We start from the raw sequence: 105,870 nt of genomic DNA, 5'->3' as shown, positions 1-105,870 counted from the left end.
GATATTGTTATCAGAGCATTCTCCCTGAATCCTGGAAGTATTCTTTAAGACCACATTGCCCACTCCAGTGTCCTAATGTCCCACAAATAGCCATCTTCTTTTCGTGCAAGATTCCGCAGTTATTGGTAGCAACTCTTTTTCAATTATCTTGCTCCACTTCCTTTTGTGCTCCTGAATCTTTTCAGGAACCAAGGGCTGCTTCTAATCTTTACCCATAGGAGCCTGCTTTTATAGTGTCAGGAGTTGTGACAGGGGTTTCCTGTTCTAATCTAGTGTTAGAGAAGAAATGTGATACTTTTTCTGGTCTCATTTACTAGATTTAAAGAATGAGCTGAGAGTAAAGAAAAGAGCAGGACCCTAGCTGGGGTAGGGGACTAGCGGCCAGACTCTTGCCCATGACATAAAGGGCTCTCCAAGATCACTCCTGCCTATATCCTCTCCCAAGATTCCTCCTGTAATAACCTTACAGCCATAAGGAAGTCAGGCAGTTCTCAGGGCGCATCTACTGAGTCGCCTTTCACCAAGCTGCTGATGCTATTTCATCTGCCTAGGATGCCCAAGTCATGTTTCTCGACTTGGAGAATACATCTTAAGTCTCACGTTTTTTGTTTTGCTTTCTTTTCATTTTCAGTACTGGGACTTGAACCCAGGGTGCTCTACCACAGGGCATCCCTGGTCCCTTTTACTGGTTCTTTTTAGTTATACATGACAGTAGAATCCATTTTGATATAACTATACGAGCATGGAATATATCTTATTCTAATTAGGACCCCATTCTTACAGATAAATGCAAGGGTGTATATACATATACACCCTCATATATATACATAGAAAAATTATGTCAGGCTCATTCCTCTTTCTTTTTTCAATCCCTGTTCCCTTCCCTTGAGTCCCCTTTGTCTAATCTACTGAATTTCTATTCCCCCCTTTATTGTGGTTTAGCTTCCACAAATCAGCTAAAACATTCAACCTTTGGCTTTATGGGCCTCGCTTATAGTTCATTTAGCATGATGGCTCCAGATCCATCCATTTGCTGGCAAATGTCAAAAAGTCATTCTTCTTAATGGTTAAGTAATACTCCATTGTGTATATATACCACATTTTCTTACCCATTCATCTGTTGAAGGGCACCTAGTTTGGTTCCATAGCTTAGCTATTGTGAATTGAGTTGCCATAAACCCCTGGCCCCTTTTTATATTTTATTTTGAAACAAGGTCTTGCTAAGTTGCCCAGGCTGGCCTCAAACTGTGATCTTCTTGCTTCAGACTCCTGAGTACCTGGGATCATAGCCAAGCACCACTGTGCCCAGCTAAGAAAACAATATTTAAAAAAAAATGAACACAATTTCTTTTTGTCAATTGTACCCCAATAAAGTGAAAGAAAAACAGAAATGAAAGAAGGGAGAAAAGGAGATGGAAGAGAGGAAGGGAGAGAAGATGTTTGCCCTTGTAAACTCATTCTAACTGGAGTAAAGATGGAAAAGGAAGTAAGTAAATTAAGTAGTGTGTCACTTTGTGAAAGGAGGAGGTGAGCCAAAGGAAGACAGAGTGCTGGAGCTAGGGATGAATGTGATGGATGTGTGGGCAGGCTGCAGTGTCTTTAGGCCAGGGCAGGCCTTAACTGAGAACAAGCAATTTGAACAAAATCTTAAATGAGTGAGGAATTCTTGAGAGAAGGAACAACTAAAGTTAAGGTCCCAAGATGGGAATGGGTCAGGAGAAGTCCAGGATCACGGAGGAGGCGTGTCTGGAACCGAGTGTAGAGGAGGCAGCACAGCAGAAGGTGCAGAGAAGGAGGTGGAGAGAGCACAGAGGGCCCTGTCCATCACCGCAGGGATGCAGGTTTATCCTCTGAGTTCAGTGGGGAGCCACTGTAAGACTTTGAAAGAAGAATGACATGACATATTTGAAGGGATCACTCTGACTGCTATGCTGGTAAGTGAATATTTTATGTTGCTAAGAGAGATGTGAGGGTTACAAAGTAAAAATTGATTGCTATAAAATGTAAGAGAGTCCTTGGACATTAGAAGAGCTGGAAGGAAAAACAGAAAATTTTCTCAAAAAAGACAAAATATGTAAAAAACACCAAAATATGGAAAATAGATTAAATCACCATCTTTCTAAAATTCCAAAAATAGGAAATAGAGACACATGAAGGAATGATATTATCAAAGAAATTAATTTCAAAAGATTCCCTAACAGTGAAGAACATGAGTTTCCAGACTGCAAGGGCCCGAAGGCACAATGTACAATGGGTGCCAGATAATAAGAGGTCAAAAAGACACATGTTTGTGAAATTTTAGAACACTGAATACACAATGCAAGCATCCAGCAAGCAAAATAACAACAAAGGAAGAGCCAAGTCAGAGTGGCTGACATCTTCACAGATGTCACACAGGAAACAGGAAGGCAATTGCAGCCACATTCTCACCTCAGCTAAAGGGCAGGGCAACATGCTTCATCATGGGAAGTTCTTCAAGATGAAATGAATGGAATACTAGGAGACATGGGAATCAAATGGGAATCGGTCTGGGCTTCTAACATAGAAAAATCATGTGAACAAACAATACTTGTTAACTCCATGGAAAACTCTGTGCCAGAAGAGGAAAGTCAGTCATCATATAAAGCCTGGCTCAGTGTGAACAGGGTGCATACATTCTTAGTAATGTCAGAATGGATACTGATCCAACCTAAATGACATGATGACATGGGCAAAACAGAGGGAATGGAAGCGTCAGTGATGGGGGATGATCAGGGAACATCTAAATCTTCCACCAGATAAAGTCAATTGATAAGGCCTTCATGATAAAAATCATGAAGTGGCAATATAAATATTTCATGTGGAGAGATCAAAGACAATACTAACAACTTTAGTTGGAGGAGATGAGAATAGAGGGTGGAGAGATTGCATATGATAACTGATTTTGAGGATAAGCCTCATGGAACTTTTAAAAAAATGTGTATTGATAATTTTGGGTAATGGAAAACTACCATAGCTCCTCATTCCTTAGCAGGTCACAACCTAGTCCTGTGTCAGTCAGTCAACCTCAATCCCCAACCTTCACATGCCCAGCTTCAGATCACAGTACCCATTACCTGCTTTAGGCTAGCCTAAATCCCCTTCCCCATCTACCCATGGTCTAGTTCATGTAAGACCGTTTCAGACTTTGATGAACCTCATTTCCTCTCCAATCCACTTACCAGAGCAACCATCTTTAAAATTGATCTTTTATTAATACTAATATTTGGGGCTGGAGATGTAACTCTGTAGTAGAGTGCTTATCTTGCATGAGCAAGGCCCTAGGTTTGATTCTTGGTACAGATAAAAAAAAATTATATTTTCCAGCTAGTTCAAATATGGATCTCATCTTCCTTAAGCATGCTGCAGACTCCTGGAGGATGGGCATAGTGGACGATTCCTTTTTGATGTCTACAAAGTGCCATTTGTCAATAACAGGTGCTCAAAAAATACTTCAGGGATAAACTTAAAGGAAGGATTCAAGGTGAATTAATACGCAATTTTAAATCAAAGTTTAGAGATAAAACCAAGGTTAGATTAAAGCTGTGACTGATAATAGTTAAGACATGTGAGGGACCTAATTGTGTCAAGGCAGAGCTACTTTCCAAGTTCTATGATCTATTTTTTTTTGGTTAATGTTTAAGTTGAATTGTTTTAATAGAGATATTTTGTTCTCATAGTACTCCAGTTCCAAGTTTCAGTGACCTGGGTCTTGGTATGTAAATGTAGGTCCACTCTGCTAACATCTGATATGACTTTATAGACTTTGTGCCTCCCTCCTTTGTTTTTCTAGATTGCAAAGTCCTAATCTCTGTACACAGACAAGTTATCTTCTTTTACAGCGAATCTGATAAGACTAGTGGAGAGAGATGACTTTCTTACCCCTTATTAAAGGTGGAAAGATGAAAATACCCAGGAGAGCAACCCAGTAGAAGATCCTCATGAGTCAATGTTTAGAATGAGCAGGAGTTTTTAAAAAGGATTTGACAAAATTCAACATTCTTTCATAGAAAAAAATCTCAAGTTGTAGAAGGAATGTATCTCAACACAATAAAGGTCACACATAATAAGCTAGAGTTAACATCATATTCAGTGGGGGAAAGTTGAAAGCCTTTCCTGAGATCCAGAACAAGACAAGGATGCCCCCTCATACTTCTGCAGGTCTAGAGTAATCAGACAAGAAAAAGAAATAAAAGATGGCAGAAACACTGGCATACACCTGTAATCCCAGAGAGTTGGGAGGCTGAAGCAGGAGGATCCCAAATTCAAGGCCAGTTTCAGCAACTTAGCAAGAGTCTGTCTTCAAATTAAAAAAAAAAAAAAAAAAAAGATCTAGGGATATAGTTCAGCAGTAAAGCACCCTGGGTTCAATCTCCAAGTATGAAGAAGAAGAGGAGGAAGATGAAGAGGAGGAGGAAGTGCAAGAGAAAGAGGAGTAAGATGATGATCGGATGTGGAGAAAAAGGAATTTTCACACTGCTGGTGGGATTGTAAATTAGTACAACCATTTTGGAAATCAGTATGGAGGTTCCCCTAAAGACTAGGAATGGACCTGTCATATGACCCAATTATACTACTCCTCAGTATTTATCCTAAAGAATTAAAGTCTTTATACTATAGTGATACATGCATGCCCATGTTTATGGCAGCACAATTCAAAATAGTCAAACTACATAACCAGTCTAGGTGTAAACCAGTGGATAAATGGATAAAGAAAATATGGTATATATACACAGTTAAGTTTTATTCTGCAATAAAGAAATATGAAATTATGTCATTTGTAGGAAAATGGATGCAACTAAGAGCATTACCTTAAGCAAAATAAGCCAAACTCAGAAAATTAACAGTTATATGTTTTCTGTCATATGTGGAAGCTAGAGCAGAAAAAAGAAAGAGCGGTGGGGTGGACCTCCTGAAAATCAAAGGGAGATCAGAAGGAGAGAGGAAAGGGAGGAGTGGAGTGGAAAAGGAAATACCTGGGAATGATACTGACCAGATTATATTGTGATACCATGTACAAATATGCATATGTAACAACAAATCCCACTATTATGATCATGCAAACTCATAGTACAAATTATAACTATAATGTGCCAATAAAAAAAGGAAGACACTAAACAAATTCACTAAAGTTGTAGGTTAAAAAAAATACAAAAATCAGACACATTTTTATACTCCTAGCAACAAATTATGCAAAAAAGAAATCAAGAAAAAAATCCCATTTATAATAGCTACACAAAAAATTTTGGAATGACATTTCCAAGAATGGGAGACTTGTTGGCTCTCAAGTTCCCTGTTAGTAAGCTCTGGTCTTAGAATCATCGATCACAGGACTGGGAATGTGGCTCAGTGGTACAACACTTACCTAGCATGCATGAAGTTTGATTCCCAGCACCTCTAAATAAATATCTTGAATATAAAAACACATGGCCTGACTTGCTTCAGGTTGCTCGTGGTTGCTTCTTTCAATGCTCACTATGATTCATAGGCATGGCTACCCTCAACTTGACCAGGCCACAAACTCTCCCAGTCTGTTCATGATTCAGCTGCTGCCATTGTTTTAGTTGTAGGGAGATGCTGGTGCCAGGATGATGGTCTCAGGGAAAACTCTGCAGGTACTATTAACCCTAGAGAAAGCCCTCTCAAGTGATTTGGCATCTTGGCCAAAAAACTTCACCCTTCATATTGGAGCATTTTCTCGCTAACTGGCTCTTCTCAAGTTACTGGGAATGAAAACTGAAGACATCAGACTCTGACAAAGGGCCACCACCTCCAAGATTAGGGTTAACTCCTGAGCTACCAGGCCTGTCTTCCACAGACACTGGAAGAAAAACCTGTTCTGCTTGATTGGATCATAAATTGCCCATTGTTCCCTTTTGTAGGTCTTTGGGGGCACCAAAGCTCCACTTCTACATCTTTAGGCCTTGTTTGGCTTCTCACTGCTCACAAAAGGATCCTCATGAAATATTCCTGCACTGTTCCTGTGCCCTTTCTACAAAGCTTCCTTAGGCCCCTGGGAGTTATAGTCTAGCCGAATAATGATGGACCTAGAAGGACTATACCCTCTGGGTGTTCTCCTACAACCACTAGCACAGCAGAAGGAAGGCCAGTCCCAGAATAAGAAAAATGTGTAGGTGGCACAGGGTACCCCAACCAGCACTTCTCAGATACTGGCGGCGAACCCGGAGAACTTGTTACAACGCAGGGTCTGATTTAGTGGGCAGGACCAAGATACTGCATTCTAACAAGCCTCCAAGTGACACCCATGCCACTGATCCAGAGTCCAGCCCCTCAGTAGCAAGAGGCAAGATGGTGTGGGAGTGCAGAGGGAGGAGTGCAGAAAATAGGGAGAGGAAGTTAATAACGTTCCAGGAGAGGAGATCTGAGGCTCCCCACACCACCTCATCTCCAAGGCCTTCTCTGCAGTGCCTTCCTGACACAATGGAGTGCTCTGGTCTCCTTGGCCTCTGCCCTGAAACAGAGGCACCCAGGCCCAACATGCTGGCAAAGGGCAGGGGCTGAGGTTTCCTCACAACCTCCGGTAGGCAGTTCTATCAGTGAAGGGAGCTGGGTTAGTTCCAGATCCTGGCTCTGGGGTAGCTCTGCCACAGAATGGCAGGTTCCTCAGGATGGCCCCAGGGACAGCAGATGGGCCCTCACCTTTTACCCTTCTCTGCCTTATCCAGTCCCTGCCCCCTGAAGCCAAGGGAGTGACTTCCACCTCCACTTATGTGCCAGTCTCTGAACAAACTGCTTCATTTACCCCACACATACTTTTTAAGAACTGTGTTCCAAAGGTAATTAGTTCAACACCTTGCAGCCAATTAAGATTAGAGATAGTGCCCTTCCCAACCATGCACTAAACTGTGATTGAACTACATACCTTTGGGACTAAATCTAGGAAAACAGAATCAGGATAAGAATTTAGATGACAGGTCAAGTCAACCAATGGACACTGACCTGGTATATGAATCTTAGAGTAAGCAGAACCCAATGTTAGGGCTGGGGATGTAGCTCAGTGATGGAACACTTGCCTAGTACGTGCAAGGTCCTAGTTCAATGCCCAGGACCATGCAAATAAGTCAACACTGTTATTGTCCCACTATCGGACTCCATACTAATGGGAAGCTCCACATGCCAGCTAATGTATACAAACTGTAAACTGGGCCTGCTGGCTTGAGCAGAGCTTCACTCACCTGGTAGCTCCAACTGTTTGTACAGCAGCTGGCCTGCAGAACAGCTGGCAGAGGGCCATTTAGTAAGGTCTAAAGTAGAAGCAGCCCACCCGCCTACTCCACAATAGAACAAAGTACAGCCTGCATAGTGGGGCACACCTGTAATCCCAGCAACAGGGCGGGTGGGTGAGTGCTTGAAGGATCAAGTTCAAGGTCAGCTTCAGCAACTGAGCAAGACAGTCTTCTAAATCACTGGAATTATATGTATGTGCCACTATGCCAGCCAGAATGGAGAGGATTTAAAAACTAGTCCAGGATATGACTAATGGGAGGTATAATAGTTATCACAAATATAGAGCACCTGGCTTAGCTAAACTCAAAAAGGGAAGGGCTACTTTTAGGCAAGATATCCATTTGAGTTGACCTTGGTCCCTATTCCTCCTATCTATCCCTCCACATTATCAGCCAAGCACCTAAAGCCATTCATTCAGGCTTTGTCTAAATTTGAGTCCCCAAAGAATCTTACTCAGGACTTTCCCAAGGATTAAAATGAATATATAATGAAAAGTACTTAGCACAATGTCTGGAAAAGGGTTCAAGAATGTTCACCATTATTATGGAGGCTTAGATCTTCTCTCTATGAAGCACCAGAATTACCAGAATTATCAATGCAAAGAAGTTACAGGTAGTTTGATTTTTGGCTTTATAAGATACTTGGGTAACAGGAATGTTCAAACAGAACAGCAAAGGTCATTTCTTCAGGGGGCCATTAGAGAGGGATTTCTATCCCAGATAGGAAGTCTTAGGACCCAATGACTACATACATAGAATGGAAAAATTACAATGTGGCCAGGGTGGGAGTGTAGCTCAGTGATGGAGTGCTTGCCTAGCACAAGTGGGGCTTTGGATTTGGTCCCCAACACTTGGGGTAGGGGAAACTAATCTTTCCAAAGAGATCATGGAAAGTAATACAAAATAGAATGGGAAAAAAAAAAAAAAAAAAAAAAAATTGGAGTCCAAATTAAAAAAAAAAAAATTAATGTTTACATGCTTAGAACATTTCTGTAAATCATACAAGGAACTTAATTAGACAACCTTTGAAGGTGAGCTGGGAGAGCAAATGTTTACTTTTGACTTTATACCCTTCTGCTCTGTCTTAATGTTCCCCCTTACCAGCAAGCAGCATTATCTTTATAAGAAAAAAGACCAAATAATTTGATTTGGCTAAAACTACTTGGTATGAGTTTTGTAAGCACTGCCCAACATAAAGTTTTGTATGTATCACCTCACACTTTCACTGACAAGGTCCAACAACTTGATTACCAGAGTCTCTACATTCCCTTCCCATTACTAAATGCACTCAAACTTGTAGGCTGCCTTCATGTCCTGAGTGCACTCACTCCACCAGTGATTTCATCCACCTCCAAGGTTCTGAAGATAATGTCCAAATACTGAATCCCACATTTCTATCTTTAGCTTAAACCCTCTCCTGTGAACTCAACACTGTACTATAACTGCTGCCTCCACAGCTCACCCTGGATGTCAAAGAGACACCTACATTTACATGTCCAAAAATAACTCATCTTTCCCCCTAAACTTGCCCTATTCACAGCCTTCCAAATTTCAGGTGATGGTACATCCAGGCTTCTAGTTGTTAAGTCTATAACCTCAGAGTAAGTGAATGACTGGAAAGTAGAGGCTGACTCAAGATGCCAGTTACCCAAAAACAAAGTTATTCCTAGGTACTTATATATATTATAAAATCATTAAAATGTTTTCTAAAGTGTGTCTAATGTTAACTCATGTTAAGTCCAGGATTTGGATTCTGACATTTTAATTTCTTTTGAATATAAGTCATTTTTTTTCAAGCAAAGAAACAAAATCAACCTAAGGATGTGGTCCTCCAGAGATCCAGGCCAAGTCTTGAGATCTTCAGTAGAATGACTCTATAGTACCAAGCACTAGTAATAGTTATATACTCTAAACAGCAACCACTTATCTTCATTTTTCATCAGGGAACAGCCAAAAGTCCAGTCAAACGCATGACATTTAGAACATCTTGATCTCCAAAGGATAGAATGACCCAAATTATACGCAGGTCAATCTACTGGGAAATAAGATCAGAGGTGGCCAAGGATTGGTTATCAGAGACTGTGCTTATACTTTGAAAACTTACTCTGTGGCTTAAAAAATTCCTGGTTCCTGTCACTAACAAAACAGTAAAAAAATATTTTGGATGGATCCACATTAATATGTGATTGTACATAGGTCTTCCAAAAGAATGTGAAGATAGGGGGTAAGATATTTTGATATTTTAAAAATAAATTACTAACTAAGAAATTAGACTACCACACTCTTCCATTTGCTACAATAACAAATTGACAATGAAGACTATTTAAAAGAAATGCTCACTCTGAGGGGGAAGGGAATGGTAACACTTTCCACTACAGAATAACCTTCTGCTTTTCCAGATAATTAGCAATGCTGTTCTTCCATGATACACATTCATGTGGAAAAACTTGTTGAGTTTTGCCAGGGCCAGATGAAAAACAGAGCATTTCCTAATTAGCTAATTAAGCTCAGTGAACATTTTTGGGATGGACCCATAAACTCTGGCTATTGTTTTGTCAAACATCTGCAAACTGCGTAATTCCTCAGCCCTTCGCCATAGTTTCTGTTCAATATCTTAAAGGTGGGTTCAGTCCCACTGTAACTTGTCTCAGGGCTGAAGTGAGTGTTAGTCATCAAAGTCTGGAATGTCATCATAGGAGTAACCCCGGTAGCCTTTAGATGCATAGTAGGCAATGCGTAGATGGTAAAATCCTGGCAGGAACACCAGAATGCCAATGATCAGAACAGGAACGGCCCGGTCTGCCCCCTGGTGGCAGAAGAAGGAAAACATCAGAACTATACAAGTTATAAATTTTAAATAAAAGTCATAGGCGCAATTCTTAGATCAGTATTGTATACTTTTCTGAACATTTTCTTTGGAGAATACACAAGGGAAAAGTCCATGTTTATTTTCTTCCTAATTATAAACTGAAGGAAAGGCAGGGCACACTTGTAATTCTAGCTGCTCAAAAGGCCAATCTCCCAACATTAAGACATCTTTCAATCAACTGAAGGAAAACTACAATGTATCAAAAATTATAATGAAGAAAAATAAGTCATTCTCATCCAGATATAGGGCTTATTTCTTTCTCCTTTTTAAAAGTTCTTAATTGTGGACACATTTTGTGTCCTATTGTCTCTTTATAATAAGTATTTGCCAATACTATTAAAAACTCTTCATATAACATTCCACTGAAATGGATGTATCACACTTTGACTTAACTGCTCTTTGTACAGCTATTGGACACGTTGTTCCTTTTTCACTTTCTATAATTGTATAGAATACCACAATAAACTTCTGTGTTTCTCTTGGTGTGTGTTACAATGGATGTAAATAATGGTCAGAATCAGCTCAGGACAACCATGTATATGGAGACAGCCTGAGAGAAACAGTAACTAAATATCACTTTAGGATTCTAAGGTATATTGAAACTCAACAGGAACTCCAACCAAACCCAACATAAGAAGGAACTGAACTGATGTATATAGCTCAGTGGCATCAGATCTATACAACATTAACTGCTTCTCCCCACTCACCAATGTCTGTACTGCTGCAAAGCTACAATGATATCATGGTACTCTAGCTACAGTCCCTTATCAAAAAGGAATCCTGGATGCTAGGTTCAGCTATGCATAATTTGTCATAGTTCCAAACTATGAGTGGGCAAACTGCTCAGTATCTCAGCAGCCAAAAATGCCTACCCACCACCGCCCACCTCATAAGAAATAAAGGAAAAATTTGTTGTTCAAAGGAAGAAAAACACATTTTGTTATCAGATGATATATGTGTGTGTGTGTATATATTTTTTTAAACATGTCCCTCAGGTTTCCATTTGAGAAGTTTTGTTAAACTCACTGGCACCCAAACCAGAGCAACACTGCCCTACCTGGTGGCTCAGTATTAGCATGGCAACTCATCACTGGGACTAAAAGAAAATCTTTTTCTTCTTTCTGCTGGAATCTGCAGCTGTGGCTCATGTCTTAAAGATCTCATGGTACATTCCCACATGCCCATTAGCTTACCCCTTTACTGATGTAGCCTGATAGCAGGAGGGAGCCTATGATAATGAGAAAGGCACCAATCAAAAACAGCACAGTGGCAAGTGCAATGGCCTTGTAAGGGATCTTAGGAGGGCTTTTCTTAAACTGCAAGAGAAAATAAAAACAAAAAAGACAAAAGAATATCATTATGAAAATACCAGGGCTACCAAGGCAAAAATACTTCAAAGCAAGGAGGATAATTAAGAACCAAACTGGATGCTTCAAGTATGTTAAAGTATGTCCTACCATCCAGTGCAGCCCTGGGAGAGAAAGGAAAAGGACAGGATCTAGCTCTAGCTATGTTGGAATAGTTACTCAAAGTTTCTGAAATGTCACCTTTTCTAGTTTTAACCTAATTCCACAGACCATTCACTGTACATTAAAATGCTTTTTTCAAAAAATAAAAACAGGCACTACTTCATGGTCAATTATTCATTAGACATATACTTATTAAGTGCCTTGCACAGGGATGACTGTGCTAACTTACAGGGATTTAAGAGCAAACAACATGCTGGGAGAAAGCAAAGAAGTTAAGGGATTTTTGGAATTCAAAGTCTGTACACCTTCTGAAGGTTTCAGTTTTTTGTTTTTTTGTTTTGTTGTTAAGGCATTAGTATTCAAACAGTTCAATTCAAGCTTAAGATTCAAACTTTCTAAGGTTTGGCTCACAGCTGAATCTGAGCTAACTGGCTGGAAACTTCCCAGATCTATTTTTATCTCTCCTTCAAGTATGGGTCCAGAGAGGACAAACAATAATTGATTTATTTATATTTAAAAGGATGGGTTCCTGCTACTTCATTCTTGGCTCTAGTTTTATCTAGAATATTCTACTTTAAGGGGAAGTGGGCAAAAGAATATGATATGCTACTCTTTTGCAGATAATGGTCAAGATAGAATATAAACAGTAAATATTGTTTTACTTACTATTTATCAAAAAAATACCTTTAATAAACTGGATCTCATGACATCAGGAAAGAATGAAGATTCCCACAATCTGCTGGCTTCAGCAGTTAGTTTCTCCCTTAAGAGATGAACTAACTTTGACTAAAGAGTAAATAAACAGTCCTTAACACAATTCCACTTAAAATCTGATTATTTTTGGACAAACGAAATAAAGTGTACAACCACAGGCAACTATAGGACTCAGGCATTACAATTAAAATGTTTTTTTTAGAAATGGACAATATTGGGGCTGGGGATATAGCTCAGTTGGTAGAGTGCTTGCCTTGCAAGCACAAGGCCCTGGGTTCAAATCCCAGCACCGCAAAAAAAAAAAAAAAAAAAAAAAAAGGACAATATTGGAATTGGTTGGAAAATGCCCTGCCAAGGTTTGCGTCAGCTAGCTAAGGTTAAAAGGGTCTCAGAAATGAGTTTACATCTGGCTGTTCACGCCAGTCCTCAGGGACAATTAGCAAAACCTCCACCATGAAGGTCTTCCTGCTAACTCATCAGAAATACAGCCACCAGTCTTGTCACTTCCCTTCTGCATTTACCTGAAGGTCGATGTAGCCATCATCTGTGCTGGAGAGCCTTGAATACTTTACTTTACTACTGGGGATTCCAGTAGTCAGATTAGTACGAGACGGCATCATAACACGCTGATACAGCTAGAGTCTAAAACAACAAGAAAAAACTGTTATTGTCTATAGGTGATAATAACACATTAGAGCCAATGACTTCAGATTCTATCTACTGGAGTTCTATCTACTGGGTTGCCATATCATATTGCAACTGATGATTGAGGCTTCACTGCTCTTAAAACCTGATGTTCCTTTGACACAGTGCAAAAAAACCTCATTATGTATCTACTTTGGTTTGTCCTTACAGAATGAAAGCCAGGAAATTCACCAAGAACCAAATTCCAATTTACCTTACCACCAATGTTCCCTAATTCTTCCAAAGTCATAAAAGAGTAGCTTAAATTCAGGTGCACCTGATGCCACAGACCACATTTTTCAAACATGCTTCTGTAGTACTGCCTGTCCCCTACCCCTGTATTCAAATGAGTTTCTTATTTACCAGGGAAAGAAGAGATGATGGGAAATGGAATACACTCACATTAGCATTTTGTTTATTTCCCCTTGTTGGATAACATCTTTTTAATGCAAATGATCTATAAAGCATTCTTGTAAATTCAGATAACCTCTTGGCTATTAGTACTACACCAGCGCCTTTAATTCACCCCCTCTGTTCCACTCCAAGCATGGATAAGTAGTGATTACATTTTCCAGGCTGTGTAGCTACTTAAAAATACTGAATTAAAAAAACAAACAAAAAAACCACTGAATTAAAAATCTGGCTTATTGTTCAAAATATCAAAGCAGACAGCAGTAATGAAATCATTTATACTGTCTGGAAATGGATAAGACTTCAAAGCAATGACATTTAAATTTTAAAAATTTGAAATCTGTATACTTTTATTTCATGAAGTCACAAATATGTGAACAAGTGAATTTAAGTAAAGAAGCACCTTTAAAAAGACAGAAAATTAAGTATTTCAACAAGGGAAACAGAACAACAACAAACTGGCCTTTCTCCAGTGTGATATTCAGTAAAACATGATTACAATTTATCATATGGTAGTTACTATTTACTCAAGTCTTGGTTAGGTGTCAAGCTTTTTTCCAAGTGCTTTATACATATTCGACTGAAAGTTAACAAATTATTACAGTCGACCTAAAGTAATAGCATTATGAAAGAACTGGTGCTAATCCTGTCACTTTTTATTAACACCAGTCCAGGAATCAAGTATTAAAAAAAATACCAGTAATGCTAACACCTGCTTTTCTAAAAGGGTCAGAGGGATGGAGATGTACCTCAGTGGTAGCATTCCTGCATATCATGTACTAGGCCATGGATTCAATCCCAAGTAAGGGGGGCGGGGAGGAGGGGCAGTTTAGAACAAGGTGCATTAAATACTGTTTTTAGTATGGCGATTATGATGCCAAGATTAAAGTTAACAATATAAAACTTAAAAGTTTAAACTACCAATATATGATTTTGAGGGCATCTAACCACACCTGATTTGTGTTATCCTTTCTTAAAACAATGACATGCTCCATTAATTATTCATACACTTGCATATAACAAAAAATCGCAGGGTGTGAGAGAGGGGAAATCGACTTAAGAAACCAGTTTTGTGATGAGACTAAATTCTCCGCTTGGCCAATTTCCTCTGGGCTCTTGTCTAGCAAATTGTGAATAAAAAAATCCACCACCTATCACAGAAGGGAAGAGTAAACGGAGTAGGATCTGTGTAAGCAAGAAGAAAGAGAACTCCCGACATGCGGGAGGGGCCCGGTAGCAGAAAAACTAATTTGGTGTGCCAGCTTAGGAGTTTATATATGGTTTCGGGCAGAGGGTGGAGCAAAATCTATATAAAATAAGTACTGAGAAAGGCATCCTGGTTACCATCCAGTTCAGTTCACTTCCAATCTCCTTTTGGTGACCATCTTCCTGATACTTCCATCTGGGTTCACCCCTACCTTCCGTTCTCCACCTCTGGGACAAAGGAGTTGGCTGGAGGTGTTCCCACAGGTGAGCCTCAAGGTCTTTTACATTTGAAATAGGCCTTGATGGTGCTGCTCATTAATATGTCTGGTTAGCCTCCAAGTGTGGTTGAATGGGGCCCATCCTGGTCATTTTACTAACTATTCTAGTTCATCCTCATTCACTTATTCTCGGTAAAGATAAGGAATTCTAAATGAAGGGAAAAAGGAAAAAAGTTAACAGTATTTTCAAAGTACCAATCTAAGTTTCCAACAGGCTTTTAAGCAGCTACACCGCAACCCCCAAATTCCCTCAGCACCTGAGAGTTAAAAAAGAACAAGCGCATCAGTAAAGCCCAGTGCCTCACATGACGCGCCTTTACATACACTTATTTTCCTGCCAGACGTAGCCACGCAGAAAAAAAAACCGACCCGAATTTACACCAAAATCAAACAAGAACAGCTTATGGAAAGAGGCCAACTGTGCAAAGCACGCGAAAGCTTCACACCGAGGCCTCCGGCTTGCTTCCGGCGGGAACGCTGGCTCGTAGCGAGGAAGGCGCGATGCTCCCGCTCCGCCCCACGCAGGTCTTACCCGAGCACCGCGCCAAGCCTGGGACTAACAGGGAACTCGCCCTCGGCTACCCGCCGCGTCCCAGGCCTCATAGCACAACCTAACCGCCGCCCCAGCAAGCACCAGCTCGCCGCCGGAAGTGGCGTCCGGACGGAGGCGCGCCGGAAGTGGCGTTATCTGGAGCGACTTCTCACGCGCTTCCTGGGCGCGTCCCAAGATAGCCCTTTGCTGGGGAAAGTATCTTCCTGCAAGCGTTGGGACTTGTCCGGGCTTCGCGCGATGGTGTCGGAAGGCGCCACCGTTAGTGTGGCAGGCAAATGTCCCTAGGGACCCGCCCACGTGGGTCATAGGGCCCCGGTAAGCCTGCGGTGTAATTCCTTTCCTGACCCCGAGCTAAAATAGAGCGTAGTAGAGTTCCCAGGAGCGGAAGAGAGTTGAGTCCTCCCAAATCTCAATTCAGTGCTTAGGCAGCCAGCCTTCCACCTGGACGCGGGATTTAGGTGAGCGCCCTTCCACTGCACTCTGTTTACTAGCCCCACATTCTTGTACTCTTTCCCTCCGCTGGCCAGTAGCCCTTCGCCCGGGTAAATGGCCTGCCTACAGGGAATCTTGCAGCATGTGAAGCTTTTTGAAGTCAGTCTTAATAAGGTACAATTTACACACGTAAAGTACAATTGGATGAATTCTGGCAAAACTTAGTTCTGGAACTGTGACCAGTCTAGACAGAATATTTCCATCACTCCGAAAAGTTCCATCAGACACCCTTGCAGCCAAATTCCTTCCCCATGTACTGGCAGATAGTAAATATCAACTACTTAATATAGTGAGCTCTTAACATACAGAAAATGAACTCGGTGCAAGTACCAAAGAAACCAATCACTTAAATCTACCGAACACAAAATACACTGGAAAAAGGGATAATAAAGTTCTCAATATGTGTCATACCAGTGACCTTACTTCTTCACAACTGCATGACCTTTTTCATTTTTTAGTTGGGTCCAACATACATGGAATTTAAACTGTCTTCATTCTTCAAAGGAGTGTCCTAAACAAGACTACTCAAGAGAAATTATTGCCTAACCCATTTCTTTGGATCCCATTGGAGATCTACCATAGCTTCCAAGACTTGTAAAAGACCATCTAGACTAAAAGGAAACACCATCTTTTAATACTAGCCTTATAAAGCTCACATGACTTTGGGTACATCAAGTTTCTGAAAAGTATTGACTTTTGCTAAAAATGAATGTTGAGAGCCTGTTCAGAGGTGCTAGCAGGAAGCACAGCTACTTGTATACCTTTGACTGAAGGATGCTCCTCTGTTAGGGAAGGCTATTCTCTTTGACCCTGTAGTACCTTCACAGGAGGGATGCACATGGAGCAGTTAAGGGAGGAAGGGGACACTGGCCCAGCCTGCCAGACCAGCAACATCAACCCTGGCAATCAATGGAGTGACAGATGTTGCAGGTAGATTGACCTTACATCCACTTTTGCTAAAATGGCAAGATGAATATAGGATTTGATCTATTCTACCCTCTTCATTAGTTGAACAAATTAGAATGCCAAAATAAGTTTAACAGTTGCCCAAAATATTTGATTATCTATGGTACTTCAGATATTTATTGCCATCTTTAAAAAAAATTGTTTAGTTGTAGATGGACATAATACCTTTATTTTTACGTGGTGCTGAGGATCAAACCCAGGGTCTCACATGTGCTAGGCAAGTGCTCTACCACTGAGCTACAACCCTAGCTCCCTAATGTCATTTTAATGTAATTATACCAGGTTGCTGTGGACTCAAAGCCAAAAAACCCACATTTACATGAAAGGGTAGCGTTTGCTAAGAATTTAGTAAGGTATTTGCACCCAGTCATAGTTCAAATGAAGACACGTTTCTGTGAAATTTGAAATTCAGATAACTTTATTTAAATCAAAAAACAATTCTTAAAACTGCATTTAAAGTCAAGACCCTTTTGTTATAAAAATCACCAGAAGTATTTCTAAGTAAGGCAAAAGTATTTCTAGGTTAACAAGACCAGATTTGACTTTGGATTTTATTTTTAAGCTGTAGAGAATGAAGGGGGGAAAAATAGGTTATTTACAGAAAACATTATCTACATATGTACTCAGTTACAAATTTGGTGACAGAAAAGACTTTCAGTACATGATGGCATCTCAGAAGCAGTTCTCAAAGAGCTTAGTTTTATTTCCTCAGATTTTAAAAATGCCTAAGATCCTTCTTCATCCTCAATCTTGGGAGCCAAATAATACTTTAAATGTCCCATGTCAGCAATTTTATACTCTACAACTGAAAGATAAAGAAAATAGTTAATTACTGAGTAGGCAGTATCAAATATTTTGCCTACAAAACAAAGTTCAAATTTATTATCTTACCGAGGGGTACATCTGCAGACATACTGAGTGTTACTGTGGGAGAGAGTGGAGTGGCTTTTGTAAAGAAGTTCAGGTACCTCAGTGCAAAAGTTAGCTGAACTGGCTCATTCATCTCTATGGTAACCTACAAGAGAAAACAAGATTTATCATATTGAAAAACATTAAGAAAGTTGTAGGGCTTAATACCTCTATTGGTCACTTTGGAGAGTACTATGAAGTGAATTTCCCCTGACTCCCCACAAAAAAATATTTAGCTTATCTTTCCTATATAAACCATCAACTAAAATGTGTGATAATGGGAAAGCTTCTCTTTATGAAAACTTCTAATAAATCAGCTAATAAAGGAATTGAAGAAGGAATGAAATAAACTCTTATATTTCAGCTTTGCAAACCCTAATGACTTAATGGATCTAGATGATAGCTAACATTCCAAAAGACATCCATATACCTTGTGTCTCCTACTCAAGATACACACTACCACCTAAAGTATTCTAGCTCTCCCAACCCCAAAACAAGAAAACATCTTGAATGTCATCAAGCCTCTACAGCTGTAGCTAGAGGTTTATGAAAAATATAGGGTAGATGTACACATTAACTGACACACAGAGATACAACTGACAAAATTCAGCCTCTGGAAAACTCTAAAACAAATAATCTAGTTTCAACTAAAGGATTGTAATGGAGAGGAAAGAGTAAACCAATAGGTGAAATGAAAGTTAAGGGTCATGTCAACCAACTTCAATGTATGAACTTTATTAAAATCCCGATTTAAACAAATGTTCTGAAATAACTAGGGGAAGGTGAATACTGAAAAATTCCTTACAATTATTTTCTTGAATGTGGTAATGTATATAGATTTTAAAAATGTTAGTGCAGGGCCTGGGAATATAGCTCAGTTCGTAGAGTGCTTGCCTGTCAAGCACAAGGCCCTGGTTTCGATCCCCAGCACTGCGCAAAAAAAAAAAAAAAAAAAAATTTTCATTTAATTTATTTGCTTATAAATAATAAGAATGTAAAGAAATAAACAATTTTAGGAAAACCTACATTTAGGAATTAGGTTTGTGTTTTTCTTTTTGTTGTGTTTTTTTGGTGGTACTGGGAATGGATCCCAGGGCTTGGCATCTGTCAGGAAATTGCTGTACCAATGGACTATGCCCTCAGCCCTTAAGTTCTTTTATCTTTTGGTTAAATGAGGGGTCTCTAGGAATTCTCTCAAATTAGAAAAAAAAGCCTAAGTATTTATATGTAATGTTTAGCATTTAATGCAATTCTTCCCAAGTTTTATGGAGTCTATGTTCTGGCCTTAATGAGAAAAGCACCCTCACTTAAGTTTGATTCTGACACCAGGTAACTTGATCTAAACTGTCTCAATCTTGCTTTATCTGCTTTTTGCTTTTCCACCTTCAAAACGGGCTTACAACCTTACCTAAAATACATAAAGCTAATAAGGACCACTGAGCAGCTCACTGAGTTGCTACCCCAACCTGATTTGAGAAAAACAGAGCAAGCATCTCTAGAAAGCTAAAGATCAGACACCTAATTTCACACTCCATTATTTTGTGGTTTGTGAAAGTGCTGATTTGCACTACCTCTTCACAGATGTTATTCTAAATTAAATGGCATTTGCCAATTTCAACTGTATATTTCAGCTTTCACAAACTACTTAGATTGCAGTTTTGCTTTTTTTCTTTAATTTTGGCAAATAACAGTGGTAAAGAGTACAATTGTCTTAAAAAGTTTCTCTTTAAACAGAAATTTAAATTTTATTTTATTACTTACAGCTTCCTCCTCTTTATCGACATTACTCGTTTGTGACAACTTAATGTTTCCATTTCCAAGTTCTCCACTTGCAGAAAATTTCACTCCATCTTTTGCACAGGATATTACAACAGCATCTCCAATATGACTGAGGTCTCGGCATATACGTGCAAATTCACCAGAAGGCATCTTTACTACACAACTGTATTCTTGTTCCTATGAGCAAAACAAAACAATCTCAAAGTTACAGCTGGGACCTGCTCAATGGTACAGCACCTGTCTAGCATATTTGGGTTCAATCCCCAGCCACTGCAAAAAAAAAAAAAAAAAAAAAAAATTAACTGCTGTAAATGTAAAGAACTGGCACCCTTACTTTAAGATGTGACATCTTAAGAACAACTCAGGATATAGGATTTTCTGATTACTTTGGAATATTACTCATTGTGTAATTCCCACCCCTGCCCCCAGTGCTGAGGATTGAACTCTGGTGTGTTCTACCACTGGGCCATATACCTAGCCTTTTTGTTGTTGTTTAAAAATTTTTGAGGCAGTCTTACTAGGTTGCCCAGGCTGGCCTAAAATTTGTAATCCTCCTGCCTCAGCAGCAGCTGCCCAATAGCTGGGATCATAGAAGATTGCCAGTGTGCCCACCTCATTGTGTAATTTCTTAACATATTTCACTATCCAGTTAACAAGAGCCTCCTCATGATCATCTTCCAGGCCTATCTCAAAAGGACACTACCAGTCAGGAAGCAGTGGCATATGCCTGTAATCCCAGCTAGGCTGAAGCAAGAGATATGTAAGTTAAAAAAAAAAAAAAAAAAAAAAAAAAATTTTTAAATGATGATGTAAACAGACCTAATTGCTTTCTAAAAGAAAATAGTATATTAGGCATTTTATCCCAACATCTCTTCTCTTTGATATTAACAAAGTTAACGCTAAAATCTGAACCAGCAGATATGCTTCTAGAAAAAGTTCTGTTAGGAAATAGGCTTTAAATTATTATAGTCACATATTTTACATTAATTATCGTGACTATATGATACTCTATAATCAGAAACTGATACTCACTGGAATTCCAAGTTGTTCAACATCTAAATCCATTAACTTCATTTCATAGTCTGAAACTTTCTCTTGATCTAACAAAAGAAAGCACATGTTACTGAAAAAAATCAATTCTTCATAACGAAGATGTACACTTTACAACCATTAAGACCTCAAGATCACAGCTTTGAGAATTACTGACAGTACTATAATTTTCTATAACATAATTCAGTAAAATGGTACAACTTACTTGGTGCTTCAAATACTAGTGCCAGGGTATCCGCATTATCTTCAGCTCTTAATGTAATAATGTCTTCATTGCCAGCACATTTTAGTATTTTGGACATGCTACAACACAAGACATGGTTTAAAATCAACACTACCGACTCAAGAATTAGATTTCTGGGCTAGACATATTGCTTAGTGGTAGAGCACTTGCCTGACATGCAGGTGCTTGCCTGACATGCAAGCACCTGATGGTGCTGAGTTTGACCCCTAGTCCCTTAAACATCCTAACACCAGCAATTTCATGTGAGTATGAAGTATTTTCTGAATTAGAAATCCCCTCAGTCCCCTCAGTGGGTAAATTATCACACCACAATGATCATTAAAAAAATGATCTAGGGCTAGGTGTGATGGCACAAGCCTGTAATTCCAGCGACTTAGGAGGCCAAGGCAGAAGGATCATAAATTCTAGGCCAGCCTCGGCAACTTAACGGAGATCCTGTCTCTCCCAAAAAAAAAAAAAAAAAAAAAAAAAGGGGGTGGGGGGCTGGAGATGTAGCTCAGCGGCAGCGCACCCGAGTTCAATCCCCAGTAAAAGGGAGGAGTGAGGATTAGGACTGGAGTTGTACCTCAGTGCTAAGTGCCTGCCTAGCACGCGGCAAGTCCCGGTGTTTGATTCTCAACACCCAAGGGGGAAAAAATATCTAATAACCCTATTAAAACATTGCTTGGTCAATATTTCTCATAAACCTAAAATGTAAACATACAAGTGCACTAGATAGGCACTACACTGGTTAAATTTTTCCAGAAGTTCGGGACATGAAAACTCACGGCGACTAATAAGGATAGAAACAATCTATTGTCCCTATATAGTGACAGTGACACATTTTCACTAGGGCAGGTGATAAGGCGATTAAAATCAATCAGGCCTAAGGTTTTCCACTCAAGGTTGCTGCCATTTAATGAGCAAAGCACTTTGAAACAGTCTCTTTCAGGCAACAGGGCAAAGACTGTCATTTTCCCGCCACCACCCGGGCTTTGTGACTTTGGCGCGGAAAGTGCCGGTTCGCGCGGCTGCCAGCGCGGGCTTTTCGGAACCGCGCGCTCCAGTGGGTCCCGCCTCCGGCACCACAGGCCAATGAGAAGGCGCGGACGGCGAACGCCAGCCAATGAGCGTCCGGCTTGGAGGTGCTCGCGCCAAAAGCGGGGGCTGCGAGAGTGCCAGGGCCCGATTCCCTGAGGCTCCAGGACTCACCTGGTGAGGTTCACGCCCATGGCCAGGTTACGGTCACAGCGGTATGTGTCGAAGCCCTCGGAGCGCAGGGTGAGCTGCACCAAGGAGACGTGGGAAGAGTCCATACTCTGCAGGTTGACGCCGCCAGAGCTGATGTCCCAGCAGGCCTCGTTGATGAGGTCCTTGAGCGCTTCCAGCACCTTCTTGAGGATGGACCCCTGGACCAAGCGCGCCTCGAACATGGTGGCGAAGTCTACGACGCGGCTACAAATGGGTGAAAAGGAGTGAGGCCTAGTCGGAGTGTAGGCTTCCCGAGGCCCAGACAGCGGGCGAACACCGTCAAGACAGAGACCAGAGAAGACAACGACTAGTGCGCCGCGCCAGCAACCGTTTAATGCCGCCGCGTCCGCAAGCGCGCGCTCTCCGCCCCTGCGCCCCGCGTTCGGACGTCACCACGCTGCCCCGCCCGCCACCTGGGCGGAGAGACCCTTGGACCAATTGTAATCCAAGATCCGCTCAAGTCCCACCCTCCTAAGCATCCATTGGAGAACGCGCCGGGGCGGAGCAGGAGTGCTGTACCTATTCCGAGCGCCTTTCTTGTTGCATTTTGCCTGGTTCCTGAACTTGGGCACGAGACCAGCCCGGATCGACCTCAGTACCCCCCTGTAAAAAAAATTACACTTTTATTTTGTTCCTAGAGAATTGATGCTGTTATCAAAATGCCAAGTAATAAAAAGGTGCACAGTTATCTTCGTTATCCTGAGCTCCTGGGTACCACATCTACCACTTTTCACCACCAACCTCATATCAGTTGTTTACTGTACACATCTTTTAAAGTTTTTTTCTATAATTTTTTTAAAAAATACGTTTATGCTGGAAACACTTCTGCAAAGTACCTAATATATTTAATTAAGCCTTGCACATCTTCTCTATATTAGTATCAAATACATAATATTCCATACATAAAAGATACGTAATATTCCATGTATGTAACCTAACCTAACATTAAACTTCCTGTTGTAATTACAAACGCCTTGAGCATTTAAGTGTTTTTCGTGAGATTAACACCTTTAAGTAATATTGCTGAATAGAATAATATAAACTTTTTTCGGCAGTGCTGAAAATGGAACCCAGTGTTTGCTAGGCAAACACTCTACCGCTGAGCTATATCCCCAGGCCTTTTTAAAATTTTATTTTGAGTCAGGGTTTTGCTAAATTGCCCAATCTGGCCTGCTATCCCCCTGCCTTACCCTCCTAAGTAGCTAGGATTATAGACAGGTGTGCATTACCACACCCAGCTAAACCTTTAAATTTTGATGAGAACTAAATTGACCTTTAAAAGATTGCAATTTAGGGCTTGGGATGTAGTTCAGTGGTGGAGTACTTGCCGAGTATGCACAAGGTCCCAGACTCAGTTCCCAATATTGAGGGGAAAAAAAAAAAAGATTTTAATATGTAGTCCGGCCAATACTGTCCCATTTCCCCTTATCTTCCTAACTTTAGGTATTAGTGGTCTTGTTTTTATTTTGGAATTTTTTTTTTTTTTCTTCTGTGTTCCTGGGGATTGAACCCAAGCTCTTGCTAATGATAGATGAGTGTTCTAACCACTGAGCTATGCCCCCAACCCAGGCTGGGCATCTTTCATATCTATCTATAATATAAATATATATGTCTATATATATGTACATATATATATGATAGATATGTATACATATTACTTTTTTTTTTTTTTTTTTTTTTTTTGCAGTGCTGGGATTGAACCCAGGGCCTCTTATATGCTAAGTAAACTTTCCACCACTAAGCAATATCTCCAGCTCCCTGTATTTCTTGACTATTGCATTTAAAAAAAATTATTACACTGTCTTTCCTATTGATTAAAAGGAGCATTTTACATACTATAATGTTAATCATTTGCCTGTGTGGTGTGTGTGTGTGTGTGTGTGTGTGTGTGTGTTTCATATACATATATATATCTCCGTCCCCTGGTTTTGTGTTTCTCTTTTACCTTATTTATGGCATTTTACTTTAGTTGTTTTTATTTATTTGTTTACTTATTTATTTTTGGCACTGGGGATTAAATCCAGGGGTGCTTAACCACTGAGCCATATCCCCAACCCTTTTTATTTTTTATTTTGAGACAGAGTCTTCCTAAGTTGCCTAGGGCCTAGCTCAATTGCTGAGGCTGGCCTTGAACTTGCATCCTCCTGCCTAGCTCCTGAGTTGCTGGAATTACAGGCATGTACCACTGTGCCCAACTCTTTAGTTGCTTTTACTATCTTACCTTAGTCTGTAGAATTCTTCAGTTTTTTATTTGTTTACCATATATCTAAGTGTGAATTTAGTTTTACTTATTCTGTTACAGGAACTAAAGATTCATTTATTTCATTCTCTTGAATATTCTTGATATTGTGACTTGATCTCCCTACTGTATTCTGTCCCTTTGGCATGTATCTATTTATATTACATATATCTATTTCACTGAATTCAAGGTAACTTCAGTTTGTAAGCTGTACCATTATTTTATGTAGCACAAGAAATAAAACACCAAACTATCATCTAATGCTTCATTATTTAAAATTTCTATTTTATAATTATTAAAAGAACATTTATACTTTTGGGGGTGGGATTGTGGCTCAGTAGTAGAGCACTTGCCTGGCATGTGTGAGGCACTGGGTTCGATTCTCAGCACCACATATAAATAAAGGTTCATCAATAAACAACTAAAAAAATTTTTTTTAAAAGGTAAAAAAAAAAATGTTTATACTTTAAAGAACATTATTGCCACATATCACTGTTGTGCATATGTTAAATACATGGGGGCTAAGGGTGTGCTCAGTGGTAGAGTGCTTACTAGTATGTGTGAGGTTCTGGGTTTGATCTCTACCATCATAAATGAATAGGTTAAGGCATTCCTACTATTTCTCTACATTCAGAGTTTCCCACTCAGTTGCTGATACTGTTATTTTCCTATATACTATCATGCTCTATGTTAAGGGTGTTGATGATGTAGCATTTCTAAAAAGTTCTACTCTTGAATTTCTTCCAAGACCCTGCCACCCACTTGTAAGTTTTGATGCTGGCACTTACTTGCTTTATGTGTGATCAATTTTCCTTTCACACATATCTCTACATCAAAACATAATACAAGGCTAGAGATAACTTGGTGATAGAATGAATGGTTAGCATGGGCAAGGCCCTGGGTTTAATCCCTAGTATCAAAAACAAAAATACAACCCCCTCCAACACCACAATACAGTTTCATCTATTTGTGGGAATTTTCCTTTTTTGGGTCCCTTAAAATAGCAGTTCCTCTAACCTAGGTGCCCTTCAACAGATGAATGGATAAGGAAAATGTGGTATATATACACAAGGGAATATTACTCAGCTATAACGAAAAATGAAATTATGGCATTTGCTAGTAAATGAATGGCTCTGGAGACTATGATGCTAAGTGAAATAAGCAGTCCCAAAAACCAAAGGCCGAATATTCTCTCTGATATGCGGATGCTAACACACAATAAAGATGGGGGAGGGAGGAATAGAAGTTCATTGAATTAGACAGAGGGGAATGAAGTGAATGAAGGGAGGATGGGAATAGAAAAGACAGTAGAATGAATTGACGAAACTTTCTTATGTTCATATCTGAATACATGACCAGTACAACTCCACATCAGGTACAACCACAAGAATGGGATTCTACTTAGAATTAATTTATATTCCATGTATGTATATATGTCAAAATACACTCTACAGTCATGTATATCTAAAAAGAACAAATAAAGATGAATAGCCTTAGTTATTAAAAACAGTATCAAAAACATTCGTCCTACGAAGAAAAAAAAAGCAGTTTCTTTGGAATGTGTTCATTCTTCCAGTGAGGAACATTTGTTTCACTCATAATGAATTTATATTCTTTTGCTATTCTGTTTTAGTGTTCCAGGTTTACACAGTATTTTGGTTTAATGCCATATTTCAATTAATCAGTCTATATAGTTTTTTTTTTTATGCTGAGAACTGAACCAGAGCCTCACACATGCTGAACACATGCTTTACCACTGAACTACACCTCCAGTTCCCTGAAGACATTTCAAATGACAAACTCCACTGGTATGGTACCTACGATGCATATGAATTGTTGAAATGAGGACTTAAAAATGGCTATGGCTATGATCTATGGTCAAAGAAGGCCTCTCTTAGGAAGTAGCATTTTACCAAAGAAGCTAGGAGAGCAGAAGAACAAGCATTCTAGGCAGAGAGACTAGCATAATTAAAAAGATGGGTATTAAGGGTAGGAGTATAATGGTAGAGCCCTTGCCTAGCATGAGATAGGCCATAGGTTCAATCTCCAGCATTGAAAAAATAAAGGAAGAAAAATGTAGGAAATATTTAGAAGGAATGCAGTCAGTGGTGTGCTGTAGAACACCAAGGTTGATGTATCTGGAGCATGCTGAACATGGGGGAGTAATGAAGGTGAGGTTGCAAAGACAGGGGAGCGATCACACAGGACTTCATAGATGCTCTGTAAGTGCAAGAGAAAGTTATTGAAAGCAGGTCTTTTACATGATCCAATTTGCATTTTAAGGGAATCACTTTAACATTTAGTAAAAGTACTATTCAATCAATGGGAGAATGAACTAAGTACACTTTTATCAAAAGATGGGTTAAATTTTAGAAAAGAATAATAGTGATTCACCAAATTCCTAGAAACACTGCATTGGTGAGTATATGTTAGGTTTCCAGTGGCAGAGAACACAACTCTGAGTAAAAGTATTAAGATTTTCAGCTGGGCCTGTGCTGCATGTCTATAATCCCAGTGACTAGGGAAACTGAGACAGGAGGATCACAAGTTTGAGGCCAGTCTCAGCAGTTTAGTGAGACTCTAACTTAGTGAGAACCTGTCTCAAAACAAAACAACCAACCAAAACCAACCAACCAACCAAACAAACAAAAAACAAAACAAAACAAAAAACTAGATTTTGTATGAGGCCATGGATTTGGACCAGTCACTTGTTTGGGGCCCAATAAACCAAACCAATAGTGTTTAAACATATTAACTAAGCTTTGGTTGGTTGCAGAAGATCAATTATCTAATAAAGCTGTAAACAATTGACTAGTTAAGCTATGACCAATTAAGTGTTTGTCAGATTAGGCCATAGTCAATTAAGTTGCTTTCTATGGCTCACCTGCATTTTTCTATAGATGTCTGATTACATTGTTGGTTTTCGTTCTAAGAACCTGTTCTGATTCTGAGAGCTGACTGCTTTACCAAGAATGATTCATTTTGCTTCCTTTTGTTCTTCTTTGTGCAAATAAACTGTGCTTACTTGATCTAAGAAACACCCCCCCCCCTTTTTTTTTTGGTACTGGGGAGTGACCCCAAGGTCTAGTACAAGCTGAACACCAGTGATACCACAAAGAATTCCTTTCCCAGCTCCAGAATTTCTCTTTTAACAAGATAAAAGAGGAATTTATTTACCTAAAAAAGCCAGAGGAATCTGGCTTCCAGTGTCCAGGCCTAGTCTTAGTAAATGTGTGAAAAAATTATTAGTAACAATAATAAGCAAAGAAATATGAATTCACTAATGATACATTTTTCATCTATTAAGTTAAGAAAACTCTGCTGTATATGGCAGCACATGCTTATAATCCCAGCAATTTAGGAGGCTCAGGCAGGAGGATGACAAGTTCCAAGCCATCCTGGGCAATTTAGCAAGACCCTGTTGTAAAGAAAAGAATGGGGGATGTAGTTCAGTGGTAAAGCACCCATGGGTTCAATCCCCAGTACCAAATAATGGGTCAATCAAATAATTAAAGAAAATTCTGTTAACATCTAGTATTAGAAAGGAGCTAAAGAAATGGCACTTATTTTATTTTTTGGGGTACTAGGGATTGAACCCAGAGGCACTTTACCACTGAGCCACACCCTTAGCCCTTATTTATTTTTTATTTCAAGACAGGGTCTCATTAAATTATTTAGGACCTCGCTTTTTGCTGAGGTTGACCTCGAACCTGTGATCCTCCTGCCTCAGCTTCCTGAGTTGCTGGGATTATACCTATGCACCACTGTGCAGAAGTGAGTACTTTTATACAATGTGAGTAGGAGTACAAATTGGTGAAATTTTTCTGTTAGAAATTTGAAAATGTGTATCAAAAGTCTTAGAATTGTATTTACGATTTTATTCTTTTATGTAAGTGCATACTTGTGTCTTTTTTTTTAATAAAGAAATTCAATCTCTAGGACTTTTTCCTAAGAAAGTAATCAGAGGCAGTTCCCAAGCATGTTTAAGAATGTTTCTTACACAATCATTAATTCCCCCAAATTGAAGATATCCTTAAAGGTATCTTCCTCCCTTCCTCCTCCTTTTTCTTTAAACAGTCCTGGGGATTGAACCCAGAGGTGCTTTACCATTGAGCTACATCTCGAACCCTTTTTGTTTTGTTTGTTTGTTTGTTTGTTTGTTTTGGGGTGCTGAGGATTGAACTCAGGGCCTTGTGTTTACAAGGCAAGCACTCTACCAACCTATCTCCCCAGCCCCCCAAACCCTTTTTATTTTGAGATAAGATCTTGCTAAATTTTTGAGGCTGACATTGAATTTGTAATCACACTGCCTCAGAATGCAGAGTACCCGGGATTAGAATTGTGTGTCCCTGCACCCAGATATGTTTGCTTTTGTTAGGAGGTATACTATGATAAATCTGTAAGATGAAATACTACCCAACCTTTAAATTACCATTCTCAAAGAGCATTTAAGGAAAAAGAGAAAAATCAGGTTATGAAACAACATAAATAAAGGTTTTCTAATTTTCTGAAATTGTTACAACTGTATATATGTGCCTAGACAATGGAAAAGAAAGGCAAGAATATAAATATTGACAATAATTAACTGTGGCTGATGATACTACTACAAATAATTTTAGTTTTTTCATTATACATTTCTATATTTTCTACACTTTTTATTTATTTATTTATTTATTTTTGGTATTAGGGATTGAACCCAGGGGGTCTTTACCACTGAGTGACATCCCCAGTCTTTCTTATTACTTATTTATTTTTGGTACTGGGGATTGAGCCCAGGGATGCTTAACCACTGAATGACATGCTGAGGGCCTCCATGAGTTGCTGAAGTTGGCCTGGAATCTGTGATTCTTCTGCTTCAGACTCCTAAACCACTGAGAATAAAGGTGTGCGGTACCATGCTGTAATGTTTTCTACACTGTAGTAAACATATTGTTGATCAAAAATATTAATGAATATTGGGATAAAACTCTGTAAACTATTTTATGTAGTTTCTGTCAAATTTCTTTAAAAGGTAGGTAAGATCATATATTAGTCATTTTCAATCCTGGCTGCATATTAGACTCACCTAGGTAGTGTTTTGGAAAAGTTTAGTCCCTTTTGGTCTCATCTCCAGAAATTCTCAAGTTGATCTGGGATGGTCCTTCAAATAATGATTTTTAGAAGCTGCCCAGGTAATCCTAATGAATAATCAGGATTAAAAAAGTACTCTTACAGCCAGGCACTGTGGTGCATGCCTGTAATCCTGCAACTCAGAAGGCTGAGGCAGGAGGATTACAAGTTTAAAGGCCAGACTTGGCAATTTAGAAAGACCCTGTTTCAAAAATTACAAAAGTAAAAGGGACTGACTGGGGATGTAGCTTAGTGGTAAAGTGCTCCTGGGTTCAATTCCAGTACCAAAAAACAAACAAACAAACAAACAAAACCAAAACTCTTACAGCATGTGTGATAAATAGGTAAATATTTGTCCTTACAGCACCTGCTCCTTCATGTAGACTTACTGGTTAGAAAAAGTGAGACCTCTGCTTATTAGAAAGGAGACTAATACATTATACATAGTTATCTAATAATCCAATACGCCTGTACGATCATGGAAGTGCAGGATTTGCATTTTTTGAAGATTTTTTTTTCCAGTGCTGGGGATGAACCCAGGGCCTTGCACATGCTAGGCAAGTGCTCTATCACTGAATCAAATCCCCAGTCCTGAAGCCTTGACAATTCTACCTAGACCATTCTCAATGCAATTTTGCATGCCATTTTATTAAATTGAATAAGTTTTAGTTATCCAAGAACAGTTGTCAAGCTGTGAGAAATAGAAAGGCAATATGATAAGCCAGAAAAAGTAGATTGTTTTTGTTTTTCAACTTTTTTGTTTTTTGGTGGTGGTGGAGATCAGAACTAGGACCTTGTGCATGTTAGACAAGCACTCTATCACTGAGCTACATCAACAGCCCTTTCCACAATTATTAAATTTATTGTTTAAAGATTTTTTAATTGATACATTTTTCCCTCCAAGAGGAAGGAAATCATTATTCTGGGAACTGAAGAATTTTCACATCACTTGTACCATTGCAGTTTTCAAATATTAAGATGAGGGAAGATGTTTTTATCATGAAATGAAACTAATTATAGCAATAGCTACTCATTTACAGTCAGCCTGCACATTCTGGGGATTAGGAATCCCATGCTATTAAATCCCATGTTATTTTTGTTAACACCATATTAAACAATAATGGAACTAATCAAGGAGTATAATGAAGTCACTGTATACAAGATATGCCCCAAGCCTGGTACAACCCTCAAAAAAGAATTAATACAAGGAACAGAAGAGAAAATCAAACGCAGTGTGTTGGTGCATGTTTGTGGTCTCAGCTATTGGGGAGACTGAGGCACAAGTGTCCCAAATTCAAGCCAGCCTAGGCAATTTAGCAAGACCTATCTCAAAATAAAACTTTTTTTTTTTTTTTTTTTAAACTGGGGATTGAACCCAGGGATGGTTTACCACTGAGCTACATCCCCAGCCCTTTTAATTTTTTATTTGGAGACAGGATCTTGCTAAATTGCTTTGGGCCTCACTAAACTGCTGAGCCCAGCCTCGAACTTGGGAATCTCCTGCTTCAGCCTCCTGAGTCTCAAAAAAAAAAAACAGTTAAAAAAAAAAAAAAAAGGACCTGGGATGTAGCTTAGTGGCAGAGTGGACCTGGGTTTGACCCCTAGTACAATAAATGAAAAAAACACTACTCTAGTAATTGTGCAATGTCTTAAAATAGGAAACAAAGTTCAGAGTTCAGGGCTCTTCCAAATTTGTTACACTGTTTCAAAAAACTGGGGAATATACTCTTATGAAAATCAGGAATATGTGATGGTTTTAGTGGCTCATGCCTGTAATCCCAAATGGAGAGGCTGAGGCAGGAGACTGCCAAGTTGAATGCCAGTTTGAGCAATTTTGGAGATCCTGTCTCAAAAAGAGAGAAAGTAGGGGAGAAGTGCTGGGGAAGGGGAAATAGCTTAGTGGTAGGGCTCTTGCTCCTGGGTTCATTGCCCAGGAGGCAGGATGGGGGTGAAGGGAAGAGAAATCAGGAATATGTAATGCCTTTTTCAGAATTCTCATTTTGTTATTGAAAATATGGAAAATTATGGCACTGGAAAGAGACAAGCAGCGCTTCGAGATGTAGAAGTGGCAAGGTTTATTCAGCACTGGTGCAAGCTCAGCAGTCTTTTTCAAAGGCTGAACACAGTTCTTTGTTCTTATTATCTTTTATACAGTACAGACTTCCTCAGGCAAGTAGCCTTTATTTCTTTTCCTTCTTTCCAGGCAGCTCTGGTTCCTGCCACAGCTGGTGAGCAAGCATGATTACAGAAGCAGAAACTCGCAGGTTGCAGTTATTAACAGAGATAAATAAGAAACATCTTAGGAAGGAGTTGCCACTTCAGTTTCTTTCCCCAAACCTCACAGCTCAGGTCAAACTTGTCAACAGGAAATTGCAACTTCTCTATGTGCAAGAGTTTCTCATTGTTAGATTACAATATGATTAAGGATAGGGAACTAGAGTTTGGCATTGTTTGCAAAGAAGTAGGAAGCACAGAGGGTGATGCCCGTGATGCCAGAGCAACACACCTATTAATGAATTCAGGCAGGTAGTATGAACAGTAGTTAGCTTGTAATCTGAATTCTAATTCTTACTAGGCATTTTCTACCAGCTAGGCCTTGGTTAAATCATTTTCCCTCATAAGTTTTAAATTCACTCAAAAGTACTTAGGGGGCTGAGGTTGTGGCTCAGTGGTAGAGCACTTGCTCACATGTGTGAGGCACTGGGTTCGATTCTCATCACCGCATATAAATAAATGAATAAAATGTCCATCAACGACTAAAAAAAATTTTTTTTAAAAAGTACTTAGGATGTGTCAGGTACATAGGGGATCCGCAGAAAACAAAGCAGGCAGCTTTCCTGTTCCCAAAAGTCTTTCAACAATCCAGGGGTAAGGAAACAGCTAAACAATATAGCTCAAGCTTAGCATGCACTAGGCCCTGTGTTCAATCCCCAGCACCAAAACCAAAATAAAACCCCAGAATAAATTTGAAACACTGCAGATGATCCCACTTGTAAAATGAAAATCCCATCCATTGCCAAGTGATGTGTGGCTTAAACCAGAAAAACCAACTATAGCTCACTCTGCTCCGTGTTTACTCAGCTCAAGGATACCTAGAGACTTCTTGGCATAGCAAGGCAGACTGAAGTTTGGATTTCACTTTATTTTCACGTGATTCCCTCCTTTTAATCAGCCTCACCACCCGGGCTCTGACAAATGGGTTCTTAAGTAAGCCTGGAAGCCTAGGGCAGTAAATTCTTGCCGGCTAGATCCTCTGGGAGGCGCTTCTTGCCCTCAGTAACCATTTATCTTCAAGACCTAGAACGCCGGAACCTGCCATCCGCGGTCAGGAGGGAGTTTCCGTGGGCTAATCTCGCTCCGCAAGGCACGTATTCCCCGCCCCCTTGTGAAGCTGTCCAATGCGCGTCTCTTCACTCTGCTCCGCCCCGCCTCGCCCCATCGCCCCGCCTCCTTAGTGTATTCCCGCTATTGGCGGATCTCCCGGGCGGAGATGGCGGCGGTGCGCGTGCGCGCTCTCTCCGAACCTTTTCCCGGGAGGAGGAGCGAGCGGGAAGGCCGGCTCCTCTCAGCTCGGGTGGAAGAGCGGCGGAGGCGCTGGGCGGAGCTCCAGGGCTGGCGAGCGGAGGGGCCTGAGAGCCGCTGTGGAGCTGCGGATCGCTCGGGCGGGCAGGCAGGCAGGCAGGCGGGCAGGCTCGGCCAAAGGAGTCCGCGCGTGCTCGCTCTGAGTTGTACGCTCCGGCGGCTGCGCTGCTAGCCAGTGGCGCGGTCGCGCCGGGGTTTCCAGCATGACGGAGCTGAGGCAGAGAGCGGTTCGTGAGCCGGACTCGCCGCCCGAGGACAAGGTAGCGGCAGCGTCCGGGTGGGCGCGGCCCGGGCAGCGGAGGCCCGCGGGGAGCGCGCGCTGCGGGGTGGTCTCCCGGACTGACCCTTTGTCGCGGCCGACAGCACTGGGCCTGGGCAGCGCAGAAGGTCCTCCGGGGGCCACTGCGGGACGGGGTTCTGGGTCGGGTTAGGGATGGTACCCTGGAGGCGTAGGAAGGTGCGCGCTGAGGTTGCGCACGGCTGCCCGCTTCGCAGGGCTGGTTGGGGCATCCCCCACCTCCCTGAGGCCTTCCTGGGTGAGAAGACTCGAGACCCCGCAGTGCCTTCTCCGAGAGGAGGCTCCTCTCAGCGCGGCTGAAGGCTCATAGCTCCTGTTAAAAATATTATTTGGTGTGGGGAAATCGAGACAAGGCCGTAGGATTTGTCTTCCGGGAGATTTAAACCCCTTCTTTGAAGTTAAATCTGTTGGCCTTGATCAGAGAGGTGTCCTGACTCACGCAGTGAACCAGCCGGTTAGCAGGTGTTGGAGGGTCTACTTCCTATGGGTTGTTTGCTGCGCCAAATGTGGTCATTGATGGGGTAAAGAAGGAAGGTAAGAAGGAGGCCATCTTGGCGGGGATACAGTGGGTTGGGGGGTGAGATGGAAGAGAGGTGGACTCCTTTGGTTGAAGGGTAAGATTTGTGTAGGGAAGTTGAGGAAGGTGGAGGTTGGGTTACTATGAACGTTGAATGACAACATGAGGATTTGGAATTTTGTGGTAGTAGTTGTACTCTTCAAGTTAGTAGTGATCGGGAGCAAAAATAATTTTTTTTCCCCTTCCAGTGGCTGGGTGGAACCCAGGACTTTACACATGTTAGGCAAGCACTTTACCACCGGGCTACAACTCCAGCTCAGGAGCAGGGTTTGGAAAATGATCATTCAGTAATGTGTGGAATAGAGAGCAGGAGCCTGAACCAGAATGATGGAGACTAGTTCAGTCAGGGGTTGCCTGTGGGTGACTTGCAGATGTTTCCTTTGACCACCAACATGTTGCCTTAAAAATCAGATATCTTCTAACAATATGAATTTCTTGACTGTTTTGGATTATTGGAGAATGTGTCATCACGTTCTCACCTGATTAATGGTTGGCTGTTGCTGAGGGTCATCTGTTTCTTAGCAATCCCTATTGCCTTAAACTACTAGCTCCATAGCACCCACTCATGTAGCTTGTATTTTTTGGTTACTGAAGGAAAGAGATATCAAGAAGGAAGTGATTACATGATTTGGTGACAGGATGTCAACAGAACAGTTTTACAAGGAAGAGTGTTGTCATGAAAATAATTTTTTTTAAAACAACTCTTTTGTTATTATATAAAGTGGATCATCCAAGGAGAACTGTCCGTATTGATGTTTAGGGCTGGGGAATACAGATTTAGCAGTTCCTTGCAGAGATAAGGTACTTTGAAGTTTACTCCTTCAGATGAATATCCTGGTTCAGTCCCAAACAATTCTGTACTCATACTGAGTAGTAGTTGGTGGGTGCTTACGTGTTTGAGTGTTCTGTCGCCTTGTTTAAGATGAGCTTGGTGTTAAAGGCACTCTGTGGGCAAGAAGTATGAGAAGAGGGAGAAGAATGATAGCTGGTGGGGCTGTAATTTTGAAAAGCTAACTGTAATAACAAGACATGATAAACTAAGCAAAATAAAAACAGTCTTGGGGTTATAAGGTGAAACAAACTTTTTACCCTCTCCACTCAACTCCTTGAATCCATCTCCCAAAGATAAGTGCTAGTTGATTCTTAAGTTTCACATTCATGTTTTAGGTAGGGAGAACTCAAGGAGCTGTCCAGCTAAAGGTGCCTTAGTAATTACAACTGCACTTTAACTACTTATACAATGAAAGGATGCCTGGGGTCGGGAGGTCTTCTAAGTGCTTACCATTCCCTAAAATGCAGCAGCTATGCATTCTGTTAAAAACCTAATGTAGTCCATTACTTGGGGCAAGACAGTCAACCTCTCTCCATTATTCAGTATTTCTGAATTGTCATATATGAGATTTTAAAATAAGGGCACATTTGACTTTGGCAAATGTATAAAGTGTTTTTAAAAGTTGTGTTCGTTCTGTTTCATAGTTTGGAAAAAAAACCTACCAGTAATCTTGTGTTATAATCCAAGGGCATTAGAAATAACAAAATAAGTGTGTCTTTTTAGAGAAATGAATTGTGAGATGGGAACTTTCTTATTTTGTAGAAGAATCCAGAGAACAATTTTTCAGGTCAGCTCTTTAAAAGAACAAATTTGAAAGATTCCTCAAAATGTTACAGTTGCTTAACTGTTGTGGCAAAGTTATCTTGTAAATAGACAAACACTAGTATCTAAATAATCTGAAGAATGTGTTTATAAAAGTCAGGAGGTATTTTGTTATATTTAGCATCCTAGAATGGAATTTTCAGAGCCAGTTGCTAATAAAGGAAATGTTCTCCTCTGGGATCTGTGCTTATAATTTTAAGGTCCCAAAGCACAGTATATAGTTGCCAAGGACAGAAACTTGGAATTTAAGCTTTGGGAATGATTCTCTTCCTCCCCAACAGTTTTTTTTTCCCCCTCAGTGGAGCTTAGGAGAGAAAAGGATAAAATGTGGACCAAAAAATTGGCATCATAAAGTTTATTGTTGGATTGTCATGTCAGGAGATTTTGAAATTAAAGTTTTAGGGTTTTCTTTATGTAGATACTGAAGTACTATTAAAATTAGAGCTTTACTTGTTTAAAGGCTTTGTTTCTCAATGAATGAAACCAATATGGAGAGGAAGTAAATGACATCATTTAGAAAGGGGAGTTTATATTTTAGCTGAAGACAGTGGTTAAGAGCAGGGGCTAATGAAGAATGAAATTGTGGCATTTGCTGGTAAATGGATGGAACTGAAGACTATGATGATAAGTGAAATAAGCCATAAGCCAAAGGTTGAATGTTTTCTCCGATACGCAGAAGGTAGTACAAAATAAGGAGGGGAGGGAATAGAGGGAAGGGGGTGGAGAATTCCATCAAAAAAGATGGAAGACAAGTGGGCTAAAGTGAAGGGGACTGAGGAGGAGGGAGAAGAGACGGGATAAGGGAAGTACAGAGGAATTAATCTAACCTAACTCCTGTGTACACATGTGAATATATCACAGTAAATCTCACCATCCGGAATATCCACAAGACATTAATCAGAAAGAAAAAAAAAAAAGTCTAGAAGTAAATAGCAGAAAGATCAGTAGAGTTGAAGGAAGGGAACAAGGAGAGGGAGGAGGGGAGGGAAAGGGGATATACTGGGGACTGAGTTTGAGCAAATTTCATGTTTTTAAAATTTTGTCAAAATGAATTCTAACGTTATGTACAACCAAAAACAAAAAAAGAGCAGGGGCTTAAGTGTTAGCTAGATCTACCTTGAGCCTGGACTCTGCCACTTATCAGCCATGTAACTTTGAGCTAATCATTTAACTTGTAAAAGTCTCAAATTTGTTCATCCCTAAAATGGGAGTGATAAAATTTCATGTGCTTCATAGAACAATTGAATGGAATTTAGTGAGTAATTATGTTTCATACCTAGGGCAGAGCTTGACACATTGTAAAACATGTCTGCCATTGTTGCTGCTGGAAAAATAGTTTTTTAATAGGGAAAAACTTTCAGTATTAGAAGGCTACGATTCAACCTTAAAGTTATTCGTGTTTGGAGTAATCAACTTACAGTCATCACTTTTTAAGTTTTATGAAACGGGTTTGGACTGCTGGGCATGGAGATGCTAACCTGAAATCCCAGTGGTTTGGGAGGCCGAGGCGGGAGGAGTCCAACCTCAGCAACTTAGTGAGACCCTGTCTCAAAAAGGACTGGGGATGTGGCTCAGTGGTTAAGTGCCCCTGGGTTCAATCCCTGGTACCAAAAAAAAAAAAAAAAAAAAAAAAAAAAGGTGCGGGTGGTCTTGGTCTTCTAAAACTCATTATCTTCAGTTTACTTTCTTGAGGAATTTTATACTTAAGTCAGGTCTTAAGTATAGAAGGCACATGGCATTGCTGTATGCAGTTATTTTCTTTCTTTCAGAACATTAGCAAGGACTCTTATGAATAATTAAACTGGTTTTCTGGTGGAGTTTGAGAATGAACTATTGAAATAAAATTTAAGAGCTATAACTTACTTCAGGTGTAGGAGGAAAAAAAGATGTTTTCCCCCTGGTACTAGGACTTGAACTCAGGGGAGCTTAACCACTGAGCCACATCCCCCAGTCTTTTAATTTTTTATTCAGAGACTGGGTCTCAGTAGATTACTTAAACTGGCTTTGAACTCTCAATCCTCCTGCCTCAGCCTCCCAAGTTGCTGGGATTACAGGTGTGTGCCACCTTGCCCAGAGAGAAATGCATTTTTAAAATATATATTTATATATGTAAACATATTTGTATATATATGTGTGTGGGTGTATTTGTTTATTTTTTGGTGCTGGGGAATCAACTCAGAGCTTCACATGCATGCTAGCAAACACTCTACCACTAAGCTAAACCTTCAGCCCTTCAAAACTTTTTTCTTTTTCTTTTTTCCATTGGGAAATGATTTGGGAATTGAAAAAGCAGTAAATCTGTGGTGCATGGTGATGCACACCTGTAATTCTTGGGAAGCTGAGGCAGGAGGATCACAAGTTTGAGACTGTCCTCAAATGTAGCGAGACCTTGTCTCAAAGTAAAAAATGAAAAGAACAGAGGATGTAGTTTGGTGGTAAATTGCTCCTGGGTTCAATCCTGTGTACCACAAATAAATAAGAAAGAAAGAAAAAGAAAAAGAAACAGCAATACACTTTAATTATGGTTTCTAAGCCTTGCTAGGGAGAAGAGGTGAAAGATTGATTTGTCATATCACTCAGTATTCCAGGTTTCTTGTTTATGTTGATAAAACAGTAAAGCTTGGTCACTTCTCAATTTGTGACTATTAAAATTCATTTTTTAAAAAAACCTAATTTTATTTAAAATGTTTTGCATAGATTAATATATTTCATTAGAAGAATTAGTATCTTTTAAAAATATTAAATTGCTCATCATGCTTTAGGAGTAGAAAGGATCTTAGAGGTTATTATTTTATAGGAGAGGATACTACAACCCGTAGAACTTGTTTTTTGTTCAAGGTCATACAGTTGGTTAGCTGCAGAGTGGTTAGTATGAAGGACTTCTAATTCCGTTTTATTTCTCCCTTATTATGCTATATAATGCTGCCTTCAAGAATAGATAATTTACAGACTTTAAAAGCATCTCTTTTAACTTTGAAAAGATGCCTGAATATCACCTATTTTTCTTATGTGACTTCAAATCTGAAAAATAGTCAAATAAGTCTTTGAGAAGGTCAAATATAAAAATAAAAGTAAGCTGAGTGTGGTGGCACACACCCTGCAATCCCAGCTACACAGGAGGCTGAGGCAGGAGGATGGCCTGACTGAAGTTCAAAGCTAGCCTGGTCAATGTAGTGAGACCTTGTCTTTCTTTTTTTTTTTTTTTGTCCTGGGTTTGTTCCCTCATCTACAATAAATAAATAACTTTAAATATATCTCCGATTCCACATGCCCATTTTACAGTGGGACCTTGGCACTTTTACTATCAAGTGTTGGGATCTCTGTCTCTCTTCCTTGAACTTGGGTGTATAAAATATGGTGGAAGTAAAACTGTGTGACTTCTCAAGCTAGGTCATGAAAATTCCAGGTTCTTTCTTGGGACACTCTTGGAAGGCAGCTTTTGCTGTGAAGAAGTCACACTAGCCCACTTGGAGAGGTCACGTGTAGTGTCTTCACTGGAATCCTGCTGAGGGGCTAGCCTACAGCCAACATCAACTTACCGATGTATACATTACTATGATTTGAATGTGCCTCCCCAAAAGCATGTGTTAGAAACAATCTGCAAAGCAGCAGTGCTGGAAAGGAGGGCTCATGAGAAGTGACTAGGCCACCAGGGCTGAGTGAATGGGTTAATGCTTGTTTTCATGGGAATGGGTTTCTTATAAAAGGAAAGCCTCGGCCCCTCTTGTTCCTTCTTGCCCCTTTGCCTCTCTGTCTTCTGCCATGGGATGATGTAGTGAAAGACCCTCAGCAGATGCTGGAGATCCTGTCTTAAAAATAATAAAAAGGGCTGAGAATATGGTTCTGGTTCTGGTTTTAATCCTCAGTACCTAAATAAATAAAGGTCTCAGGAAGTGTGGAGATTTTATGGAAAAAACATTTTTTAAAAATTCTGATAGAGAATGTTGTTAAGGGCAAGTTTTCTCAGTTATTGGGTGACTGGTGAATTATATATTTTGAAGCCCTTTCCTGGGAGTGGCCACTAGAGTGGTTTTTTTCTTTTTTCTTTTGGGTGCTGGGGATCGATCCCAGGGCCTTGTGCTTACAAGGCAAGCACTCTACCGACTGAGCTATCTCCCCAGCCCCTGCCACTAGAGTTTTTGACACAACTCCAAGAGTGATGCTTGGCGACCACAAGACTCCACTCAAAACAACTTATGTGAGGCTGCCTGGAAGAGTACTTTCTGGTTGATGGCTTTTAGTACCAGAACCATTTGTTCTGGCAATAATCAGTCATTCAGTATTCAGCACTTCTCATTTGCTGGCTCCAGTCTGCTGTATGCAGTGTCAGTGCTCATGAAAATACTATCCAGGATTTTATACTAATTTTGATTCTCAATAATTCATTCTTTTTTTGAATGAAAGAAAACAAAGTCATTTAAAGAAATCATTTATTTTGCATGGTGCTGGGATTCAATCCACCCATACCATGTAAGTGCTCTGTCAGTGACTTACCCTACATCCCTCAAATAGAAATAATAATAAGATCTTTGTTTTTGTTGTTATTGATCCTGGGGGTTGAATCCAGGGGTGCTGAGCTACATCGCCAGTCCTTTTTTTGTTTTTAATTTTGAGACAGGATTTCACTAAGTTGCTGAGTAAACTGTTTGAAAAAGTTTGTGTCAATATTTTCAACTTTTCCAGAATCTACATAGGTAGAATGTTCCTCCACCCAGTGTTAACTTAGACCTGTGCTGTGGCAGCCTCCCAGATCTTCTTTACTGGTACTGGAGGCTGTTGGGATAAAGTACAGCCATTCCTTTGGTTTATAAAAGGAACAGACACTGACTCTTTAACTATTAATTTTGCCAGGGTCTTGTTGAATGAATACTGATTTGATCCTGGCATTGAACAGAGTTCCTGCCTTCCAAGTTGTGTCACATGGTGACCACTTGATTGGGGGAGTAATGAGATGCCCCTACGGGGTCCCCATTAGCCAGCTTTCCATGCCAGTCACTGATCTTTGTCCCCATGTTGTTTGCCTAGTAGTGGGAATGGCACTGGGCCTGCTAAGTTGAGTGACCTGCTAAAGAAAGTTAAACTTTGTTATTTTAACTAGGCAGTGCCTGGTTCAGAATTTGAAAGGAATGAAGAGTAGTCCTTCCTCTTTACTTCTCCCTAGAGTCACTCCCCATGCCAGGTGGTGTTGCTCATAAATGCTGTTAAGTGCTGTTGTCTGTGTGGAAGGACCTGACCTGTCCTGCCAACATCAGACGTCCTTTTGATTTGCTGCTTCTTTGTATTAGGGTTCCCCCAAACACTGGCTTGGGACTTGTTTATGAAGACTTTGCTGAGGTGTTCTTCCCCCCTCCTGCCCCCCCCCCCCGACATGGCAGGGGTTACTGGGGATTGAACCCATAGGTGCTTAACCACTAAGCCATGTCCCCAGCCCATTTTTGTATTTTATTTAGAAACAGGGTCTTACTGATTTGCTGAGTGCCTTGCTAAGTGGCTGAGGCTGGCATTGAACTTGTGATCTTCTTGCCTCAGCCTCCCAAACTGCTGGGATTATAGGTGGGTGCCATTGAACCTGGGTTTTGACTGAATTTTTGAAAGAGCCTTTGGGACTTAGGATTTACAGGCAACACTTTCTGTTCTTGGGTCTGTGACATTGAGGGGATGTTTGTCATGAATACTGGACCCCTCAGTGGGTGACTTTCAGAGTTTTGTCCCCATAGTCTTATGTCCTGCTGATCCTGCACTTTCTGTGGTCTACAAGCATTCTTGGGTCCCTTAGTCACCACAGACGGACTTCCTCACAATTCTGAGTTCTCTTGCTCTCTATGCTGACCCCCATTCTCCAGTTTCCTCTGCAAATAGAACCATAGATTCTTCAGTTACTTAGGCTTGAAATTTAGTCCTATGTGTCTCCTTTGCTTCTGCCTAGTCCTGAATAGAGGTTCTAACCCAGTGTTAACTATTCCTTTTCTGTTGTTCTTGCACATTCACATAGTTTAGGACTTGATGCCTGCCCTGTAGTTAAACCCTCTTATTGCACATTCTCTGTACTTCAGGATTTGTTCTTAGCATCTTCCATTCCTGTCCGTGCCTTCTGTGAAATCTGTATATTAATCACTGTGTGTCTACCAGGAAAGCTATATTGGGGCAGGTTTGCATGGTGTGGGCTCCATGCAGTTCTCTCCCCTCCCATCTTGCAGAACACATCACCTCCTCCCCAAGGGAGCAGCACAAAGCCCAGGTCACTAGCCATTGTGTGCAGCTCAGAGTTCAGCATCTCCATTTGATGCCAGTAGTCTCCTTCCTAGATCAGGTGATTGTGCACTAAAGGGTTATCCATCAGCTCTCTCCCTTCTAAGTGGAATTGTAGAAGAGGGCCAGGATGGAGTGGGCAGGATAACCTTTTCTGACTAGGAATGGGAGGCATACAGCAGTGTCTTGACTCACTTCTCTCCTGAGTAGATATTTAACTGAGACTTCATTCTGTTTAGGTAGTCTGTTGCCTGAGAGGCTTCATTTTAGCGGGGGCAGAATCCTCCAAATCCCAGAAGGAGGAGAATTCTTTGTGCAACTACTGATTTCACATTATAAGCTTAAATTAACCCAGGTGGTACGTTTGGTTTATTGAAAGGTTCTCCGTCTAGATTTTGGACTTGAGGGGATAGCTAGGTTCTCTGTAGTTGAGTCTAGGGGTGGAGCATGTAACTTGTACAGTTGTTTCATGTATACAGACTTTCAGTTTCTCTTAAAATCCCTGCTTCTTGCACTATCTGCTGTTCCACATGTCAAACATTGATCCAGAACTTCTAGGTTTCAGAGGGCAGAAGGCTTCCATTTACCCTTGAGCTTTCCTGAAGCACTTAGTTGGCTGTTGGGGGCTGTGCCATGTTGGCGGTGCTGGGATGGCGCCTGATCACATCGGCAGCGAGGAGGTTAATAGACATAAGCACACTCAGGTGATTTTCTCGTCCACGCACACAATGTATGCGCATGTGTTCTCGAGCACTAATTGCCTGCTCGGAGCTTCTCGCCTAATCTTTGCATAAGAGGCGTGGCCCTGCTCTCCTTGTCCTGGAGGTGATATAAGCGTAGGCGGAGCGAGACAGAGACATAGCAGCCATTAGAAGCAGCCAGAGGGAAAGACGCAGGCAGCAGTAGCCAGAGAAGAAGACACACACAGCAGCCATTAGAAGCAGCCAGAGGGAAAGACACGCGGGCAGCAGTAGCCAGAGAAGAAGACACACACAGCAGCCATTAGAAGCAGCCAGAGGGAAAAACACGCCACAGCAGCCATTAGCAGAAAAGCAGTAGCAAAAGACACGCGGCGCGGCATTAGCTAGAGAAGAAGACACGCCACAGCAGCCATTAGCAAAAAAGCCAGAAGAAAGAATACAGCAGCGAGTAGGGGCAGTGGCGGAAGGCAGATTGTGGAATGGAGAACTGAGACGCATCACTAGGGCACCTTATGCAGGACTTTAAGGCGTGGCAGGCCTCTCTCCTTCTAAGCTCTAAGAAAAGCCTGCCTTTCAAAGTTTCTCTCTTAAGCAAAGTTTCTTTCTGATAAGCGGGGTCTCTCTCTCTCTCCTCTCAAAGCAAGTAAGCCTCATTTCCTCTATCCTCTATAAACAAGCAAGAAAGCAGTGCACCAAAGAGAAAGATAGAAGTGCCTCAGTTTCCACTCCACCACCCATAAGACCCGTGCAAGTTGTTGTTGCAGGCGGTGACAAATATCCACGGATTTTGGAACCGCAAAGAGCCAGCGACAGTTGGCCACATTTTATTTCATTCATCTTAGCTTTTTAGTCTATTTTTTTTTGTACCAGAGATTTAACCCAGGGGCACTTTACCACTGAGCTATATCCCTAGCCCTTTTTATTTTTTATTTTGATATAGGGTCTCGCTGAGTTGCTTAGGGCCTTTCTAAGTTTCTGAGGCTGGCCTTGAATTCATCCTCCTGCCTCAGCCTCCAAGTTCCTGGGATTTCAGGCATGTGCACCACCATACCCTGCTCTTTTGTGTATCTTGTTATCTGAAAATTTGTTGAACTCTCACATCCACTGAAGATTCCTTACCCCTACCATTTCTGTCCAAGACCGTAGTATCATTTACTGTATTCATTAATGTTTATTTTCATGGGTTATTGGGGCCAAAGTTTGCCGGGGGGGGGGGGGCATTTACTTTCTTCAGCAGGAAATTAAATTTAGAGAAATTGAACTGGTGTTACAGCATAGAAGTAGGTAGTTGCAACACTTTTTATCTGTTTTCTGGTTTGGTTTTATGTGTGCAGGATAAAGGTGGTTCCTGTTGATTGATGACACTTGTGAATTCTGGGCTTGGTCAAGAGCAAGTGCTTGTGTGGAGGTGGGCATGGAGGAAAGGAGTTAGAGTAGGAGAACAGTGGAAGAGCCTGGTGAGTGTGGTGTGCTTCCAAAGCTGGAGAGAATTTTTTTTCTGGTACTGGGGAATTGAACCCAGGGGTGCTCTACCACTGAGCTCCATCCCCAGCCCTATTTTGTATTTTATTTAGAGGTAGAGTCTCACCGAGTTGCTTAGCACCTGGCTTTTACTGAGGCTGGCTTTGAACTTGTGATCCTCCTGCCTCAGCCCGAACCCCTGGGATTGTAGGTGTGCACCACCACACTGGCCTGAAAGAAGTTTTTGAGAGATGGAAAAGGACGGGCATGCCAAGTGCCATAGATGTGTCAAGTAGACTAGGAGCAGACACGATTAATCCCACTCAAGCGTTTCCCACAGTGGCTCAGTATTCATTTTATAGAAGAGGCTGTCATCTCAATAGATAACGAGACCTAAGTTTTTTCTTCTTAAAGATTTTTTTAGTTGTAGATGGACACAGTACCTTCATTTATTTATTTTTATGTGATGCTGAGAATTGAACCCAGTGCCTCTCACACATGCTAGGCAAGTGCTCCACCACTGAGCCATAACTCCAGCCCTCTAAGTTTTTTGAGCAGGAAACCTTTGTACATGCATTTGCCTTTGTGTGTGTTTGTGTGGTGCCTTATACATGCCAGGCAATCACTGTACCACTGAGCTTCATTCCCAGCTCATACATTTATTTGCTAATTTATGAATTTTGCTAAACTCTTATTTATATTTTTAACTTCTATTTCTTAATGAAATAACTAGTGTTGTGTTAAAAACTTGTTTCTTTAAACATTACAGCAAAATCTTAGGCTTCTATACCAAAAAGTAGTTCATCCCCTGTTAACTGCAAGTGACTGAAAACTAAAAATCACAGAGAAGTTAGAAGTATGTTTTTTTTTTTTTTTTTTTTTTTTTTCAGGTAAAAGAAGTCTGGAGATTGACATTCTGGCATTTTTACAGTGTGAAGGATTCAGGTTTCCTTAACTTGTTCTACCATTCTGAGTATGTGGCTTCTACCTCAAGTATAGGGTGACTGCTGGAATTCCAGCCATCACAAACGTATTTCAGTAAGCAGGAATAAGGAAGGAGGAAAACCTATTTTTTTCCTGTGAGGACACTTCCTAAAAATGTATGATCTCTACAGGATCCTTTTGTAGACTAAAATGATAATCTTGAATTCTTAAATTATGTGACAAAGCCCTGTTGAAGAGAACCAGACATGGTTCTGCTTTAAGAGTTGACTTGGAATACAAGTTATCCCACTTCCTCACTGGCTTGCAGAAGAAATTTGTGTTTCCTGGATGTTGCAACAGAAACTTCCTAAAGGTATCGCAGGTACCTGCAGGGTTGGAATTGGAACCCTGGTGTCCTGCTTGCTTGCTGCCTGAGGGTCTAATGAGGATGCCACCATGGCTAGCTCATAACAACTTGACAGGGTAGTTCTCTCTGGGAAATGAACCAGTTACTCATAAATGAATCTGAGTAGACAACCTTCAAAAACAAGAGATTTTTCCATTGAAAAAAAGTGAAAGGATTTAAGGTTGAGAATAGATCTATACTGGCCTCATTTTGTTGTGTGAAAACTAATACTTCCAGAGACAGGCCAGCCAGCTAGAGTGGTGATTGTCTCTTACCAGTTTTTTCCCTATGGGCTTAACTCTAAAGGCATAAATCATAAACTGTGTCTCTATTCCCTTCAACTGTAGGTTGATATTGTCTCATGCTATTTGAGTGTGAAGGTAGCTTGAGGATGTCCAGCAGCCTTCTTCATTGTTGATCTTTTGGCTACTTTGAATACAGTCTCTAAATCTTTACAGTCTGGTCTGTGCTGTGTTTGGGCTGCTGTCTGTCTTCTGTCATTCTGGGAGAGCAAAAACGATGTGAGCTTGTTATCATACATGCATGTCAGCCAAACACTCAGCTTTCTCTTGAACGGTTGCCATTTGTGTCTTCTCCATTCCTCAGAATTCTCTAGAATTTTCAGTTTGCACCTAGTGGTTTCTTGAAACTGTGTCACTGGGGAATAGCTATTTTGAGAACTTCTGACCAAGAAACATTTCTTTCAGAGATAGCAGTACCTCCTAGGGACTTTTCATCCGGCAAGTGACATCTTATTATAGTTCATGGAAGCAGGGCTTTAAAGATATCTTGTTTCCTAGATTTCAGGGAAGAACTATCTCAATTATTGGGTCTAGTGTCTAGCATATGACTCTTAAATTTCTCAGTTGTCTCTAAATATCCAAACACTGGAATGAACCAGCAATTTAGCAAGACCTTGACTCAACATAAAAGATAAAAAGACTGGGGATGTAGCTCATTGATGAAGTGCAATCCCTGGTGCCAAAAAGAAAAGAGAGAGAGAAAGAAAAAAGGCTTTTAGTGTTCAAAGGATCAGAAAGGGGATGCTGATATGAGCATTCTTCATGACCTTTTCTTTTCAGGGAAGTTTGGCTCAGAATTTCCAGCCTTCATCACTTCACTTTACCACTAATCTCTAACCACTTGGATGAGTTCGTTCAGTGTGGCTCATGTGGTTGTGGAAGCTGACCTTGGGGACTGATTTTTCTGGTTTTTGAAGAATGTCATGTTGCCTCAGTATTCATTTGTGTGTGACTTTAAGGCCTGCCAGGGGTTATGATTGTTAAGCTGGAGGACAGGAATGTACTTGGAAGGGTGGACAGAGAATGAGCCAACAGTCTTGAAGTGTGATGGGGTCCTTGAAGACTATGTCAGCACCCATGAAGGTGTCTGCACTGAGGATGATATATCCGTTTTATCTTCCCTAAAATTAAGAAAATTAGGAAATTATTAAATTTCATGGAAATTAATGCTTTTTGTTTTTCTTTTTGTCCTGGAGATTTAACCAGAGGCACTTTACCACTGGGCTATATTCAAGCCCTTTTTATTTTTTAATTTAAGACAGGGTGTCACTAAGTTGCTTTGGGCTTCACTAAGGTTGCTGAGGCTAGCCTTGAATTTGTGTTTCTTCTGCCTCAGCCTCCAAATCCCCTGGGATTACAGGCATGGGTCACCAAGCCTGGTTGGAGATAAATGTTTGTGGAAAATAATGAAGGTGAAAGGAAGTATAGAAAAAAATTTAAATTACCTTTAATTTAACTATCCAGAATGTAACTATTAACTTTTTTTTTTTTTTTTTTTTTGGTCCTGGCTGATTTTTTTCGTATGATTTAAAAATGGCCGTTTGGTATTCTCCCTATATTTCAATGATGTGAGTATTTATTACATTGATCATAGAATCTTCTGTTGTTGAACTTATAGGTTGTTTCCAGTTGTTTCTTCTTACAAGTATTGCTGTGATGAACATTCTCATATAGGTTATGTGTTTCTCTGGATATTCACTTGAGGTGTGTATATATATATATATATATATATATATTTTTTTTTTTTTTTTTTTTTTTTTTTTAACATGGAGTGACTAGAACCTCTAAATTACCTTTTAGAAAGGTGGTGCTTATTTATAGTCTCATGGAGTACTCTGAGTGTACTGGTTTTCTTTAGCCCTGACCTGCAGTGAATATTAATATTTTTCATGTATCCATTCAACCTGATGTGAGAAAAATGCCTTCTTGTGGCTATTCTATTATACACACACACACACACACACACACACACACATACATAGTTCTCAATGGGTCTTTTATTTAATTATATGTAGTCCTGAGTATATTGAACCTAGGACTTCACACATGCCAGGCAGGCGCTCTCCCACTGAGCCACAACTCCAGCTTGGTTATTCTGTTTTTTTATGTCATCAATTATTAATGAAGTTAAGTATTTACATTCATATTTATACATTGTATTTGGTAAATTGGCTGTTTTTCTTTTTCTGTTGGCATTGACATGTTCACTTTTTTCTTGATTCACAAGAGGACTTTTGTTTTTGTTGCTGGGAATCGAACACAGGGCCCCTCCCACACAGTTTTACTGCTAAGTTGTGTCCCAACCTCTGTCAGTCATCTTTTGTTTCTTCCTATGTTGACATGCTTGGAAAGGCCTCAGTTCCCCTCCCATGGAGGCATTTAACTTACCCATTCTCTTAATATTTTTATAGTTTGCTTTTTTGGTGGGTGAGTACTGGGGATTGAACCCAGGGGTGCTATACCACTGAGCTACATCGGTAGCCTTTTAAATTTCATTTTGAAGCAGGTTTCTGCTAAATTGCCCAGGCTGGCCTTGATCTTGTGATCCTCTTGAGTAGTTGGTGTTACAGTTTTGTGTCACCTTGCCCAGCCAGCTGGAATATATTTTAATGAGTGGTTCAGAGAGACCTAAACTGTAGATTTGTTTTAGAAAATGATCATTTTTCATAGCTGTGATAGCTAGGGATGATTTGGGGCAGGGTATGACTGGCTGTAGGCTGACTGCTTCAGTAGGTTTGTGATAGTACTCCGTTTCTTGGCCATGCAGTGACCACCTTTCTATGTGAATTCATTTCTGGAAGTGGTCTTGCTTTGTTATCAGAAATACCGACTCCTTAGCCGAGCACGGTAGCACACACCTGCAATTCCAGCAACTCAGGAGGCTGAGGTAGGAGGATTTGTAAATTCAAGCCTTCGCAACTTATTGAGACCCTGTCTCAAAATTAAAAAAAAAAAAAAAAAAAAAAAAGAGATGGCTCAGTGGTAAGTGCCACTGGGTTCAATCCCCAGTACCAAAAAAAAAGCTCCAATTTTATCGATTGATTTATTTATTTTTGGTACTGGGCATTGAACCAGGGGACACTTAACCACTGAGCCACATCCCTAGCCCTCTTTTGTATTTTCTTTAGAGAGAGGGTCTCACTGAGTTGTTTAGGGCCAGCTTAGTTGTTGAGGCTGACTTTGAACTCTTGATCCTTCTGTCTCAGCCTCTGGGATTACAGGTGTGTGCCAAGGACTCCTGTTTTCTGAAGTTCAGTAACTTGACAAGTTTGAAATTTGAACCCAGAGCTGAATCTGAATCCATGCTCTTTCCCTCAGGCATTTTGCTTCTTTGGCATTCTAATTTTCCAAGTCATTTTGATCTAAGATTTTGCCAGTGGACCCCTAAAACAAGGAGGACATGTGGGCTTCTCAGAGTCAGCCTTTGCCTTCTCTATACTGATTTTTGGAGGGAAGGTCATGAACTTCAGTGGCCACTGAGTTCCTGTGGCCTGCATGCTGGAAGCAAGTATATCTTGAAGAAGTGCAAGGCTTGTGTACACAGAGCTCTTGTTCCCTGAGGCCCAGCTCAGCCTCTTCTGTGTAATCCTCCCAACTCCTCCATCCCATTTCTTCATCTCCCTCCCTTCCCCAGGCTTCTGTGGAAATTGGCTGTCCAAACCCTCATTAAGTGCGGTCTCCTGCTGCCTTCTCAGCATGGTCTCTGAAGTCTGGCCCTTTTGTCCTGCATTTCTGTAGCTCGTGATTCAGAAAAGCCATGTTGTTTCATGGCAGTTCCTGGCAGGGTGGCAAAGCTGTCCTTAGGGAACAAAGTAGTCAAAGCTCACAGGCTTAGCTTTCCTGTTGAATTGGTCATGCAGTTCTCTTTGATGGTAAACTTGGCTTATTTCTAGCACCTAACAGTGTCAGGAGATTGAGTTGGTGCTAAATCAGCTGTGAAGATTAGGAACCACCTGGGCAGTGAGTACCAGGCCTCTGATTTCAGGAGGGATTTGTTGTTCTTAGTGACTGGGTTGCAAAAAGAAAATATTGGCATGTTAGTATTTATTTTTGGTATTGAAGTAGCTCATTAATATGTGTTAATGCTTCATTAACATGTGTTTAGACTCAGTCCCAATATTTTATTAAAAATTGCTTAGTATTTATGAAACTAGAAAGAGTAAAATGCACAAAATTTTGAACAAACTAGAATATCATGTAAATAAATATCTAAATTCACAAAAATTTATTGCTAAACTGAATTACTTTTGGAGGTAGGATACCAGATAAAATAAATGAAGTTTAAATTTTAAACACAATTAGTACTAAAATGCACTAACTTTTACATTTACTAATTTCAAGATTAAGATTTAAAATTCAGTTCTCCTTTAAAATATGTGTCAGTGGGGACATCAATTTAAGTATTTTTTTTTCTTTGGGCTGGAAAACTCTAGGAGGAGGGGGATGATGAAACACAACTGCAAGTCTTTATCTTCATCTCTAAAGAATCTCACCTTTTGTGTGATAAGTTTTAGGCTATTCTGGCATGGGTATGTAGAGACTACTGCCTTTAAATTGCTGGTGGCTGTGGTTTTTGCCTCAAAGACTGCATTTCCTGTTTGTCTTGATGTGCTTCAATTTCATCATTAGTTTGGAAAGTCTTAAAGCTGGAGTGAGAATTAGTTTTAAAAGTAGAGGCTCTGCTTTTATTGATTGATTTTGTTCCTCGTCCTGAGGATTATGGAGGGATTAGGAAAGTCTCAAAATGTAAATGGTATACGGGGAAAAGCTTGTCATTTAGAATGTGTTTGTACCACACAGGAGCTATTTCTTTGTTTTAGGTTGTCATTGTGAAAGGGGTGTCTCCTGCTCCCTCCCTTTTTTGGCTTAACCAGTGAGCCACATCCCCATCTCTTCTTTTTTTTTTTTTATTTTTTATTTTGAGACAGGGTCTCATTCAGTTGCTTAGAGCCTCGCTAAGTTGCTGAGGGGCTGGCTTTGAACTTGCCATCCTCTTGCCTCAGCCTCCTGAGTTGCTGGAATTACGGGCATGCACCACCACGATTGGCTTACCTTTACTTTTGGTCCTTAGTAATATCTAGTGTTTGTGTGATGATTTAATTTGCAACAAATTTTCCTGCATTGCCTCAAGGCTTTTCAAGCTTTTTTAGATGCGTTCACAGAAAGAAATACATTTTTTATACCATGTCCCAGTACCCATTTGCATGTGGGAATTACGTGGAAACAAAAAAGTTTCATGAAGAGGTACATACTTTTACTCTCTGTAAATATTCACAAGTTTTTTGTTCTGCTTGATTCTGTCTTACTCTACTTTTTGATAAGCTATTTATTAGAGTAACATACATGCAGAAATGTGTACATACCGTAATTTTACAGCGACTTTTCATAAAACACTCATATCCCTGCCATCAGCACTCTGATCAAACAAAATTTCCAGTTCTCGTGAAGACTTCTGCATGATGTTATGTGTTTATTTTTTTTTTTTGTGGTGCTGGCGATCAAACTTGGGGCCTTAAACACTAGACAGTTGCCCTGCCACTGAGCTCCATCCCCAACCCTGCACAGTGTCTTCTGATCACTGCCTTCTCTCACAAGTGGCTTCTGAAAGCACCCAGAAACCACTCTGGAAGCGGGAGCTCACACAAGAGATTTTATTAAGTGGACAGGCAGAGTGTCTGCACGCAGGGTGAGAGAGAGAGAGAGAGAGAGCGCACGCTCCAGAGTGAGTGAGAGAGAGCAAGAGAGCAAGAGTGAGGAGGGGAGAGAGAGAGAATGGCAGGGGAGCTATTTTTTTTAGCTTTTTTTTAAATTGTAAACAAATGGGATACATGTTTCTCTGTTTGTACATGGAGTAAAGGAGGGAAGCTATTCTTAAGTAGTAGAATTTCGTGGGCTAATAGCAATAGGACCAATGACTGCTGAGAATGTTCGCAGGCTGATGAGTGGACCAATGGCTGGCTAGAATGTTTGCAGACTGATGATCTGGGTTGTAAAATGGTATGTGTGGTGGGACAGAATACTGGCAGCAGTGAAATTGCAGATCTGATGCCAATATTCCCCCCTTTTTGTTTTTATAGATACTGGATGATGGTCTTTCTTCCTTAGCTTCTTCCTGCTGGTTAGGGGCGAAGAGTCTCATTCCTGTAAAAAACAAAAAACAAAAAAAACAAGGGAATTAGGGAGGGCTTTAGGTGGAGCAGTTTTTGGAGCTGGAGGTGTCAATAGTGAATTGCAGGTCTCAGCTTTGGGTAGACTTCAGGGGCTGGTAGTCTTGAAGGAGAAGCAGTTGATTGATTGGTTGGTGAACTTGTATATCTGATCTTGTAGGAACTTTTGTAGGTAATTTAGCAGGCATGGTCCTGTTTAGGAAGATCTGTAGACCTTAAAACAGTCAAAATGTTTACTTATTCTTGGGGCTAACCCAAGTGTAGGTCTTAAGTTCCAATTGAGGAACTATTGTCTTTCTCTTTAAGCCCAGTTATGCCTGCATTTTGGTTATAACTGTTTTTGCTAGGTGTTCAAGACCAGGCTGATCAAATTGACCTTGTTCCTATCTGTTGTTAAGGGTCACTGAGTTCCCACGGGTGTTACTCGTGGAGAACTTGAGAGCAGCTTTTTAGCTCCTTTAGTGCCATTTGCTAGGTAGGGTTTCCTTGATGAGGTGGATTCCTTTGGAAGCAACAGGGATGTCTCCTTTTTTCCATGACCCTCATCTTTGCAGCAGGTGCACTGACTGGTTTCTCATCCTCTAGTGATTTTATCAATCTCCCTGATCGGGAGGTCATGTGACAAAGAGTTGCAAAGCTCTTTAGAGAAGCTCTCCTGTTCCCTGGGTTCAGGCAGACTCAGAAGGCAAAAGCCAAATACTGGTTTTCTTGACCCTTTTGTGTTAATCTTGATCTTAAACTTGCTCTTAACCATCCAGCAAGCCAGTCCCACCAATCATAAAGTAAGAGTACTGGGCTTTAACTTTAATGTTTATGACTTTACAGTCATTTACCCCCTTTTATTTAATTGGGGTCTATATTATTTGTCCTATAGGTGATGGCTTATTATCTCAAATTAATTTAGGTCATTTGTTCTTGAAGCAGTACTTCTGCAAAACATTAATCAGGCAATAGTTATGGAGTTTACAAGAAAAATACAAAATGAAATTAACAACAGTAAAACATTTAGTTTGTGTAATAGCTATCTTGAATTTTGGCTGAGCTATACATTATATCCTCTGTTTGAGATCACAGTAATTTTACAACAAAAAACAATCTTTTAAATATAACTTTTAATAAGTTGAACTTTGGCTTATTTTGGAGCAATTCTGACATGCAGCAGGGTGGGAGGCAGAGCCTTATTTCTTCACAAATCTTAGGTAAAGTAACCCACTAAATTGATTTCAAGGCCCAGTAGGTCTCAATTCACAGTTTGAACAACATGTTCTTATTTTTCTCTTGCCAATAATCCCTGAGAATTTTTTAGATGAAAAAGCCGAGGCCCTGAGAAGATTTGATTTCTCTGAAGATCATAGATCTTGTACCTTTTCCCTTTTCCCTATGCATTTGCTTCTCCCTGAGATCCTCATCTTGGTGTCTTGGTTTGGAAAGTCAGTTGTAACTGTTTTTGTTTTACGTCTAGTTTTTGGCTTCTTTTTAATGTGTTTACAGAATCAGTATTCATAATTAATGTAGCTCTAGTGAATTCCTGATGTTACCATTCTTAAGTACTGAGAGTACTTTTGGTTGTGTTTTTGTGAAGATGAGTTGGGTATATTGTTCATGACTTTGGAAGTATGTGACTTGGAAGGTTTCATTGTATTTGTCTTCTGGCCTCCCTGATGAATGAAGCACTGCAGGGGCAATAGATGACATGCAGATGTGGCAAATAATGGACGTGCACAGATCCTCCTATTTCCTGGACAGTAAAGCTCTGTGCTGATTTCCAGAGCTTTCCCTGCCTGTAGCCTTCGCTTGTGGAGACATTTCTGTGTACCCCACATCTTAAGCCCCAGAATACTTACCTGGAGGCTCAGTGTTGAGCTGCCCTGTTATCCCCAAGCTTTTCTGGTTGAAAGGTCACCACTCCCAGTCTGCATCTCTGGGAGTAGACACTCTTGAGTGCAGGTAGGGCTGGTCCCACAGTCCATGCCCACAAATTCTTGCTCTAGTACTGAGCCAGGGCACTCTCTCAGAATGTGAAATGCTTGCTAACTTCAGTCAATTCTTACCTAAGGCTTAATTTTAGGAGCCTCAGCTTCTGGGTTCTCCACTCTTGGTAAATTTCTCTGGGAGACAGGCAGCTTGGGAACTTTCTCAAAGCAGGTATGTGCCAGGACAGTTGTTGGTTATGGGGACCAGCAGAGAACAAAATCTCCTCACCATGGATTTTGTATTCCAGGGTGGGAGACAGACAAATGTCTAATAATGTCCCGTGCTAGTGATGTTATTAAAAAATAAAGCTGGTGTTTCTTAATGAGGGTAGTATTTTTAAGTGTTAGCATCTGAAGGGACCTTCCAGAATGTATTCCAGATGGTGTAGATGTGGATAGATGTTTCCGGATTTACCTAGAGTATTTCCATTATTGAAGGGAAACAAGCGGATGTGTGCACCAGTCTATACATTCTGTAGGGCAAAATCAAACCATTTAGGACTCTGAAAGCTTTCACTCTACTTATTATCTCTGGCAATATATTAACTGCTACTGGGAAATATACCTCATTACTACCCTGGATTTTATGGTTATCCCCAGGGCTTCTCCCACCCCAAATCCTTTAAGCTTTGGGTGGGTTGAAATGTGATACTTTCAGTCATTAGTTGCATTTATACAACTGTAGCACTAGGGTTACTCTTTGCATGCAAATGCTGGCAAGCCAGTATTTAAGCCTTGTTATGGATAGATAGTAGTTGATGAATTTGATTAATTTTTTAAAAAAGCACTTATTAAACTTTTAAAGTAAACAAAGATGAATGGGGCAGTTACTTTTGATGATCGTTAAATCTAAATTATGGAACATACCTGTTGATACAAATATAAAGCCTAACAAATTGTATGGGGGAGATACATAGACATTTTTGGGGGACTTTATCAGAAGAGAGAGGAAGTTGGTAAGAAAGATGGTGTGTTAGTTTTCTGGAGCTGCTGTAACAAATGATCACAAATAGGGTGGTTTAAAACAACAAATTTATTTTTCACAGTTCTGGAGGCTAGGAAGTCAGAGGTACCTGCAGATTTGGTGTCTGGTAAAAACCTGGTTCATAGATAGCTTTTTCACCGTGTTTTCACATGGGGTAAGAGGAGTCTCTGGGGCCTTTTTTTGTTTTTAAATAATGGCATTAATCTCATGCTGGACACCATGGCGCCTGCCTGTAATCCAGCTGTTTGGAAGGCAGAGACAAAAGGATTGCAAGTTTGAGCCACTTAGGGGAGACCCTGTCTTGACAGGGTGGAGGGCAGGGACAGGTGCTTGGACTGAACCAACTGTTTCACATCTCTCTAAAAGAGCTTATCACTCACAACTTTTTGGTCATTATTTTTAAAAAGAAACCTGAAATATCTCACCGGATTTTTCAGTTGTTTCCAGGTTATAATGGAGTCTTCCTAATTTTTATTTGAACTGTAGTCTCCAGGCCATCAGATCAGATATTTTCAAGCTATCAAACTATAGGTAGACTTTTCTGTTAACAATTAAGTTTGCAAATCTTAGGTGGTGTGTATCTTCTGCTTCTGATACAATCACCAGTGTATTTCCAAATTTCATGTTTTCATAATACAATGAGAACCCAGCCAATTTCTGAGCAACTGGCTATTGGACTTGATGGGAATTTAGTACCTGAGTTTATCCTCCTATCTGAAGAGGAACATTCACAAGTGGTAATGACTAACGTGTCAGAGATATATGGTGATTTTCAAAGTATATTTTCTGTGGGTGTGTTAGGGTTCTCCAAACAAAATTTATTTAATTTTATTTTTACAGATTGCATTTTGATTCATTGTACACAAATGGGGTACATCTTTTGGTTTCTGTGGTTGTGCACGATGTAGATTCATACCATTCGTGTAATCATGCATGTACATAGGGTAATGATATCTGTCTCATTCCACCGTTTTTCATACCTCTCCCTCCTCCCTTTCACTTCCCTCTATGTAATCTAAAGTTCCTCTATTCTTCTCTTACCCCGCAGGTCAATTCACAATAGCTAGATTGTGGCACCAACCTGGATACCCTTAAACAGATGAATGGATAAAGAAACTGTGGTATATATACACAATGGAATATTATTCAGCCATAAAGAAGAACAATTGGCATTTGCAGAAAACGAATGGAATGGGAGAATATCATGCTAAGTGAAATAAGCCAATTTCAAAAAAATAAAGGCCAAATGTTTTCAAACAAAATTTAAATCTGACAGTGAAGTTGGTTTCAGACTTTCATTTCCACTGTTGCTGTCACATAGATGAGGCATATGATGTGGGAGAAACCTAATTTTAACCTGTTATTGCAATGGTCCAGAGTAGTAAGCAGGCTGCTTAGACATTTTGTATCAGATGTAGAACAGAAAATAATTAAATAACAACACTTAATATTCTTCGTATATACTTAACAAATTCATTTGAATAAGAAATTATGTGGGTTTTGTTTGTTTTGGTACCAGGGATTGAACCCAGGGGTGCTTAACCATGGAGCCACATTCCCAGACCTTTCTTTTTTGTATTTTATTTAGAGACAGAATCTCGCTGAATTGGTTAGGGCCTCACTAAGTTGCTGAGGCTGTCTTTAAACTTGTGTTCCTCCTGCCTCAGCCTCTTGAGCCACTAGGATTATAGGTGTGTGCACAGCACTAGACTTTTTTTTTCTATTTAGAAAATAATGTTCTATAGGCAAGCATAAGGAATCTCTGTAAAGCTGCAGAAGAAAATTTCAGGTGTTTCAGTTCTTGATTAACAGACTATTAGCAAGTTGTCTGAAGGATTGGTGATGTCTGTCTGTATAGACAGGTAGCCAACCTGATGTAAGACTCAGAATTTTGGAAGGGGTTAGTTTGCCGCTTTTCATTTTACTTTTTTTATTTTGGTGGTGCTGGGGATTGAACCCAGGGCCTTGTGCATGTGAGGCAAGCACTCTATTAACTGAGCTACATCCCCAACCATTCATTTTACTTTTTGACTCACTGCTGGTGATGATGGTGGTGATGATCAGAACTGAGTTGTTTGTGTTGCTGCTGTTGCCACCATAGCCATCTGATGGTACAAAAATTGTAGCAGTTGTATTTGTTGTAGTTACCATTCAAGACAAAGGAGAGCTGGAATCTGTTTGGAAGGTCTCGCTATGTCTGTTCTCAAGCTTGCAACTCCGTAAGGCTCTCAGGCTTGCTGAGGGAATAGACCTGTTCTTGACTGCTTGAACCTTATTTAGAGTTCCGTTCCCCTGCCTACTGAGGACTCATTCTCCTTAAGTATCACCATCCCCAGTTTCTCTCCCAGTGCCAGACCCATATTTCCAGTCACTTACTTCTCCATGAGAAAGTTCTCACAGGCATCTAAACAGAAATTTTTACCTTGCCCCCTAAAACTGTTGATCCTGAAGTCTTGTTTGGACCAACTGGTTGATAGTACCACAGTCTATATCCTATATAAGCATGACTTGGGAGTCATGTTGAATGCTTCTCTCCCTATCTTCTCCCTGGTACTGGACACTTCACTTGGCTTCCTCTTAAAATCTACTCCACTTCTTCATGATTTATAACAGTCTGCATAAGCTAGTTGATTTTTTTTTTTGTACTGGGGATTGAACTCGGGCACTTGACCACTGAGCCACATCTCTAGCTCTGTTTTGTATTTTATTTAGAGTGAGGATATCACTGAGTTGCTTATTAGCACCTTGCCTTTGCTTGGGCTGGCTTTGAACTTGTGATCCTCCTGCCTCAGCATCCCAAACCTCTGGGATTATAGGCGTGCACCACTGCCCCCGGCAAGCTAGTTGATTTTTAATCTTGGCCTGTCTGCCACAGTGACCGATTCATGAATAGGCAAGCGTTTAAACCCAACCAAAGCCAATGTTTACCTTGACCTAGGATGATAAAATCAAATTAGAGCTCTAGAATCTGTGAGCCAGTGTTTCCAATACACATCTCTGACTTTCCGAGCTGGGTGAAACAGACCCTGTGCTATGAGAGCATCCTGTGAACCAGTGTTTCCAATACGCATCTCTGACTTTCCGGAGCTCTAGAATCTGGTTGAATGGCTGTGGGGGGAGAGAGTTCTCCCCCATCAGCTTGAGGAAAAGGGGACAGGGAGAACAGCATAGCCCAGATGGTATGGTGCTGGCTCATACCTCCATGGGAGCTGTTAGATGACACCAGCACCTGGAAGGCAGAGTGGTGTGACAGAGACCATTGTAAGCCTGTGAGTCGTGTAATCTATTACTTGTTCACTCTTGACCTGAGACCTTCCCACCAACTGAATCTCACAGTTCAACCATCTGTCTTCCTCTATCTTGGTTTGGATGGATGCTTTTCAAAGAGGGGCTCACTAATCCTATTTAAAATAATGCACAAGTCCTGTCACCATTCCTCATGCTCATACCCGTAGAAAGCTTTCTGTGGTTGTTGATCATCCTCCTCCTCCTGTGGAACCCAGGGGTTCTCACACATGCCAGGCAAGTCCTGTAGCACTGAGCTACATCTGGCCCTCTGTTCTTTAGAGCACGTACTGCTGCCTGAAATTTATGATCAGTATCAACTTAGGAAAAGTCTTTAGGGGAACAAGTAGGGCACACCCTTCACCTGGTCTTGGTAAACCTTTAATCACGTTCCTTAATAATAGATTATATATATATATATATCTTTAAAACCTCCCACAGTCCTGATACACCCAGATAACAAACTTTCTGATATATTTTCTAGTCTCTCTTCTATGCGTACATGGTTTTGGGGCAAGAGGGGATAATAGTTGTAATCACATTGTATACTAATTCCTGTTGTTTTCATTTCCATTATCAGTAACTTGGATGAAGCTACCGATGATACACTGGTAAAGCATGCAGGAAACACAAAGCTCAGATGGATAAGTACATAAGACAGAAAAATAAATATTTAAAATATCAGTGGGCTAGAAGGTTGGGCTAAGCCTACAAATATGAAATGAGGCAGCAATTAGCCCTAGACTTCACTTACCAATTCAGAAGTACAAATTAAGGAAGACACAATTATATTATATGCATATAAAGACCTAAGAACTTTGTCAAGAAACAAAGTTCACAGGTCAAATAGCAAAAATACCTAATGGAAATTTTGACTGCATTAACACAGGTATGGTCTGGCTATGGTTAGTATTGGTTAGTTTTTACCTAGGGGTCAGTACAGTGGTCAGTGGATAAAATAAATAAGGAGACACTAAAGGAGCAAGACCATAATAGGTGGCAAAAGTGGTTTCTTACAGTTAGAATTATTATCTCAGAGGTTTATTGTTTTTGTTTTTTTGTGGAACTGGCATTTGAACCCAAGCGTACTCTGCCAGTGAGCTGCATCTCTTACTGCTCTGTTTTTGGTACTGAAGACTGAACCCAGGGGCACTTTACAACTGAACTACCTCTAGAATGTTTAATAAAGTTGTTATAAAATTATAGTGTTTTTATAAGTTGTTAATTGGTATCCTCTTGTGCTGTGGGACATTAGAATTTTTTTTTTTTTTTTTTGAAAATGTAAAACAATTTTTTTCCAATAGCAAATGAAGCATATTCAAATGAAAAAAGCTTTAATATAGATTCACAGACAAATGATAAGAATTATGAAATATTCTTTTCTTGATACATCCAGCATTTTTTTATTCTACTTTACCTTGCCACCTTTCCCCTGTGCTTTTCCATTACTTTTCCCATCTGTCACATGGACAGATTCTTTCCTCCCGCTCAGTAATACACAAACTTCACCCCTACACAAGGTAGGAAAACTACCACTGAATTTTTAAAATATATCCTTTAATCTTCCTAACATTTGGGTAATAGCATTCCCTTCCCCTCATCCCCATATAAGCAGTTAGCTACCCACCCTTCTGGATGGAGATGCGACATTGTATTTGTTTATTTTCTAGATATATATGGATGTGAGGAAAGTGTGGCTTGCAGTCACTTATATCATTAAAGTATGTTTTCTAGTAATTCTTTCAAAGAGGGTACACAAGAAATAAACTTTCTGAATTCTTCAATATCGAAAAATATCTTTGTTTTGCCCTGAAAATCAAATGCCAATTTGGCTGGATACAGGATTCGAGGTTGAAAGCCTTCCTCCTGAAGAACTTTTATGATATTGCTCCATTGACTTCTAGCATCTAGGGTGCCCAGTGACAAGTCTGCTGTCAATCTGATTCTTATTCCTCTGTAGGTTATTTCTTTTCTCTCTCTAGAAGCCTTTATGATTTTCTCCTTATCACTGGAATTTAAAAACTTCTCCAAGATGTGTCTAGGGGTAAGTCTGTTTTCATCAATCATGCTGGGTATTCGGTGAGCACTGACTATCCCAAGACTAGAATCTTGTAGCTCTGGAAAGTTTTCTTCAATTATTTCCTTAATTATGTCCTCTGCTCCATTCTCTTTACTATCTTTTTCTGGAATTCCTATCAAGCGTATGTTGGCACTTCTGAATCTATCCTCTCTATCTCTTAGCCTTTCTTTAGTAATTATCTGCTTGGCCATCTGTATTGTATCCTTAGAGAATTCTTCCATTTGATCATCTAGATTGTTCATTCTTTCTTCCAGTATGTCCATTCTGCTACTCAGATCATCTATTGAATTGTTCGTTTCCAAGGTATCTGGAAGGCATTTTTTTATATTTCTAATATCTTCTTGCATCTCTCTGAAGGTACTGATCACAGTTCTTCTAAAGTTTTCTTCTGTTTCCTTGATGAGGTCTGCTTCTTTGGATGTTAACGCTTGTATCTGAAGAGTCTTACATGAAGCTTTCTCTGTTTAGAATTTAATCTTCCTGTTTTGGTACCCACTGCTGAGGCTGGCCTGAAACTTGGGATTCTCTTGCCTTAGCCTCCCAAGTTGCTAGGATTACAGGCATGTGTCACCAGGCCTGTCATATATATATATATATTTTTTTTTTTTTTTTCTTTTAAAATTTTTTTTTTCTTAGCTGTAGATGGACACAATACCTTTATTTTATTTATTTATTTATTTTTATGTGGTGCTGAGGATTGACCCCAGTGCCTCACATGTGCTAGGTAAGTATTCTACCACTAAGCCACAACTCCAGCCCATAGGTTCTTATCATTCCCCCCCCCCCCCCCCCCCCCCCCGTGCTGGGGATTGAACCCAGGGCCTTGTGCATGCAGGGCCTTATGCATGCAAGGCAAGCACTCTACCAACTGAACTATATCCCCAGACCAGGTTCTTGATTTAATGTATGAGACTGGCAATTATGTTGAGATTGGGACCCAACACATTAATATTTGAATTAGAAATTCCTGCATTCCTGAAAACTGCATTTCAAATAGGCTTCCTCTTTTTTTTAATTGACACAGAATTGTATGAATTTGTAGAGTACAGTGTGATAATTTGATATATGCTTATAATATGTAATCATCAAATTAAGGTAATTAGCATTTCCATCTCTTCAAATATTTATCATTTCATTGGTTTGGTAACTTCCTTTGTTTTTTGTTTTGTTTTTGCGGTGCTGGGGATAGAATATCCCAGAGCCCCAGGCATGCGAGGCAAGCACTACCACTGAGCCACATCCCAAGCCCAGGGTTGAGAACTTTCAAACTTCTCTCTTCTAGTTCTTTATAAAAATATAGAGATAGAGGCAGGAGAATCCCAAGTTCAAAGCCACCCTCAGTAACTTGGTGAGACTGTTTCAAAATACATAATAAAAAGCATCCCTGGGTTCAATTGTGGCACATCCCCCCCCTCCCAAATCATAAATTGTTGTGAATCTAGGCACCCTTCTGTGCTGTGGAACATTAGAATTTATTCTTGCTATCTAACTCTGTTTTGGTACCCATTGCCCAAATATCCTCCTTTCCTTCCAGCTCCCAACCCTAACCCTAACTCTAGTGATCATTATTCTACTCTCTCCTTTATGAAATAAGCTTTTTTGGGGGATGGGGGTGGTACCAGGGATTGAACTGAGGGGCACTCGACCACTGAGCCACATCCCCAGGCCTATTTCATATTTTATTTAGAGACAGGGTCTCACTGAGTTACTTGGTGCCTTGCTTTTGCTGAGGCTGGCTTTGGACTCAACTCATGATCCTCCTGCCTCAGTCTCCCAATTCGCTGGGAATACAGGAATGTGCCACTGGCCCTGACTGAAATGAGCTTTTTTAGTTTCCATATAAGTGAGAGCATGTACTTTCTTTCTAGTCTGACTTTTTTCATAAAACATAATGGCCTTTTGTTCTATCCATGTTGTTGTAAATAACAGGATTTCATTTTTTATTCTGAATAATTTTCCTTTGGTCTGTATGCCACATTTTCAATATCCATTTACCTATTGAGGGACAATTTAGTTTCATATCCTTTTTTTATAAACTAGATTATTTAATTGGACATATTACCACTGAGCCATAGCTGTAGCTATTTTAAAAAACATTTTTAGTTGGACACAGTATCTTTATTTTGTTTATTTTTATATGGTGCTGAGTGTCAAACCCAGTGCCTCACAGGTGCTAGACAAGTGCTCTACCACTGAGCAATAACCCCAACCCACCGCAGCCAATTTTAAAATTTTATTTTTGAGACAGGGTCTTACCAAGTTGCTGAAGCTGTCCTCCAATTTTTGATCCTCCTGCTTCAGCCTCCCAATTTGCTGGGATTACAGGTGTGCACTACTGTGCCCAGCAATTTTGTTGTGAGTTACTTTGTTGTGAGTAGTGTTGTTTCCATTGTAAATAGTGCTGTAGTAAACATGGAAATGTAGGTATTACCCACAGTTTTTGACTCTAAACTGGGTCCTTTGTCTCTTGAAATTGTGGAACCATTACCAAAACTAAGCACTGATTGAGCAGTGAATGTTTATTCTTGGCCAAGAATAGGAGAAGTGGGAGCAAACTTGCAAATTGACTTTTTCAACCCTTAGGTGTCAGGAGGTTATAGATATGGAGCAAAAGAAAAAAAAAAAAAAAAAAGGAGGGAATAAGCTAATACAGAACAGGAATATTTATGTCTTCTGGAACTGGGTAGAGATTTTGGGGGAATTTTGTGGACCTACAAATCCTGCACTTAAATTCCCTTCTTTTTCTTCTTTTATGATTCTTTCTGGTTGTCATTTTCATGGCATTTCTCAACTGTCCTGGCCCTAGGAGGATGTCCATTAGCATGTAGATGAGATGATAACGAAGTTAGAAGTTGTCTGGAGGGCTCTCTGGCAGCCATCTTTAGTAGAGCTAGTTGATGCTAGCCCTCCTGGAGGGGAGCTTCTGGTCTGCAGGTAGAAATGCAGCAAGGTTACATAAGCTGTACATTCCATTTCTTTTGGATGAGTATCCAGAAGTGGGATAGCTGGATCATATGGTAGTTCTACCCCTCTTTTTTGAACTCTTTTGTGGACCTACAAATCCTGCACTTAAATTTCCCTCTCTCATGTAGGGTACATTTGGCCATAACATCTAATAAAGAAGGGGAGATGAGGGCTGGGGATATAGCTCAGTTGGTAGAGTGCTTGCCTTGCAAGCACAAGGTCCTGAGTTTAATCCCCAGCACTGCAAAAAAAAAAAAAAAAAAAAAAAAAAAGGGGGGGGGGGGAGATGAATAGTGGGAATACCAGTCACAGTCCTGTATTGCTTCATGTAGTGCTTTTAAGAATGCAGAAATTGTTGGATTTGCTGACCTAAGCTATATGTAGCCCAGCTATAAATGCCATTTAAGAAAACCCTGGAATTCTCTGAATATTTGGCTATGTTTACTTGTGCAAATGTAGGTACCTGTTTAGTGGCTTTGTTCCAGGTGCCATGCCAGGTGCTGGGGGTGCAGCAGTGAGGAAGTTAACATGGCTCCCAACTCAGAGATGTTGGTCTAGAGGAGGAGGCTGCACAGGGAGGAGTGCACTTGAAGGGAGGGTTGGGATGCACAGGCATTAGGGAAGGTTTGGTGAAAGTGTAATGTATAAAGCTGCTCCCCTGCCCATCAGGTGCAGTAGTTTTCCCTGCCTCCCAACCACTTGTCAATCTGTGAACATCCTGGCTAGCTATTGGTTCATCAGTCAGCTTGCAAGTATCCTCCGATATTGGTCCCCTGTTAGCCCGGTGGAATTCAACTGTTTTGCTGTAGCTTCCCCGCCATCTTTTCCCATTCTTCTGTCTGTCCTACACATTTTTCTCTATCCTCCTGGGTTTCCACTCTCTCTAGTGCGCGCCCTTTCTTTTCCTTTCTCTTTTCCTCTCATTTTCTCTCTTACCCTGCAGGGAGACACTCTTTGCTTAATAAATTCCCTCATGTGGTTTCCTGTGTCCGGCATGGTTTCATGGAAATTCCCTTACAGAAAGGGTTTCTTAAAGGATGGGTCAGAATTAGCCAGAAGAGATGGGTTTCAGAAGAATGTGGTTTGCAGATTGTTCTAGGTAGGAACCCATGAGCAAAAAGGCCTAAAGGTAAGAAAGTACAACCTGCTCTAGGTACCAACTCTCAGAATGGCTGTGGGAGACAAGTCTGGAAGGGGACACAAGATTCTGATTCCAAAGGGGCTTGTAGGCCATTTGAAAGAGTGTAGATGTATTCTGTGGGCATAGGGTACCTCTGGTAGAGGTGTAGGACAAGGAATTAGATAATCAGATTATTTTATGGGAAGGTGGTCTTGCTGCTGTGTCAAAATTATGTGGGAGTGGATTCAAGATGATAATTTTGGTTTTGAACATGTGGAGAGTTTTAGGTATCTATGGCAACATCTGGTAAGCATTTGAATATATGGGTCTGCAGCTCAAGAAGATGGTTGAGGAGGGAATGTAGTTCAGGGTAGAGTGCTTGCCTAGGATGTGTGAGGCCCTGTTGTAAGCTGGGATAGGCTCTGCGGGCTCAACGGGAGGGACCGAATGTAAGCCCGGTGGGTCTCGGTGGGCACAGTTAGCGGCCAAATAAAACGGGACAGAAAAGTGGCCAAAGCAAGCTTTATTGGAATTTGGCTCTGGGGCAAAATTCCTAGACCCCCGGGGGTATAGGGACCCAGAGAAAATCGCATGTGGCCCTGGCTGCCCAGGGTTTTTATAGACTAGGTTGGGAGGGGGTCCTGTTGAGTGACAGGTGGGTGTGAAGGGTCAGTGGAACTTTCCATCCATCTTGCTGCGAACTTTCTGGTCACCTTTGGCGGGCTGGTCTTTGTTCTGGCTGCTCAGCTTTGCCCCCTACAGTCGCCTAATTTCCAACCTAACAATCACTGCAAAATAAACCAAACATTTGAGGCCTGAGAGTGGGTAGAAGAAGAAAGTTTGGGACCATCCTCTGAGGAATGGTAGCATTCAGGGACAGGCTGAGGAAGAGAGTGCTATTTAGAAGCCAAAGGAAGAATGTTCTTTGATAGTAGCATCAAAAGCTGCTGAGAGATTGAGCCAGAAGAAAACAAGAGTTCCCGGAGGGTTTAGTGATGAGGTCATTGTTGACCTGGGAGAGTCACTTCAGTGGAATGGATGATGTTGTGTTGCTGTGGTTTGAGGAATGGTGCATTCAGGGAGGGTATGTGATGTGTTAGCTCTTCCCAAAGGTTTCTCTCTCTCTCATTTTTTAAATTATTTTTTGTGGGATTGGGTATTGAACCCAGGGCCTCATCCATGCTAGGCAAGCAGTGAGCTGTACCCCCATCCTTTCAAAGGCTTTTCTCTGAAGTGGGGAAGAAGGTGCATTATCAGATGGATGTGCTGTCAGAAGCTGTTTATTGTTGAACCTCCATAGGTGGTGTAAGTAAGGGCCTGTGGAGAGGGAGCAGGAAAGTAAAGAGTGGAATGAGTCCTGAGAGGTGGGAGTGTGGGCATGGCGAGTGAACTTATGGCCATCTCCTATGTGGCTTTCCAGGGAATAAGTATCCTTCTGTGGACGCCTTTCTGGGTCCATGGCAGTCAGTGCTGTATTCTCTGCAAAGGCCCATATAGCCCTTTGTAAATGGTATTGTCTGAGACAAAATAGTTCATGGCCAGTTAGATTTTATTTTTAAAATTTTTTATTTGTTCTTTTTAGTTGTATGTGACAGTAGAATGTCTTTTGGCATATCATACATGGAGTATAACTTTCCATTTTTGTGGGTGTACATGATGTGGAGTTACACTGGTTGTGTATTCATATATAAACATAGGAAAATTATATCTGATTCATTCTGTCTTTCCCATTCCCATCCCTTTCCAGTCTCTTGGCAGCCCAGATGGGGTGGCTCATTGAGGCACTGACTTTCGTTAGTTTCCCTTAATGCTTTTCTTTCTATCTTGACTGTGACTTTATTCTTTGTAAGATCTGGTACTTCTAATTTCTCCCTCTGCTTCTTTTACTTTCAAAGACCAAAGAGCATAACCTTGATTCACCTTTTTGCCATGGTCCCCATGGGTGTCTGGGGAAACTGGGTGCTGAATGCTTCTTTCCCTATCTTCCCGTAGGGAATTTAAGTACCCCAAGACCTACTTTTTGGTTTTCTTTCTTTTCACAAAACCACAAGAAAACCTTTGAAGTATGTAAATTTCAAGATCATGAGTAATTCAGTGTCTATCCCTAAGAACTTGCCACTCAGGTGTATAATAGTCGGAATTATTTTAAAGTGGAGAACTTAAAAAGAAATTGATATCCCCCCGTAACATGTCTTGTTCTCAATATAAATTAGACGATAGAGACTTGTTCTGTAGATAGGAAAGAATATGAGCAGAGATGTGACTGTGTCGCCTCCCCACCCCCCAACCTGCTGTCTTTAAAAACAAAAACCTTGGTAATTCGAGAGTTGTTTTCTTAAGCAATTATTCAAGGCTAACTTTCAGAATCATTTGGTACTAAAGGAAAGAGAAGAAATCTTTCCCTTTAGAGGCTCCTAAAGAATGGGATAAACGCTGGTGATGATTGACATGGATCTACCTCATAGATGGACAAATGACCACCAGAACTATTCATTCACTGTCTGCCATGATTGGTAGACCCTTCCCTGTTCATCAGCAACTGTATGGGCCTCCCCTGTGTCCTCTATTTTAAAATCTGCTGTTCTTTGTGTCACATGATAGAGATTCATGAAAGATCTGTTTTGTTTTCTGAAATTCCAAATCTGGAGTGTACTCTGTTCATTGAGTCCAAATCTGGAGTGTACTCTGTTCATTGAGTAGCAGTGTTAGCTTCCTTGTCCTCTTTCTCTGGGTACCCAATAACTGGCAAACTGTGAAAAAGAGACTGTCTTTATCTCCTTTCCTTTGCCTGTCTCAAAACATTTCCTTTTCTGCTACTTGGTTAAAGGGAATATCTGACTCATTGGTGAGTCTGTGGAAAGAAAACCCTGTAAACTCTAGCATTGACTTTTAGTTCAGCCAGCATACAAGCTTCTAACAAAGAGTTCTAAAAATCACAACAGGCTAAAATTTTATTAACATTAAGTTTTGAAAATCTCAAATGAGACTTTTCAGGTTGGGTGAGTATCATCATTGAAGGGCTACATCTGATTAAAAAATAAATTAGGTTGCAAGGACTTATCAACTAGATCAAAATATGTTTTTCCTAACCCTTTACAAAAGAAACTTTCATTTGTAAGGGTCTCTCCCCCTGTTGGTTTGCTTCTTTTCATGTGCTGAGGAGCATACTCAGTGCCTCATGTGTGCTAGGCAAGTACTCTACCGTTGAGCTACAACCCCAGCCCCTTGATATAGCTCTTAAAATAGGAAAAGATGTTAACTTAAGTATGTATAACAAGACTCACCTTTAAACCTTTTGTTTTTAGCTGGGTGAAGTGGTGCAAGTCTGTCATCTCAGTGACTCAGGAGGCTGAGACAGTTTCATGAACTTGAGAAAGTTCAAAACCAGCCTCAGCAATTTAGCAAGGCCCTCAGTAACTTAGTGAGCTCCCCTCCCCACCAAAAAAACAAAACATAATAAAAGGACTGGGGATGTATCTCACGCTTTCACTGGGCCTTTGCCTATACCCTTCTCAGGGACATTTAGACTAAGTCTGTGTCTTTGACAGGTGAATTTCTAACTGTTTCATCTAAGTCATACCTCTGGAAGTGTAGATTTAAGATTAAAGATTGCTTAGGACTGTGGTAATCATATCAACAGATTAGTTTTTAAAAACTGGCAAATGGTAAACCTTGGTGAAAGATATAAAATCTTTGTTTTTCTGTGTATATTTTTATGTATGTGTGCATCTGTGTATTGTATGTTGTGTCTGCATGTTATTAAACTACTGACATACATAAACAAGTGCTCATAAAATTAAAAAAAGAATCCAAATACCTTTTAGTTCACATGACTTAAATAACTTTTTGACTTTTTATAAAGAATTGCCTTAAAAAACAAAGATTTTGTGTTTTATCAAGATAATTCCTTGTGTCTATTAGGTTTTCATTATGTAAAAGCAAGAATTAGCATTTAAGGCCTATTTTAAAGTCTTAAATAATACCTGTATAACTCTAGTTAAATAAACATTAAGTTATTTGATATATTTGACACATCTGAGTGGAGATGTGTTTACTTTTGGGGGCTAAATATGTGGTGTATCTGAGCTTTGTCTAATATTACAGAAAGTATAATGTTAAAGGTATGTAGGTATCTGAGTCGCGCTCTCCTTTATATAATATGAAGTGCTTTGTTATTATATATATGAGATCTTCTTGTACATCAGGTAAGGTAATAAGTCTGTGTCCTTAGACCTGTTTCCTGAACTTATAAGAGATCTACAGCTATTGTTGATCTTCGTTAGTGCTATTAACCTATACAAACTTGTTAGACTCACATAATTATAGCTGTCCTATGGAGACATGGATTCCGAATTTTATTTCAAAAGTTAAAAACTAAGTTCATATATATACATATTGGGCTTCTGTGTAGCTGTCATGCCAATTATTACTGGCTTCTTTGTATGTAAGTGTATTTGTTTCCCAGGTTTATAGTTCGCCTTCTAGATGGGAAACAGGAAAACATTTTACCAAACTGGTGTCCTTCAAACTAAAATTGTTTGTAGGGACAACCTTTGTTAGGTTTTGTTTGTGTGCTACTAATTGTATTATGACTAACATCTTTGCGCAAATATAAATTGGATTGCCCAAACACTTGGAATTCTAAATTGTTCCACTCTAATAAGTAAGAAGATTGGACATTGGTCATCTCGGCAGTGTATCTGTAAACAAGTATGTTCTACTTTATTTTAAAAACATGTTTATTAAAAGTCAAAAATTGGGATTTATTTTTGTCATTTAATGTTTTGTAATTAGATCAAAGTAACCTGTTGTCAGTAAGTTATACGGAGAAGTATGCTATCCTTTACACTGGACTGGAAACTTACATGTATTTTTGAAAAGATAATAGCCTGCTTGACTTAAAGCTTAGTAATAGAAAAGAAAAACATTTTGTTGCTTTTTCCATAAAGAAAGGTCCTTTCTCTAGAAATTCCTTGAACCTCTAATGATAGCATTCTGGCATGCTGAGTATTCTGAACTCAAGAAGCAGGATCAGAACTGTGACATCTGTGACCCTCTCCCACCCTCCTGAAGAGCAGGGAGGAGCTTTCTGTGAAGTTCCCCTAACTACCTAAAGGCTCCTCCAGAAGATACTCGGTTGTTTTCAATCACTTTCCCAGACATCAACCAGGAGAGATTGATTCATATCACAGATGGGAAAATTGGAGTTGACACCACGTCCAGAGCCTGGATGGATTTTGTTCTCTGAGCTCATTCATCTCCTGTAGAAATAATGTCCTCTCTCTAAATTGCCTTCATCTTTCCACATTTCCTTATCTCCTGTGAAGAGAATAAATCTTTGGAGTTAATGGGTACTCATTCTTGTAACTGCCCACTTTCCCCTGTAGGTAATAAATGCGTAAGCCTTTTCTCTTGATCTATCTTTTGTCAGTTTTTTTTTTTTTTTTTCTTTTCAGTAGGTTCAATCATGAACCTTCCTAGGGTAGAGAGGAATCTGCCTTTGCCCCTTCATTTCTAAACTCAGAGTAGGGTACTTTCTCTTTGATCCTTTTTTCAGATAGTTGAATTTATCAAATGGGGTTAGCATTAGAAAGGCTAAAAATACTTTTTTATTATTACTCCTAGCACATATGTGTGTGTGTGTGTGTATGTGTGTATATATATATATATATATTTTTTTTTTTTTTATTTTTTCCCTCCCCTGTAAGAAATCAGAGGAAAACCTGCTTGGCTTTCTCATTGAGAGGAACACAGGAGTCTCTGGCACTTCTTAAGGATCCTGATTTTAGCAGTTTCTTATGCCCTGTCTGTGTAAGTGGGGAAGTTGTCCTAGCAGCTGGCCACAGGCTTGTTTAAGATGGCAAAATTGGTATTTAGCTGAAAGGTTAGGCTCAGACTGATGACTTGGTTCCAGGAGAAGGCTTGTAATTTGCATATAAAGCAATGTAAAAAATAGTTTTAGGTTGTGGAGTCACTCAGTAAGTGAAACTTATGAATTTGAATGTAGTGCCAATGGTAAGGATAGAGCTTCTGGAAGCATAACCACCCAGTGCATTAATCCCAACTAAAAATGAAATTTCCTTGAACATGAATGAAAAAGGAAATAAAGGCCTAATTGATATCACTTGTTTTCTTTACCCAGTTTTTAGCTTCTTTTCAGCAGACATAAATACAATATTAATATTTTTTTAAAGAGATACAAAATAGAGTATGTATCTTGTAAAAAAAAAAAATGGGTTGTGGGCAAGGCATGTTTGGCTTGCTTGAAGCTTGAATGGCACAATGCCGAGAGTGTGTCTAGCTTGGCCACACTTTTTTTTTTTTTTTTTTTTGGTGGTATTAGGGCTCAGACCCAGGGCCTTGAGCATGTTTGGAGAGTGCTCTACCACTGACTGCATCCCAGCCACACTTCTTCAGGCAGGCTCTGGTCGTTGCCGTCTGTGGCATCTCTGCGGAGTCTGGATAAATATTGAGGCAGGAGGGTGGGCCCCTGACACTGACCAATGACCAAAGGGGAGCTTCAAAAGACTACTTGCCCAGAAAGCTTTTGTGAATCCTTCAGGAAATCCTGAGAATTAAGAGGGAGTGAGAAGATGGGGTGTGAGCCAAAGGGGGTTTCCACCTAAAGAGTATTAGTGAAAATAAGTTCTACATACTTGTTGTGGACTGAGCTAGGTCCCTTCCCAGGAGGAGCCAGACTTTGACACAGGAACTTCTCCCTCCTGCTGCTCCTCTGAGTGCAGTGCCCTCCACGCTCCCTCCCAGCCTTCTGCTGAAAGCAGGCTTCTGTACACTTCCAAACCCTATGGTGCTGAGTTGGGGGGAGGCATGAGGGCCCTGGAACATGAAGCTTTTTAAGTATGAATTTCTCCCCAAATGCTGATGACTCTTTCTGGGCCCTTGTTACCCAGGACTCTCGATGTGTCATCACCCTAAGTGCTCCCTCCTTTCCTTAGAGGGTTTATGTGAACCAAAAGGAAGGGGGCCTCAGTTTCCCCCACCCACTTCCTTTTAGAGCAGCACTCTTGTTTCCTGTTTATAACAGCAATGCTGCCCTCTTGGGAAATGGCTCAGGAACTGTGGGAGGATGGGCGGTGGTTGAAGTGGAGTCTGAGAGGGTCTGCCCTGCTCAGCCTCTGCTCTGGGCCCTTGAGATTGAAAAGGAAGGAAGTAGGAAGCAGTTCCCAGGGAGCTGGGCTGAAGTGGCAAGGCAGCCTGTCCCTGCTGCACTGTGCTGATTCTAGAGCTCTATCAGGGAGGGAGGCAGGAGTGAGCACCAGTCTGGTCCTGTTTCAGGGGCCTCTGTACAGCAGGGGAGGCAGGGCATGTATTGGACACGTGAGCTGGAAGTTGCAGTGAGTGCTATCATTTCTCAGTACAGTCTGGACACTTGGGTTCATGGTAGTTCAAATAGAATTAATTAGCTCATTTAGTGTAACAAATCTTTGGGCACTTGGTATGTTCTGGGCACTGCTTAGTATGATAATGGTAGACAAGTGACCCTTGGCCCCAGACAGATCATTGCACCTAACATACACATGTTGTTTTTAACATTTGTCCTAGTTGGCATTCAGATAAGATGTGTATATGTACTGATTTGTCAATTACAGAGATATAAGGGAAAGAAAATGAGGATGAGATAAGTGGAAACTAAGTCTGATATTTCCTTTAACCCCTCAGCACTGGGTGAGTAAATCCCACTTGAGAATGCTAGCATGTACTGTTGCTTTAACAAGTAGCTTGCATGGTTCAGACACTACTTCATGTGTTAGCTCTGGGGAGGGATCATTTTTTTTAAAAAACATTTTATTTTAGCTGTAGGTGGATATAATACCTTTATTTTATTTATCCATTTTTATGTGGTGCTGAGGATCGAACCCAGTGCCTCACATGTACTAGGCAAGTGCTCTACCACTGAGCCACAACCCCAACCCAGGGATCATTTTTGAGTTGGGACTGTGTGTGTGAATAGAGGAAGCCAGGCAGGTAAAAGCTGTGCTTGAATGGTTGTACATGAGCCTTAGAAAGGTCCAGACCAGAGTTCTTTGCCTTACCTGCCCTCTTTGTAAAAGCTACCCAAGTTGCCTGGGTTGGGTGTTTAAGGTTCTTTATGTTCCTATGCTGAGGGCAGGTTAATGAGAAGTGGAGGTGTGAGAGACCTGTGCATCAGGCACTTGCTGTTATTTAGGCCCTTTGTGGCTTTCATAGACTTCTATCCATGTTGCATTTGATCCTCTCAACAGCATCTGAGACAGAAAGTCCTTTCCCTACCAGGAAGACCATAGATGGAGGTCTGTGTTGAGTGATGAGTGTCAGAGCTGGCCCTGGGGCTTGCTTCCCAGAATGACTGCTGCTGCCAACCATAAAAAGTTTGCCTGGACTGGGCTGGGATGTAGTTCAGTGGCAAAGCACTTGTCTCACATGTGCAAAGTTCTGGGTTTGATCCTTAGTTCCAATAAAGAATTAAAAAAAAAAAAAAAAAGACCCCATTGGAAAGTTTTCCCGGACAGCTGTCTGTCTTACCATCCCCTGGAGCAGCAAACTGAGGCCTGACAGTTAAAACCTGAAGAGCAGGCTGACTTGCCCCTCTCTCTGGCTTTGCCCTTTTCCCCTCACAGGCATTTACCCTTTGCATTTGTTTGGTCCTGCCTCAGCTTGTGGGAGAGTGGTGGTCTGTGTAGGTGCTCATCTCTTGCTCATAGATTGCCTCCAGGAACGGGTTCTGAGGTCTTACTCAGTAGGCTTGGGGTGAGGCCTGGAAACCTGAAGTTACTTGATTAGAGGCAGGTAAAACCTAGAAAGTAAATCTTTCAAGCTCATTCCTTCAGAGTTTTAATTTCATTTCTTCAGGGTGACTGGGATGAACACTTCAGTCTTGATAATAACAACTGTCATTGTTCTTGTGTAAATTCTCTATCTCCTTTTACTACTTTGTGACTTATTTATCCTTCCTATAAGGAGAGTCAGGTTTGACAGGATGTGGTGCTGGGCTCATGGTTCATAAAAGGGACCTGGATGTTTTAGAGAGACTCTTAGCTTGGAGTTGGAACTGTCCTTCCCTGCCTGGGGACCCAGCAGCTTTTGTAAGTTTTCTTGACAACAGGAGAGATAAGTTAAAAATAACCTTATGTAGGACCTTCAGTGTATGTGAGAGAGTGCCCCCTTGCCTTTTGTGGCTTCTGGATGCTCCTGGAGCACATCTGTGGCAACTTTGTGGGCGGCCCAGGTCCTTGTATTTTGGAGCCCTGAAGTTTAAGAGTCAGAGCTAGATGATCATGCAGCATCTAACCTTGGAGTGTAGATGGGGTGTGAGTATAAATTTTAAAGACTGGAAGCTGGGGGTTGGGGATGTAGCTTGGTAGTAGAGGGCTTGCCTAGCATGTGCGAGGCCCTGGATTTGATCCCCACACTGAAAAGTGGGGAAAAAAAAAGAGTTGCAGGACCAGGAAGCCATTCTCAGTGTCTGGTCTCCCTTTTACCTAATTGAAGAGGGACAATCCTGGAGGTGCTGCTGTGTTTCAGAACCTCTAGGGCTGTGGAGTTTGGTTTTCTCTCTCCAAGGAATCCTTCCACGAAAGGAGGGCCCTTACTAGGCTCTGTTCATAAGGCTAAGACCCCAAAGTATGTAGGAACATGGGTCATTCATTCAGAGCCACCTGGTTCTACTTTGGAAGAAGCTGTGACTTCTTCCCTACTGATGAGGAAGTCTCTAAAGGTCCTTTGCCAAAGCCAGGTCTTTGTTTTGTATCAGCATTCTGCTCTAGCCTAGGCCCTGTATGTTGTAAATTTAGAAGTAGCTTTGTTGGGGCAGGGATTGAATCTCTCTTTACCACACCTGGGATTAATTCCTGTCTTCCTCCATCCTTCCATCCATTAGTAAGCTTTGGCTGTGGGCCAGGCTTGGGGAAATAATAACAAAATGTCATGTTCCAGTCTTAAGAGAGCATATGGTCAGTTGGGGGAGATGGTTACAAAGATGTTCTCATTGTGGCCAGCCCTGTGAGGGAAGAGGTCTGAGGGTCAGGAGAACATGAGGCTGGGCTAACATATTGACAGAAAGTACTGAAGTCTGGAATGCATAAACAAATTCTACAGATTATTCTGGGATACATAAATTCGATAAATTAATATAAAAAGAGACAGAAAGCTCAGCAGAAAAAACTGACTAGTAGTTTGATGAACACTTCAAAAAAGCAGATACCCAAAAGACCAATATACATTAAAATAGTGCTCAATATTATGTGTTAGTCATTGGGGAAATTCAAATTTAGCTCAACTTAAACATTTGACTAAGTAGGCCGGGCATGGTGGTATATGCCTATAATCCCAGCAGTTTGGGAGGCTGAGGCAGGAGGATCACAAGTTCAAAGCCAGCCTCAGCAAGTTAGCAAGTCCTTGTCTCAAAACATAAAGAGCTGGGGTGTGGCTTGGTGATTAAGTGCCCTGGGTTCAAACCCTGTTAATAAATAAATAAATAAATAAATAAATAAATACTCTGACAAATAGGATGCTCCCTAGGATTCAGAGTAGCCTAATACTCATAGAGTGGAGTTTGTGATTGGCATGTGCCCAGGTTGGGGGCAGGGTCAGTCCCTGAAGTTGTTTCCTTTATGGTTGGGGCCTGACTGGCAGCTCTGTGTGAGTGACATTACAGGGTCTGCTGATGCTCAGAACCTGTTGGCAGGCAAAGGACAGGTTCACTAGTCTAGCACAAACTTTGGTTTGAGTAAGCCGGAAGGTATGGCTTCCACACTCTGGTGGTCTTCTCACAGGATGTTCTTGTGAAGTTCAGAGGTCATACTGGCATTGTGTATCCATGGAGGCAATAGCCTACACACTTGGATTCCCCTGAGAGAATCTGATCAGTGCTGCTAGCCACTGTGGCAGTCCTGAGAGTCTGCAGTGCACCATGGCAGAGCAGGGGCAGTGCCCTGTCAGATTTAGGCCTTGGTGGAGAGGAGTTTCAGAGGATCTTCCTGAGTGCCCACAGCCCAACACTTCTGGGGATTCACCTGGGGCACCTATGCAAGGGCAAGCTCAGGGATAAGCCCCAGGAAATATGTTACAGCCTCCTTTTTGCCTTTGAATACAACTGTTCTCTCTTGTATCACCCACCCAGGGGGATTCAGCAGATTGTGCATGGTATAAATACATGCTTCTCTTCCAGCAGAGTGCAGCCACCTCAGCATATGTCAGAACACTGTCACGATTGCTGTGTGTCCCATCTGTTTTGTCACCTAACTGCCAGGCCCTGTTTGAGGTCTTTTCACACAGCTCTTCCAGGATGGGCACACACTTCTCAATAGTCTATTTGGCATTTTTGATCTTCTCCCCTTCTGTTTTTTCTGCCACATAGGAGTCAGAGTTAGAAGCAAAGGTAGATGGAGAGACTGCATCGGACAGTGAGAGTCGAGCGGAACCAGCTCCCCCACCAACCTCCGTAGATGACACCCCAGAGGTCCTCAACAGAGCCCTTTCCAACTTGTCTTCAAGGTAATGTGGCTCAGTGATGCAGGTGTTTGTGGGGGTCCTTGCACTGTGTCCAAGTGCCATGAAAGACTTGGGGTCTTAAAATTTCTGGTTCAAGGTTTAGTTTTCCCTCTTCCATATACCTGCACTATGAACAATTCCTTGGGCTGGGGTTATAGCTCAGTTGGTAGAGTCCTTGCCTCACATGCACAAGGCCCTGGGTTCAATCCCCAGCACCGCAAAAACAAAACAAAAAAACAAACGATTCCTTAAGTTCTCCAGGAAAAGGTGGGAAACATTTCAACTTAGTTGAATCGATGGGTAAAATTTTTGGCTCTTGAGAAGTTGGTCCTTCTAACAATAGTTTTGTGGGTAGGTGAAAAACACAAATTATAATACCCAGAAGCATTATCTAAAAGCATTCCTGTGCCTGCCTGCCAGCTTGTCACTTGGAGAAGCTGTATTGTGCAGTGGTTAAGGGCATAGAGCTTGGAGCCAGATGCCTGGACTCTAGTCCTAGCCTCAGCATTTGCTAACTGTGTGAGACCCAGTCCTCCCATTTCCTCAGTAAAATATGTATGAATATCGTGTGTCAATTAAAAAAATACCATTTGAATTAAAACCTATTTAAAGTAAAAATTCTAAAAAGCTAGTAGTGTTGAGGATTGAATTAATAATATATGCAAAATTCTTATAAGCATGCCTTGTGTAGGCCGAGCATGGTGGCACACGTCTATTAATCCCAGCTACTGGGGGAACCGAGTTGGGAGGATTGCAAGTTGAAGTTCATCCTCAGAAACTTAGTGAGACCTTGTATCAGAAAATAAAAAGAGCTGAGGATGTAGTTCAGTGGCAAAGTGGCTCTGGGTTCAATCCATAGTACAAAAAAAAGGGGGGGGACTTGTGTATATCAGTGATAGCTGTTACTGTCTTTGCCTAATGTTATTACCATCGCTGTGATGATGAGGGGCAGTGCAGTATGGAATTCTGCTGCTGGAAAATGCTCAGAAGTTTTTCTTCAGCTCGATGGCCATAGAAGTCATCCCAGTAGATACAGAAGCTGTGGGCATTACATCTTTTTTTTGCCTGCTACTTTACTTCAGACATAAGCTGGGTGTATTTCCTGTAGGCCCTGGAGCACCTGCTGAATTTCGTTGTGGGCAAGGCATTGGTGCTAATGCCCTGCTTCACCAGTGGCAGTGCCTATAAAGTAGAGGAGATGCCCTGATAAGAACTAAGATCAGGGCCCTCTAGACTCAGAAAGAGCCATTTTCCTTGTGTTTGTGCTATAGTTCTTTCTGGGCTCCTAACTGGTGCTTTCTCTTTTCCCTATTTCTCACCTAGGTGGAAGAACTGGTGGGTGAGAGGCATCCTGTCTTTGGCCATGATTGCATTTTTCTTCATTATCATTTACTTGGGACCAATGGTTTTAATGATGATTGTAAGTGCCATTTACATGTCATTTTAGTTTTGCATTCAGTTTGACCTGCAGGATTAGCTGTCTTTAGTGCCAGATATTGGGTTGGTTCTGGAAATCAGTGGGGCTCCAGGTTCCTCAGAATACTTCGAAGCCTTAGACCATCTGTGACTTCTCATCTTTCAGTAGCTAACTGGAGGGTACTGGAGTAGGCCAGTCATTTATTAAAGTATGTTGCTTTGCTTTTAATATTGAATTTATTATTACAGATTAACTGCGACCCTGGCTGTGTCTTTCTGTAATTCCTGGTTTTGTTTCTTGCTCTTCTGGGACCTCACTTGTGGGCTTAGAGCTTTCATTAAGGAGTCATAGTCTTCAGAGCTGCTGTGGGTCTTCCTGCTGTTATGGAAAGGGCCAGATGATGTCATCTGGCTGCTGAGCAAAGCAGTAGGGGCTTTTCAAATATTCATTACCAAAGTCAAAAGGGGACACAATTGTTTGAGTCCTGGGAGGGTCTAGAATAAAACATTACTCTGAACATCAGACATGTGAAGCTACTTTCTCTGACAGAGGGCTGCATTGCCTTGTGAAATAGTATTGAGGAGGAGGGGAGGGGGATCATCCTAAAACTGAAGTTTTTCTTAAGTATAGTGGTTTTTCTTGAGGACCTGTGACCTGCTATTTTCTGTTTCTGAAGCTAATAAGAAAAGTGTGCTAATTCTTCTGTGTCTTACAGGTAATGTGTGTTCAGATTAAGTGTTTCCACGAGATAATCACTATTGGCTACAATGTCTACCACTCCTATGACCTGCCCTGGTTCAGGACCCTCAGCTGGTAAGCTCTCTGGCCCCAGAGGGCCCCTACCTGACTTGGATGATATGTTTTGTGGCTTGTATTTACATTGATGGTGGGAGGAGGTGGAACGGCCTCCTTAGACTTGCACTACACCTTGAGCCTTTCACAGACCAAACTTTGCGACTGTCTTGAGGAGTCTTCAGTAGCTACTAGGAGTCTGGAATCTTCCTCAGAAGAAATCAGATGGGCTTTCTGTGAGAGGGCTTGCACTGGTATTTGGGTTCCTTAGACTCCTGGGGCAGGAGTGGTATTTGGTCCCTCCAGCTTTCTACTTCATTGTATTTTTTGTGCTGTAGTATCCCAACATTTCACTAGAGTCTTCTGTGGTTGTCAAGTTGCATGTACTGCTGTCTCTGGAAATTGTTTTCCTTATCACTAAAACAGATGGGCAAGACTTCCTCAGTCATTTTCAAATGGTGGGGTTGGAGTCCTAGTTCTTTGGAGGTACCTGGGGGTGCCACTAGGAGCAGGGTGAAATTAAAACCACAGGATCTGGACTCTTCAAGAGAAACTCTTGCTTTTTTCTTCTCTAGAAAAGGGCTTGGCTGCCTCAAAGCAAAAACAAAATAAAGAACTGTATTGCAGATGATATCTGAGACTCCTTTCTGATCGGAAACTCTGCTTTCTTGACTATACTGTTTTCAAGTGGTGACATTTGAGCAGAGCATTACATAGTTCTGAGAATTGTAGCAAATACAGACTCTTCTACCCCACTTTGCTGGGACTCCAGTTTATTTGTGACTTCATGGGCTAGACAGTAGAGTTTTGTGCCCCACAACTTGGTCATGGCTGAGGGAGCTGATGTGCTCAGAATTAGGTTGGTCACACCCTTCCCATGCCGTTTCCCTGTTACCCAATAGCACGTGCTGCCTCCCAGCTGCCAGATCTATCTGTGATTGCTCTCTGGCTTAAGATGTAGGCTGTGTTGTGGAAGGTCTATAACAGGATAGCTGTATTTTGAATTTTGTTAATATACTCAGGAGGCCTAACCCCTAGCTTTGGTCACTTTTTGAAAGACTTTTTGTTTTCTTTTTTTGGTGGGGGGCAGGTACTGGGGAATTAATCTCACGGGCACTTGATCACTGAACCACATCCCAGTCCTATTTTGTATTTTTATTTAGGGACAGGGTCTTACTGACTTGCTTAGTACCTCACTTTTGCTGAGGCTGGCTTTGAATTCACTTTGAATTCTTTCTGCCTAAGCCTCCTGAACCACTGGGATTACAGGCATGTGCCACTGTGCCCAGTGACTTTCATGTAACAGAAAATAAATCAAATATGAGTTTTTGAACTGCACAATTAAAAAAAAGGGGGCGGGGAGGGGAGAGAAACTGTCTTCCTCTTCCTTGTCTTTGGATCCTCATTGAAGAGGTTGGAGTGGTGCTGCCTGGTCCATACTCAGAAGCACCATGGAGACTGCAGAAGAATGTGAGCCATGACTTCTTCCCTCATGGAACTTCACTGAGAGAGGATGTAAACAAGTTAATCTAGTGAAAGGGTACAGGTCAGAGCCAGGCTTCTAGGTGAGAAGTACTCCAAGGTGGAGTATAACTGACCTCTAGTAAAATGAGCAATGACTACTTGCTTTCGAAGTAAATGGGGGAGTTAGATCATGTAAGATTTTATGAAGAAAATGATATTTGAACAATGAATGAAAAAATGGATAAGCGAAGAAGATGTTCCAGGTGAGGAAGGGGCAGGAATGGATCTTTTTGATAGAAGTGGAAGTTTCCTGTGGGAAGAGTGGGAATTAGCCTGGAGAGGCAGAGTTGAGGCATGTTTTAGAGGATTCTCAGGTTAGATATGGGAATGCTACAAGAGGACAAAAACCAAGTCCCAAGTTTGTGAAGAGGGAAGGGGAAAGCTGCCACGATTTTCTAGATGAACTTTCTCACCTGCAGTGTTAGCAGAAAGCAGGGAACTGTGATTGCTTGTCCCTCTGTGGGCTGTCCCAGGGTCTCCAGGCAGATTGGGCTGCTGCTCTCTGTCCTTTCCTCAGTGTTTTCTGACAGCTTCGCTGTGAAGGAGAGGCTTCATGTGCTCCTGTGGCACTGCCTTGTCTTCATTTCCAGGTACTTTCTACTGTGTGTAAACTATTTCTTCTATGGCGAGACAGTGACGGATTACTTCTTCACCCTGGTCCAGAGAGAGGAGCCTTTGCGGATTCTCAGTAAATACCATCGATTCATTTCCTTTACTCTCTATCTAACAGGTATGCATTAATTGCTTCACCAGTGCTTGTGTCTGCATTGTTTTTGTCTGTCTGGAGAAGGAGTTGGGGAATTCTTGTTTAAAATTTTTATGATGTGACTTCTGTGCTGGGGAGCAAGCCGAGGACTCAGTCTTACATTGAACTGTCCTATATTGAGCTGTTGCAGCTCTTACTAAGAAATGGAGACCAGGGTGTTGTGTGGTTGTGGGGGATGGCCATGGTCATCTGCCCCACCTGCTTGCGTATCAGTTCCTAGGAGGACCAGTAGAACATGTGTGGCCTGGTCTAAACTCTCTTGCTGGTAGAGAGTCTGTAGTATGACAAACAAAAATTATTCAGTGACCATCTTTTAGGGAAGTCATCATAAGAGCAACCTTGAGAAACATTGCAGTGTAGTAGAAGTTTCACTAGATTTGCGTTTCAAAAGACAACCTCAGTGGGCAAGGAACTTAATCTTTCTCTTTTGTAACACTGGGGATTGAACCCAGGGCCTTGAGCGTGCTAGGCACGCACTCTTACTACTGAGCTGCATCACTTTTTATTTTTTAGTTATATTTATTTACTTTTTGGTACTGGTGATTGAATCCAGGTGTGCTTAGCCACTCAGCCACATCTCCAGCCCCCACCTTTCTTTTTTCTTTTTTTTTAAATTTTGAAATAGATCTTGCTGAGTTGCTTAGGGTCTCACTAAGTTACTAAAGCTGACCTTGAACTTGTCCTACCTGAGCCTTCCTGGTTGCTGGGTTTACAGGCACGCATGTACCACCATGCCCAGCTCTTTTAATTTTTCGAGACAGGGTCTTCCTCAGTGGCCATTGCTGGCCTTGAACTTGAGATTCTCCTGCCTCATTTCCCAAGTACCTGGAATTATAGGTGTGTGTTACCCTGCCCAGCAGAGCTTAATCAGAGTCTCAGGTACCTCTTTTGTAATATATAGAGTTAAAACTGCAGGGCTATTGCAATAGTTTTTCTGCTCTAGTCTTTGAAATTATGCTCTGGTTAACTCCAGCAAAGAAATCAAAGGTTCATTTAACACAGCTAAATGAAATGACTAGAAGGATAAACATAGAGTATGTTTCATTTAACCCATTCTCCTCCTCCTTGCTCATACTAGGATTCTGCATGTTTGTACTGAGTCTGGTCAAGAAGCATTACCGACTGCAGTTCTACATGGTAAGGGAAGTGTGTGTGTCTGTGTGTGAGAGAAGGAGAGAGAAACGAATTCTTGGTTTAATTTGAAGATCTGCAGAAATTCAACAGGTCTTTCATGCTTTCTGTGACAAATCAAAACTCTGGGATGTGGTCTATTCTCTATGTATCTGGAACCTTGAGACCATCTCTCTGAGTGCCCTAAGACTTCAGTAAATACTATGAAAATAAAAATTACCCAGACTTCACATCTTAAGACTCAGTCTATTCAGTCCTTACTTTCTTTTTTTTGGTACTGGGAATGGAGTCCACGGTGCTTTATTGCTGAACTACATCACCAACTTATTTTTTATTTTTTATTTTGAGACGGGGACTCACTAAGTTGCTGAGGCTGGCCTCTAACTTGTGATCCTTGGACCTCAGCTTCCTAAGTTGCTAGGATTATAGGCATGCACCACTGTGACCAGCCAGTCCCTGCTTTTGATGGGAATTTTGCTACGGGGGAACAAAGTGTTATTCTCAGCAGCCTGTTCTGTATCTTTTTATTTCTAGTAAGTCAGGTACAAAAGTAGATTTTTTTTCCCCTGTTTGTCAGCAGTTTTGTTATTCTTTAAAGGTACTTCTAAGGCAAACTTGATAGTTTTTCTTCTTTTGCAGTTTGGGTGGACCCATGTAACATTACTGATTGTTGTAACTCAGTCACATCTCGTTATCCACAATCTGTTTGAAGGAATGATCTGGTGAGTGATGGCAGCAAGGAGTATTTTCCCTTTTATTTTGTGGGTGTATCTCATATATACCTGTGCTGCTGAGAACCCTTGCCTTACCTTCTAAGCCTGTGGTTCTCACCTTGAACCATTCAGAATAGCCTTCAGGCTAGTTACAACGTAGATGACTGGTTTAGTAGATTCTGGGCTAGGGCCTGAAAATTTGTATTTCTTGTACATTCCCATGTGTTACTGATGTTGCTGGTCAGGACCCAAAGTCTGAGAATCTGTTCTAGACTAATAGGTACAGGGATATTTAATCAAACTGTAACTGTACAGCAACAGATTTGAAAACCTGGAGGAAATATTCAGGAGTTCCTAGCAAAATGTAAACGCAACAAATTTGAATATATCAGTGACTATAGAAGAGCTTTGAAAATTGTGTAAATTCAATACCTGGAAGAAAGAAATGGGACCAAGTGGGTTAATAACCAAGTATTATCTAACTGACACTTATGCCAAAGCTGATGAGGAAGAAGCAAGAACCATCCTAAGTAAAATATTAGCAAATAGAATCTGGCAGTGTGTCAGGAGAACATTATGCTGTTCATGAGTAGATTTTATTTCAGAAGTATAGTGGTTTTAACAGGAAATCTGTCAGCATTGATAGGAATCAGCAGGATAACTGAGAAGCTAGGTGATCTTAGTGGAAAGGTAAAGGCACATCTTCTGGTAATGAGAGATGTGCTAAATATTGTGGGTGATATCCCAGACTGCCTCTCTCTTCAAATGTTAGTTTGAATATAGTTACATTCACCTCCTGAGGAACCAACAAGTCAGCAAATCTAAAGAGATTAATTAGCTCATATTAAATGTTAGCCTTGGGCATTATTTTATTTAAAACAATGATAAAGGCCTGGGGAGGCACTATTTCCTTTTCAAATTTCAGTGCTCTTGTTATGTATTTCTTAAGAGCAGCACATGGAGCTGGGGTTGTGGCTCAGTGGTAGTGTGCTTGCCTAGCATGCCTGAGGCCCTGGGTTGGATCCTCAGCACCACATAAAAATAAAATAAAGGCATTGTACCCACCTGCAACTAAAACTATGAATTAAAAAAAAAAAAAAAGAGTAGCACATGCTAAGTCCTCAAATTTATGGCTAAGAAAGCCACTTGAGACTATAGTGACTGATATTAAAAGTCTCCAGTGATGGTTTAATCATTCTTATAGAGCATTGTTATAGAGACTGTGTTCTAGAAGCCTTGACAAAGTAAATAATATGGAGTTTGGAAGGTAGAGTGAGAAGGGTTCACACACTTCAAATTTCTCTGTCAAGCAGGAAGTTAGGAAATCATGCCCACAGTTGCTGGGCCAGGAAATCAAGATTTATTTAGATCATGTCAAATTAATAGAAAAACTAAAAAGTGTCTGAGGGTAGAGAGTGAGGAGAGAGATGGTATGAGTGTAGACACCACTTACCTTCATGGTGGGAGTGACTGGGTTTGCGGGAGGAGGGCAGAGAAGAAATACAGCTGTGCATGTTGTTCCAGTGGTTGTCCTAGGGAAAGGTAGGGCACACAAGTGCTAGAAGTAAGCAGTGAAAAAAGTAAGTTAGCTGCCAAATAGATATAAAATATATTGTTTAGAAATGCACAGGTAACTACTTGAAAACAAAATTAGGTAAGAGTAAAAGTGGTTATTTTGGAGAAAATTCTATTTTCCTTTTACAATTTGTATTATATGCATATATTACTATATAATGAAAAAAGAACAGATGACATAGATATTTTCTCCATTCATTCAGTAGTCGTTCAGTAAACATTTTAATGCCCACTATTTGTTAGGTATTATGTATGGCTTTTTGGGGTTTACTTTGTATTTTATACCATAATAGGTTACAAATGTACTGTTAACTTTTTGGTTCTGAAATTTATGAATGGCACTGTTTGGTGAACTTCTGAGGTATTGTCATCTTGCTAGAGTTGATTTCTCATTTTGATTTAATTCCTAGGTTCATTGTCCCCATTTCTTGTGTGATCTGTAATGACATCATGGCCTATATGTTTGGCTTTTTCTTTGGTCGGACCCCACTCATCAAGGTAATAAATCACCCTAACATAAAATATCACCATGAGGAGAGGATGGGGCTTTCTATGTGAGTAAGTTAGTGTGGCAGACAGAGCGGAAATCTAGTTGTTGTGTACTGTGGCTATATAATCATGTGACCCTGGGGACAAACTGGTAGTAAATTAATTGTATGAGAAAAGCCAAAGGAAAACAGACAACTACTCATTCAGTACAGTAAAACAAAACAACTAATGAAATATTTCTTCAGGCCTAAAGCCCACTTTCAGAGCTTTGATCTGGGTTTGAGAGTTGTCATTAGATTAGTACATAGTTTAATAATAAAAATATTTGAATGACCAGTTGAAACAGAAAGGAAACTAAAGGGTAAAAGGTAGGGAAAAAGGAAGTCATGTTTGGGAAATTTTAGAAGGTAGTGTGGTTAAAAGAATAGGGGTTTTATGATAGAAATATTTTTCACAAGTAATCTTTTTCAAAGCCAGAGTCACTGACATCCTTTGCTAAGAATGTGCTCTCGTCCACAGCTCTCTCCAAAGAAGACCTGGGAAGGCTTCATTGGGGGCTTCTTTGCTACTGTGGTGTTTGGCCTTCTGGTAGGTGGTGGTTCCTAACCAGGTGGAAAGGAAGACAGAAGTCTCACTCAATCTTCAAAGGCCTGTGCAGGGTTAGAGAGTGTGTCTCACTAGACCAGGAACTCTGTCCTGCTGAATGATTACCTTGCCCCAAAGAGTGGCATGAGCATGGCACACTCTGTAATGGGCACAGTAGTGCTGGCTGTCCTTTACCCACCAGTTTTCAGGCAGTGTCTTGGCAGTTGAGAGATGGGGAACATCTGCACCTTGAATACTCTCTCATCCATAGGCATGGTGGCACTTTAGCAGGCAATGTTGTTGTCCAGGCATTTGTTATTTCAAGATCAGGGTGAATACCACCCAAGAGTAAGGTGAAGTGAGATAAACTTCTCCAACCCTGGGGGCCGGGGAGATAGCTCAGTCAGTAGAGTGCTTGCCTTGTAAGCACAAGGCCCTGGGTTCCATCCCCAGCACCCCAAAAAAAACAAAAAAACTTCTCCAACCCTCATTTTTTCCTACCTGTAACCTGTCAGAGCTAGATGATTTTTCAGCCCTTTCAAAGATACTACCACTTTCTGCCTCTGACCCTCAGGCCAGTCTCTCCCTTTTTTTCGTGTTACCTGGTGGTGGGTCCCTCACTGCCGATCTCCCCTGGCCTTATTGCTATCTAGCCGCCTTTCTCCTGGCTGACTACTGTTATTGTCCCATCCTCCCATGACCTTCTTCCAGTTGTTTAGAGAGCCTGAGGAAATAGACTAGAACTTCCGCAAATGGGAAGAAATATCTTGTAGTTCTTTGCTCAAATTCCTTTTCAAGGCCTGTGTGTTTGGGCATATCTGAGTGAAACCTCAGTGAGCATAAATCTCTTTTATTCAAAAAATTTAGGCGAAATGCACATGTGGCAAGACATGGACCTCTGACTTTGCACGTAGCTTGCAGTGAGCAGGATGGTGGACACCGGGGAACAAACATGTCCAAGCCAAATGTCGGCCATCTGGTAACTGCAGCTTGTCTCCATGCCTGTCTGTCTCTTCCTCATTCTCAGCTGTCCTACGTGATGTCTGGGTACAGATGCTTTGTCTGCCCTGTGGAGTACAACAATGATACCAACAGCTTCACTGTGGACTGTGAGCCCTCGGATCTGTTCCGCCTGCAGGAGTACAACATTCCTGGAGTGATCCAGTCAGTCATTGGCTGGGTATGTGCCACACACACAGGGTGAATGGGTGGGATAGTGACTCCACCACCACCTACCCTCCAGAGCCACTAGCCTCCTTCCCACTAAAGCCCCAAGACTAAGAATTACTCAAGCCAGTTCAGGGTGAGGGCAGGAGACCTTTCCCCTCACTTCATATCTTATAGGGCAGTGGTTCTCACAAAATGTGTTTTGTGGGTTCCTTTGGAGGGATCCTTCAGGTAACAACTATTTTCATAATAATACTATGACTTTATGTGCCTTTTTCACTCTGCTTATATTTGCTGTGATGGTGCAAAAACAGCAGTGGGGAAAAAGGCCAGCATCTGGGTATGAGTTAGGGCAATGGCACAAGTGCCACCCCTTGCAATGTGGACAAGCCAGTTGCTCTTGTGCCTTCAATGAAATAGTAAAACTGCTGATTTTACTAAAGTTTGACCCTTGTTTGCACACCATTTTAATACTCTGCTGAAATGGAAAATATACATAAAGCATTCTCTGCTAAATACTGAATGACGTATGGTGTGTGCCTGAAGGAAAAGCATGTACAGTTGTTTGGGTTGTGAGCTGAACAAACTGCCTTTTTCTAGGAACATATTTTTTATTTGAAATGAGTGGCAAAACTAGCTTTTCAGATTGGGCATTTAGCAGACATTTTTCTGAGAAAGAATGAAGTGAGCCTGTCACTTTAGCAAATGCTAAACAGATAAAACTTGGCTTTCAAGTAAGTTTGAATTTTGAAAGCATGTGCCTGGCACTGTAAGCACGATGGCCTCTTAGTCCTTAAAGACTTTTCTGATGAGATCCATGGTGATTTCAACAGGTGATAGTTTGACATTGAACAGTGAAATGTGTTTACATTTGGAAGATTTATATAACTGAGTGAACCTGTATTTTCTAGATGGTCAATGCATGTTTCCATAGTCACGCATGGGTAAATGATCCATTCAGAGTGAGATAGATGATGTGAGAGAGCACAAAAAGTTCATCTGCAGGATTTCAGATTCCACATTGCATCCAATTTTTAAGCAACAACCACTATCAAATTCTGGTGTAGTGTTAAAGAATACTCACTATTATTTGAGAAGACTACTGAAAATATGCTTTATTTTTGAACTATGTAAGCCTGTACTTTCTTTATATACTTCCAACAAAATAACATATTGCAGCAGGTTGAATGTAGAATATTTTCTGGGCAGGGACACTGGGAATTGAACCTAGGGATACTTCACCATTTTAACTATACCCCCAGCCCTTTTTATTTATATTTTGAGACAGGGTCTTGCTGAATTGTTGAGTGTGCCCTCGAATTTAAGATTCCCCCTGGCCTCTCATAGCTGGGATTAAGGGCATACACTACTGTGACTGACCTGAGTGCAGAATACTTTAATGTCTTCCATTAAGCACGATGTTGGAGATTTATAAGAATGTGGAGATCAGATTGGAAGGCGATTGGAAGTAGAAGAAAAGGGAGTCCCCGGGTCTGTTCCGTCCAAACACTGTTGAAGCAAGAGACAGATCCGCAGGACCTCCAAGCGCGATGGTTCATAAGAATGTAAAAGAAAAAAAAAAATCTCCTTATTGATTAAAACAAAAATGTGTAATTAGTTTTGTCAAGAGTTATTTCTCTTAACATGTAATAAGGCTGGATTTACATGCATCTTGACTTTTACTTCACTTACCTTTCTAGAAAACAGTCCGGATGTATCCCTTCCAGATTCACAGCATTGCCCTCTCCACATTTGCCTCACTCATCGGTCCCTTTGGAGGGTTCTTCGCAAGTGGATTCAAACGAGCCTTTAAAATCAAAGTATGCAGAGGTCTATTTATTCCTTTCTTCTCACTCTCCTTGCCCATATTCTGCCTTCCTCCCTTCTTTCCCACCATCACAGCACCAGACTGTGCACCCTGGTAATTAATGCAGACTCTTCTTGACCTAGGTGCTGCATTTATGTGGTTTTTCAGTTCATTTGTTAATGCTTTTTCTTTAAAAGAACATTTTGTAATTTATTATGCTTGTGTGCTATTATTGCCTCAGTCTTCTTTCTCTTGCCCTTGACTACCCAGCACAGTAGCTGGACATTGGGGTGGGACTGAAACCAGGCTTACCCATTTTTCTCTACCTTAAACAGGACTTTGCCAATACCATTCCTGGCCACGGAGGTATCATGGATCGCTTTGACTGCCAGTACCTGATGGCTACCTTTGTCAATGTGTACATTGCCAGTTTTATCAGGTACAGTGCCTTTCCATCTGAACCAAGTTGATGGCTTTGTCAGTATGGTGTATGTCTAGATTTTTGGCTACATCTAAGTTCCAGTGGAAACCATCTCAAATATGGACTCAGTTTCAGTTGTTACTGTGCATGAGGCCTCCTTTTGCCCTTAGTAGAGAATTCACAGATCAGAGCAGCAACTTGGATGATCAAGCTTCAGAAACAGCTGGGCCCACTCAGTGCTTTTCTTCATGTTCTGTTGCAGGGGCCCTAACCCAAGCAAATTGATTCAGCAGTTCCTGACCTTGCGGCCAGATCAGCAGCTTCACATCTTCAACACACTCAAGTCTCACCTGACTGACAAGGGAATTCTGACAGCCACCACAGAGGACGAGTAGGGGCCACCAGGGTAGAGAGAGCAGGAGCAGAACTGAGTGCAGGGCAGGTCTCCAAGGCAAGCCCAGCTGCTGTGACTTCAACTCACTGTCTTTTTTTTTTTTTTTTTTTTGGGTAGAGTGTTTTTTAATTTGTGGGTTAAACTCTGTATATACTGTCTATGTGTTTATGATTTGGATTGTGAGTAAACTGTAGTTGAGTTGGAAAGAAGTCATTTGGGTATGTTAAACAGAAGTATTGAATAACCTGGAAGACATTGTTGCCCAGCTCAGGATGTGTGCTTGGAGGTTTTATCCCCCATCCTTATCAGGCTGTTTCTGGACCCAGTCAGAGTGACCATTCATTTGTGTGCAGCCCATTCACTCGGCTCTCCCACTAGTGCTGGGGGCATGGCTTGGACGCCTTTGCCGTACTTGGCGGTTTTCATTGGCTCTTCTCTACCAGTGCCTGCCTGGGAGCTGTGAAGGGTTGCCCTCTCTAGGCTGGAGGGATGGAGGCTTATTGATCAGATGAGCTTTCTGTACACATTGAAATCCTGCAGAGGCTAAAAGAAGCTCTGCTTTATATATGGTTTCACTTCATTTCAGACTGAAAGAAGGATTTAGTTTTTATTTTTGAAAGCACGAAAAATTATTTATAATAGTCTGGAGAAAAACCACACTGTAATATTTCAAGTGTTTGCAGTAGAAGCACTGTAACTGAGCCCCTTCCCATGATTTAGGCTCCAGTGTCTCCTGGAGGACAGTTGAGTAAACTGTATCTTTTCAGGGCTGAGGCCGTTGGCATTTGTGCTGTAGACTTGCTGCTGAGTCCTTCCTGGGGGCCCTCATTGCAGGGTCCTCCCCGGAGGCAGGGAGAGAGGGCTTTTGGTTTGCACGCCCCTGGCTGAACATGATGTAGCTGCTGTGTTGTGTATATATTACTCTCAAGGCGAGCGTGTGTCTGTTTTTTCTAAAACACCCTTATTTCTTACCGTGATTTCAGTTATACCATGACTTGTTCATTGAAACCACAAAGTCCTGCTTAAAACTATGGCAAAACTAACCTATGAGAGACCTGGCTATTCTGAAGATTAAATGTATACTTTTTATATAATGTGACCAGTTTAAATGTAGTGTGTGTTTCCTGGGGGACCTTTTGTTGTAGTTCCTATTTGTGTAAACTGATTTATTTTTTCCCCTCCCTACTCATCAAGGCCAGATGGACTTTGGGAAAACAGATTAATTCTTTGTCTGGCCAATGCGTAGTCGAGCATGGGGGAGAAAACCTGGTGTCCAAATGTGTTAAAGTGATTCTGTGGCATGGCTGCTTTCAACGCCAGTGACAGCATGACTTGCTTCAGCACTTTGGTCTGTTTTGATTTAGGTTGTGAGTAAGCTACACTCTGAGTTGGAAAGTCACTGGGGTCAAATCATGGGGTTTTTCAAACAAAGTATGGAAGAACCTGGAAGATAGTGTTCCCTGCTTTGGAAGTCTGGTTGGTTCTAGCCCCTGGTGTCTGGTGTTTTTAAGTTGGCCTTACTGCCTCCTGGCGGCTCATAATCAGCCAGGTGATAGAGCCCTCGCAGTGTTTGACCTCACACATCTGTGACCCCCTTTGTGGGTGTGGAGTTGAAGCAGCTTTTTTTCTGTGAACTGTCACTTCTCTTTCAGCTTCATGGCTTTTCTTTTTCAGGTTTAAGGTCCCCTTAAGAATAAAACATGGTAGAGGTTTCCATTCTGTCTATGTGTCCCTGGGCAGGACACATCACTCTGGGGTCCTCATTTTCTCAGCTGCTTCTGTTCACTATTCTGTGATTTCCCCAGAGCAAGTTCTTACCATTAAATGCTTCCGCAGGTCATGTCCTGGGTGCCCAAAAAGAAAATGCTTTGAGGTCTTTTCTAAATGCTTATCCTCAAGATGATTCAGCATCTCAGTGACTAATCTTCAACAGTGATTAGGAGCAAAACTATTTTTCTGATTGAAAAATGAACTTGGATCACCAGACTAGGTACAGAAGGGTACCTCCTTTGTCTCTTGTGGCCTCATTGTGGGTATATGGTGGGTCCTTAAGAACAGGGGGTTCTTCTCAGCTGGTGCCCAGGAGCAGAGACCCACTCTGAAGCGAGGCTGCCTTTGGGATGGGGGAGCCTGGGACCAGCACCTGAGGCTTACCTTCCTTGATGGAAGTGGTCACAAGGGGGATCCTGGGTAACTAAAGCTGGAGACTCACTAGAGCTGCCAGCAAGAGGCCAGAGTGGCAGCTGTTCCCAACCCCCCCGGATTTCCCTAAGTGCTTTCTAATGAAGGAGGAATTTCTCTATCAGGTGGAGAGGAGAGCAACGCCACTTTGTGTCAGTATTGCGGTGTGTGTTTCTCCCACTTGCAGACACATTTCCAGAGACTCTTTTAACGTGCTCCCATGCAGATCTTGGTGACTTGCACAGCTTGCTTTAGACCCATTTTTTTTTGGTCAAAAATAAAATACGACTGAAACTATGTGCCCTCCCTTGTCATGAATCCAGTGTTTGTCACCTCCACGCATAGTTGTATGTGTCCCACTTGTTTGTTTATTTATAAATAGTGCATAGTCCCGATTTTAGAGATTTTTGCTTTGTTTTGCAATTTGTATTCCATACATTCCCAGCAGCCTTCTGAGGTAACTGAGAGAACCATGAGCACCTTCCCTGGAGAGAGCGTTCCCAGGGTGATGAGGTGGAGTTGGGACTTGCTCCATTTCACACTGTGAGTCCCACAGGACAGGGATGGCTGGTCCTTCAGCTGACTCCACCTGAAATGTTGCAGCATTCTTCCTGGCCCCTGCCAGGTTGGGGCTTAAATTGCCATTGACTTGTTACTGGTGAAGTGAGGAGATGACGTGCTAACCAGGGCTGACATGGAGGCCTGGGCCTGGGCATCCCTGGAGAGTTCCACTCGGGCTGCTCCAAGTGCTCATGGGGCACGGAGGTTTCCCTTTGCCAGTGTGTGCCACTCTCTTAACATCTTCCAACACCAAAAAAAAGCACACAATTGTGTTTACTCCTGAAAGTGAAGCCTTGAAGGCAGCCGGGTCTTATTATGTTTATTAGTCTTTTGCCTATTTCCTATTCTGAAACATTTAGTAGCTGTAGTAAAATCACATTTAAAATGTATTTATTCTTAATGTTGTATAGTTCTGCAATGTATGTGAGGGGTGAAGTGTAACTTTAAACCTTACACAATTGAACTTAGAAACAGGCTTTTATCCTGTAACTTGACCTATATTATTCAAGAAAATTCCAAAAAATATCTTTTAAGAGAGAGAATACATAGACCCTGTGATTTGGGTCTAGGCTAATTGCAGAATTGGCAGGAGGCTTATTTGAATGGATCTCTGAGTTCAGATCCTCATCGTGGGTCTCAGTAAGCTCAGGTCCATCCCCTGTTGAGTGTAGATGGGGGAAGATGTGAATGACTCAAGGCGCAGAGTGTCCTTCCTTAGGAAGACTGCAGCGTGTTCCTTATGAAGCCATCCCTAGGTAGATTTCCAAGGGAGATTTTTATCTCTGCCCAAACCTCTCCCTGTTCTAGTAATATCTTAGGTACCTTTGTCTTCCGTCTTTCAGAGTAACTCCACAGTTGTGCACATTGTGCTTACATTGGGGAAAGGGGTGAAGTGGGAGGGGGTTCCTTTTCTTCCCAGTTCAGGGTGGGGGAATGTCCAGGTGACTGTCATAGACACATCACACGACAGTAAGCTGATTGTGGACTCTATACTTATCCGGAGCACAGGACTCCACAAAGGGCAGCAGGGTCACACTGTCAGTGAATCCTTGGTCAGAACTTCATATTCTTTTTTTATGGTCAGAGTAAATTTCCTTTTCCCTTTATCTCTCTCCTCAGGGTTTCCCAGCTTCCAGTTTTTAAAGAGATTAACAGCTATGACTGCCTGACTCAGTTTGTGTTGTTGGATGGAGGCCTAATGGCACAATCCACAGAAGGTGCTGGGGTTTAGATCCAGTGGTGACAAGGGTCCTCATTTAAGGGCTCTGCTAGGCCCATTTCCCCTTGAGCCTGGACGGTCCCAACCCACATCCCTTGAAAGGTGACCCCATCCTCATGAACAGATGACTTGCTGCTGTTTCCCTTTGAGTGTGGCCCACCTTGCTGCCCCTTCCATTTCCTGCATTCCTCACTTCAGGGTTACCATGGTGACCTCTCCTACTCTCAGGTGGCTCTTCTCACTAGCACTGCCTCTTGATTGGGCAGAGCTCTCACCTGTTCGATTGATGGGGACCGTATTTCCCAAGGCCAGACATCTCAGTTTTGAGGACAATTTAGGAGGAATATTTTGGACGCTGGAATGTTGGGGTTTTGGGACATATGGATGATTTATGAGAATAAAAAGGCAAAATATGTGAAGTCCAGGGTTTTATTGCCAGTGGGTTTCAAATCCATTGGTTGTTGAAAGCCCTTGCCCACACTCCTCTTAGCTTCAGGCTCCTCTTTATTCTCAAGCTAGCACGATACCATCAGTGTGTTTGTTAATGATTGTAATCACACAGTGCTTAATGTGTGCCAAACACAGTGCTGAAAGTTTGCATACATTATTCCCTTAAATACAGAAACCAGCCTTTGATTAGGTTCCTATTTTACAGATGAGGAAACTGAAGCTCAGTGAGGGAGGCTGAGAGCAGTGGTCAGGAAGACAGACTTCAGTCTTGGATAACACGAACTCTGGGCAAATTATTAGTCTGCTATCAGCCTCCACCTCTGACCCAGTTGGGATGGAAGGGGTTATGAGGACTTAATGGGATAATGTGTGCAAACATTTAGCTCAGTGCCTGGCACACAGTACGTGCTCAATAAATAGTGCTCAGCTGGCAGTTTGACCCACACTGGCATAATACCAGACACTGGGTTCTCAGCCATCACACTGCCACTTCCTTGGACACAGCCTGATGCTCATGGTTTGGGACGTGACCACACAGCCCTTCTGAGAGAAACAGTCTGACTGTAGCACCCCTCTTCAGCATCTTTGTGGTTCACACGTTATTTAGGAGGCAAACCTGACCAAAGGAAAGAGAACTTTAGGATGTTCAGAATTCTCAGTTCATAGTGGGAATGGCTTGCCTGAGAGTTGCCCACTTGCTGTGACCGTAGTCTGGACTGCCCATGGGACGGTCTGCTCACTCTGGACTCCGCTTCCTGCCCTGGCTTAGCTCTGTGCACACAGCTCAGGAACCTGCAGTACCGTAGTTGGTTTCAGGGGCCAAGGAGAGTCTGCTGCGGCAGATGACAACTAGAAGCCTAGGAGCTCTGCCCATACCCTTAAGCTGTAACCAGTCCGCCCTGTTTCATTCTTTCATGAAGGTACCAGGAGATAGAGCAGGTGACTGTGGAGGACAGGTGATGTGGCTTGTTTCTCTTGGGTTCTAGGTTAGCATAGGATCAAACGGATTATTAACGAACAAAGGGAGAACAGGCACTGGATTGAGCGAAAAATCTTTATCTTAGTTTCCGAATGGAGACAAGGGAGTTGGGGGATGTGTTGAAGGGGAAGGTTCCTCACTTTGAAGGAATGGTGTTGGCCAGTGGGACTCATGGAATTTTTCCACTGGTTGAATAATGACTCAGAACTGATGGCTTGATTGTGGACTATTTCCTGCGGGTAGTGAGCCACTAAGGCCCTGTGCTAGAATTTAAGTAATGGTCTCTCCCCTTTAGGCCATGACAGAAGTGATGATGACAACAGTGGTTGTGGAGGTTTTTAGTTAGCAGCTGCTGTGACGCCCTGATCTGGGCTTGTCCTGGAGACCCTCATGTGCTAGCCCTCCCTCATTGTGCTATCTGCCAGGCCCAGGCAGCCCGTTATCTGGAGGGGTGGCTGGACGCTGGGTGAAGGCGTTCTGGACACCAGGCTGACTGTCCTGTAATGCTCGCCCAGGCCCTGGTATCAGCCCCTAGAGGACTTCCCTCGCATGTAGCACCACCTGGTGATCTCTTCCCAAGTGAAATTGTGTTTTCTGGGGTGAGCCACACAGCCATCCCTGTCCTCTCTATTGGAATACCTTCTCTCACCTCCATTAGGTTCATGCACAGGTTCTCCTGGCTTTTCTCAACACCAGTGTACAGAAGGGGCTAAGAATGAAAGTGGGCAGAACATGTAAACATTTTTGAGTGTCCTTTGTGTGTGGTTCCTTTGAAATCATCTGTACACAGAGCTAGGAGCTTCGGTAAGCTGTGTTTCTGCCTTACAGTATGCTGGCTGGGGTCTGGGGCTGACTCCAGAGACAAAGAGCTGGGCAAACATCAGGGGCCAATGAAACCAAAGGACTTGGAGGCAAGAGAGCAGATCAGGGACTGGGAGGCAGCAATTTATTCTTGTCTAAAGGACTTCCAGGGGCCAGAGCAAGGGCCTGGAGTCCTGCACTGAGGACAGACTCTAACAGAAGCCAGCTGAGTGCTCACTGACCCCAGTATCTTGTGGGTGTGGGGACCAGAAAACAACTCAGAAAACCTATCTGGGGTGATTTGAAGCTCATGGATTTTCTTCTAACACTGATACCAAATTTTAATTTTTATTACTATTTAATGCCTTCCCAAACAAGAGGGGAAGGCCAAAATGGTAGAGACAGGGCAGAACACCTCCAGGGCAGATTCTTGACTCTTCCTTTTGTATGGAGGGACCTGGTGGCATTGAGTTGTCTGGCACTGGATAGGCTGGGTGTGGACAGTTTTCATGTCCTCAGACATGGCAGTCTGGAAGCAGCTCTTGGGTGCGTGGAGTCCACATGAATCCTTTGGGTCTCCCCAGATAGGCATGTGCTTGTGCGCTCCTACTGTGCCGTTTACCCACCTTGATGTTTCACTAAATCAGTGTTTTTGCCACAGCTGATCTTTCTCTGTGCACTTCTGATTAGTGTTGAACAATACACGTAGGTTCTTTTTGAACAAAGTGTAAGAACATGATATACTGTACATTGAAAAGTATTTACCTTATTTATATACCTGAGTGTTCCTACTACACAAATAAACATATATTAAATTCTAGGTTGCCTGTGGTTTTTGATGGGGGCGTTCGTTTTGGAGGCCAAGGGTACAGCAGGAGTGTGCTGGCCTGGTGTGGATTACTTCCCGGTGCTGCTGACCACTCACCACTTCTAGAGACCTCTGTCCATGGCCTTCAAACCTGTGCCTCTGGCATTCCTCGCACCTCCTTGGTTGCTCCTCCTTAGCTCTCCTCCTTTCTGGGTGGCTCTTCTGCTGGTCATCTCTTAGCACTCTGCCCAAGCTTCCTTTCCCTGCCGAATTCTCTCCTGGGTGTCCCTGTCTACTCTGAGGGTCTAATTACCACACTTCCACAATGCCCAGGTCCCTATCCCCAGCCCATGGGGGCCTGTGCTTGCAGCTAGCTGCCTGTGCAGCCTCTTCCTGTGGACTTTGCTGCCAAACCCATGGCCTTGGTCTGCCCTAGATCAAGCGTTCTTTCACTCACCATCTGTTCTGCGAGGGCGATTTCATTCGTAGCCAAGGCCTGTCTGTTCTACCCCGAGTGTCCTTCAGATTCATCCCTCTGGGAAACTCCCTTTTCTCCTTCCAGAATTTCTGTGACAGTCTCCCTGCGGTGTGGCCATCTCTACCAATCCTTTCCTTACACCAGAGCTGGAATAAGCTTTCTCAGCTTGGGACCCCTTAAAGTTCACACTTATTCATGCAGTTTCTAGGGCCTTCTACAAACTGGCCAGCACCTGACATGCAGGCCCTGCCCTTGCACGCCCACACATGGTGCTCACCCTTCATCGTTCCAGGTGTGCTCTCATTTGCTGGGCTTGGCACAAGCCATTCCCTGCTCAGTTTCTTTCTCCCAGCCCTCCCTCAGCCTTCCTAACTCCTGCTGACCTCACGGATCTCACCATCAGCAGCCCTCAGAGAAGCCTTACGTTCTGATCACCGAGTGCTCCCTGCCTCAGGACTTTCTCAGGGGTTGGGGCACTGGTGGGAGGGTAAACCCAAGTCTGATCTGGGGCACATGAGCCAACTAAGCTGGGGCTAGCACCTCAGGCTTGTGGGACCTTTAGTTTGTTTGCCTCCTGGACAGTTCTTACCTAGAGGTATTTCTATCATTGGAACTTCCAGAGTGAATTGCTTGCCAATGCTCAAGATACAAAAATCACATTTACTTACTTTCCTAAACTCCAACTGCAAGCCACCAGTTTTCATAGTTGATGAAAAACTATTAGTCATATTCCTTGGCTTTGCCACCCCTTACCTTTTTTGTTGTTGCACTATTGGGGATTGAACCCAGGAGTGTTCTACCACTGAGCTACCTCCCCAGACCCTTTTTTAAAAAATATTTTATTTTGAGACAGGGTCTTGCTAAGTTGCTCAGGCCAGCAGCAAGCTTTCAAGCTTGCCTCAGCTTCCTCCTGAGTAGCCAGAATTATAGGTGTGCACCCCTGGACCTAGGCACCCCCACCCTTTTTTTGAGGTACTAAGTATTGAATTGAGGGCTTCATGCATGCTAGGCAAGCACTCTGCCTTTGAACTCCGTCCCCAGCCCTTTTAAAAATATATTTTGAGATGAGGTCTTACTAAGTTGCCCAGGCTGGCCTTGAACTTGCTATCCTCGTGCCCTGGCCTCCTGAATAGCTGGAAGTACAGGTGTATGTCATCATGCCCGACTGTCAGTCTCTTTCAGACTCGGTTCAGGTGGTGCCAGAGAAGTGGGGGGATCGTGTGGTTTCCACTCTTGCTGAAGGTTCTCTCACCCAGGCCCGGGAGGTTGTCCATTCACTCTGAGGAGCCCTTTGCTGAGGTATCAGGGCACCTGCTTGGTGCCTGCATCCAATGGTCTTCCACCTCAGAGCTTCTGAACGCTGGCCTTGATTTCCAGACATTTAGCAAATGCTTTTGAGGTGCTACTCTGCTAGGCCCATCTAGACTCTGAGGATGCAGTCACAAATAAAGCCCCTGTCCCCATGGAGCTCATTTTCAGTGAGGACAGCAAACGTTGTAAAGGTGGTATGATAAAGAAAAATGTAGCCAGGAGAGGGAAACAGGGAATGCTGGTGTGGAGAGCCTATCACTTTAAACAGGGTGATCAGGGAGGGCCTTGCTGCCAATGTGGTGTTTGGGCAAACACCCCATGGATGGGGGGTGGGGAGCCGTGTGGATACCTGGGGAATGGTGTTCCAGGCAGACACACAGCAAGTCCTCAGGTGACTTCAATGTGCAGCCAAGGCTGAGGAAGTCCCTCTGGCACCTCCACAGGTAGATCACACCCTCTCTGAGGTCACCTTTCTGCTTCGTAAGAGTGAGCTGTGGTGTCGAATGATGTGTGCCCCAGGCCCTCTGCCCATTACTCATCCTGTCTTCTGGCACCTCCTAGACTGAATCTGATTCCTCTGTTGTATGACATGTCTGTAATGTTCTTCCTGTGCCCGTCCCACGTCTAGCCACCCAGCCTTCTCATCCCAGGTTTCCCATCTTATTTTTTTCACTCTTCCTTATGAGAAATGACAACTCAGTCCCTTTGCTGTGCTGACCAGTGTCTGGATGCATGGGCTTATCCTTTTGGGGGTCCCTATTTGCTGCCTGTAGGTGTGTGTGTGTGCATGCTCATTTGAGGGTTTGTGCATAGGATCCTATGGGCATTGAAGGGCCCTGGAAGCCGCTGCTTGATAGGTAGCTGCTCCATCCTGTAGTTACAAGGGTTCCCGTGCTCCTGCCTGTGTGGTAGTTATTATGGAGAAAAGCCCAGGAGAGATTGCAGTCTCCTATAGGTGCCTTTGCTAGAGAACATCCCACTAACCTGGGGAGCAGTAGTTGGTAGCTTCCTGGAGGTACAATTATTTAACTTTTACTTTGAAATAGTTTCAGACTTACAAGAGTTGTTAAGAATAGTACATAAATCCCAGCAAATCGGGAGGCTGAGGCAGGAGGATCGCAAGTTCAAAGCCAGCCTCAGCAACTTAGCGAGGCCCTAAGCAACTCAGTGAGACCCTGTTTCCAAATAAAATATTCTTAAAAAGGGCTGGGGATATGTCTCAGTGGTTGAGTGCCCCTAGGTTCAGTCCCCAGTAACAAACAAACAAAACCCTGAAAAACAAAGAATGCTTGACGTACATCATCCAAACTCCCCAAATGTTTTACATTTTAACACACTTTAAAATTGATGTGCTCCTTTGCTTGCTTTCTCCACTTTTTTCTGAATCATTTGAAAGTTGTAGACATGATGCCCCTCTACTGTTATGTGACTTTGATTCAAATGTCACCAGTTTTCCTAATAATATCCTTTATAGCAAAATAATATGTGTAATTTTGACTGGTGCAACTTGAGGGGCTCTGCAGTGGCTTTGAAAACAAGAAATGCCCTCCCAACATCCTCCCTGCTTGCCACTTTCCCTCATCCGATGGAAACGCTCTGTGGCTGCTCCTCCAGTGGTACCCAGCACAGGGAGGCAGTACTACGGCTGGTCCAGCAGAGGGCAGTGGTGTATTGTATCAGGAGCGAAGTGCAGGGCTTGGGCTTGAGCCATATCAGGATGGGATCCTGGAACAGTATTCACTAGTTTTGTGACCTTGAACAAAAACGCCGCTCAGGCTGTTCCTCTAGTGAGAAGTAGGAATCATTGACAAAATATGCAAAACACTGGTCTAGCTCCCAGCTCCTGGTAACCACTCAATAGAAACTTTTATTTGTAACATTCCCACCCTGGTTTGAGAAGTGAATTTCTCAGGGATGCAGCGGGAGGAGCTGGCACCAGTATTCCAGAGAAGGCAGAGAGAGGGCTGGACAGGAAGGCTGTGGGTACTGGGAAGGAAAGTTCCTCTTGGGAATGACGGGGGTGGAAGTGGAGTTATAACTGTGATGAGCTTACTTACCTTGAGCACCACAAGGCCAGCTGGAAATGAAGTGCTCACTGGAAGATTGAGCATTTCATGGCATTGTCCAGGTTCCCATCAGTTGCTGGAACCCTTGCCACAGACATCCTAGTAAAGCCATGAAGGAGGAATGATTTGTCTTTTCTGGTTTGGTTGGGGGAATACATGAGTTCCATTCCTGACTCCATCACTTCCTGGCTGTGTGGTTTGGGGCAGGTTATTTAACCTCTCTGTGCTTAAATTTCCTCATCTGTGAAATGAAGCATGAAAATAGTACCCACCCTGTGTGTTATTAAGTTAATAAGCTCTTCTAAAGAGCTTAGACTAGCTTCTTGCACACAGTGCCGTTATCAATTCAGCGTACCCTTTTCTGTATCCCTTTTCCTTCCTGTCTGTGTGCTTGGCTTTTCATATCACCCTAGGGATGGTCCTGTGATGGGTAGGCAGTTGCCCTTGGGTCTGGACCTCCCTGTCTCTGAACATAGCTCTTGTACAAGTGACTGCTCACGGTGAACTCTCGATAGCCCCAGCTGACTTTGTGGAATTTTCAGTCAAGCAAGGGCTTTCTAATCTGCCATCTATTCCTGCAGTCATACCAGAGAACCACCTTTTGAAACCTGAGGCCTTAGGTGAAAATCTGACTGGGTACAGTGATACACACGTGCAATCCCAGCTACCTACGAGACTGAGACAAGAGGATTGCAAGTTCAAGGTCAGCCTGGGCAATGTAGTGAGACCCTGCAAAATAAAAAAGGGTTGGGAGAGCTGAAGGAATAGCTCATTTTGGAGAGTGCTCGCCTAGCATGCCCTAGGGCCGCGTGTTCAAATCCCTGGTGCCTCAGAGGAAAAAAACCCAAAAAACAACAACAACAAAAAAAACAAGGGTTGGGGATGTTGCTCAAAGGTAGGATATTCCTGGGTTCCATCTCTAGTGCTGATAAAGAAAATCTGACTGATGTGATTATAATGATGATAACGTGGCAGAGTGCTGCCCCCGTGTTTGAGAGTCATAGGGCAGTTCATGTTTATAGCTACATATTTAAAAAGGATTGTTAGTGGCTGTGCCTCAGGGCAGCCTCTCCTTGATGCCACATCATACGAGAAGGGTTAGGGCTGCAGGTGGCTGCCGCCAACACTGGCTTTTCCTGAGGCACCAGATAGAAACCTGTCCCTGCAGCAACCATTGCACCTGCTGGGACGCACCGAGCTAAAGTCTTCCTGTGACGAGAGATGGAAGAACCCCGTTTCCCCAGAATGTTCCGGTTCTCAGTTACTCTGCCTCCTTTCTTGGTGTTCATGGTGTGCTGTGTCTTGCCTGGAGTGGTGAGGAATAGAAGCTTCTAACTTTCTTCTCTAGCGAGGGCCCTTCCCCTTCCTCCCCACGAAGAGGATAAGAGGTGGTTTAGCCTTGCTGGGAGCTTTACCTTTTGCCTTGGGTTCAGTTTCTCACAGATTCCGAGGATATCATAGTGCACACGGTATACCTGGGAGGTGATCATGGAAAGCTAGGTGAGGAAAATTGAGACAGAGAAAGAAAGGAACCCAGTACAGTATGCTACCACTGACATATTGAGATGTATACTGTAAGAGCAACTGCCAAGAAAATAACTGAAAAACAGTGAAAAATATCATTCAAGGAATTATGTTACATTAAAAATATTTATATAATGTAAAACAAAAGAAAAAAAGACATCTAGAAAACAAAAAGTAAGAAGGCAGATATAAATCCATCTAAATTAATAATATTAAATAGAGGCCAAGCACAGTGGCACATGCTTGTAATTCCAGCTACTTGGGAGGCTGAGATGGGAGGAACATTTGAGGCCAGGAATTCAAGACCAACTTGAGCAACATAGAAAGACCCCAACTCAGAAAAAAATTAATGACAAAGCAGAGATTGTCATCTTGGATATTTTTTAAAAAATTGAACTATTTGCTGGCTACAAGAGATACATTTAAAAGATACCAAATAGTTGAAAGTAAAGAGATGAGAAATGATAATCATACAAACAACAACCATAAGAAAGTTGGATTTATTTCACTAATTTAACTCAAAATAGACTTAAAAGAAAAGTAGTCAATAAAGACGAATGTTTTAGTCAGGACGGTGGTGCATACCTGAAATTCCAGCCATTCAGGTGGCTGAGGCAGGAGGATCACAAGTTCAAGGCTAGCCTGGGCAACTTAGCAAGACCATGTCTCCTAATAAAAATTAAAAAGAGCTGGGGATGGTTAAAGTGCTTCTGAGTTCAAACCCTACTACAACAACTAAACAAAACAAGAAACATTTTCGACCTGGGGATGTATCAGTGGCAGAGAACTTACCTAGTGTGTGGGAAGCCATGAGTTCAATCCGTAGTACCACAAAAAAGGAAGAACCTTAAAAATGATAAAAGAATTAGTCTATAGGGATAATATAGATGTGTGTCTAACAACAAAGCCCCAAAATACATGAAACAAAAACTGACAGAATTAAAGGGAGAAAGACAATGTCTCAATAGTAGAAACTTAAATGCTTTCAATAATTGGTTTAATAGCTAGACAGAAGACAAACAAGAAAATAGACAACTTGAACCACATTATAAACCAGCTAGGCCCAGTAGACATCCGTACTCCACCCCATAACAGCTGAACATACAGACTTCTCAAGGGCACATGCAGCCTGCTCCTGGAAAGTCCAATTGCCAGGGATTAAACAGGCCTTCAAAATTTAAAAGGACTGAAGTCATACAGGTATGTTCTTCAATCATAATTCTGTGACAACAGAAGGAAATTTGGAAAGTTCACAAATATGTGAAAACTAAAAAATACACTTTAAAAAATGGGCCAAATGAGAAATCACAAGGGAAATAATGTTTTGAGAGGACTGAAAATCAAAACCTGACATGCCAAAATATGCAGAATGCAGCAAGAGCAGGGCTTAGAGGAAAACTGGTCACTGTACATGTCTCTGTTAAAAAAAGAATTCAACCTGAAGACAGTGGAAAAAGAAGAGCAGCAGACTAAAACAAACTAGAAAGAAGCAAATAATAAAGAGTAGAGAGGAAATTAATAAAATAGGGATAGAAGAACAATGGAGAAAATTCATAAAAGTACAAGTTTGGTTCTTTGAAAAGATGGTCTAAATTGATAAACGTTTATCTAGACTGACCAAGAAAAAAGGAAGACTTTATTACTAAAGACAGGAATGAAAGAGAGGACAGCCAGGTGTGGTAGAGCATGCCTGTAATCCCAGCGGCTTGGGAGGCTGAGGCAGGAGGATCACAAGTTCAAAGTCAGCCTCAGCAACTTAGCAACTTCAAAGTCAGCCCCATCTCAAGATAAATAAAATAAGAACCACTGGGGATGTGGCTTAGTGGTTAAGCCTCCTCAAGTTCAATCCCTGGCACCAAAAAAAAAAGGACATGCTAAAATAGATTGGTCTATGAAATACTGTAAATGACTGTGTTAGCAAGTTAACAGATAAGGTAGGCAAATTCCTGAAATGAACAAACTACTGAAACTTACTCTAGAAGAAACAGGAAATTTGAATAGACCTATAACAAAGATATTGAATTAGTACTTTGCCCCTCCCCCAATACCCAAAAAAGCCCAATCCCCGATGAAATCACTGGAAAGCTACTAAATATATAAAGAAGAATTTCTAACAGCTCTTCATGAACTCTTTCAAAAAATAGGAGCGGGAACATTTCTCAACTCATTCCATGAGGCCAGTATTGTGCTGGTATTAAAACCAGACATCCCAAGAAAACTATAGAGCGGTTACTGTAGTGAATGTAGACCCCAAAATCCCTAATAAAGTACTAACTAAATTCAGCATATGAAAGATTATATGATCAAGCATTGCTGATCTGTGGGAATAAGCTCTGAGAAATGCAGTATTAGATGATTTCTGTCAATCATGTGAACTGCATGGTGTATACTTATACTAAGAAGTGTACTCATCACTAGGCAATATAATCTTATGGGCCCATGGTCATGTGTAGTTCATCATTGACCGTAAATATCATGCATGGTGGTGCACTCCTAAAATCCCAGCCACTCTGGAGGCTGAGGCAAGAGAATTGCAAATTCAAGATCTGCCTCAGCGACTAGGTAAGATCTTGTCTTAAAATTTAAAGAAAGCTAGCTAGCAATAGAGCTCAGTGGTAGAGTGTGGGCAAAGCTCTGGGTTCAGTGCCCCAGTACTGCAAAACAAAAGACTGAAACAAAATGATGTCCATACGGCTGGGGATATAGCTCAGTTGGTAGAGTGCTTGCCTTGCAAGTACAAGGCCCTGGGTTCAATCCCCAGTACCCCCCCCCCCCAAAAAAAAAATGATGTCCATACTACCCAAAGCAGCCTATAGATTCAATGCAATCCCCAACAAAATTTCAATGACATTTATTTGCAGAAATGGAGAAATCCTAAAATTGGGTGTCCACGGGAGCTATGTGAACTGACTGAAATCAAAAGTGAAAAGGTATCTCTGTAACCTTTAACTTGACCACACCCACCTTGGACTGTTTGATGGGACTGGTCTTAAAGCTCCCTTCTCCCTACTGTTTGACCAAACAGATTCACAAAGTCTCCCACGTAATGCCATTTGGGAGCTCCTGAGAATAATCCCAAAGGGAAGAGAAATGGTTCTTGGCAATACCAAGCCCTCTGGCAAGGGCAGGATTCCCACAGGGTGGATGGGAATTCACCAGCAGAAGTCAGAAGTCACAGACCACACTGACACAGAAGACAGAAAGCAGGTTTGGACCGGGGATATGTAAGAAGATTCCCTGGGAAACACTGAGGTTCTTGGATATATTTCCAATGGTTATGGGAAAAGTGCACATAAATGTAATCCTCTCTCTTGCAGGTATTACCGAACATGTTCTCAAACCCATACCTAAGAAACATTTGTAATTCTATTTCAGAGATTCTAATGGTGATATTCAGAAGTCAGTTACAGTTAACAAACACTTCTAACTGGGGAAAGCCCAAAGGGATTTATTTATGTAAGAAGTTAGGTGTTGGAAAATTATTGGTCAAACTAGAGAAGCAGCATCTAAGCTGAGTTTGGGAATAATTTGCAGAGGGAACCTGCAGCAGCTCCTCCCCAGGTGGGGAGTGGCTGCCTTTATAGCCAGTCTTAGTGGGTGGGAGGTGGTGAGGGAGGGGAGAAGTGCTGGGGAGGGGAATTGGCCAAATTTTATTATTATATTGTGTGCATGTACTAATATGAAACAACAGATCCCACGATTATGTACAACTATAATGCACCAATAAAAAATGTGGGGAAAAATAAAGTCAAGTAATACAGTATAAGTATTTATAAAACACATGTTTAATAAAAGACATGCAAAACAAACAACAAAAAAACCAGAACCAGCCTTAGGTTTTAGCCTTGCCCAACAGGTGGACAAGATACTGTTGTCTCCTTGTTAGGAGTCTTGGTACTTAGAATAGGGCAGAAGCTGTCACAGAGGCAGGGAGGGATGGGAACACAACTGGGGGAAAGTCGAAAGGATGTTTCAGAGGGCAGAGGACCCTTGCTTCTCCTGGGTGCTGTTCCCACTCTGGACATCAGCATCCCTTCTAGCAGTGTCTTATTCATTTGTGAGCTGATCACGCTTGCCAGGGTCGATTGCTTTGCTGCGTTTGTTTCTGTTATCTTTGTTTTGACAGTCTCTCTTTTTCTGGCATTTGGTGGGTGTGAGCATAATTTGGTTGGCAGAAATAATAGTAGTTCTTACTCTGCCCACTGACTGGAATTTGAATGTCATTTGCATATTTTAAATTCCTCTGTGAAAATTACCTCCTGTCTACATTGGAGTCTGGAGAATGAGACTTGAAGACCTGAAGGCAGAATCAACTTACCTAACCCATTTGGCAACTATTTTGGATTGTGATTCAAACCCTGAGAGGCAAATATCTGAGTGTAAGTAGTCTATATGGAGGTGAGCTCAGGCAAAATCTGGAGTGGAGTAAAGAGATGAGACAGAGAAGTGTGTATTAACAAATGGGCAGGTTGCTGCCCAAGTTTGTCCCTTAGCAGAAACTTGGGAGAGTGTAAAGAGCCCTCCCCAGAGTTGTCATCGCCAAAAGGTGAGGCAGTTCCTCCAACCCGCTTCTGCCATTGGCTGAGGAGAACTTGTGGAGACATGGAATCCTGCAGAGCATCCTCCTACCTGTGGCACCTGCAAGCTGAGAGCATTCTTGCAGCCAGAGGTAGCGCTAGGCAATGAGTCACAAGCACTTGCAGTAGGGAGCCATTGCATGCACGGGAATGATGAAGGCCTCAGAGTGTGATCAGGGCATGATGGCTTTGGGGGAAGACAGGCAGCTAGACTCTAGACTCTAGACAATGTCTGAGGGTCATGCAGATCATCATACCAAGCTTGACACAAGGGTGCCATGGTTGCCTGTAGCATTTTCATGATTTGAGACCTCACAACTTAGAAAAAAATAGAAAGGTAATTTCCATAGTTGATGTGATCTTTGCCAGGAATGCACGTGTAATGTATCTGGATAATTGGCTGTCCTTAATTTACTGACACATGGCACACGTGGGCTCAGCCTTTGAAT

The 105,870-nt window shown here is 41.7% G+C and overlaps 3 protein-coding genes and 1 long non-coding RNA gene across 4 annotated transcripts; 2 read left to right on the top strand and 2 right to left on the bottom strand.

Annotated features, from left to right (window-relative positions):
• Positions 1 to 4,738: 4,738 nt before the first annotated feature.
• On the bottom strand, positions 4,739 to 15,554 carry TMEM230 (transmembrane protein 230). Its single transcript, XM_079126643.1, has 4 exons — positions 15,429 to 15,554; positions 12,839 to 12,959; positions 11,328 to 11,450; positions 4,739 to 10,071 (listed from the first exon to the last, which is right to left on the bottom strand). Exons 2-4 carry the CDS (start codon positions 12,935 to 12,937, stop codon positions 9,931 to 9,933), a joined length of 363 nt encoding a protein of 120 aa, XP_078982769.1. The 5' UTR covers positions 12,938 to 12,959; positions 15,429 to 15,554; the 3' UTR covers positions 4,739 to 9,930.
• Positions 15,555 to 17,307: 1,753 nt separating this feature from the next.
• Positions 17,308 to 22,731, bottom strand: PCNA (proliferating cell nuclear antigen). Its single transcript, XM_079129634.1, has 6 exons — positions 22,081 to 22,731; positions 20,851 to 20,948; positions 20,628 to 20,695; positions 19,578 to 19,772; positions 17,799 to 17,922; positions 17,308 to 17,712 (listed from the first exon to the last, which is right to left on the bottom strand). The coding sequence occupies exons 1-6, from the start codon at positions 22,299 to 22,301 to the stop codon at positions 17,633 to 17,635; spliced, it is 786 nt and encodes a 261-aa protein (XP_078985760.1). The 5' UTR covers positions 22,302 to 22,731; the 3' UTR covers positions 17,308 to 17,632.
• Positions 22,732 to 32,986: 10,255 nt separating this feature from the next.
• CDS2 (CDP-diacylglycerol synthase 2) lies at positions 32,987 to 89,565 on the top strand. Its single transcript, XM_079129110.1, has 13 exons — positions 32,987 to 33,309; positions 75,552 to 75,688; positions 77,009 to 77,105; positions 77,818 to 77,915; positions 80,009 to 80,148; positions 81,263 to 81,321; positions 81,955 to 82,037; positions 84,014 to 84,101; positions 84,612 to 84,680; positions 85,705 to 85,857; positions 87,545 to 87,664; positions 87,987 to 88,090; positions 88,335 to 89,565. Exons 1-13 carry the CDS (start codon positions 33,253 to 33,255, stop codon positions 88,465 to 88,467), a joined length of 1,338 nt encoding a protein of 445 aa, XP_078985236.1. The 5' UTR covers positions 32,987 to 33,252; the 3' UTR covers positions 88,468 to 89,565.
• On the top strand, positions 64,621 to 67,647 carry LOC306655002. The gene is made up of 2 exons (XR_013762157.1): positions 64,621 to 66,873; positions 66,905 to 67,647. It is a non-coding gene; the product is annotated as an uncharacterized lncRNA (long non-coding RNA).
• Positions 89,566 to 105,870: the final 16,305 nt, after the last annotated feature.

The sequence above is a fragment of the Sciurus vulgaris genome, assembly GCF_902686455.1.
Source record: "Sciurus vulgaris genome assembly, chromosome: 2".
In the NCBI taxonomy this organism is placed as follows: Eukaryota; Metazoa; Chordata; class Mammalia; order Rodentia; family Sciuridae; genus Sciurus; species Sciurus vulgaris.
The sequence above is the reverse complement of the archived record's forward strand: the minus strand, read 5'-3'. Positions and strand labels throughout refer to the sequence as shown.

Bases quoted from the DNA above. Each gene is read 5' to 3' on its own strand.
- TMEM230 (XM_079126643.1), bottom strand. From the start codon at position 12,937: ATGATGCCGTCTCGTACTAATCTGACTACTGGAATCCCCAGTAGTAAA. The intron at 11,451-12,838 runs GTAAATGCAGAA...TTTCTCTTGCAG, and splicing joins ATGGCTACATCGACCTTCAG to TTTAAGAAAAGCCCTCCTAA. The intron at 10,072-11,327 runs GTAAGCTAATGG...TTCTGCCACCAG, and splicing joins CAGGCTACATCAGTAAAGGG to GGGGCAGACCGGGCCGTTCC.
- PCNA (XM_079129634.1), bottom strand. From the start codon at position 22,301: ATGTTCGAGGCGCGCTTGGTCCAGGGGTCCATCCTCAAGAAGGTGCTG. The intron at 17,923-19,577 runs GTAAGTAATAAA...TTTCTCTTGTAG, and splicing joins TCGATAAAGAGGAGGAAGCT to GTTACCATAGAGATGAATGA. The intron at 17,713-17,798 runs GTAAGATAATAA...TTTATCTTTCAG, and splicing joins GTCTGCAGATGTACCCCTCG to TTGTAGAGTATAAAATTGCT.
- CDS2 (XM_079129110.1), top strand. From the start codon at position 33,253: ATGACGGAGCTGAGGCAGAGAGCGGTTCGTGAGCCGGACTCGCCGCCC. The intron at 84,102-84,611 runs GTAATAAATCAC...TCTCGTCCACAG, and splicing joins GTCGGACCCCACTCATCAAG to CTCTCTCCAAAGAAGACCTG. The intron at 85,858-87,544 runs GTATGTGCCACA...TTACCTTTCTAG, and splicing joins TCCAGTCAGTCATTGGCTGG to AAAACAGTCCGGATGTATCC.